Source organism: Poecilia reticulata, chromosome 3 (assembly GCF_904066995.2).
Source record: "Poecilia reticulata chromosome 3, P_reticulata-male-v2, whole genome shotgun sequence".
Taxonomy (NCBI): domain Eukaryota; kingdom Metazoa; phylum Chordata; class Actinopteri; order Cyprinodontiformes; family Poeciliidae; genus Poecilia; species Poecilia reticulata.
In genome coordinates, this window is record NC_088832.1 from 33,725,019 (window position 1) to 33,869,197 (window position 144,179).

General features: G+C 40.5%; 4 protein-coding genes across 7 annotated transcripts in view; 3 read left to right on the forward strand and 1 right to left on the reverse strand.

Moving 5' to 3' along the window:
* Positions 1–7,733: 7,733 nt before the first annotated feature.
* On the reverse strand, positions 7,734–13,335 carry cartl (cocaine- and amphetamine-regulated transcript-like). Its single transcript, XM_017303907.2, has 4 exons — positions 13,225–13,335; positions 11,169–11,447; positions 9,403–9,480; positions 7,734–8,073 (listed from the first exon to the last, which is right to left on the reverse strand). Exons 2-4 carry the CDS (start codon positions 11,292–11,294, stop codon positions 7,966–7,968), a joined length of 312 nt encoding a protein of 103 aa, XP_017159396.1. The 5' UTR covers positions 11,295–11,447; positions 13,225–13,335; the 3' UTR covers positions 7,734–7,965.
* A 26-nt stretch (positions 13,336–13,361) lies between these two features.
* iqgap1 (IQ motif containing GTPase activating protein 1) lies at positions 13,362–82,103 on the forward strand. Its single transcript, XM_081605533.1, has 37 exons — positions 13,362–13,495; positions 16,826–16,928; positions 39,480–39,636; positions 41,310–41,387; positions 42,394–42,470; positions 43,201–43,268; positions 43,993–44,106; positions 46,654–46,832; positions 47,015–47,102; positions 47,380–47,537; positions 47,623–47,707; positions 48,492–48,655; positions 49,910–50,070; positions 50,158–50,282; positions 52,251–52,414; positions 64,528–64,618; positions 64,714–64,881; positions 65,999–66,141; positions 66,214–66,384; positions 66,463–66,546; positions 66,633–66,704; positions 67,067–67,136; positions 67,245–67,609; positions 67,705–67,868; positions 68,794–69,018; positions 69,640–69,780; positions 69,882–69,966; positions 72,406–72,638; positions 72,723–72,855; positions 72,941–73,043; positions 73,839–73,974; positions 74,050–74,137; positions 76,780–76,989; positions 77,901–78,067; positions 78,844–78,966; positions 79,080–79,188; positions 80,879–82,103. The coding sequence occupies exons 1-37, from the start codon at positions 13,450–13,452 to the stop codon at positions 80,990–80,992; spliced, it is 4,962 nt and encodes a 1,653-aa protein (XP_081461659.1). The 5' UTR covers positions 13,362–13,449; the 3' UTR covers positions 80,993–82,103.
* Positions 82,104–83,534: 1,431 nt separating this feature from the next.
* On the forward strand, positions 83,535–129,529 carry crtc3 (CREB regulated transcription coactivator 3). 4 transcript variants are annotated; one of them, XM_081605534.1, is made up of 15 exons: positions 83,535–84,749; positions 91,985–92,095; positions 93,759–93,887; positions 95,864–95,925; positions 107,903–107,965; positions 110,056–110,159; positions 115,490–115,540; positions 115,622–115,707; positions 119,285–119,334; positions 121,094–121,314; positions 122,804–123,039; positions 123,999–124,358; positions 125,898–125,981; positions 126,322–126,532; positions 127,466–129,529. In XM_081605534.1, exons 1-15 carry the CDS (start codon positions 84,618–84,620, stop codon positions 127,669–127,671), a joined length of 2,106 nt encoding a protein of 701 aa, XP_081461660.1. In that variant the 5' UTR covers positions 83,535–84,617; the 3' UTR covers positions 127,672–129,529. The 4 variants fall into 4 exon arrangements, with proteins under 4 accessions (XP_081461660.1, XP_081461661.1, XP_081461662.1 ...); XM_081605535.1 differs by having other exon boundaries at positions 83,538–84,749; positions 115,502–115,540; XM_081605536.1 differs by lacking the exon at positions 107,903–107,965 and having other exon boundaries at positions 83,538–84,749.
* Positions 129,530–142,484: 12,955 nt separating this feature from the next.
* Positions 142,485–144,179, forward strand: part of adamtsl5 (ADAMTS like 5) — a 36,216-nt gene continuing 34,521 nt past the window's right edge. The window contains exon 1 of the mRNA XM_008406054.3: positions 142,485–143,143. Coding sequence (XP_008404276.2) covers positions 143,124–143,143 — 20 coding nt within the window. The 5' untranslated portion in view covers positions 142,485–143,123. The remainder of the gene's footprint in view (positions 143,144–144,179) is intronic.

Consider the following 144,179-nt stretch of genomic DNA (forward strand, 5'->3'; position numbering starts at 1 on the left):
TATTTGATACTCTTAAATTATTCAGATCATTATTGAGCACTGTAAAATGTACCAGTACAAAAGAGCTCATCCTTAAGCAACACAGATACATGCACCTAACATTCTAGTTGTCGCAACGTTTAGCTACTCAATTCATTTGAGGAAACCGATTACAAGGAGATTTCTGAAAACTTCAAAAATTGCTAGAAAACCCCCCGGAATTTTGAGATTGATCAAAAAAAAAAAAAAAAAAGTATAGAAAAAAACATGGAAATGTCTGAGCTTCAAAACTCTACATTATTTATATACGCTCCCCACCCCTGAAATTCTCAGATTTTTCTTTAGAACAATCATGGAAATGTCCGCGTTTGAAAGTCAAGTCTAGATAAGTTTGAAAAACTTAGAAATGAATCTCTAATTTTTGACTTTGCAAAATTTCTTCATTTTTTTCTAGTGAATTTTTGACTTTCCCAACTCATAAATTTCTAAGTATTTTTTCTAGAAAATTTCTGAGATTAGTCTCAAAATTTCTACGTTTTCCTAGGAAAATTTTTGACTTTTGAACCTCCAAATATTTAACATTTTGGAAATTTCAAATCTTAATTTTTGACTTTTTAAGTACATTTTTTATTTATTTATTTTTTTAGATTATTCTAAAAATTTCTGAGTTTTATTTATTTTTATTTTTTTTTTAGAATTTTTTTTACTTTTTTTTTCTCGGAAATTTCTGACATGAATTTAAAAATTTCTGGCTTTTTTTCTTGCAAAGGTTTGACTTTTTTCAGGGTCTTTATCTGGGATATTTTAGAGATTTATCTCAGAAAAATCTCAGAAACTTTCCGAGATTAATCTCAAACTTTGAGATTTCTGGCAGAAATATTCTCTTTTTTCTATCTACAGTGGCTCTGATGCTCATGGCCCTTCAGTTATGTGGCCGATATGCAGTCGCAGCAGAATGCTGAGTTTGTAAAAGTCGTTCCTTCATCGGGAGTCATTAAAACCATCATTCACACCAACACATAAAACCAAAATAAGACGCTGTTCAACAAGCATCCAAAACCAATTATAGGCCCTGAATAATTAATCCCAGATGGCGGCTGATGTAATGAGGACATTCGTCACCCCGCTGCCGGACCTGAGGAAAGTATTTCTGTCCGACACTCAAAGCAGAGTAATGTCCCAACAGAGAGCTGCTTCAGCTCCTGCAGCTTCTCTCTGACAGAAGCGTCACCTGCGTCCAGGTGAGGTCCAAACACAAACCGCAGTCCTGAAAGACGCCCGTCCTTATTCAGCCGCTGCGTTGACATTAAAAACATGTCGATAAAAAGCTTTTAAGAGGAAATACTTTGGTCACTTCCTTTGCCCTTTCCTGGAGCCCAGGTTGCCATGGTAACCTGCGCCTTTGTTTAGGGTCTGAAAAGGAAAAGGTCTCATTTTGCTGCTTACATTTCTGCATTTTCATGCGAGCGCATGAAGAACCATAAGATGAGGTCTGACTGACTCAGTCCGGAGCAGAGTCTGTTTTTAGATCGTGTGGGTTTTTTTATTTTATTTTAATCCTGCACAGAGATAAACCTGGAAGTTTGGCTTTTTATCATCATTATCATCATCATTATTATTATTATTATTATTATTATTATTATTATTATTATTATTATTATTATTATTACAGACAGACAGACAGACAGACAGACAGACAGACAGACAGACAGACAGACAGACAGACAGACAGACAGATAGATAGATAGATAGATAGATAGATAGATAGATAGATAGATAGATAGATAGATAGATAGATAGATAGATAGATAGATAGATAGATAGATAAGACAGACAGACAGACAGACAGACAGACAGACAGACAGACAGACAGACAGACAGACAGACAGACAGACAGACAGACAGACAGATAGATAGATAGATAGATAGATAGATAGATAGATAGATAGATAGATAGATAGATAGATAGATAGATAGATAGATAGATAGATAGATAGATAGATAGATAGATCAGACAGACAGACAGACAGACTGCCAAGACAAAATCAAAATTTTTTATTAACTTTCTAGTACAAATCTCTTAGTATATTTACAAAAACTCACAAGTAACCTTTTTTTTTAGCAAGATCTGGAGGAATGTTTTTACTTTAAGTAAATAATTCCTTAATATTGATTATAAAAAGTATTTCTACTGGCAGATTATTTCACTTCCCCATGTTATAAGTGAAATAATCTGCCAATAAAACTATCAGTTTTTGTCAACATGAAGAAGTTATTGACCTAAACAAGCCCCTATTTCTTGCTGAAAAGTTACTTGTTAGTTTAGTTTTATTTATGATGCAGATTTTATTATAAAACTGTTTCTAAATATATAGAAATAGACAGAGAAAAAGAAATGTATGTGAAAAAATATTTTTAAAAATGTTGACCAAATTCCAACTGATTTAATTTTCAGGTAATTTTTTATTTTTATTTTTTTTGTGAAATATATCATTTCTGTTCTGTCAAAATGAGAAAATAAAGTGTAACAGTTTTTTCCTAAACATATAATTAAGAAAGAGGTTCAAAGTTTCACATTTTTAGGCCAAAGAGTCGTTAAGGTTTGTGTCTAATGTGATTTCTTTTTCAGCATAAAAGCTCAAATCAACCCGCTGCTGGGATTCTGGGTCCAATCTGAACCTCTGACGTCAGAGTTAATGGGTGAACTGGTGTTTTAAACTGGGCCTTCACTGGTTGAGTCAGCTGCTGCTTGTTTTCCTCCACATTCCTGCTGATGATCGGCCATCTTTACCAAACGTTTCTTAAAGAAACAGCGCCATCTTCTGGTCGGAATGAGTAGTTGATGCTTTAAATAAAAAGGAAAACATTTTCTTTCTTCTTTTTTTTGCGCATCCATCTGGTTTGATCTGAAGATGAAAGTTTAAAAGCCTTGAGTTATATTTAAATTAATGGACTCACATCATTCATAATGAAAACACAGAAGCTCATTTTGCTTTTCGCCCGGAGACGAGCGTGATGGATCCGTTTCATAAGCTCCGAGTGACACGAACATATTTTACATATTTAAAGCTAAGTGCCAAACCGACGCAACACGAGTTGTTCTGGGAGATTCAAACCCATTTAAAAAGCGAACAAATCTGCGCAAAAACACTTCAAACTTCGTTTATAAAACATCCTCCCAGAGGATGCAGAACTTCTCTTTTAATTCGTCTTTGAAACAAAAGTTTTCAGAGTGAGATGAGTTTTACTGTAAAGTGAGGAAATATTCAATTAGTCATAACAAACTGAATGTTTCTGATGAGCTTCGCGGTTTTGATTAACTTCCAATGAAGACAGAAGAGTTTCTGTTTTAATCTCAGACCGGAATACGAAAATAATCTAACCTTTAATTTAAGAAAAGAGAATATTCAGAAATAACAGTTTTTAACAAAATCACTCATCCAGACCTTCTAATGTAACTGAAGTTATATTTTAATTTAAGCTTCGCTATCTGCAGTTTTCGGAAAGATAAACGAATAAAATTGGAAAGAGGAGAGAACATTCAAGTTGATAAAATTATCTCCAAACACTCATAAGCTGCATTTCCATTAAAAATGTTAAACCTTTGTGATAATCAGCAAATTGTGGGGAAAAAAAGCACAATTTTGCATTTGCTGTGTTTCCATGAACTAAGAAACACAGTTAAAATCACACTTGAGTAAGTTTGTTCACGCAATAAGTCATTAAAAACATGTTGCAACATCATCCTCCAACTACTTCCTGTCATCTTTGCCGCTTCCGCCAGTAGCAACATCTGGTTGTTGATCATGTGGCTCTTATGATGTGAAAAAAGTGTTTCCAATGCTGGTTTGCGAAATACACAAATTTTGATTTGGCCAAATAACTGCCTCGTCCTAAAAAAACAATGGCCCAATGGAAACGCAGCCAGTGTTGGAGAACAGCAACAGAAAGAGGCATCTTGGGGCCACCAGGTCTCCATGGCAACCAGCTGCTGGCTACATGGAAACTGGTGGTCTGAGAGGCATGCTGGGAAAAAACCCCAAAAAAACAAACATTTCCAGTCCAACCACAACAAATGTATTTATGTGGACTTTCTCAGCTCTGTTGGGACTTAAGCTGGAACCTTGTGGAAAGAAAGTTCACCTGACAGAATCAGCTACTTTTAACCCTTGTGCGTGCAAGGACTGAGGCAAACGTACGAGGACTGAGGCAAACATACGAGGACTGAGGCAAACATACGAGGACTGAGGCAAACGTACGAAGACTGAGGCAAACGTACGAGGACTGAGGCAAACGTACGAAGACTGAGGCAAACGTATGAGGACTGAGGCAAACGTACGAGGACTGAGGCAAACGTACGAAGACTGAGGCAAACGTACGGGGACTGAGGCAAACGTACGGGGACTGAGGCAAACGTACGAAGACTGAGGCAAACGTACAAAGACTGAGGCAAACGTACGAGGACTGAGGCAAACGTACGAGGACTGAGGCAAACGTACGAGGACTGAGGCAAACGTACGAAGACTGAGGCAAACGTACGAGGACTGAGGCAAACGTACGAGGACTGAGGCAAACGTACGAAGACTGAGGCAAACGTACGAAGACTGAGGCAAACGTACGAAGACTGAGGCAAACGTACGAGGACTGAGGCAAACGTACGAGGACTGAGGCAAACGTACGAGGACTGAGGCAAACGTACGAGGACTGAGGCAAACGTACGAGGACTGAGGCAAACGTACGAGAACTGAGGCAAACGTACGAGGACTGAGGCAAACGTACGAAGACTGAGGCAAACGTACGAGGACTGAGGCAAACGTACGAAGACTGAGGCAAACGTACGAGGACTGAGGCAAACGTACGAGGACTGAGGCAAACGTACGAAGACTGAGGCAAACGTACGAAGACTGAGGCAAACGTACGGGGACTGAGGCAAACGTACGAGGACTGAGGCAAACGTACGAAGACTGAGGCAAACGTACGAGGACTGAGGCAAACGTACGAGGACTGAGGCAAACGTACGAAGACTGAGGCAAACGTACGAGGACTGAGGCAAACGTACGAAGACTGAGGCAAACGTACGAGACTGAGGCAAACGTACGAGGACTGAGGCAAACGTACGAAGACTGAGGCAAACGTACGAGGACTGAGGCAAACGTACGAGGACTGAGGCAAACGTACGAGGACTGAGGCAAACGTACGAAGACTGAGGCAAACGTACGAGGACTGAGGCAAACGTACGAGGACTGAGGCAAACGTACGAGGACTGAGGCAAACGTACGAAGACTGAGGCAAACGTACGGGGACTGAGGCAAATGTACGGGGACTGAGGCAAATGTACGGGGACTGAGGCAAACATACGAGGACTGAGGCAAACGTACAAGGACTGAGGGAAACGTACGAAGACTGAGGCAAACGTACGAGGACTGAGGCAAACGTACGAAGACTGAGGCAAACATACGAAGACTGAGGCAAACGTACGGGGACTGAGGCAAATGTACGGGGACTGAGGCAAATGTACGGGGACTGAGGCAAACGTGACTGAGGCAAACGTACGAGGACTGAGGCAAACGTACGAGGACTGAGGCAAACGTACGAGGACTGAGGCAAACGTACGAGGACTGAGGCAAACGTACGAAGACTGAGGCAAATGTACGAAGACTGAGGCAAACGTACGAAGACTGAGGCAAACGTACGGGGACTGAGGCAAATGTACGGGGACTGAGGCAAATGTACGGGGACTGAGGCAAACGTACGAGGACTGAGGCAAACGTACGAAGACTGAGGCAAACGTACGAGGACTGAGGCAAACGTACAAGGACTGAGGGAAACGTACGAAGACTGAGGCAAACGTACGAGGACTGAGGCAAACGTACGAAGACTGAGGCAAACATACGAAGACTGAGGCAAACGTACGGGGACTGAGGCAAATGTACGGGGACTGAGGCAAATGTACGGGGACTGAGGCAAAGGTGACTGAGGCAAACGTACGAGGACTGAGGCAAACGTACGAGGACTGAGGCAAACGTACGAGGACTGAGGCAAACGTACGAGGACTGAGGCAAACGTACGAAGACTGAGGCAAACGTACGAAGACTGAGGCAAACGTACGAGGACTGAGGCAAAAGTACGAAGGCTGAGGCAAACGTACGGGGACTGAGGCAAACGTACGGGGACTGAGGCAAACGTACGAAGACTGAGGCAAACGTACGAGGACTGAGGCAAACGTACGGGGACTGAGGCAAACGTACGGGGACTGAGGCAAACGTACGAGGACTGAGGCAAACGTACGAAGACTGAGGCAAACGTACGAGGACTGAGGCAAACGTACGAGGACTGAGGCAAACGTACAAAGACTGAGGCAAACGTACGAAGACTGAGGCAAACGTACGAGGACTGAGGCAATTGTACGAAGACTGAGGCAAACGTACGAGGACTGAGGCAAACGTACGGGGACTGAGGCAAATGTACGGGGACTGAGGCAAATGTACGGGGACTGAGGCAAACGTGACTGAGGCAAACGTACGAGGACTGAGGCAAACGTACGAGGACTGAGGCAAACGTACGAGGACTGAGGCAAACGTACGAGGACTGAGGCAAACGTACGAAGACTGAGGCAAATGTACGAAGACTGAGGCAAACGTACGAAGACTGAGGCAAACGTACGAGGACTGAGGCAAAAGTACGAGGACTGAGGCAAACGTACGAAGGCTGAGGCAAACGTACGGGGACTGAGGCAAACGTACGGGGACTGAGGCAAACGTACGAAGACTGAGGCAAACGTACGAGGACTGAGGCAAACGTACGGGGACTGAGGCAAACGTACGGGGACTGAGGCAAACGTACGAAGACTGAGGCAAACGTACGAGGACTGAGGCAAACGTACGAGGACTGAGGCAAACGTACAAAGACTGAGGCAAACGTACGAAGACTGAGGCAAACGTACGAGGACTGAGGCAAATGATACAAGTGATACGGATGTGGGGTCGGTTGGACCTCATTTGTGAAGACAAAGGATAAACTACAACTAAATATTTTAGGCTGAAGTAGCTTTAAAGGGGCAGTAATATGTGTTTTCCATTCATATAATGCCATTTTATAGTCTTATCAGGTCACCTTAAGTCATTATAAAAATACTATTAATATCAAAAATGATGAAAAAATAAATTTTACTTCCTAACTTAATGTCTTGAAATTGAGCCTCTGTCTCTTTCTGAAACTCTGCCTTCATTAAGTCATCACATTTCTCTATTAACAAGGTTTTTACCAGCGTTTCACTGGGAAGTAGCTCCCATAATGACCTCAGCAGTTCCACCAGATGTTTGCTGATTGCTGCTGGCTAGTCTGAAGGACCTGAGAAGTGGAGTAGCTGGACCTTGAAGGTGAAGCTGCGTCCAACCAGGCCTGGAATCAATCATGCATGAAAAAAATCTGGTCCGTTTTGTAAATTCAGATATCTTCGATTATTCAGGAGTGTCAAATTGTAGTTGTGTCTATAGTCAAAACTCAGTAGAATATAATTACGCAAACTGACTAAACTGATTTTATGTCAAAATGGCTTGCCATAGATTTGTTATGGGCTGATGAGACAAAACAATATTCCAGATGTCCTTTCCAGCTTGATTTTATGACAAAAACACACTTAATTGTTGGTTAAATGATCTTTAAATTTTCTCTATGGACACAAGTTTCTGAAGCTTAATCCGAACCAAAACCTGAAAAAGAAGTTTGCTGAAAGAAATGACAGAAAGGGAGGCTGCTGGTGTGCATGTTGACATATGTTTATTGGACAGGAAGCATCAGCATGCTCCAGGCCGCTGTCAGGAGCGGAAAACACATGCTAGTCCTCAGGCAGCAGCGGCCTAAACAACAACAGCAGCAGCAGCGCGGAGGAAGACAAATGACGGAGGACGTGGACGGTAATTGGGCGACTGGGCTGGAAGCTGAAGGATGTTCGGCCTTCAGGAAGTCAGGAGAAGCAAACGCTCCTCAGATGCATTTCAGCAGGTAGGAGTTGCAGTTGGCGCCTCTTCCGCAGTCGCAGAGCTTCCCGATGCGAGGGCCAAACTTCACGGCACAGCGGCCCCCCATCCCGCACTGAGGGGACAGACAGGCGGTGACACTTCCCAAATTCAGTCAGAACTAAATGTTTAAAGAATCTATTTGTTACAAAAATAAATTCTCTTTTCCCCCATATTTATTGGTGTATTAGGGCTATTGTAGGTGGGAAAAAGGAGTACATTTACACCAATAAATTCTGAAATTTTTAGATTAATTTCAGAACTTTTCAAGAAGAAACATGAACATTTATGAGTTTGAAAAGTAAAAAAAAAAAAATGCTATAAAAAAACTCAGATATTTGAGATTAATCTCAGAAATTTTCGAAAAAACCCCAAGTCAAATATTTTGACTTTTTAAACTCAAAATATTTCAAATTTTGAGAATATTTCAGAGATTAGTCTAAAAAATTCTGAGTTTTTTTTATAGCAGTTATTCGACTTTTATTTCCAGATTTTGTTCTAAAAAATTTCTGAGCCTTTTTTTAAAAGGGGATTTTAAACTTTTATCAAACTCAGATATTTACTTGTTCCTTCTAGAAAATGTCAGATTTTTGTGAGGCAGATAATCTGTCAGAGAAAAGATGATTTCCTGCATCTCCCTCCTGAACTACTATCGCAGTCTGTAAAAATGCATTCCTCCTGGTCAAAATCAACCAATCAACACTAGGAGGCGGGTCTTAGCGCTGTCAATCAACCTACTGCACGCTGCTCAATGTGCTAATTTATCATTGCAGGAAAACGCCATCATCAGTGGCTATGCTAACTAGCCTTAGCAAACGTAACAGGCTATGTTATGGTGAACCAGCTGTAGCACAAGAGTGATTGACAGCACTAAGACCCGCCTCCTGGCCCTCATTACTAGCTGTTGAAATATAGCTAGTAATGAGAATTTTAACAGTTATGTAAAAACATTATTTTATAAAAGTTACATACTGTAGCGTTCATGAAACCTGACGTCTTTTGTCATTTCTGTCAATTATTTCAACCTTTGATTAAACTTTCAAATGTTTTTCCTCTGAATAAATTGAAAGCATAAATCAGAGTCAGAAGAGGGAAAATCAGCGGAACATTTTTCATCTGAATAATTAGATCCCGCTCATTAGCTCAAACTGAGTCTGTAGTTCCAGCGTTGATTGATTTTCTGAGAGGCTTTCATGGCCTGAAATCAGGCTTTAATCTTTATTTGAGCCGTAATTACAGAGGATTATCTTTTAATTAGAGGCAGCAGGTATGCTTTTCAACAGGCTTTTAATGAACAGCGAGCAGAAAGATGTTTGCAGCACAGAATAATGACTCAGCAGACGTTTTAAATGGAGCTTTAAAATCATCTGCATTGCATCAGTTTGATGCAGGAAGCGGTGCTCACCAGCGGGATGCTCCCCCGTTTCTCTGTGGAAGAAACCCGGCTGTGGATCCGACCCAGCAGAACCTCAAGAGCTTCCACCTGCAAAAACAGCAACACAAACAACAACAAAATATGGTTTAGAGAAATGTATTTACCTGTAGAAGAGAAGAAAATGTAAAGAAGATTTTATGGATTTGTTGTAAGTTGAAACATTTGGTATAAATCGGCAGCACAACAGGCTGACGTTCATTACTGTGCAAACGTTTTTATTGCAAAATACATATATATTTCTCAGCATTTTTTGTGTTATATTTCATGTTAGCACATTACATATTTTAGATAAATGTCCCTTTTGTTTCTGTTTTTCTTATTTTCTCTTCAATCTTATGTCAAATTATTCATTATTATTCATCTCTTTTATATATTTTTTGTTTTTGTTTGGAAGTTTTTTCATGTTTTTATTGATTTATTAAATAGATTCACAGATTTGATCCTCCTCCACAGTGTGATGACATGATGTCTGGTCACTTTACTGATTACTGAAGAGTTATTAGTTAATCCGTTTCTTAATGCACCACAGAATTATACTTTATTAAATCTTATTCAGATTGTGAAGTAAATATTCGTCATCTGTAATGCGCCTTTGGTCATTTTGCAGCCAGTTGCTGTTTTAAATTAAAGACAAGAATCTTGATGAAGAGAAACCAGAGTAAATAAAATGATAAAACTATCAAGTTCAGTTTGAAAGATAAAGTTTAATTGTAAATGTAACAAGAATTAAATATATATTTATCTACAATGTGGAATTTTGTCATAGAAAACAACTTTAAGGCAAGAGGCACGGAGAAATCAACAACTCTGAAACAATACTAATAATAATTTAACAAATTTCATGTCAAATCACTTACAGACTTATCAGCCTGCAAAACAGAACATTTTACTAAGTATTTATTTGTTTAGCTTCTAGTGCAAATATAACACAAAACTGACTAAAAATTATCTTTTCAGCAAGAAATAGGAGCTCATTTTACGTTAATAACTTGTTAATATTAATTATTAAGATACCAGTTCAACTGTCAGATTGTTTAACTTCTATCAAGACGTTTTCCCACATTATACAGAAAATAATCTGCCGGAGGATCTATTACTTTTTCATCAATATTAAATTAAATTAAGTTTAAGTATTGACTTAAAACGAGCTTCTGTTTCTTGCTGAAAACTTATTTATAAGTTAGTTTTGTGTTATTTCAAGTGAACTAAGATGTTTGCAATAGAAACTAGACAAAAATATTTGGTAAGATTTTGTGTTTTTGCAGTGTAAATAAATATTTATGGCATTTATTTTCTTATGCAGTTGTGTTGCTTTGAGATCACGCAGCTGAAATTCAACCTGAGAGAATTTCAGCTGCGTGACAATTAATGACAGTAAATAAAAATCCAGCATCGTTTGCACTTCACATTAATTACATTTTGGTTATTAGAATCAGCTTTGTTTGAAAAACAGCTGAAATATTACATCCACTGCAAAACCACAACATCTCACCAAGTATTTTTGGTCTAGTTTCTAGTGCAAATATCTCAGTAAATAATAAATAAAACAAAACTAACTCACAAGTTATTTTTCAGGAAGATATAGGAGTTTGTTTTAAGTAAACAACGCCTTTAAAAAATGGCAGATTATTTCACTTAAAGCATCCAAAAATATCTTGTTCCAAATGAGATAATCTGCCAGAGGAACTATTATTAGCTTTTATTATTTAATATTTGGTGTTTTTGGAGTCACTGACCAGGTCTGGGTCTGCAGCTGGGTCCAGTTTCTCATCCTGGAAGTCGTCCGGTGGCGCCTGGCCGTGACACGGGGCCGACAGCAGGCTGAGGAGCAGCAGAGCCTGGAGCAACCCGGAGCTCTCCATGGTGCTGGAGGAGGAAGAGGAGGAGGAGGAGGAAGGCTGCAGATCAGATGGAGGAACGGAGGAACCTTCAGCAGCAGAACCTCTCTCTCTTGTTTTATGCAGAACGGTGAAGCTCCGCCTGGGAGAGGCCAAAAGGAAAGACGGACTCCAACACTGCAAAAACACAAAATACTACCAAGTAACTTTGGTAAAGGTAAAGGGAATTTTATTTATATAGCACATTTTCAGCAACAAGGCAATACAAAGTGCTTTGGTTCAGCTTCTAGTGCAAAAATCTTTTTACACTTGAAATAAAACAAAAGTAAGTAACTTTTCAGCAAGACAGAAGCTCGTTTAAGTTAATATTCACGGAAAAGTTCCAGTTCCAGTAGCCGATAATTTCACTTTTAAGATGGGAAAAATGTTTTAAGATGAAATAATCTGCCAGTTGAACTAAAACCTTTTCATCAAAATTAAGGAATTATTCACTTAAAACAAACTCCTGTTTCCTGCTGAAACAGGAGCTTTCAGTTAGTTTCGTCTTATTTCAAGATATTTGCACTAGAAACTAGTTTGTGTTTTTGAGGTGAAAGTGGGGTGGATTCAAATCAGGGATGTCCAACGTGTGGTGTGGGGGCCATTTGAGGCCCTCTGGATGATTTTTGTTTGACCCCTCAGTCCTTGTATTTGTTTTGTTTTTTTTATTAAAGGAGCCGTGTCATGTGTTTTCCAGGCACATAGTGCCATTTAACAATCAAGTAACTATATTACCTTCAGTTGATATAAAAATATGATATTTATATGTCAAATATAGTTTAGGAGAAATTGACTACATAATTTAACATCTTGAAATTGGGCCTCTGTCTCTTTAAGAAGCTCTTGCTCTTTTTGAAGCTCCGCCTTCAGAAGTTGTCCCAACATGGCTCCTCTATTAACCCTTTAACAACATTTTTACCAGCGTTGCTCTGAGCTCAGCAGCTCCACCAGGTGTTTGCTAATTGCTGCTGGCTAGTCTGAAGGAGCTGAGTGGGGGAGGAGCTTAGACTCAAAGGCGGGGCTAAGTCCAACTTGACATTTGCACAACTGAAGTATTTAAGTTTTTAAAATGTGGCAACTGTGCAAGACGTGTTTATATTTTGCATCATCTCTGATTTACAGATTTCTTCTCTACAAATGTTAGACACTACACTGCAAAATATTACCAATATAGCTGCTGCTAAGGGCTCACAACACATAGCCGTAGCAAATATAATCTCAAAAATGATATTTTATTCCTGGAAATTCTTACTGAGCTAAAATAAAATAAATTTGGTTGGATTTATCTTCAGTTACTGAGAAAAAGAAAATATGTTTTTTATTTGGCATATGTAAATTTCTGATTTTAACGCTATATATTTTTTTGTTGCATTGCAATCTTTATATAATGAGGTGTGACACATTGATATTACAAAAATCTCTAAGATATTTTACCCTGAATGAGAGAAAATCCCACTAGATTTAAACCTATTAACCTAATATTTTATATTTATTTAGTACATAAAAATAAATTAATGTTTAATTAAATATGCAAAGAATATTAGAATATTTATTTAATATTTCCTGTATATTTAAATAAACATATAATTTGTATATTTACATATGCAAACACACATAACGTGTAAATATAAATAATAGCATTAGGTAAACGGTAAACTACAGATCCAGTAACTTCTTATTATATTTAATTTATTAACGGGACGGACTTATTTTTACTAAAAGCAGAGTTACTTCACATTTATGTCCTGTTGTTGGTCTTTCACTAAAAATAAAATAAATGTTTTATGTTGGTAAAATGTAACTTTAGGAAGTTTTGTGGTGCAGTTCGCGCGGTGAGCAGCAGGGGGCGCTGCTTCTTCAGCCGCCGCGCGCCGCCGTGTTTCCTGAAACGCATACTTCAGGATTAAGAACACACCCTGCTGCAGTGACATCAGTGAGGTTAGAAGAAGCAGAAAAAAAGAGAGTCTCCGTTCAAACTGTGCAGAAGAGGAAACAAGTGGGCCGAAGGGTCCTGAGCGGCTTTCTGTCGGAATTTTGACGCAGTGCAGAGTCTGGAAAGAGCGGATCAATCCGTGCGCAAAGTTTGAAATCTTCTTGTGAGGCGAGCCGTGGAGCGCGGAGAGTTTCTCTGAACGGGAGGATGTCAACTTCAGACGACGTAGACGGGCAGCGGCCGAGATATGGCTGTAAGTTTCTGACTCTTTACGCTTCGTTTCTAATGAATCTGCGCAGTTTTCAGACTCTTCTGGCGCAGAGCGGAGCCGCTTGACGCTCCAGCTCGTTTCCTCCTCATGCAAACTCTTCACAGATTCCCTAAAAGTGGCTCCAGCCCTCCAGGTTTGGCTTTTACCTCTGACAGCGTGTTCACAGCTTTATTACGACTTCCGCGTTTTCTCCGCAGCAGTGCGGAGGGAGGAGGCCCGTTTTCATACTCTCCACAACTTTTCCTTTACAAGTTTTTAATTTTTATGGATTAATTTAATTCTGACATGAATCAGGATCGAAGTGTCCCAGATTCTCAGGAAGCCAGTCGCCGCCCACAGGTCGGCGGCCGGGTCACCAGGTGGCAAAGTTTGGAGAAAATGAATGAACTGATCCTCATTTCTTTTGGTTTCACCAGTAAAACATCGATATTCCCAGATTTATTGATTACAACTTCATAACACACGTTGAAAGCCAACCTTTATTTCGCTTTTTTAGAAATTTTGAAGTAATTTTAGTTCTTTTTTTTTGTCGCTCTCACGTGATTAAGTGTTACTCCTCTCTCTTTCTTCCCAGTATATTTGTGGTGAAATATTTTTGGGCTTTGAGCCCTAAAATTATTTCCCTTCACTTTAATTTGGGATTTAAAAGCTGCAGTCTCACTGGCACACTGTAAAAACACAAAACCTTAACAAGAATGTTTATCTAGTTTTTAGTGTAAATATGTTCAAAACTAACTCAAAGTAACTTAAAGGAGTTTGTTTTAAGTAAAAAATTCCTTAATGTTGCTGAAAAATTTAATCTGCCAATAGAACAAGTACATTTTGTATCAATATTAAGGAATTACTGACTTAAAACAAACTTCTATAAGTTACTTGTAAGTTAGTTTGGTTTTATTTAAAGTGTATGTTAGCATTAGAAACATCTTGGTACACTTTAAATAAGTGTAAAAATACTTAGTACAATTTAGTTTTTACAGTGTGATAACTGAAAATGTAGCTAAATTTAAACATTTCGTTAGGAATATGGCGTGGTCGTCTGATGCTGTTTTATTGGTTGAATGGGAAGTTTTCTTGCAATTTAACTCTGTTGAATTGAGACAAATTGAATTTAACTTTTTAACTGAGTTTGATTAAATCTGCTAAAAGTACAAATTAACTGTTTATTGCTTCTGGAATCAGTGTTGCACTGCAAAAACAAAATATTACCAAGTAGTTTTAGTCAAATATCTTAGCTCACTTTAAATAAGACAAAACAAACGAGTAACTTTCCAGTATGAAATAAAAGCTTGTTTTAAGTAAATGATTTTTTTAACATTGATGTAAAAAGTTACAGTTCCTGTCAGATTATTTTTTAATTGTAATGTGGGTTAAAATGTAGTTTTATAATGAAATAATCCTCCAGCGGAACTTAAACTTTTTCACCAATTTAAAGCAATTTATGACTTAAAACAATCTTATTTCTATCTGAAAAGTTCCCTGTAAGTTAGTTTTGTCTCATTTAAATGATCTGAAATGTCAGCAGTAAAACTCCTGGTGAGGTTTTGTGTTTTTGCAGTGCATGCTGACATGCGCAGCCCTGACGTGTGTTGACTGGTTCATGACTAACGGATGAGGTCGGTTTCTTGTGCAAGATGTTTGGAGGAACCTCCTTCCTGGACGGAGACGTTTTATTCCCACTCTGGCGTTTTATCGTCGTCTAAATTAAATAATCATGATCTAATTGGAGATTCACTCCACAGACTGGAACTGGGCCGATTTCTCTGATCTCTCCTGATATTGTGAGAAATTGACTTTTATTCTTGGTCACTGAATGCAACAAAATTAAAAACTGTAAATATTTTGGGTTAAAATTTAACTTTGATGCATTGTTTTTCTGGAATTAAAGAAGGCTCGGATGATGATCTTGAATGAAAACACCGTTTTCCCACAATAGCATCAAAAAAAGAGAAAAAACCCAAAATAAATAACATGAGCAAAAAGTCTTTTGTCTTATAAAAGGACAACCTGCTTTCAGCCAGCTGACTGGCAGAGCTCAGCTGTTTCTGTTGCATTTCTTGTTGCAAACTTTTGCGCTTTTCAAGCAGCAACTTTTTAAAACTTTTGTTTGAGCTGTAATATTTAAAAGCAGGACAGTTGAGGCATAAATGTAAATTAATTCTTTATCTGGATTCAAAACAGCTTCCATCAAAGAACCTGAAAAAATATTTGCTTAATCAGATCAATTGATTATTGAAATAATTGTCAACTAATTTAGTAATCGGTAAATTGTTAACTGGAGCAAACCGACTCAAAAATGGAAAACTGAGCAGAAATTAAGACAAAACTGAACAATAAATATCTACATTTTGCATTTAGGATAAAAATTAATGATTTTTCTGCAAATATGTTTCACCCAAAACTCCTGACAGGCAGTTTTAGCTTCACTTGGTTTAAATTCAGTAAAAACATAATTTCCTGTTAAGCACCTTTTGCCATCCAATTATTAATTGGTTAATTATTTTTAGATTAACCGTAAATTAATATTATTATATAATAATATAATAATCAAGATTGTTTGATTGTTGGAAGTATTTTTAAACTGCAGATTCTTCCTTTACTACAAATGAATTAATTTGTTTTTCTTGGTTTAAAAAAGATTTAATGTTTAAATGGAAAATGTGGCATTTTTTTAAAAGTCTGATCAATCATTAGAATAATTGATTACTAATAATTAGTATCAGCTGAACTTTTTAGCAAAGCAGCAAATCAGTCATAACCAAAGTTCAAGTTAAACCTCCAGAGGTTATTTCTGTTGCGTTCACATGTCCAGGCCTGTCATCATTAATGTTCCTGGACGATAAATTGTCCCAGAAGTTATCGCGATAAATGATAATAATAATAAAATAACATAATCATAACTGAATATTAATAATGGAGGAAAACATCCTCAAAAATGTTAAATCCTAATAAACATTCACCACCGGAGCTCGAAGACATTTTAAATATTCAAAAATAAATAAAACGACAAATAAAATGAATCTGCAGTAAATTCGACTTTTCATTAAAGTCTCTGGATGAACCTGATTTTGCATTTTGTTAAAACTTGGTTGTGTTGTTCTTTATAGTTTTCTCTGTAGGAAAATGATGTAATCAGGGTAAAAATCCAGATTTTTATCCTGATAAGTTTTCATCTGCGGGGCAAATTTATATAATTTTTGAATTGCAGTTGGGGGGCCGCACAAAATGAGTCCGGGGTCCACAAAAGGCCCCCGGGCCTCAGTTTGGACCTCCACCCCCCGCCTGCACGTTTCTCACACTGTGTTCTGTGTGCAGCCGTCCTGGATGGCGTGGAGCGGCTCACGGCGGAGGAGATGGACGAGCGGCGGCAGCAGAACATGGCCTACGAATATCTGTGTCACCTGGAGGAAGCCAAAAGGTGAGAGGCTGCTGGTCCAGAACCAGAACCAGAACCAGAACCGCTGGGATTCATTTTCCACCAGCCTTTCTGTGACTTCTGCTGCCATGAAGGCGTAAAGCCACATGATGATACTCCGGTTTGCACCACAACACCAACACTCAGTGAATTTAGTTTCTATGATAAAAAGACTTTATGATCCACGGATCCTTGGATTCTTGGATCCTTTCTTTCTTGGATCCTTTGTTTCTTGGATCCTTTGTTTCTTGGATCCTTGGATTCTTGGATTCGTGGATCCTTGGATTCGTGGATCCTTGGATCCTTGGATTCGTGGATCCTTGGATTCGTGGATCCTTGGATTCTTGGATTCGTGGATCCTTGGATTCTTGGATTTGTGGATCCTTGGATTCTTGGATCCTTGGATTCGTGGATCCTTGGATTCTTTGTTTCTTGGATCTGTGGATCCTTGGATTCTTGGATCATTGGATTCGTGGATCCTTGGATTCTTTGTTTCTTGGATCCTTGGATTCTCGGATCCTTTGTTTCTTGGATCCTTGGATCTTTGGATTCTTGGATCCGTGGATTCGTGGATCCTTGGATTCGTGGATCCTTGGATTCTTTGTTTCTTGGATCCTTTGTTTCTTGGATCCTTTGTTTCTTGGATCCTTGGATTCTTGGATTCGTGGATCCTTGGATTCGTGGATCCTTGGATCCTTGGATTCTTGGATCATTGGATTCGTGGATCCTTGGATTCTTTGTTTCTTGGATCCTTGGATTCTCGGATCCTTTGTTTCTTGGATCCTTGGATCTTTGGATTCTTGGATCCTTGGATTCTTGGATCCTTGGATTCGTGGATCCTTGGATTCTTTGTTTCTTGGATCTGTGGATCCTTGGATTCTTGGATCATTGGATTCGTGGATCCTTGGATTCTTTGTTTCTTGGATCCTTGGATTCTCGGATCCTTTGTTTCTTGGATCCTTGGATCCTTGGATTCTTGGATCCGTGGATCTTAAAATAATTTCTGAGGACTTTATGGTTGGTGGAGTTTGTTGGTTTTGGGTTTTCAAGTCTCCCTCGGTTGGTTGGAGTTGATTGAGATTTCAGACATGGATCGTTTGTCATTTGTTGAGAGTTTTGATTTATTGTCACAGAATTAGAAAATATGGTTAAAAGCTGTTACGAAATGCAGTTTAGTGGTAAAATCACATTTATTTGTGTCCTAATGAAACGCATTGCAAACGGGAATGTTGCTGGTGTTGATTATCGTTGGGCTTTTATTGTATCGTTTATCATTTATCGTGATAAATTTCTTAAGTTAAGAATTTAGATTTATTGTTGTCACAAAAACATCAAATTGTTTAATTAAAAAAAAAAAAAAATTCCACCATTTGTTCAACTAATAACCAATAGATTTGAAAATGTGATTAAGATTTGCAGTTTAATGATCTTTGGTGAAATGTTCCAAACGGTTTTGCTGCTGATTGAGTTCGTTGGGTTTCGCTCAGTGAGTTGGTGTTGATTGAGAGTTCAGACTTGGCATTTACCGTATCGTTTATCATTTATTGTGATGTATAAAAGATTTTTGACTTATTGTTGTCATGATTAATTCCGTTTGATGATGTTTAAACACCCTCCAAATTATCCAAATTGATAATTTTGCTATTTTTTCCACTGTTTAAATGTGAAAATATGACTAAATGCATTGAGTTTCCATTTTAGTGATATAAATCAAACGTCTTTATGCGATTGGTGTCTTAAAGCAGCAGATGGGAATGTTTTTCAGGAGAAGTATTTGTGTTTGTGGGGCTGTAATTGCTGTGACACACAGTCAAAACCTAAGCAGAAGTAATAAATAGTTCTTATTGTTTTATCACAACGTTACCACAAAATGTTGAGATAAAACTTTAAGTCAGATTATATTTTAGTTTCAAGCTGGACTTGATGTGAACTGGAATCCGTGCAGCTTCTGTGGATTTCAGCTTCAGATAAACGCCTCTGATCAGGTGTTTGGTGTGAAATGCGTGATCTATATTTGGAAAAATCAAGTGTTGGTTTCAGATTTGAAATCTGCAGGAAGCTGCAGCGATGGAGATCGTCACGACTAAAACCTGCGTCTCACGGTTTCTTCTGTGCAGCTCAGTGAAGTGGAAACTTGTGCAAAAATGAAAACTTTTGACCTGATCTGGAGAATATTTAATCTATCCAGATTTTTTTTTCTTAAACGGGGGAATTTCAAAGTTCAAAGGGAGACGAAGCTGTGTAGAAAACTATAAAAACTCTGAATTAATGGTTGATTAAGCTGGAGTCATACTTTAGTTTTTGCCCAGACAGGAAGTTCTCAGATATTTACGTCACCAAGTTTTGTACTTGCACTGCAAAAACACAAAATCTTACCAAGTATTTCTGATCTAGTTTTTAGTGCAAATATTTTTAGTTAACTTGAAATAAGACAAAACTAACTTACAATTAACTTTTCAGAGAGATTGGCAGATTATTTCACATATAAATACTGCCTTTTCATCAAAATTAATAAATTATTGACCTAAAACAAGTTCTTATATGTTGCTGAAAAGTTACTTGCGCGTTATTTTTGTTTTCTTTCCAGTCTACTGAGATACTTGCATAACAAACTAGAACAAAAATACTTAAGATTTGTGTTTTGCAGTGTGATACCTGAAAATGTTGCTGTTTTTAAACAATGGGTTTAGCTTTTGATGAAAGGAATATATATAATGGTCGTCTGTTTCTGTTTTATTGGTTAAATTGAAAGTTTTCAGTTATCACACGCCACACTGTAAAAACACAAAATCTTACCAAATATTCCTGTTTAGTTTCCTGTGCAAAAAGTCTTGGTATAATTGAAATGAGGCAAAATTAGTTGAAAAGTAACTTTTCAGCAAGATACAGGAGCTTTTTTTTTAATTAAATAATTTCTTAATATTGATGAAAAAGTTCAGGTTCCAGGAGCAAATTATTTCACTTATAATGGGGGTGACCAAAGTGCGGCTCAGGGCCACTTGGGGCCCTCTTAAAGACTTTGTTTGGCCCCCAAACTGGAAAATAAACATCTGAAATGAATATGATACAAAAGCAGATTCTCATTTATTAACGATGACTCTGCATTAATTTGGAGCAACTAGATCAGTGTTCGATCGAACACCAGGGGTTCGGTGAGTCGGTCTCAGGGTTTCGGCGGAGCCTCTGCCGCGGAGGTAAAGACACACTTGTGTAAAGTCGTGATGACGCATCACTTGCTCCAGAGGATCACGTTACATTGCTTAGCCAATCAGAGGATCACGTTACATTGCTTAGCCAATCAGAGGATCACGTTACATTGCTTAGCCAATCAGAGGATCACGTTACATTGCTTAGCCAATCAGAGGATCACGTTACATTGCTTAGCCAATCAGAGGATCACGTTACATTGCTTAGCCAATCAGAGGATCACGTTACATTGCTTAGCCAATCAGAGGATCACGTTACATTGCTTAGCCAATCAGAGGATCACGTTACATTGCTTAGCCAATCAGTGCTGCGGAGGAGCCCTGATTGAAGGAGCTCCACTCTCAGCATGAATTTGAACTTTTGTCTTTATTTACTTCAGCAAAACTCACCGTTTTTACCAAAATCTATAGTCTAAATCTGCTCCTTAGTCGCATCTTTTCTGGGTTGGTACTGCCTCTAGTGGTGTGGGGGTGGTTACACAGCTAATATAATTATATTACTAAATCAGAATACCGCAAATTATTTTGTGTGTTGGGGTGAGGGGGGGAGATAAGAAGGGTTTGGTGAATGCGCATATGCAACTGGGGGGTTCGGTACCTCAAAAAAGGTCAAGAACCACTGAACTAGAACCACAAACATCAACCTAGTTTTACTCAAACGCAAAGCATTCATAAAATAATCAGCCCCAAAGGTTAGAAACTAAACGCAATTCTGCAAAACCTTTTTATGTTTTGGTCTAAAATCTTACTTTAATTTATTATTGAGCAGATAAACTTAAAAAAGGCAGAAAAAGTTGGATTTAAAATACATTTTGCAGCTCTTAAGTGTTTTAAACTAACCATTTCAGCCGTAGATATTTGCACCAGAAACCAGACCAAAATACTTGGTAGGATTTTGTGTTTTTGCAGTGCATTCGGTGACCAAGTTTTAACTGCTGGAGTCGCAGTGATGGACTCAAACCGGAGCCGACGGTTTTTAATCACAAAGCCTTTGAAGTTTTCCCTCTTTAACTGCGTTTGAATCGGGAGCTCAAACAAACTCTGTTCTGTTTTAATCATATTTCTGTTTAATATTTCAGAAAACCTTTTATTGTGTCGCATGAAAAGTCTCTTTCAGGGACGTTTGATCCTCCCTCTGTTGTTTTTCTGAGTTCAGAGTTTATTGACAGAGTAAATATCGTGACCTTTAACGTAGAGAAATGGAACCGATGCTTCTGTTTAAAGTCAATATTAAGGAATTAAATCTTGATGAAGAGTTGTTTTAATGTTAGTTCAAGTGTACTAAGATATTTGCTCTAGAAACGACACTGTTTTGGTCCCTTAGTGGTGAAAACAGAACTGATACAAAGCGACTCCATCTGCAGACGTTGGTGGCGCCGTTGTGCATCGGATTTAAGGAAATTAAAGTTAGTTTTTCTGTTTAACGTTTGGAAACGACTGCAGGAGCTTTTTTTTTATTCGATGGCTCAAAATTTAAACAAGCTTTTCAATTTTATCTCTTTTATTTTGTAGTTTTTTTCTTTAATTGGAGAGTAAAAATAATCGGATTACTTATCAATAAAAGTCCCACTCATCACTGCAGGAAAACAAAATACAAAATCGCCGAGTATTTTTAGTCTGATTTGTAGTGCAGATATCTTGATGCTTTTGAAATGAGACAAAATTAATGTACGGTAACTTTTCATCAAGATATAGAAGCTTGTTTTAAGTCAATAATTCCTTAATATCGCTGAAAAGGTTTTAGTTAAACTGGCACATTATTTCACTTATAACATCATATTTTTACATATTATAAATTAAATCTGCAAGTGGAACTTTTTCATCAATATTAAGAAATTAGTTACTTAAAACAAGCTTCTGTATCTTGCTAAAGATATTTGCACTAAAATTAGACCAAAAATAGTTGGTAAGATTTAGTTTTTGCAGTGTATTTGACCCATATTCAGCCTGAATTTGTGCCCGATTTCTTCTTAGTTTCCTGAATATTTTCTCGTATTTCTCTCTGAGAAGTTACTGTTGCGGTTCGGCAGATATCTTAAAATGTTGCGTTTAAATTTGGGGTTATTTTTCATGTATTCAGCACCAGCCTGAGGTCAAACGGGGCCAGCAGTGAGTGACGAAGTAGGCGCGGTCGGCTCTGTGTCTGCGTGCCGGCGGCTCAGTCAGCAGATGCAGTTGAAAAACTATCGGCAGGTTCAAAAGAGGAAGGATCGCGCGAGACAGGAAGTGACTCAGACCTCGCTGATTTTTTTTTTTTTTTTTTTTTTGTATACCCCCCCCCCTTCCGAACACACGCTGTTGCCACAGAAACCTGAGGTTGCCGTGGCGACAGGTTCCGGTGCAAGCTGAAAGCTGCTGTTGCAAGGTGTGTTGAAGAAAAAAAAAAATGGCGGATCCGTCGCCTGCTGATCTGTTATCGTCCATCTGCGGCGTTCAGGAAATCCCTGGATGATTCGGTTGATCTGGTTTTCCGGTTTCCCTCCGGCTGAAGCCATGTTGGGGTTTTTTTTTCTTCTCCTGGAAAACTCTGCAGGAACTCTGAGGGAAATTATCATAACTCCATCTTCATGCTTTGTGTAAATTGGGCCATTTCCTGACCGAAGTAGGAATAGAAAAAAAAAATCACATTTCACACAGCAGTGATTTATTTCTGTGCTCCATTTGCTGCTGCAGGTGGTAGAAATATCTCAACTTTAGGATTTAAAACGTAAACCTCCACAGCTGCTCGGGTCACGGTTCTTTTTTTTTTCTTTAAAAATTTGTGAGAAATCGTTGTGATGGCGTTTCCTGCAGATGAAAAAAATGTGGAAGTGCACAAAGGGAAGGAATTACGTCGGCACTTCAGTTTTTATTGAACAAACCCGTGTTGGAGTCTGAGGCTCCGTACTGCAAAAACACTAAATATTACCACACCAATTTTTAGTGTAGTTTCCAGTGCAAATATCTCAGTTTGGTCTTAATTCAAGTGTACTAAAATATTTGCAGTAGAAGTGAGTGAAGTGAGTTTTTTCAGTGTCACAGCAGGTCAACCCCAACAAACACAATTAATGCTCCTGAAAACATTTCTATTTCCAACGTGCTTCTTCTCCAGAATTGATTTGTATCAACAAGTTTATTTTCAAACTTATTGATGCTTCTACTGAACACATTGTGCAGAAAATGGTAAAATATGAATCCTGACATCCATCCATCCATTTTCTTTCACCCTTGTCCCTCAGTGGGGTCGGGAGGGTTGCTGGTTCCTCTCCAGCTGGCGTGCTGGGCGAGAGGCGGGGTCACCCTGGACAAGTCGCCAGTCTATCACAGGGCAACACAGAGACACACAGGACACACACACACACCTAGGGGCAATTTGGAGAGGCCAATCAACCTGACAGTCATGTTTCTGGACTGTGGGAGGAAACCGGAGTACCTGGAGAAAACCCACCATGCACAGGGAGAACATGGAGACTCCATGCAGAAAGACCGGGGCCGGGAATCGAACCTTCTTGCTGCAAGGCAACAGCTCTACCAACTGCGCCACTGTGCAGCCCATGAATCCTGACAGTTGGAATTTATTAAGACGATAAATCAGAATAATTCTGACACTAAATTTATCACCATAAATGATAAAAGGTGGTTAATTCCCACCCATAAAGGTATATTTGAATGATTGAAATGGGCCGTGTTAGGCGGGGTTTTTGTGTTTGTGGAGGATTTACAACTTTTCACATGCTGATTAAAACTTTCCTGTTTGCTGCTCTGCAGCTTGAAGGAAACAGGAAAGTTGGGAACTGGTTTCCACCGGCTGATTGTGTTTTTCCTTCGTCACCTCTGATGGTTTCCATGTGGAAGTTTTCGGCTCAGATTTTTCATGAGCCACATGCAGTTCATGCCAGAGGCAGCAACATTTTGTACCATAGCTTGAAGTAGTAAAATCGTCTTTGTTTGCATATTTTTGTTACCTGCACTGTAAAAACACAAAATCCTACCAAGTGTTTTTGCTTTAGTTTCTAATGCAGATATTTTAGTGCATCTGAAATAAGACAAAGTGTTCACTTGCAAGTAACTTTTAAGCAAGAGATAAAACAATAATTACTTAATATTGATGAAAAATGTCTCGTTATAATTGAAATCTGCCAGAGGAACTTGAACTTTAAGGAGTTATTGACTTGAAACAAGCGTTATTGCTGCTTAATTACTTGTAATTCATGTGTAAAAAGATACTTGCACTAGAAACTAAAAACAAAAAACTTGACAAGATTTTGTGGTTTTGCAAATAAAGTATTTTTGGTCTGGTTTTGATGCAAATATTTCATTAAAATAAAACTAACAAGTAACTTTTGGTGCTTGTTTTAAGTCAATAATTTCTTATTATTGGTGAAATTTACTTTTTGGTGAACTTTTTCATCAACATTTAGGAGTTATTGTCCTGCTTCTTGCTGTAAAGTTACTTTCAAGTTATTTTGTCTTATTTCAGGTGCACTAAGTTATTTACATTAGAAACTAGACCAGAAATATTTGGTAAGATTTAGTTTTTTTTGCAGTTTGATACCTGAAGCAGGTGGGAAATATCCCTTGTTTTAAGCAGGTTTTGCTGCGAGGAATCAAAATGTTCATGTTCCGCTGTGGCTCATCGGTCAAATTGCAGGTTTTGTGTGTTTTATTGAAGCCCATTCGGTTTGTTTTCGTCCCCCTGAGTGTCGTGGTTTTCCGTCAGGTGTTTCTCAGACCCATGTGGAGCGCAGGTGAGACGGCTGATGTGAGTGGAATGATGGGAATGCATGTGACGGGCGGGAGCCGCGCCTGCAGGAATGCCCTGCAGCTGGTTCAGACGGATCGTCGTGGATCGCGTCGCTCGCCGCAGCTCACAGATGCAAACCGTGTTATCGTTCTTATTTCCATATTACCTTCCTGCGAACAGAAACGGAGTGAGGCTCGAGTCACTTTGGGCGGCCGTTATCACACCTTTATTTAAATGATCGCTGATATTTTCATGTCTGTTGACTTTCCAAATGAGAAACAAAAGCTGAGCGCAGCTGGGGTCGATTAGGTGGTTAAAGGAAAGATTCTGCAGCCAATGGATCCAAATTTCACACATTTAAAATCTAATTATGACTAAACATGTCAGATGTTGTTTTTACAGTCATATGAATATTTGGATTTCTGGAGCTGTGTATTATTTTTGCTCTATTTTCTAGTGCAAATAAAACAACTAACTTAAAAGTAGCTTTTAAGTTGGTTATAAAACAATAATTCCTTAATAGAAATGAAAAAGTTCCAGGTCTATTGCCAGATTTTACTTAGAACTCGAACTTTTTTTCTCAATATTAATGAATTATTGTCTTATTTCTTGCTGAAAAGTTGCTTTCGAGTGTTTTTTTTTTTTTCTTATTTCAAGTGTAATAAAATATTTGCAATAGAAAAATATCAAAAATACTTGGTTGGATTTTGTGTTTTTTGCAGTGTGGTACCTGCGGCAGCCATATTTTTGGGATTGTTTTTGGGAGACTTCAGATGACGTTTAAAAATATAAAAAATCAGTACAGATCCCTCATTAGTGATGTTCTGCGTCACTTCTGCTTAGATAAATGGATACAAAATCAGTTGTTTGTTAGTGTAAAACATCCATCCATCCATTTTCTTACACCCTTGTCCCTCAGTGGGGTCAAGAGGTGCTGGTTCCTCTCCAGCTAACGTACCGGGCGAGAGGCAGGGTCACCTGGACAGGTCGCCAGTCTGTCACAGGGCAACACAGAGACACACAACCATGCACACACACACTCACACCAAGGGACAATTTGAAGAGGCCAATTAACCTGACAGTCATGTTTTTGGACTGTGGGAGGAAACCGGAGTACCTGGAGAAAACCCACCATGCACAGGGAGAACATGGAGACTCCATGCAGAAAGACCGGGGCCGGGAATCGAACCCAGAACCTTCTTGCTGCAAGACAACAGCTCTACCCACTGCGCCACTGTGCAGCCTAGTGTAAAACACTTTTGACATAAAGCGTATTTCCCCAAACAGTCAGTGTTAAATCTGTACTTTTTTCTGTATTGTAACTTTCCTCAAATATTGATGCTGTGAGCAAGAAAACTAGTCAAACTTCCTTTTTCAATGCTTCTGATAACCTTGTGGTTTTTAACTGAGGCCATTAATGCCGACTATGAGATCCAAAAATCCTTCTTATTCTTCCAAGAAATTTCACAATTGTCATAACTGCAGTGAAACTCTTTCAACACGTCTTCAGGACTCTAACCGTTTCTGAACCCGTTCCCCTCGTACACTTTTCATTTCAGTAGATTTTAATCCAACAGGAAAGCAAAGATTTTCTCACTACTGGAACCGGTTGTCGTTTTGGATGCCTTTCCAGCTGAAGGTCTAAATATAAATGTTCTTTACTATTGCTTTCTTTTTTTTCCCTCACACGCCCAGTCTTCCTGGGAATGCAGTTGTACAGGTTTTCAGAAATCCCGTGTTTATCGATCCGTGGATGATGCCAACAGCCGTCCCGCTCCATCGTTTTCACCAAAGCAACTTTACATGATTTCCTCGAGTTTCCGGCTGTTTTTAAGGCCGTAATTGTAACAACTGATGACCAGAAGTCAAATTTGGGCTAAAAAACAAGAAAATGTGAACATATAAAAATAAAACATGTGTAACGGATGTTTCCAGGTTTTTTTGGTGCAGATTTATGTCTCCATGTGAGTTTATAGTCTGTTATTTCTGGACATCCTGTGCTGCTGCTTTTAGTTATTCTCTTCTGGTTGTAGTTGGTCCAGCTCTGCCTCTGCATTTACAGAAGATTAGATCATCAATGTTTGTTATTTTTTTGTTATCTCATCCACCACTAGCAAAATAACTCGGCATGCAGCAGCTTCAGAGCGGCTAAAGGAGTAAAATGTACTAGAAAATATGCAACTTCTTCTATTAAAAGATATGAAATAAGTTTAGAGAAGTTTTTCTCACGTAGCTGACCTGAAACTTTTCAAGCATTTTAAGCAAACTGTGCAGTTTAGTCCAGTTACATTTGATGGAAAGGAGAAATCTGCCGTTTGAAAGGAGAAACTAGGATTGAAACAAATTGGTTTTAAAGATGGTAATTCAACAACAAGTTTGGCAAAATATGTTTATCTTTCCAAGTCTGAGTCTGAAATTTGAGCTTCAGCAAACAGAATAAAAGGGAAACTGCAGAGGAAGCATTCAGAGCACTTAAGTAAAGGGAGAAAGTTTAACTTAAAGGGGAAAAGTTTGACAAAAATTCATAAAATGTTACTTATTTAGAATAATCAAGCAGCTTGATTCAAAGATTTCCCTTAAATTAAACCAAATCCTGAATCGGTTTCCAAAAACCTCTGAGTCTGAAATTGAGATTTTAACTTGATCTTGGTTGGAAACTCAAAAGTCCAGTTTTTCCCAGAGCAGTGAACGCATCGTGTGGATGGTAAACATGTTCTATATTTTATTCTTTTGAGATTTCAGCCTTTCTGTTCTTGAATATGTTGTATTTGAAAATGCAGCTTTTTTAAAATCTCAGTTGGGGAATGTCTCTATGTCCTCCAGAACAGGGGGCTCAAACTGTGGCCCGCAGGCCATTTGCGGCCCCTGGACTGATTTTGTGCGGCCCTGGAATGATGCAGATTTGTCTCCTCAGTGCAGATGGCTGATCTGCAAATCTGAGTTTTTTTTTTTTTAGTTGAGACAAAACTATAATCCAGGAATAAACATTTTCTTTTCAGGGGGAAAATTTCTCACTTTTTAATAGTTTTACTGCTGTTTTTAGTTTCAGTTTGAGCCGTTTTGCCTTGTTTTATTGGCCATTTTAAACCTTTTTAAAGAACAATCTGACATGAAAACAAAAGTTTTTAACTAAAATTAATAAATTAAAACAAACTCAATAATTCCCTTTTGCATAAGTCTGGTGTTTTTGTCTCAGCACTTTTTTTTTTTAAGTATAATTTTATTTACGGAGATTCATAATTCACTTTGTTTGCTTCTGAATATTTAAAATGTCTTCCAGCTCCAGTGTTTATTGATCTTTGTCAATGATCATTATTGCTATGCAATTATCATTATATTACTTGAAAATGGTGTCAAAACAACGATATTATTGTTTATCACAAAAACTGCCAGACAATTTATCGTCCTCCAAAATTGATCATGACATGCCGATAAATATAATGACAAAGATTAAAAGTTAAACTATTTAAAATTATGGGAAGATGAGCCTAAAATGCAACACAAAGCCTTTTGTTTGCTGCACTTATACGAAGAATTTTAAAGTCATAATTAATTCATAAATGAAATGTATTTGATTTTTCTATATTTAGTATCTGACTTGATTAAACTAAATTTTTTATGTGACCCTCATTTCTCTCCGGTTTTTGCTGTAAATTGATTTGAGCGTTTCTGATGTCATTTCCTGTCCCATCTGTGCTTATTGTTATAAAACTGAATTTAACTGAGTCTAAATTTACTCTCCTGACATGAACTTCCCACGCTGACCTTAAGCTTTTATTCTGGCGGGTCGTTACTTATTTTAGCTTTATTGTTCCAGAGCAGAGAGTTTATTAAAGTCACGACATTAAAATGCTAAAGTTTTACCTTCCTCACTGTAAATGAATCATCCAGAAGCAGCAACTTTTCATAGCTTTTTGATTTATTTATTAATAAATTTCACAATGTGGAATCTGTTTGGTATTGTATCGAAATCAGACAATATTTATAATTTAACTGTAAAAAATTATAAACAGGCTTACATATTGGTCCCATATTGGTTAAATCTTTGTTTTAAATGTTATTTAATCTTCTATTTTTACCATCTGGAGGAAGAAATGATTGTAATCATAACTGTAATTAGGCCCGTCGTGATAACAAAAGCTGCTGGACGATAAATTGTCCAGAAGTTATTGCGATAAAACGATAATATCGTAGTTTCGAAACAATTTTTGAGCAATATAATGCAAGAACATCTTTTTAATTATTTGAGATAAGAAGGAAGATTTCTTGTAATATTTTTCTGTTGTATAATAAACAGAATGATTGAAATAAAAACACTTTTATTTAAGTTTTTTCTAAATTTTTAAGATGTTTTCTTCTGGAAAAGAGAATAAAAGAGAATAAAATACTGTAATTTTTATGGTAATTTTCCGTTACACAGCTAGCAGAAGGGATGACTGAAATAGAAGCCACTTTTTGGAACTACTCTCTGTCATTTGAAATGTCTTTTTGTAGAAAAAAATGGACTTAAACTGGATCTGGTTTTAAAAATCTTGATTTTGTTTGTCACCCAGTCCTATAAAAATCAGTTTTCTCCACTTTGATCAAATCGGTCTGTCTGCATTGTTCTGGAAAGACTTCCTGCTTCTGGACAATTTATCGTCCAGCAGCTTTTGTTATCACGACGGGCCTAATTACAGTTATGATTACAATCATTTCTTCCTCCAGATGGTAAAAATAGAAGATTAAATAACATTTAAAAAAAAGATTTAACCAATATGGGACCAATATGTAAGCCTGTTTATAATTTTTTACAGTTAAACTATAAATATTGTCTGATTTCGATACAATACCAAACAGATTCCACATTGTGAAATTTATTAATAAATAAATCAAAAAGCTATGAAAAGTTGCTGCTTCTGGATGATTCATTTACAGTGAGGAAGGTAAAACTTTAGCATTTTAATGTCGTCATCATGACTTTAATAAACTCTCTGCTCTGGAACAATAAAGCTAAAATAAGTAACGACCCGCCAGAATAAAAGCTTAAGGTCAGCGTGGGAAGTTCATGTCAGGAGAGTAAATTTAGACTCAGTTAAATTCAGTTTTATAACAATAAGCACAGATGGGACAGGAAATGACATCAGAAACGCTCAAATCAATTTACAGATGACTCATCTCTAAATGTTTAATCTTTAATCCATCATGCATGTTGAAGTGTTTATTATGACACTCATCCTCTCTGAAAACACAGATAAGAGGGTTTGAAGTGAATCCGCCTGTAAATGGAGGCTTTTATTTTGGAAACCCTCAGTTTTTCTGTGCGCCGCCTGACCAGCCCAGTTCCTCCTGAAGCTCCGGCTGTTTGCCTGTAATTTCCTGTTTTTGAAAAAGTCTCAAACGTGTTGCAGCCGCTGCAGGGGAGATTATGTAAGCTGACGTTGTGTCGGTGCGATGGGGAACAATGGCTCAAGACTGACGTGTCGAAAACCTTCAGAGGGCGACGGCATCTGACCTCTGACCCCGTTCGCTCAGAAAAGTCCGTCTGATCTGAGCAAAAATCCTGAAACTTTTTAATAATCCTTGTTTTTCTCTCTCCTATAAGAAGTTATTGCAATAAATAACATTATGGTTGTTTTCAGAACTTTTTCAAGAACTGTAACGCATAAAGACGTCCTCTAAAATCAATAAACTTTAAATTCCAGTGAACATTTAACACTGGAAGTGGACGACGTTTTAAATATACAACATAAATAAACAAATAAAATCAATTATGAAGTCTCTGTAAACAAAATTATCATTCAAAAAAAGGCTAAAGAAGCACCAGACTGAAAACTTGTATCATCCAGTTTTTGGTAGAAAGAGAGAAAAAAGAAATTATGCAAATTAGCTTGTCATGTGATTAATTGATTTATTGATTACTGGTATAATTGTAACGACACATTTTAGTGTAAAAATATTTTCAGAGCCTCAAAGACTCGAGATGAGGAGAAAGATTTGCACATTTAAATTGAAACACACTGAAAAAAACAGGCCGTTTATTGAGCATATTGTTCATTTTTCTGATGTAACTTTAATTCTATGTTTGCTTTGCTAATCTCTTTTAATCCAGATTAGCTGTTTTCAAACAGAACTTGAACATTTAAGGTTTAAGGCATCGCTATCGGTGCAGATTTTTGCAGAGTCCATCTGTTTTTTTTGTCGTAAATTTTCCAATTATCAGATTGTGTGTTAGGGAGTCTTCTCTAGTGCAGCTCAGGTTTGATCAGGCCAAATCATTACACGGTTAATATTCCTCAAAAACGGTGAAATATCACTTTAATTTATCACTGAACTGGAATCTCGGATCCGATATTGGCTTTAGCAGATAAAAAAAAAAAAAAAAGCAGGTTTGATTCTTTTTGATGTGCTTATGCTGCCCCCAGACTCACAGGCGCCCTGGGCGAAGAGCCGTTTCTCTCCCTGGAACTGTTTAAATCTAAAACTAGATCCACATGAAATAAAATATTCTTAATCTGGCTTCCAATCCAGATCATAAGAACTTTTTTCAACTCAAAAAAGAGGAAAAATCAGTCGTGTTTTTCAGTTTATCGTTTTGCTTCAAGAGTTCAAACAACGTAAAAAAAAGAAAACGGATTTGCTGAAACGTTTAAAACTCTTTCGCGTTCGTCTCAGTCCATGTGACCTTGACCTTCGTCTGCCTGCTAATCTGCCTCGTAAACGAGCTCGTTTGCTCTTAAACGCTGCTCTTAGTGGTTTTTGTGTAATCCTTTGTAAAGGTTGTTTCCGTGGAAACGGGGACGCCTCTGGGGGGGGCAAACGTGTGTGAGTCAGCCGGGCCGGCGCTAAGCGGGACGGAGAGAGGGAAGGACAAAAGGAAGTGAAAGGAGAGGGATCAGGAGCCGAGCCTCCCGCCTCTCACCTGGATCTCACCTGGCTGCCGGTGAAACGTGAGACCATTTACCTTTCAGAGCAGCAGCAGCAGCAGCAGTCGGGCTTTGTTTGGACCTTTTACCTCTCCAGGTTTCCTGCTGCTTTTAATCTGAGAGGGTTCCTTCACTTTGGAGAAGGTTAAAAATTTCGTTTTTATGTGAATCCTTCATGAAACTTTTACAAAAATATTAATTTCCCATATTTATTAAAACTGCCTCCATGTTATGACAGCATGTTGGGAGACAAATGAGACAAAACTTCACCGATTCTGGTAAAAAAAAAATTAAAAAAAAAGCCAATCAGAGCCGAGAGGAGGATGTTGGCGCTGCCAATCAACCTCGTGTACGTGCTGCTAAATGTGCTGATGGTGGGAAAACAGATAAACGGATATTTTTGTTTTGGCCCCATAACTTAAAAATCTTGCATTAAGGGTGAGATTTTTACAGAGAAATAAAGTCTTAGACATTTTTTTTTATTAACAATGTTTCTGTTTTCTTTGATTACATTTCGCTAAAAACTGCAACGGCTGCATCAATATGCGCTAAAAGCTGCAGGCGTACAGCAGTTTTTCAGAATAAAAGCCTTTTTCACCCAATCTAAGCAGAAGCTGATTTTGATCTTTATTTTGAACGTCCAGGATGTTTGTTTGTGGAACAAACTGAACGCGGAAGCTAAAAATGACAGATTTTTTTCACGTTTTGAGCCATTCTCTGCTAAAACAGCTGGAAAGCGTCTCAGGTTTCAGTCTGGGAATGTGTGAGGCTGTGCAGAGACCTTGTCTTGGTTTTTCCAGTTCGCCCTCCATCGTTGGGACTTTAAACCGAGAGGCTGCAGCGAGTCCAGCTGCTGCTGAGGCTCAGCGGACAGAATAAGGTCAGATTCCAGTGTTCCAGTAAAGCATGTAATGGACAACTTGGCTCTCATTCTTTCACTTTTCTCCCACTGTTTCAGTCGGGCGAGTCGGTTTAATCTGGGTTGAAATTAAAGGTAGAAGGAAGTGAAAGAAGCAGGAGAAGGATGTCTGCGCCGCCTCATGTAATGAGCTTTTCCAGCTATTCAGTGATCGCACTTCCGCCTTTCTTTATTCAACATGCAGTAAAGATTTATCTGTTTGTCCAGGGTTATTGTGTGTTTGCCTTTGTGATGCGTGTGCTCGTATTTGCATGTAAATCGTGAGGGGGTTTCCCAGCTTGAAGCAACGCTGCTTTGCATTTGTTTAGAAGAAACGGTTTGAGGCAGTTGGTTGGCAAACTGTTGAAGAAGTCCCATAATGCACATGTATTGAGATAAAACCTTCTCTGCACCTAGAACTGTTGGTTTTTATTGTCGGTCTATGAAAAAATGGCGACCTTAACTCCATCCATCCATTTTCTTACAGCCTTGTCCCTCAGTGGGGTCAGGAGGGTTGCTGGTTCCCATCTCCAGCTGGCGTGCCGGGTGAGAGGCAGGGTCACCCTGGACAGGTCGCCAGTCTGTCGCAGGGTGTCACACAACCACACACACACACACTCACTCACACCTAGAGGCAATTTGGAGAGGCCAATTAACCTGACAGTCATGTTTCTGGACTGTGGGAGGAAACCGGAGTACCTGGAGAAAACCCACCATGCACAGGGAGAACATGGAGACTCCATGAAGAAAGACCGGAGCCGGGAATCGAACCCAGAACCTTCTTGCTGCAAGGCAACAGCTCTACCAACTGCGCCACTGTGCAGCCGTGGCGACCTTAACTCGTATCATCAAAACGTCTTCAGAGGCTGATGCATGGTGATGCAGTAGCAGTCAGTCCTGCAACGACTCTGAAGAGGCCTCTGACTGAAGATTGTTGTCATGAGACTCTGATGTTAGCAGCTCAATATTTCATATTTAACATATCCAGGATAACAAACGCTGCTAATCCACCTCATTTGCTTTTGCTTCTCCTCGTTAACGTGGCAGTAAAGTCAATTTTTACTTCACACTGATTTTTTTTTTTTTAAATCTCCCATAATTAAAGTATTTTAAATTCAAAGCTTCAATGTAAATGTAAACTGATCTGTTTTTGCTGTCAGGTTAGTTGGAGCTCGTTCTTCCTGTGATGATTTATCTGATCCATGACCGACCTTTAGACTTGGCTTCCTGTTATTTTGACATCTATTGTCAACAGTTTAGCAAAGTTCATGTAGTTCAGAGTTGAGAAAATGTGACGCAGATTTGATTTGTTTCTAATTCTTCTTCCATATCAACTTATTTTGTTAAACGGTAAATGTGCTGAAAGTAAATCTCCATCCTGTGAGAAACGCTGTGTGGAAATATCAGTGCTGAATATTATCTTGAATGCTTTTCTGGTTTTTACGTTGCCTTACTGGAAGCATGAGTTTCTGATAAGACGTTGAAATTAAGCAGATGTTTTCATGTGCAACAGTTTCAAAATGTTTCCTACAGTCTTTTTTTTTTTCCCAAAACCTTTTGCATCACATCTATAAATATCCCAGTTCATCTCTAAGAAAAAGATACAAGGTGTTGTCTGTCTTCCTGCTTATTGAAGCGTGGTGTGGACTCGACTGGCCCTTTTGTTTTGTTTTAATCGGTGAGTCAAACCTTTTGGGCCGCTCCCTTCAGCAGGACAACAATACTTTTGTTCTGTTAGCTTGGCCATAATTATCTGCACCGACTGAAGCGGAAAGCTGCTCTCACTGAAACTCAGGACGCGCAAAAAGTTCAACGTTTCTCATCTTTGTGGAGGAAATTTGTTTTATTTTTGTGTCGTTTGTTTTAATTTATTTTGTGCCTGAATGAGGAGTCCTGTAACGTCCTGCAGGGACGTTTTGGACTTGGCCACAGCGTTTCCTGAAGTCGGAGCCTCTTCCTGTAGAGATGATGGTCAGCAGAAGAACTCTTCCTATGAGATTGACCTCTGACCTCTGGGTTGACTTCAGCTTCCTAGCAGCAATTCTACATTTCCCTTATGCTACAATGTGCGCACGCTATTTTCTTATAGGATTCACAGAAATGTATCCGATTATTTCCAGAATATTTTACTTAATTTATTTTCATTTCAATCTAATCGTACGTTTTCATGACATTTTATTTTTTGAAGTAATTACGATCTTAAGCCATAATTCAGAAATGCCTTCAACTTTCTGACTGCGTCAGAGAAGAGGCACATCTTTCTCTGTAAATCTTCTCACAGCTTTAAAATGTGTGGAATGAGTTGGAGCTGTAACCTTTAGGCAGCTACACCTTCATGCTTCGAGTGATTATTAGGATTCCAGTCGTTGTTTTCGTATCTGTGGCTGTATTTTGAATTGCAGACATGCCTGCTGGAGTCCAGAACACAACTGTACATTTGTTTCCTGAGCCGTTTTCAGAAAGGCGTCCTGAAATCCCATTCAGAGCTGCAGGTCTTGCTGGTTAAGTGGAGGGTGTGACCGTGTTTGTGCTGGGCTGGAAGGAGTGTGTAGCTTTGATAAAGAGTCATTACTTAGGAGTCTTTATGGAGCCTTTCTCTGCGCCAGCAGAGAGTGAAAGTGGGGGCTTGTTCCTGAGAGAAGGGCCCCGGCGCCGCGCCACGGCCCGGTCGCCCCGGCCTCAATGGCAGGCCTGTCTGAAAGCCCCCATGTCACGACTTCCTGAGAGGGAAGTTGTTTCAGCTGGTGTTAGCCGCCCGCCCTTACATTTGTTTGCAGACCAAGAGGCTTCAGGAAAACCCAAGTGTTGGGAAACTCTCTGAAATTGAGGCTCCATGTTGAAAATAAGACACAGTTTGTTCAGCTGCTTTAAAGCTGCAGCGTGTGAATATTTTTATGTATTTGTTGTGGAAGTACAACACGAGACGGATAATCTGAAAAAATGATCCCCTCTCTCCTCGTGGTGCTAACAGGAAACAACCAATCAGAGCCAGGAGGCGGGTCTTAGCGCTGTCAATCAACACTCCTAACGGTGCAGCTGCCTCCTGACAGCACAGCCTGTAATGAATGCAAAGGCTAGTTAGCATGGCAGATAAATGTGTTTAGTAGGAGATTATTGTTATTTTTAAATGAAGCTAAAAGCGACTTCAGGAGTTCTGGGTTTTAATTTACCTTAAATGCTAAATGTTTTTGTTTTTGTATAGTTTATGCTCAATTACTGCTTTGAGTGTGGTGTTCTCTCACCGAATGGCCTACTCCAGTTAACAATGAATCAATTACTAAATTACTTAGACAATTACGTCAATAATTGATTAATCCGATTAATGGTTTAAGTCCTGGTTGGCAGTTAAACAGTCCAGTGGCTCTGGGACTTTCCTGTCCTGATGAAGGCAGATTAAAAGCAGCTCAGAGTTGTTGGTTAGTTTGGGGTGTGGTTTTTGTTTAACTGTTGTTTTGGGTTAAAACTGCACCTGAGATGAGGCTGATGAGTAAAACCTTCAGAAGCCCCTTTTTGTTCTTGCAGCTCTTGCAGCAGAGATGCGTGTGTGTGCATGCAGAGGAGGCTGGTCTGCAGGAGCAGAGGAATCCTTTAATCCGTCCCAGGACCTGGGTAAACCTGCTGCTGCTGGAGCTGCTAGCTGCTGCTAGCTGCTAGCTGCTGCTAGCTGCTGCTAGCTGCTAGCTGCTGCTGCTGCTGGAGCTGCTGGAGCTGCTGCTGCTGCTGCTGGAGCTGCTGGAGCTGCTGCTAGCTGCTGCTGCTGCTAGCTGCTGCTAGCTGCTGCTGCTAGCTGCTGCTGCTAGCTGCTGCTAGCTGCTGCTGCTAGCTGCTAGCATCTAGCAGCAGCAGCAGGGGAGTGGGAGTGTTTTCTCAGCACATTAAAGGAGAGGCTGTGTTCCTTTCTTTCTTTTTTTAATGGGACTTTACTGAATCTGCTCTGGCACTGGGAAAATCCTCATGGAAATCCAGATTCCCAGTCAGAGCTGAGGTTTTGGATCAAATTGTAAAAATCTTATCGTGTGTAAATGGAGATTGTGTTTTTTATGATAAAGTCTGTTTGTTATGTATAATTGTAATTTTATCATTTATGAAGATGACAAAATATATTTTATTGTAAATTTTTTTTATTTGAATTTTAATCATTTTGGCAAATAATTGTTGTTTTAATTTCAAATTTTCAAATATGATTTGAAATTCAAAAATACTTAATTTCCCTCAGGGATTAACTCGGTGTTTGTGGGCAGGAAGGATCTCCTGTAGCAGTCTGTATTACAGTGGTTCAGAATAAGCCTCTGACTGAAGACTGTTGTATAACACAATATATAAGTATGTAATTTTGCTACAGTCATGGACAATGTCGACATAAAGTCTGATTCTTCAACTAAACCTAAACGAACATCAATGAAAGCGAACGTGACGATAAACCCGAGCGTGACGCTCCGTACATCAAGGACGCGTTTCCACTGCTGCGTGTTTTAAATGCTACGCTCTTTTACAAGAAGAAAATATTTTTCCAACATGTTTATCTGTCGACAGTTGTCTTGTCCAAATCGCCTGGCATGAACACTTTTAGTAAAACTAGCTTACCGTAGTGATGTCACAGCGACACGCCGACATTCTATTGGCTGAAACTCCGATTTTCTTCTAGTTTTCCTCTGAGAGATGGAAAAATAAAGCTAAACTACAAAACCACCACATGTTGCCAAGTATTTCTGGTTCAGTTTCTAGTTAAATTTGTTGGTTTTCTTAAAACGAGACAAAATTATCTTACAAGTAACTTTACAGCAAGATGTGGGAACTTGTTTTAGGTCAGTAGTTCCTTAAAACTGTTGAAAAAGTTCTGGTTGCACTGGTGGATATTTCTCCTGTATTGCAAGTAAAATTAAGCAACGATTGACTTAAAATAAATTCTGAATCTTGGTAAAAAGTTACTCATAACTCAGTTTTGCCTTATTTCAAGTGTACTGAGGTGTTTGCACTGGAAACTAGACAAAAATACTTGGTAAGATTTTGCTTTTGCAGTGTGAAATGGAAAATCCAAAGAAATCTTTTCTCCTGCAGTAATTAAACTTTATATACCTCAGATATTGTGCAGGAAATAAATGAACCGACCTCTCATTTGGTTCTGGCTTTTACCTTCATAGGTAGAAATGATAGAAACAGGAGAGAAATGTTTCTGCATAGTTTTGAGAGTGGAGCATATTGGTGAGCAGCAAGGTTTCTGAGTGAGCGCAGAGTTTCACGACATCTTGTGTTCAAACTCTCAAACATCCCAACTGTCTGTAACTGCAGCAGGTTTGTCAAAGCGGTGTGTTTGAGCCAGGCGCTGCTGCTGGTGTTTGAATCCAGCAGTGAGGGAGCGCAGCGCGTCTCCTCCGTGGCCCGGCGCTGACTCGGCAGGAATGTGATTTCATAATATGACCTAGAAGAAATGAAATGTCACTCCTGAGGAATGCTGGGAGCTCTGACTGAGCGCTGAACTAATTAATCATCAGACAGAAAGTGCAGAACATCACTTTTAAGTTTCAGATTCGCTGTTTTACAGACTTAATGCTGCGTATTTTTAGTAATCGATTAATCGATTAAGCAGATCAAATGAATCCTGCAGATTTAAGCCTTTATGTAATAAAAAATAACATAAAAATGCTATTTTTTAAATAGGAAAACTATAATTTTATAGTAACTAAAGATACAAAAAATCCTTCAAACCTCAGTCTGTGAAACGTTCAGCCTTTTCTGCTCGACGGCGTAGAGATGGTGTTTTTATTTTAGCCAATTTCTAAATGGATGGCAAAAAAAGTGCTTAACGAGAGAAATTTTACAGAATTGCCACATGAGGAAACATTTAAGTTTTTTATTTCATCTTTAAAGCAAGTTTCTGTTTTTTGTACATTTTTATTTCAATTAACAACAAATGGCCTTTTTCTGGGCTGCACAGTGGCGCAGTTGGTAGAGCTGTTGCCTTGCAGCAAGAAGGTTCTGGGTTCGATTCCCGGCCCCGGTCTTTCTGCATGGAGTTTGCATGTTCTCCCTGTGCATGGTGGGTTTTCTCCGGGTACTCCGGTTTCCTCCCACAGACTGTCAGGTTAATTGGCCTCTCCAAATTGCCCCTAGGTGTGTGTGTGTGCATGGTTGTGTGTCCTGTGTGTCTCTGTGTTGCCCTGCGACAGACTGGCAACCTGTCCAGGTGACCCCGCCTCTCGCCCCAAACGTTAGCTGGAGAGGCACCAGCAACCCTCACGACCCCATTAAGGGACAAGGGTGCAAGAAAATGGATGGATGGACTGAGACGCAGAGCTGTTGCCTTGCAGCAAGAAGGTTCTGATTTCGATTCCCGGCCCCGGTCTTTCTGCATGGAGTCTCCATGTTCTCCCTGTGCATGGTGGGTTTTCTCCAGGTACTCCGGTTTCCTCCCACAGTCCAAAAACATGACTGTCAGGTTAATTGGCCTCTTCAAATTGCCCCTAGGTGTGAGTGTGTGTGTGCATGGTTGTTTGTCCTGTGTGTCTCTGTGTTGCCCTGCGACAGACTGGCGACCTGTCCAGGGTGACCCCGCCTCTCGCCCGAAATGTTAGCTGGAGATGGGCACCAGCAACCCTCACGACCCCACTGACGGACAAGGGTGTAAGAAAATGGATGGATGGAAGGGATGGCCCTTTTCTGACTCCGTATCCTCCGATTAACAATGAATAAATTAGTTTATGATTACTTTACTAATTGATTATTCGCGATTAATCTGATTAATTGTTGGAGCCCTACAGGTTTGTGCAGAATCGGCCTTCGTCCCGTCGTCGGCTTCATGCATGCCTCCGCTCTCCTCCGCAGATGGATGGAGGCCTGTCTGGACGAGGAGTTGCCCCCGACAACGGAGCTGGAGGAGGGGCTGAGAAATGGCGTCTATCTGGCCAAGCTGGGCAACTTCTTTGCCCCGCAGACGGTTTCCCTCAAGAAGATCTACGACCGTGAGCAGACGCGCTACAAGGTCAGGAGATTTTAGATGTTTTCCACTGAGGCTAGCTCAGATTTTGCTTTGTTTGTTTTACGTTCAATAAAATACAGTAAAAAGGTTGAGAGGGTGAATCAGGAAAGGTTAGTCTGGGGTGTTAAATGTGGAAGAGTGATCGTCTGTTGAAAGAAAAGTCGGATGAGAACAAATATGATGATATTTTAAAGTCAAACTCTTCACATCACCCACAGGTTGAGCTGGACTTTTCTGTTGTTTGTCATTTTGACTGAAACTCGCATCATAATCAGTTTTAAATGGCAGACAGGGCCGGATAAAACCTTTTTGGGGCCCTAGTTATGGTATCATTTGGGGGGCCCCCCACCCCAACATGTCAACACCAGAGGCTTAATCGCTCCTGAGCTGCTCTGAGTGTAACATACCTGCTACCATTAGCATAATTAGCTCACATCAAGTTTTACGACTGCTGGTTTTAGCCTGACAGGAGTAGAAAACGGAAATTAAATGTTTGGGTTCTGAGGTGCAGAATGGTATTTAAATGGGCCATATTTTAATTATTTGAAAGGAATGTCATTTGAAAAAGCACAAAATTTTCAGCAAACAAGTTTGACATCTATATTTGCCCAGCAGTGGCAGCAGCCAACAGCAGGAAGAGATTAATCTGTTACCATATGTTCAAGCTATATGAATAATCTAGAAATAATTCTTGCAGGTTCAGCAGCTTTTAGTTTATATACCTCAGACTCTGTCGGTCTGAAGGATGAATCTGCTGCCGCGCTGGAGACTGGAATTACAAGCACCACTTCAACCAAAGTTTTCAAATCGGGGAACATTTCTGCAATGGAAGTAATGGGAAGAAAAATGTCTGCACCAAGTGATCAAGAGTGTGAATTGTAATCTGTTAAAAATGGTGGCTGACCTTAAGATTTCTCCATCTTCGTTAAAAAAAAACATTTTTATTCTTGAAGGAGACCTATCATGCAAAATTCACATCTTGTACGTTTTTACATTTCCTTTTGGGTTTCTACTGCCTCTGAAAACGGCCTGAGCGCTTTAAGAACCTCCAAAGAACACCAAACTATCTTTGGTAATAAGTTCATGCCTTTTGGTGCGGTTACCTAGCAACCCCAGCGGAGCTCAACCTCCTACCTAGCAACCCAAGCTGCATGCACTGTACAATGGCTGCTGAAAAAGACAAATGTTGTGTTGTTGACTCACCATCCAGAAACCACTTGCTGCCTTCTTGTAGGTTGACCAGGAGGCTCCACTTTTGCTTTTCAAAGATGTGTGGTTGTATAATTGCCGTTTTCATGCGGGTTTGAGGTGGTGGGGGGCGGTGCGGGACCAGCAGCAGCTTATTTGGATTTAGAGTTTAAAAGAAGCAGAATAAATCACTTTTAATTGTTGGAATCCACATTTCTCGCCTAAATGTTCTTGATGTGGGGCTGCAGCATGAAATCCAGTGAAACGCACAGATTTCTGTAGACGTGCAACAAGACGAAATGTGTGAAGGATTCGCAGTGTAAATCCTTTTACCAGACGCTGTAGCACACAGACTCGTTTTCATGCGACACGCGTTTAGATGAATAAGGTTTCCTCTTACAGTTCGCAACGCCAAACTGTAACTGTAGCTTTTGAAAAGACAGAAATGGTGTTTTCTCCAGTTCTGATGCTGTGTTTGTCTCCTGCAGGCGACCGGCCTCCATTTCAGACACACGGACAACGTCATCCAGTGGCTCAACGCCATGGCAGAAAAGGGACTGCCAAAGGTGAGCACGACTCTTTCAAAGGACTTTTAAATGCTGATGATTGCTCCCAAAAAAAAGTGGAAATCAATCGCTCAGTGCCTCCAAATCCGAGGCCATGGTCTTGAGCCGGAAAAGGGTAGAGTGCCTTCTCCGGGTCAGGGGGGTCGTCCTGCCTCAAGTGGAGGAGTTTAAGTATCTGGGGATCTTGTTCACGAATGAGGGAAGAAGGGAGATCGACAGGCGGATTGGGGCAGCGTCTGCCGTGAAGCGGGCGCTGTACCGGTCCGTCGTGGTGAAGAGAGAGCTGAGCCAAAAAGCGAAGCTCTCGATTTACCGGTCGATCTACGTTCCCACCCTCATCTATGGTCATGAGCTTTGGGTCATGACCGAAAGAACGAGATCACGGGTACAAGCGGCTGAAATGGGTTTCCTCCTCCGCAGGGTGGCTGGGCTCTCCCTTAGAGAGAGAAGCTCGGTCATCCGGGAGGGACTCAGAGTAGAGCCGCTGCTCCTCCACGTCGAGAGGAGCCAGTTGAGGCTCGGGCATCTGGTCAGGATGCCTCCTGGACGCCTCCCTGGTGAGGAGTTCAGGTCCCACCGGGAGGAGGGGAGACCCAGGACACGCTGGAGGGACGATGTCTCTCTATGGCCTGGGAACGCCTTGGGATTCCTGGGGGAGCTGGAAGAGGCTGGAGAGGGAAGTCTGGGCCTCCTGAGGCTGCTGCCCCCGAGACCCGACCCCGGATAAGACGGATGGACGGATGGATGGATGGATGGATGGATAATTGCTCCCAAAAAAAGTGGAAATCAATCGCTAATATCACGAGAATTACTCTGATTGGGGTCGTAGAGGAAAATTGGGGCTATTGGTTCCCGTGTCCAGTGTAAAGGAGGTTTTTGACTCCAAAGCAGTGAGTTTTGCCGCTGGGCGTGTAAATGATCGTGAACATTGTGTGACTCCCACCATGAGCTCATCTTCATGCTCCAACATGACGCCGATTTTCTTACCTCACTGCTTTTGTTTCAGATCTTCTACCCAGAAACCACAGACATATACGACCGAAAGAACATGCCGCGCTGCGTCTACTGCATCCACGCTCTCAGGTCGGTTCGCTCTCCGCCTGTCGGTCATTTAAAAAACCCAAACGCTGAAGTCAAACCCAGAGCTCTGCTTGGATTCCTCCTCCTTGCGGTTGGTCTGACTGGCCACTATAAGCCTGCTTGTTTGTGGAAAGATGGAGTTATTTTCTGGTTGCATTTTAAGAAAAAAAAACCTGTCCATTCAGGCTTTGTTGGCCTGAAACCTGTTTTAAATACGTTGTCATGAGGTGAACAATGCAGGTATTCAAAGGTGGAAGCCAAAGCAAACATTTAAGCCAGAATGGAAAGGTTTTGTGTGGAAACATTAAGGATTTAACGGCTTTTAAACGCGTCCTGATCATCAATAACAGTCAGTAATTGTTTTCTGTTTGTACACGTTACTGTCTGTCAGTTGAGTTTTAAACATATATATATATATATATATATTTTAACATGTTTTACTCAAAATACCTCAAGTTGCATGTTCAAAATTCACTACAGGATTGCTGTTATCGCATTTGACGCAATAAAATGTTTATTTTCTTATTTAAAACAGAAACTGAATCATCTATTTCCATCTTTTATTGCATTTCTAATATTTTATATATAAAAAACTGCTTAAGTAGTTTAATAAAAAATTTGCAGAATGTGCCAATTATCAGATTAATTAACGATGTTGCACATATTTTTCTTCCTCATCTACAGTTTCTGTATAATCTCGACCTCATGCCGTGTTTTTCTATTATTTCAACAGTCTGTACTTGTTCAAGCTGGGTTTGGCTCCGCAGATCCAGGATCTTTATGGAAAAGTAGCCTTCACGGGTAAGTGGAGGAGTCTGCCTCCATTTCCGTCAGGCTTTCTATTTTTAACCCGATCTGTGTCGTCGTCAGCGTTACAGATGTTCCCTTGTTTGTGAAGTTCAAATGAAAGTTTAAATACTGCGGAGCTGTTCGCGCCGTAAAACCCTGAGAGAGGAGAAGGAGAGGAGGAGCAGCTGGAAATGTGAAAGTCATTAGTAACAGTGAGAGGTTTTCCTGTCTGTGGCGGCTTCAGGAATCCCGCTGTCAAACGATCCGTCCCGGCTTTTTCCTACTGCTTTTCCCACCGCAGCCCCTGAATGTTGTTGTGACTTTTTTTTTTACACTTATATGTTGTTCAGTATGATAAGTGACTGATTTACAATTAGATGTTAAGCATAGATTACATGATTATTATTAATTGAATTGAACATGATTGTATATAATTACAAGGATGAAGTGAAATATATTTAAGTGCAAGACATGATTTATTTGAATAGAAGAAGTCTTTTATTTTGAAGAATGCTTAAGTGTCTGGTTCTGTTTTATCACTATCTTGCTTTGTTGATATTTTGGTTGTCTTGGTTACGAACAGCTGTTGCCGTCATCAGCTGTCGCCATTTTTTTCTCTTCAATAAAGAACTGAACAGAAAGGTTCAGTAAAAGACGTACGAGCCTCCGTTTTGTTCGAAGAAACCTTCACTCCGTAACAAATGTTGTTGCTTCTGCTCTGTGTCGTCTCCTGCAGAGGAGGAAATCAACAACATGAAGAACGAGCTGGAGAAGTACGGGATCCAGATGCCCGCCTTCAGCAAGATCGGAGGGATTCTGGCCAGCGAGCTGTCGGTGGACGAAGCTGCATGTGAGCCGCGCTCTGATGTCAACGGAGGGAGGGAGGGAGGGGGGCGGGGAGGGCCTGACACTGCAAAAACACCAAACCGTACCAAGACTCAATTCTACTGCAATTATCTCAGCAGACGTAAAATAAGACACAGCTGATGCTTGGGTAACTTTTCAGCAAGATACAGGAGCTTGTTTTAATTAAATTATTCCTTAATAATGAGGAAACGGATGACGGCAGGGGGCGCTGGCGGACATTTTTACAAAAGGGGGGCGCTGGGATGCCTTTGGGGGGCGTTTGGTCGACGGTAAACTTTACACCTTAAATCCACAACAATACCAGTTTAGACTTTGAGCAACTTGGTAAAACTGTATTGTGTAACATTAAATCATGCTTGGCTGCAGCTGTATCGATGGCAGCTCTTCTATTATTCAGTGATTGTAGCTTCACCGCATCAGTTCAGCGTTACAGCGGCTGATGACGCTGCTGTGATTCACTTTGCCTGGTATTTATGTAGCTACATATGTTTTGGCAGTTCTGTGATCATGTCAAAGCAGCAACTTGTATTAAAAAGTGTTTTATTTTCGTTTGAAAGCTGGACGCTTCCATGGAAGGACAACAGAGAATCGCTCTTATAAACATGTAATTATTAAAATCACGATACCCTCACTTTGTATCCCTCTGAAAAATGAACACATTTAAATAAAGTAATCCCTCCATGAGTTATACCACGATAGAGGGCGTTCATTTTATAGCGTTAACACCGGAGCTGTAAGTGGTCCGGTATGAAACGGGGGTGATAGAACAACACAGCACTTTTACATTTCAATAATCAGAATGCAGAAATTGTTTCCGTTGTTTTAAAAGGTTTATGTCAGTCTGCCTTTTTCCCCATCGATATGTTTCCCGACCGCCCTGCACCTTAGGGGCTTAAAAAAAAAAAAAGAAGAAAAAAACTGCCGCGCCCCCCCCCTGCCCCCCCCAGCCCCCCTCCTCCAGACGCCGATACGTTTAGCGCTAAACTCGCTACATTGACCCCGTTATGTGCGCGAAGTGAAGGAGCGCAAGGCGCTGAAGTGTCCGGGAAAAACATAATCGGTGCGCCGATTCAAAACGTCTATAATAATGATAGTAACATTAATAATAAAATAATTGTCAGTGCAAAGTAACTTACAAATTCTTTGGTGGGGGGCGGTGAGGGACCTGGATAAAGGCTGGGGGGGGGGCGCTGGCCCGAAAAAGGTTGAGAAACACTGACATACAACAACTAATGTTTCCCATGTCACCGGTGAAATAATGCGCCAATCAATCAAGTATTTTCCATCAATATTAAGGCATTATTGACTTAAAACAAGCTTCTATATCGTGCTTGAAAGTTAGTTGTGAGTTAGTTTTCTCTCATTTCAAGTGGACTGAGATATTTGCACTAGAAACCAGACAGAAAAACTTGGTAAGATTTGTGTTTTTGCAGTGTGTAAGTGCTGCACAACAAAAACACAAAATCTTACCAAGTATTTTTGGTCCATTTTCTAGTGCAAATATCTCAGTCCACCCAAAATGAGACAAAACTGACTTGTCAGCAACAGACAGGAGCTTGTTTTAAATCAATAATGCCTTAATAATATATTTTACTTGAGAAAAATGTCTTTTTTTAAGTGAATTAATCTGCTTGTACTTTTATTCTGTATTAAGGATTATTTACTTAAAACAAGCTCAAATATTGGGCTTAAAAGTTACTTGTAATTTAGTGAAATGTGTTGATATATTTGCACTGGAAACCAGATCAAAAATACTTGGTAAGGTTTTGTGTTTTTGTTGTGCAGCTCTTTACAGTTATACACTGCAAAAAACTAAAATATGTTGTTTTATTACCCCTGCAGCTCACTAATAATCGACACGTATCGGATTTAAACAGCCAGTGGAGATTAATTAATCATCATTACAGTTTATGTGATAAGATAAAAATGGCAGACAGGGCCGGATAAAACCTTTTTGGGGCCCTAGTTATGTTATCATTTGGGGGGCCCCCCCACCCCAACATGTCAACACCAGAGGCTTAATCGCTCCTGAGCTGCTCTGTGTGTAACATACCTGCTACCATTAGCATAATTAGCTCACATCAAGTTTTACGACTGTTGGTTTTAGCCTGACAGGAGTAGAAAACGGAAAATAAATGTTTGGGTTCTGAGGTGCAGAATGGTATTTAAATGGGCCATATTTTAATTATTTGAAAGGAATGTCATTTGAAAAAGCACAAAATTTTCAGCAAACAAGTTTGACATCTATATTTGCCCAGCAGTGGCAGCAGCCAACAGCAGGAAGAGATTAATCTGTTACCATATGTTCAAACGATATGAACAATGTAGAAATAATTCTTCCAGGTTCAGCAGCTTTTAGTTTATATACCTCAGACTCTGTCGGTCTGATTTAAACAGCCAGTGGAGATTAATTAATTAATCATCATTACAGTTTATGTGGGATTAAATGAGTCGATTAGACTTTTTCCCTTCACCCAGTTGATCCAAGTTCAGTTAAAAATGGCCGACCTCTCTGCTCCTCCGTCCTCAGTGCACGCTGCGGTGATCGCCATCAACGAGGCCATCGACCAGGGAGTCCCAGAGGGAACCCTGGCCGCCATGCAGAACCCCAACGCCATGCTGCTCAACCTGGACCCGGTCTCGGCCCAGAAGTACCACGACACGCTCTACCAAGCCAAGGGGCAGAAGGTGGCCAGATCACGAAAACGAGTAAGAATGCCGAGGCTGAAATTATGGAACCAACGTCGTAGCTTATTATAAGTGATGACAAACATACCTGGATGTTTGAGAAATACTTTAATCTCCATGACAACCAGCTGGACCGAGCCCAGCCTTCCAAGTGACTGTTTTTATTGTCCGAAGCTGATAAAATGCTGTCGTTCGTGTTGCAGCAACTGGAGAACGCCGAAGCGGAGCGAGACATTTACGACGAGCTTCTGACTCAGGCAGAAATCCAGGGCAACATCAACATGGTCAACGGTAAGAGCCGCCAAATTTAAACCTAATCTTTGGCTGTTTCGCTTGAAACTTGGTATCGGTTAGGTATCGTCTGAATGAAGAGTCAGCATCATTTTAATAGCTTCTATTCTTTGCTTAAATCCCAAATAATCGATTCCATTCACCAGTTTTTTTCCTACATTTTCTTTTTCGGTATTATTGGGCTCAGCATTTTCAATGTGATACACTTTTGCAAGGCGCTGCATGCACAGGCTGTTTTTCTTGACACGTTGGCTGACCTTTGACCCTTCTCCTGCAGTGAGCAACGCCCTGAGTGCGGCAGAGGAGGCTCTGGTTGGAGGAGATGAGGATAAGTTGTACGAGGCTCTGAAGGCCGTCGGAGTCCAGAACCTGCAGCCTGAGAACAAAGGCTGGTACCTGAAGCAGCTGCAGGGCGAGAGGGAGAACAAAGAGCAGGTAGACACACACACACACACACACACACACACAGATTATCCCAGATTAGCTCTCCTGGCTCCTCCTCATCTCTTCTCCCTGCCAGGTGTCTCCTGGACAACCCCTAACGAAGGATGAGCTGCAGAGCGGCGTGGACGTGGCGAACGAGGTCGCCGCCGGATACCTGAAGAGTAAGAGCTTCACACACTGACTGCTGGTGTGAAGTGAACCAAAACACACCGAACTGCCGAGCATTACGGCTATCATGGTCAAGCTAGCATAACTGACCTACGTCCTGCTTCAAGCTAGCATAGCTGACCTACGTCCTGCTTCCTTAGCGATTTTTAAATAAAACCTTTTATTGATCTTTTTGTGCTGTTTGTAAATGTTCGAACTATGGTTGTTAATTTTGAAAGTCATATTTTCACCATGTTGTTCTCTTATTTATATATGTCAGTTCCAAACTGAATATTTAATCTACAAGCTAAATATTTATTTTAAAAATAATATTCAACTTTCAAATTAAATATTTAGCTCCATATTAAATACTTATTTTCCTAACTAAACATTTATTTTACAAACTGAACATTTAAGCAAGCTATATTTAGGTTTCCAACTAAATATTTAGCTTGTAAATTTTCTTTAGTTTTAGTTTTAATACTTTGGTCCTAGCTAAATATTTTGGTTGCTAGCTAAATGGTTAGCTAATATGCTAACTGGCATGCCAATCAGTGAAAATGGAATATTAAACTCAAATATTGCTGTTCATTTTTTACTGTGTAACTTTACAAACAGGATCCTGTTTTTAACTAGCTGTGATAATATTAACAGTTATTAGCATCTTTTTCTGATTCTTCGTGTGATTGTTTTATTTCATCGATACGTCACATGACGTCCAGTCCGCTAAAATCTATTAGCTCATCTCCCAGCTGTGTCCGTTCCCGTTGTTGACCCCTGACCTCCTGCCTGCTGCAGTGCTGAAGGCGGTGGAGCGCATCAACGCCGCCATCGGAGCGGGCGAGCCGGAGAAGACGGTGGAGGAGCTGATGAACCCGGACGCCCAGCTGCCCGAGGTTCACCCCGGCGCCGCCGACCTCTACCAGAAGGAGCTGGCCTGTCTGCAGCAGCAGAGCGCCGAGGTGACGGCACCAGCCGCCAAACGGGCCGACCCGAGGCAACACGATAACCGCCGCTGACTCGGCACAAACCGATGCTTTATAACGTGAGCTAGCATGACTCAGCGATTCTGACCTCAGAGGAACCTGCAGAGATCAGAGAGCAGTTTGTTAGACGAATCCCAAATTCCTGATTTACTAAAGCCTTCATCCGTTCATCTGTTCATCCGTTCATCTGTTCATCCGTTCATCTGTTCATCTGTTCATCCGTTCATCTGTTCATCCATCCATCCATCCATTTATTAATGTATCCATCCATCCGTTCATCCATCCATCTGTTCATCCATCCGTTCATCCATCCATCCATCCATCCATCCATCCATCCATCCATCCATCCATCCATCCATCCATCCATCCATCCATCCATCCATCCATCCATCCATCCATCCGTCCATCCATTTATTAATATATCCATCCATCTGTTCATCCATCCATCCATCCTTCTGTTCATCCATCCATCCATCCATCCGTCCATCCATCCATCCGTCCATCCATCCATCCATCCGTCCATTTATTAATATATCCATCCATCCATCCATCCATCCATCCATCCATCCATCCATCCATCCATCCATCCATTTATTAATATATCCATCCATCTGTTCATCCATCCATCCATCCATCCATTTATTAATATATCCATTCATCTGTTCATCCATCTGTTCATCCATCCGTCCATCCATCCATCCGTCCATCCATTTATTAATATATCCATCCATCCATCCGTCCATCCATTTATTAATATATCCATCCATCCATCCATCCATCCATCCATCCATTTATTAATATATCCATTCATCTGTTCATCCATCTGTTCATCCATCCGTCCATTCATTCATCCATCCATCCATCCATCCATCTGTTCGTCCATCCGTCCATCCATCCATCCATTTATTAATATATCTGTCCATCCATCCATCCGTCCATCCATTTATTAATATATCCATTCATTCATCCATCCATCCATCCATCCATCTGTTCGTCCATCCGTCCATCCATCCATCCATTTATTAATATATCTGTCCATCCATCCATCCGTCCATCCATTTATTAATATATCCATCCATCCATCCATCCATCCGTCCATCCATCCATCCATTTATTAATATATCCATCCATCTGTTCATCCATCCATCCAAAGTCGATGGATCTCTCACACTGTAACATATTTGCAGTGATGACATCATCAGTCATGTGACTTTTCGCCGCTTCCTGCAGGGCTCCCTGACCCACCCTGAGCTGCTGGTTGCCGTGGAGATGCTCTCCGCCGTGGTTCTGATGAACGAGGCGCTGGAGGTGGGAGACCGGGCCGCCCTGTGGCGGCAGCTGGCCAGCTCCGTCACCGGGCTCAGCAACGTGGAGGAGGAGTACGCGCAGAGGTCGGGGTCAAAGGTCACGCAGCCGGGTCGCTTCCAGTCGGACGTCTACAGACGGGTTGACGTGTTTCTGTCTCCTCTGCTGCTCAGGTACATGGACGACCTGATGCGCCTGAAAGCCGCAGCCAAAGAGGAGGGCAGCAAGTATCTGACCTGGAACGACATCCAGGCCTGCATCGACCAGGTCAACCTGGCCGTGCAGGAGGAGCACGAACGTAAGCCTCACACCTGCAAAACTTTGACTAGGCCTCCGACTGCTCAGCCAAGCTACCTCAAGGTGACCTGTTACGACTCCTTGAGCAGGTTAGGATGGGTCCAAACGTTCTGCAACGAGGGCCCAAATTATCGAGTCAACAGTCTTTGCAGGCCAGAAACATAAAACTTTAAAATGGAGAAAATAAAATGTTTATTTTCATATTTTAATGGAGCGATTTTGTCTAATTCAAATCAAAAACTTGGAAAGGATTTGGCTTTTTTTTTTGGGTCGATTGAACAAATTTATTCTCGGTGTAGGAACAGCGTTTGGGTCACTTTCTTTCCAAAGCTTTTCTATATTTAGTCAAATTTAATGAATCGGATAAAAGCAAAGCAAAGTCGACTTTTCAGAATAAACTTTCTGCTTTTCATAAAAGACAAATTAACATTTTTCACTGCAAGTTAAAGTCTGGACGGGTCACATTTGCATGATTCTAGATTAACAGTTGGAGGGCCGCACGAAATCAGCCCAAGTGCCTCAAATGGCCCCCGGGCCACACTTTGGGCACCACTGGTCTAAACGTTGTTTTTACACAAAATCCTTTTCGGTACTGATGTTAGTGAAATAATCCACCAGTGGAACAAGAGATTAATCCTTGTAATATGTTAACCCTCCTGTTATGTTGCGGGTCAAATTGACCCGTTTAAAAATATTTTAAAAATAGTTGCAAGTATTTTTATTGCATGAAACTTTTTCTATTTGTCTTAATAGGTGAACTCTACATATAAATTGAACATTTATTCATTTTACACATTTGCAGCCCCCCCTGCGTCTACTTGTTACATCGATGCTGTTCGGGTCAATTTGACCCGGCAGTCAAGTTAAAAGTGCAAAAAAAGATTAAAAATGTCCAATTCTGTTTGTTTCCTTACAGCTATGAACCTTATTTCACCACACACACACACACACACACACACACACACCAACACAACACAACACACACACACACACACACACCAACACAACACACACAAACACAACACAGCACACCACACATACACACACACGCAGACACACACAAACACACCACACACACACAAACGCAACACAACACACACACACACATACATACACACGCAGACACACACAAACACACCACACACACACAAACACAACACAACACAACACACACACACACAAACACACCACACACACACAAACACAACACAACACACACACGCAGACACACACAAACACACCACACACACACAAACACAACACAACACACACACACGCAGACACACACAAACACACCACACACACACAAACACAACACAACACAACACACACACACGCAGACACACGCAGACACACACAAACCCACTTTCTCTCTGCTCTCTTTACTTCACAATGAACTGCGAGAAAGCAGCAGGTGTTCATACAGCATTTGTATGCATGTGTGTCTCAAGTTCAATTATAAAGAGTGTCACCCTTTGAAAAAAAAATGTAAATGTAATATAAAAAAATTTACCAAAGATCACTTTCAAGGAAATTATTGTTTTTTTGTGTGGACATAAAAAATGTAAATCCCATTTTTTATGTCCAAATGAGTAACTGAGTAAGTTGTCGTCATTAATCCTTAATTTCTGAGAAATAAAAAACATAATTGCACAAATTTTGACTGAGACGTTTAGTATTGGAGTTAATAATGAGATAAAAAAATGTTTTGGAGGAATTTTTTGGTTCCTGACACCATATTGCATGATAAAACTCTCCCCGGGTCAAATTGACCCACGAACATTACTGCTGTACCTCAGAAACAAACATAACAGGAGGGTTAAAATGTAGAAACGGTTGAGACCCAAATGCAAATACAGAAACGTGACAAAAGTGAATTTTGTCCCCTTTAAATAACATCAACAAAGCTGACGAGGATAAATAACGAGGGTGAAGCGGCTCAGTCTCAGTGTTTTCTGTGTCCATGCAGGAATTGCTGCCATTGGACAGATCAACGAGGCGCTGGACGAAGGCGACCCCATGAGGACCCTGGACATGCTGCAGAACCCGTCCGCCAAGCTCACAGACGTGGACCCGTCCATCGCTCAGCACTACCACGACAAGCTGCTGGAGGCCCGCAGGGAGAAGGCTCATGTGAGTCAGACGCAGCTTCCTGCAGATGGCAGGAAGAGGCGCCGCCGTCAGCCAGCCTCAGTTCACAGCTCTTAACGGGCTTCCATCCATCCATCCATCCATCCATCCATCCATCCATCCATCCATCCATCCATCCATCCATCCATCCATCCATCCATCCATCCATCCATCCATCCATCCATCCATCCATCCATCTATCCACCCATCTGTTCATCCATCCATCCATCCATCTATCCACCCATCCGTTCATCCATCCATCCATCTGTTCATCCATCCATCCATCCATCCATCTATCCACTCATCCGTTCATCCATCCATCCATCCATCCATCCGTTCATCCATCCATCCATCTATCCATTCATCCATCCATCCATCTGTTCATCCATCCATCCATCCATCTATCCACTCATCCGTTCATCCATCCATCCATCCATCCATCCGTTCATCCATCCATCCATCTATCCATTCATCCATCCATCCATCTGTTCATCCATCCATCCATCCATCTATCCACTCATCCATCCATCCATCCATCCATCCATCCATCCATCCATCCATCCATCCATCCATCCATCCATCCATCCATCCATCCATCCATCCATCCATTCATTCATTCATTCTCTTGCACCCTTGTCCCTCAGTGGGGTCGTGAGGGTTGCTGGTTCCTCTCCAGCTAACGTTTCGGGTGAGAGGCGGGGTCACCCTGGACAGGTCGCCAGTCTGTCGCAGGGCAACACAGAGACACACAGGACACACAACCATGCACACACACACTCACACCTAGGGGCAATTTAGACAGACCAATTAACCTGACAGTCATGTTTTTGGACTGTGGGAGGAAACCGGAGTACCTGGAGAAAACCCACCATGCACAGGGAGAACATGGAGACTCCATGCAGAAAGACCGGGGCCGGGAATCGAACCTAGAACCTTCTTGCTGCAAGGCAACAGCTCTACCAACTGCACCACTGTGCAGTAACGGGCTTTCTTCTAAAATTTAAATCTTTTTTTTTTAGTTTTAGCCACCAGTAAGTCTGATTTATGAATCATTCGGACTTGAAAAGCCTCCTGCAGATGAGGAATGAGTCAGTTTGTTACAAAATATAAGAAGAGCCAAGAAGAGCCAGATTTTGTGCAAAAACACAAAATCTTACAAAGTATTTTTGGTCTACTGCAGTGTTTCTCAACCCTGGTCCTCAGCGCCCCCCTGCTGTGCATGTTTTAGATGTGCCTCTATTCCAGGACAGCTGATTCAAATGATTGCATGACCGTCAATTACTGCAGAAGCCTGTTAACCACCCAGAGATGCAATTCAGGTGTGTGGCAGAAGGGAAATAGCGAAAACATGCAGGACAGGGGGGCGCTGAGGACCAGGGTGGAGAAACACTGGGACTCTACTGCAAATATGTCAATACACTAGAAAAGAAATGCTAAACTACACGTTCAGCGGGTTATAGGAGCTTTTTTAAGGCAATAACTTGTTAAACGAAATGAAAACGTTCTAGTTCAGATTATTTCACTTATAGAAAAATGTTTTAAGTGAAATAATCTGCCACAGGAGTTGGTAATACTTCATCATTATTAAGAAACTGTGTTTAAAAAGCTCAGATTTCTGAAAAGTTACTTATTTTAGTCTTTTTCCAAGTGTACTAATGTATTTTCTCTAGAAATGTCATGTTGGTGCAGTTATTAGCTATTTCTAAAGCGTTTCTACAGCTGACATAAAATCATGCCAGTTATTTTTGTCTAGTTTTTGCAGTGTATATGAGGGCTTGGGTTAAATACCAGCTTTTTAATCTGACACGGTTGGAAAATAGAGTTTTGGTTTTCCTGCCTCGTAGATTTTTGCGGCTCAGTTTGCTTTTTATGCCACTTTTTAATTAAAATATGCAGAAATAAATGTCACATTGATTCAGCTGCTTGATGCCTGGATATCATTCTGAGACGGTAGAGATAAATATTGTGATGCAACAAATCCACGTTCCTCCCTGCTTCCTATAAACTGTGATTTTTTTTATCACTTTGGGAGCCATTATTTGTGTTCAGAGTTGGGTAGTAACTAGTTACATTTACTCGAGTACCGTTTTGGAAAAATGCACTTTTAGGAGTATTTTTACTTGAGTGAAAGTGGAGCATCGACATGCTGTAGAACGCATGTGTCAAACTCAAGGCCCGGGGGCCAAATCTGGCCCGCCGTAGCTTTTTATGTGGCCCTCCAGACTCCAGATTACATCAATAAGTCCCTCCAGTTTTTCACAAATACACAAAATTCATACAAAATCAACAGATCCCCACATTCTTTCTGATTTTACTGACATTTTTTCTCAAAACTGGACAAAAACATTAATTTAACCTCACTTGATGTCAAGTTATATATGTGACTGATACAGCAATTAATAAAAAGTCACATTTAACATCATATATTAGCGCAAATATTGTAAAAATTCCTGACAAATATTCCTATCTTGTCACTACAAAATCTATGATTTTGATAGCAAAAAAACCACAAAAACAATCACAAAGTCCTGGTTGGACTAATCAGTGTGAATTATCAATATAATTTCACTTTAAGAAACACTTATTAGATGCTGAAACATCTATTCATTAACATTTTAACAATTTAATGGTTTTTATCAATATATTCTGGAACAACCGGCCCTTTGAGAACATTCCGATTTTCGATACGGCCCAAAATGAAAATGAGTTCGACACCACTGCTGAAGAAGGGTCTGGCTTTGGCATCCCTGCTTTAAAGAAAAAACTCTTTCCATGTGAATTTGGAGCTGTATCCCAGGAGAAACATGTTTTCCTTCTGTGTCTTGGTTGCACGGTTAATCATATTAGCAGCTGGGTTTTGGACTTGGTAGCTGAACTGATGCAGGAAGCTTCAGTTTCCACCACCTGCACATGTTTGCATCTCTGTGCAGCCTGCATGGAGTCATGTTACAAACCTGCAAATCTTTTCTGCACCTTCTACCCAAACAGCAGCACATCATGAGGAGTTTGTTGCATTTATGCCTGGCTAATGTTGCAGCTTTGTTTTGTTTTTTTTTTTGAATCAGGATTAAGATGCTGATTCTTCTGTCTTTTGTTTTAGAAAATATCTCGCTAAACCGCCTCACAGGTGTAAATGGGTCAGAAAAAAAGGGTTTCTAATAGGGCTGAAACGATTCCTCGAGTGATTCGAGTACCTCGATTATTAAAATTCCTCGAGGAAAATTGACCTGCCTCGAAGCTTCGTTAGTTTATGTTTTATCATTTAGCGCACCGTGTTTCAGCCGGAACATTATTTGCGTTGCGCGGAGCTCTGACTTCCGCCTCTGAGTTGTTGACGGAAGCTACGTGTTAGCGGCATAACGTCCAATCTTCAAGTTCGGCCGGCGGGGATTTTACTGATTGGTGATAATTCCGGGTTTTCATCGTTTTTGTGGGACCAATAAACATCCTTAAAATGACCGGCGCGATGCCGGGAGTTCGGCAGCCTTTCTGCTCCGGAGCTGCTGGTTGAACGGCGGGAAGAAGCTGAGGAGGATTTCTACAGGTGAGCGGAGAGACTGAACACGGCGGGCGGCTGAGGGTTGATGCTTACAGGGTAAGAGCAGCTTTACGGACGAACCGCACTATAAACTTATATCATCCCGGTCTGAACAAACGGGAGGCGGAACATGGCTGGTAGATGAGTTTCTGAACGGAGGAGCCGTAAATATCCCGTGTTGCTCCCCCGGTCTACAAAAAAGTAACTGGTATGGAAGCTCAAATGTGGAAAAAATAGACTGATGTTGATATCCGATAGTAACACTGGTGTTATGGAAGATTTACCAATATTTTATTTCATAATTGTTTTTATCCAATTAATCGTAAGAAAAATCTATAGATTACTCGATTACTAAAATAATCGTTTACAAAAGCCCTAGTTTCTAATTGTAATTGTTGGTTTCATACAGAAAAGAAAACTAAAATACTTGGTAGCAGTCACTGAATGCAGCCAGTGGTGTGTTAAACATGCATCTTGTCAAAAAGGCAGAAAATGTTTCAATTTCTTTAGCTAAATCTGTACAAAAGACCCAAAATAAATTAGTTTGTTATAAAATGACAACAGTAGACGCTGATAATTCGAAAATTAGTTTCGCTAGCGCTAAAGCGCTACACAAACATAGCTGATGCTAAAGCGCTAACTTTGATTCAGATCAAATTTGAATTACTACACACCTCTAACATACTTACTTAGGTATTGTATCTACATTTATATCTCTTCTGTTTTATTTCGCTCTTTCTTGTTTTAAATAAAGTTATTGGGAGTTAAAAAATAAAAAGAGGACAGGAGAGGAAACGGAGCTGCTGCGTAAACAGCCTCTACCTGCTTCAAAATAAGAGCGTAGATACAAACGTGAAGAAATCCTCAACGGTCGATATCCAAAACTTCAACCAAGACGTTGAACTTTGTTCAACTGAAAGTTTTACAAAACATCCACATAAATTCATCTGCAAAAGCTAATTTAGGGCTAAATGAAAAAGTTAGCTTCACTGTTGCTGTTAGCGCCAATAATAGCATTCACAAAGAGCTCTTAGCTTACGGCTTGCAGTCGTATGAAATTCTGCTGAATATTAAGTAGCATTTTTCCTCTCTGTGGAGAAACCTGTGAATAAATGAACTTTCTGAATGCCTCTGTGACCGGTGGATTTCAGCGTTGTGTGGTGATCAGACAAACCACAAGACATCAAGTCTGGATTTGGAGGCGGTCTCCGTTTATTTAACCTGTCAATCGGGAGATATTAGCATTAGCACCTAGCATGTGCTCCAGTTCTCCAACCCGATCTATACAAAATAATAGTTAGCATGCATCAAATGATATAAAGGTGTAATGGCAACTCAAATGAAAATATCCAAACACTTATCATTAATACAGAAGGAAAAATAAACACAAATGAAAGGATTACAATAGATTATAAAACTTGCCTCTCCCCAGTGGAACGAATAACAAAAGAGGAAATTAATAACTTAATATTTATAATAGTCCTGGAGGGCCCTGAACGAAAGAAGAAGAAAATAAGGCGGAGTTGGAGGACCAAACCTCTTATAGTACACAGAGGAACACAGCAACAGTCAAGTAGAAGCAGACAAATACATAAAAGAACACATTTTGTGGAAATATAAAACTATTAATATAGACCCAGTTACACCTCCCTGCTCAGGTTTCCTCCAGCTTCACTGGTTCTTCTTCATCATTTGCTTCTTTCAGGTTTTCTTAGTGAGCTTTATGCAAACGGCTCATGCAAAGTAACTACAGTTACTTTATTTTACTGCTGCTCACATTTTAACGCTGACGGGACTTTATTTGAATTTCCCTGCTGAAGACCTGGGATGACCAGGTCAGTTGTGAAGATGATGTTGGGAGGAAAAACGTGCAGCTCTGTGAGATTCAGTGTTTATCTCACGTCTTCTGATGGAAATATGATGCATTGTTAATAGAGTTTGTGTTAGTTACACTGCAAAAACACAAAATCTTAAGTATTTTTGGTCTGGTTTGTAGTGCAAATTCCTTAATGTTGATAAAGTGCAAGTTCCACTGCCAGATTATTTCCATCCATCCATCCATTTTCTTTCACCCTTGTCCCTCAGTGGGGTCGGCAGGGTTGCTGGTTCCCATCTCCAGCTAACGTTTCGGGCGAGAGGCGGGGTCACCTGGACAGGTCGCCAGTCTGTCGCAGGGCAACACAGAGACACACAGGACACACAACCATGCACACACACACTCACACCTAGGGACAATTAGGAGAGGCCAATTAACCTGACAGTCATGTTTTTGGACCGGAGTACCCGGAGAAAACCCACCATGCACAGGGAGAACATGCAAGCTCCATGCAGAAAGACCCCAGGCCGGGAATCGAACCCAGAACCTTCTTGCTGCAAGGCAACAGCTCTACCAACTGCACCACTGTGCAGCCGCCAGATTATTTCAATTATAATAAATAAAAGAAAAAATCTGCCAATGAAACTAGAACTTTATCATCAACTTTAAATAATTATTTACTTAAAACAAGATCCTGTATCTTACTGAAAAGTTACGTCTAAGTTGGTTTTGTCTTATTTCAAGTGTAATAACATATCTGCATTAAAAACTAGACCAAAATGCTTGTTTTGCATTGCATTGTGGGTGTTTTTGACTAGTTTGCATTCATGATTTGGGTTGCAACTTATAATGTTAATTAATTATTCTGAATAGTAAATAATCAGATAAAATCAAAATGGAACATTCTGCAGATTTTTTTATTTAGCCACCCAAGCTTTTTTTTTTTACACATTATAAATACATTAAAACATGCAAATAAACATCATTCTCATATAACTTTCTTATATGAGAAAATAAAATGTATTTCTTAAACTGCCAGTGTAGCATTTCTTTAGTTAACACTTGATTATTTGCAACAAAGAACAGATTTGCAGTTAAAAATAATGCTGACTTCTAATCTGTTGTATTTTTTGTATTAATTTAATAGCAAAACGTGTTTATTTGAAACTAAAACTGCCACTTCAGGAAAGACAAAGAAGCTCTTTAATGAATTCAAAATGTTTAGATTTCTGCACACCTTTGTGTTAATTATTGATCGGCAAACAGCCATTTGAGTCTGTAGAGTCCAATTAATCACTTTGAGGTGGATTAATTGTTCCATCTCCGCTCGTGGCAGAACTTTGGATGTGCTGATTCACTGCGAATGCGTTCAGTGGGGCTGGTAGATGTGCAGATGACTCCATGTGACTCAGGCCTGCAGCAGACGCTGATGTCATGGTGTTGTCCCTCCCCAGCGCCCCTCCACTTCCTGTCCCATATCCATGCAGGATGTGTAACGTTGCCTCAGCAGCCGTTCCTCCTCGGCTGGTGGATCTTGACACACAGCAGACCGGAGCTCCGTCTCCGTCGGAGAGCCGCCTCTTCCTGCTGTCCCCACTCATTTGCCTGGGTTATCATACAAAGTGCGGTTCTTTCTGCTCGGCACATTTGTGTGTGACGTTGCGAGCAGAAGCTCCTTATTTGGGCCGTTTTGTTCGTCGTAGGGAGGGGAAGCGGAGGGCGAGCTGCAGATAAGCACGCAGGTGTTTGTTGCAGCTTCACTTTTGGTCCGTAGTTTGCGTTGAGGCTGCGCCGCCGCCCGTTTACTTATGTATGTAATCATAATGAGTCATGCAGCCTGGAGGGTTTTTACAGTTTGTCTCGCTGTGGCGTCAAACTTCAATGTTTGCTGGGGTTTTATGTGATTAACTGCCTCAAAGTAGTGCATAGTTAACATTTTACTCTTTGAGGGAATACCTTACGGCTGTCCCTGCAGTTACTGGGGATCTATAGGATCAGTAGCAATAAATCGATAACAATGTGTATTGCGGTCACCCTGTGATATTTCAGTTTTTCTCTTTTTAATAAATGTGCAAAACTTTCTACATTTCTGTTAAGATGGGATGCTGAGTGTACGTTCACGAGGAACAATATGAACTTTTTGATTTTTAGCAAATGGCTGCAATGAAACAAAAAGAGTGAGACATTGAAAGGGGTCTGAATACTTTCCATACCCACTGGATTATATATATTAAATATATAGAAATGTCCAATCCAGAACTGCACTGCATTCTGGGAGATGTAGGCAGAGGAAGGCCTCAACCTGTCACAGCCTGCTAAGCTAGGCTAGTGACATCAACTAACTCACTCTCTGGTTGCCTAGCAACGACCTGCTGAGTAACTTCCGGTTGCCTAGCAACGACCTGCTGAGTGCCTGTCGTTGTCATAGCAACTGCCAACACGGTTGGTTAACTACTAAGATGACTTTCAACTGCAAAGTTCCTGGAAGTGTGATGTCACTTCCAGGTACTGGCTAGCCAGAAGTCCATGACCTTGTTCTGCAGTTCTGCAGCAGGATACTGTTTGACCCAAATGTTCAAAAACTGTAATAAGGAAGACAGAAATGTAAACAAATTGAAAAATGTGACTCAAATAAAAATCTAAAGCCATCAACGAAGCACCAGGAGGGACTAAATTAGACTTTTCTGCCCTCCTACAGACTCAAAGTACACAGCAAAATGTGTTTAGGGGCTAAAAAAGTGGCGTTAGCTTGACATGTTTGCGTAGAGACTTTTGTGGGAAACACTATAAACGGTTCCACAGAGATGGTGAGGAGCAACACGAGTCTGTTTTTCCTGCTGATTTCACATGCATAGGAAATAACAAGCAGGACCTCTGCTGTTTTATTCCTTAAAAGGACAGAAAGCTGAATGCTACATGGGCACACACACCGATCCCTGGTCTGAAGACCGAGCTGGTGATTACAGCAGCTTCCTGTCGTTTTTCTGATGAGGTATTCCCCGGGCGAGTGAGTGAGAGAGCGCGGGATCATCGGGAGGACAAGCCTCGTGGCTGAGATGAAGTGAAACTGGAAGTTGGTGTTTGCAGCTGATCTGCAGGCAGGAGAAACAAAGGAGCGAGCGTGTTTACTTCACGGAGCTGCGTTTCGCTTTGGTCTCATTAGCTCTGCGGTCTTCGAGCTGTTAGTTAGCGAGGCGGGAAGCAGAAGTTAGCTCAGCACTGCGGGCTGCGTCTAGATAACCAGCAGGAAGTCCAGCCCAGAATCCACTGACTAACTCAATCGTGTTTCTCTTCAGATTATTATCACGTTATTTTGTTGCTGCAGCGGTCCAGCCAAGGCTCAGCGCATGCTCAGGTTTTAAATTTATCCTTTACTGGAAATAAATCCAACCTTTAATTCAATACGGAACGCATCAGAAGATGATTGTATTTGCAGAATTACAGATAAAGCAGTGACTGTTCTTGCAGTATATTTGTTTATTCATTGGTTTATTAAACGGCTTATTTGAAGGGGTGAGCATCAGACGGACATGATAAACATGCCGGTCATGAACATGAAGGAGACTTCATGAATGTTTAATTCAAATTCAAAAGTACTTTATTGATCCCAAAGGGAAATAACTCTTATTAATTAAGCGTTATTGTAGAAGGGCTGCACAGTGGCGCAGTTGGTAGAGCTGTTGCCTTGCAGCAAGAAGGTTATGGGTTCGATTCCCGGTCTTTCTGCATGGAGTCTCCATGTTCTCCCTGTGCATGGTGGGTTTTCTCCAGGTACTCCGGTTTCCTCCCACAGTCCAGAAACATGACTGTCAGGTTAATTGGTCTCTCCAAATTGCCCCTAGGTGTGAGTGTGTGTGTGGTTGTGTGTCTCTGTGTTGCCCTGCGACAGACTGGTGACCTGTCCAGGTGACCCCGCCTCTCGCCCGAAACGTTAGCTGGAGAGGAACCAGCAACCCTCCTGACCCACTAAGGGATCAGGGTGCTAGAAAATGGATGGATGGACTGAGACGCAGAGCTGTTGCCGTGCAGCAAGAAGGTTCTGGGTTCGATTCCCGGCCCCGGTCTTTCTGCATGGAGTCTCCATGTTCTCCCTGTGCATGGTGGGTTTTCTCCAGGTACTCCGGTTTCCTCCCACAGTCCAGAAACATGACTGTCAGGTTAATTGGCCTCTCCAAATTGCCCCTAGGTGTGAGTGTGTGTGTGCATGGTTGTGTGTCTCTGTGTTGCCCTGCGACAGACTGGCGACCTGTCCAGGTGACCCCGCCTCTCGCCCGGTACGCCAGCTGGAGATGGGCACCAGCAACCCTCCTGACCCCACTGAGGGACAAGGGTGTGAGAAAATGGATGGATGGATGTAGAAGTGGATGGCTACTGGCAGGGAAGACCTCCTGTAGCAGTCTGCATTACGGCGAACCTAAAGAGGCCTCTGACTGAAGACACGGTTTTCCCAAGACGTCTCATGAAGACGATGGTCAGGGTTGATCTTGGTTTACGACTGAAGTGTCATTTGGCAAATAATCAGACTTTTAACGCAAAGTTGACACTTTTAATGGACTTTTAACGCAACTTTGCATTAAAAGTGTCTTAAAAAGTGGAATAATTCATTTTAAGTAATACTTTAGTATTGATGAATCAATACTTGTTCCATTGGCAGATTTTTCCTCTTATAACATGGGAAAAATCTCTTGAGTTAAATAACTTGCCAGTGGAACCAGAACTTTTTCATCAGGAACTATTTACTTAAAACAACATCCTATATTTTGCTGAAAAGTTGCTTCTAAGTTAGTTTTCTCTCATTTCAAGTATACTAAGATAATTGCATTGCAAACCAGACCAAAATTACTGGCAAGATTTAGTTTTATAGTGTTGACGCTGAAAGATTTGCATTTCTATTCCTTTTAACTTGTCCAGAAAAAGACCTTCAGTCAGTGCCGACCTCAATAAACTCATTTAGCTCAACTTCTCCTATTGCTGTAACTGAGAAAATAATAACAAAATAAAAGATAAAAATACTGCACAATGCTCTAGAGGCGGCTTCTAAGGAAGTGAGATGAAGTGCAGAATGAAATGTTGGATAGTTGAACTGATGCACCTCTAGAAAACTCAACCGCCCCAAACTCTCACTTCCTCTATTCCATGATGCAGTCATAAAGTTTAAGCTGCACAGCCTTCCTCCTCCTCCTCCTCCTCCTCCAGCCAGGCCCCTGCCTGCTCCGGCGCCACACCCTGTCGACCGCCTCCCCCAAACTACAAATCAAACACACAAACACTAATCTACACTCAGGTTTGTTTACTACTTTCTGTTCACGCTTCTACAGATGTTATCCACCAAAACGCCCCGTTTTTTTTTTTTCTCCCCTTTGCTTGAGACATGAAGATCAGGTGTCAGTTTTACCCACACCATTTCTTCTTCTTCTACCCGCCTCCTTCCATGTTCCCTGAGGGGTGGGAGGTCTGAAAGGGGGAGGCTGCAACCTGAGAAGCGCTAAAAAAAGCTACTTTTTTGCAGGAAGAGCGCCATCTGGTGGCGGGTTGGCACCACTGCAGTGGAAAATCTGCACGGGGTCTGATGAATCAAATAAGAAACAAAATAAATAAATACACAGCATTTGCTTTTTGTCTGGATTCTTTTAGAAAAATAAATACCAAAATGTAAAAATACAATGTGAAAAAAAATTAAGTAAACACTGTGATTAGGCAGCTATCGAATTTTCAGTCACGTTTGCAAACATTTCCGCACAACTGCACTTGTATTTATGCTATTTAATTTTATTCTATAATATTGTTTTTTATACTTGTATAGTTTATCCAGATGTTTCCTTTTTGTGACATTCACTGCAAAAACACAACATCTTAACAAGTATGTTGGTCTAGTTTCCTGTGCAAATATCTGGGAGTGTTTGAAATAAGACAAATCAACTCAAAGTAACTTTACAACAAGAAACTGGATCTTTCTTAAGTCAAAAAGTATTTAATATTGATGGAAAAAGATTATTTCACTTAAAACATTTTCCGTGTTACAAGTGAAATAATCTGCCAGATTATTTCATCAGTATTGAGGAATCATTTGCCTAAAACAAGCTCCTACATCTCACGGAAAAGTTTCGTTTCAGATGTCCTAAAATATTTTCACTGGAGACGAGACCAAAAATACTTGGTAAGATTTTGTTTTTGCAGTGTAATATGAACAGTAACTCTGTTCTGCAGTGCATCTCTGACATGTCGAAGGACAGTGAAGTGAGTCTGACTCTCTTAAGGTCCCACCACAGTGTTTTAGTCTGGACTTTGACTAGGCCATTGCAACATCTTGATTCATTTCCTTGTTTTTTAGCCATTTTGTTGAATATTTGCTGAAGTGGTTTGATCATTGACTTGCTGCTGACCCAGTTGGGCCAGGCTGGCTTGTGGCTTCACATTTCACTCTAGAAAGTTTTGCTATACTCCGACATTATGCTAATTTTGCTGGGACACCCTGTTTCACTCTTGGGTGTTTTTTTGTCTCTGATAATTCTATTTATTTTTCACCTTTTATTTCTTTTATTGATTTTATTTTTTGACCTTTAGGTTGTGAAATTTCCCATTAGGGATTATTATATTTGTAGCTTTCCTGCATTAAGAACAAACTTTATTGCTTATGTCTTTTTCTAATTGACATTGTGCCAACATTCATTAAAAACATTTGTCTTGGTTTTATTGTTGCTCTGTGTTTTCATGTTTTTTTTTTAATATAATTTTGCTTGTGTATTCTTTAAAATCTTTTAGGAAACTCAGGATCCGTCCGCCGTGCTGTGGCTGGATGAGATCCAGGACGCCATCTTGAAGGCAAACCAAGACACAAAGGAGGCCTTGCTGTGTAAGAAAACACACATTTACACACCCTCTGCTTTCCAGTGTTTCTGTTTATGTCGGGGAAACTGTAATGCTTGACGCTTGGTTCCGTTCCAACAGTCTCCCAGTCCATCCAGGCCGTTAACGAGGCGGTGGATACTGGAGATTCGGCTCAGACTCTGGCTGCTCTGCGCAGCCCAGGAGCCGGTCTGTACGGCGTCACCGCGGAGTGCGCACCGACCTATCAGGACGACTTGGCTAAGATTAAAGAGGAGAAGAAGAACGAAGGTGAGGAGATGCAGAAATGATTCATTCTGCTCCTGGATTGAGTCACTGCTCATGTCTTTTCTCCGTATAATTATCAAGTGGAGATTGATTAGAGGAATAATTTGCAAGAACAGAATGATCTGAGAATGAGACAATGGGTTGAACTCGGAAACAAACAGTTCAGTTTGAGCCTTGACAAGCAGGTCTGCATGCACACCTGCACAGCTGCATGCAGCTGTTGGCTAACAGTGAACACCACCCAAAGAAGGGAGTGTCCTGGAAAGACGAGAACTTTAACGGGAGGTAATGAAGCAGCAGCATGTAGAAATATGTGATTATGACTAAATACAGGAGAATTTCTCATTTACAGCCTGCAGCGTTTCAGCAGGAGCTTTTTTAGAGATGCTCCGATCCGTGTTTTTCACTTCTGATACCGAAATCTGATACTGAAAAATCAGCGCAGAATTAACTTGGAACATTTCTTTTTTTTAAACCCAGACGTAAATGTACTGAATTACACATTTGTTAGATTACTGCACCAGTAAAGGACACTTACACTGCAAGAACACAAAAAAGTGATTTTGGTTTAGTTTTTAGTGCAAATACCTTAGTTCACTTGAAATAAGACAAAAATAACTTTAAAGTAACTTTTCAGAAAGCTGCAGCTGCTTGTTTAAGTCAAAGTTCTGGTTCCATTGTCAGACAATTTCACTTATAACAACAAATTTTTCTTATAAGTCAAATAATCTGCCAATAAAACTAGAACTTTTTCATCAATATTACGGAAATATTGACTTAAAACAAGTTCCTATATCTTACTGAAAAGTTACTTATAAGTTTGTCTTATTTTAAGTGAACTAAGATATTTGCATTAGAAACTAAATTAAAAATATTTGTTTCTTTTGTGTTTTTGCATCAACACCCTCACACATCAGCATAACATCCATTAAAAATCCATCCTTATCTTTTGCAAACATATTTATCTTCCTAAATGTCAAAAACAATCTTGCATGGATTTTGTTACATTTAGCAACCAGTGGGATTTTTGTAGCTTCATCTTTGTTTTCCTTCTTTGAGACCCGATGGTTCATTGGTTCTTACCTGCATAAATTAAAGTGAAAACAATCCGTCTGTCCAGGTGATAATGGCAGTGAGTGGGTCAAACACTGGGTGAAGGGTGGACACAACTACTACTACAACCTGCAGACCAAGGAGGGCACATGGGTGGAGCCCGAAGGCTTCGAGCCAAACAACACGCAGATCAACAAGGAGGAGATCCAGGTAGGGCTCTGCCAGGTGTGGGCCTCACCTGAGCTGGGAAGCCTTGTTTGACCGTTTATTTTCTCCCATCAGGGCGTCGTTTCTGGGGTAACTACCGCCTACAACCGGGAGCAGCTCTGGCTCGCTAACGAGACTCTAATCGCGAAGCTTCAAGCTCGATGTCGCGGCTTCCTGGTGAGAAACGGGCTGAAGGAGCGGATGAACTTCCTGAAGTCTCAGGACCCGGCTGTGATGTGCATCCAGGTGAGAAATGTGTTATAAAACATCTAGACTGAACCCAGGTGTTATCAGATGGTCTGATGCCCAAATTTTTCTTGTCAGGCTCACTGGAAAGGCTACAAACAGAGGAAGGCATTCCAGGAGCGCAAGCAGCACCTGGAAGATCACACCGACGAAGCCATTAAGGTAAAACTGAGAAGATGTTCCAGTGACCTGTCGCCCAATTGTAAAAAACAAAGCATTAAAAACTGATAGATTTGTCTTTGTTTCAGATTCAGTCCATGGTCCGAATGCATCAAGCTCGTAAGAAGTATAAAGATCGTCTGAAGTACTTTGAAGATCATGTGAGTCTTGTTCACCCGCGGTTCTGCGCCAACCTGAGACTATGAAAAGTAATCGCCCCCTGATTGTCCAAATTAATTCACTCTGGGAGAGTTTCAAACATGATCACACTGAAATGTTGTTCTTGACTCTGACCTCTTGGATGAGTTGTTGATGCACTCTTTGAGCTGGTGGTTCTCTAGGAATCCACTAGGAGTGACTTGGTAACCCTTCCCCGGTCAATCACTGTATCTGATTCTGAATATCTCTAGATTGTTCTTCTATGTTTTGAGATCTTTAATCTACTTGAACTCATCAGAAAGGTTACTTTCCTCTCTGAATCAATGTGGACTAAAATCTCACTGATTAATGTTTTGCGCTGCAGATTGATGATGTGGTGAAGATCCAGGCATTCATCAGAGCCAACAAAGCGAGGGATGACTACAAGACTCTGAGTAAGTAGGAGGTGAAAGGTGGGATAGCCTGGCCAAGTTGGTCACCCACTTTGTCACATGGCTTCTTGAGTTTAGTGGTCATGTGACATTTCTGCAAACTTTCCACAGTCAATGCTGAAAATCCCCCAATGGCGGTGGTGAGGAAGTTCGTCCACCTGCTGGATCACAGCGACCAGGACTTCCAGGAGGAGCTGGAGCTGATGCGGCTCCGTGAGGAGGTGGTCACAAACATCCGCTCCAACCAGCAGCTGGAGAACGACTTGAACCTGATGGACATCAAGATCGGCCTGCTGGTGAAGAACAAGATCACCCTTCAGGAGGTGGTGTCCCACAGCAAGAAGCTGACCAAGAAGAACAAGGGCCAGTTGTCCGACATGATGATGATGAACAAGCAGAGGGGGGGCCTGAAGGCTCTCAGCAAGGAGAAGAGAGTCAAGCTTGAAGCCTACCAGCATCTCTTTTACCTTTTACAGGTGACGGCCCTTCACAGTATTTGTCTGTAGCTGAATTACTGTCTCAAACCCACCTGTCTGCCTCACAACACCTCTAACCGTCTGATTCGTTGTAGACCAACCCGACATATTTGGCCAAGTTGATCTTCCAGATGCCACAGAATAAATCTACAAAGTTCATGGACTCTGTCATCTTCACCCTGTATAACTACGCCTCAAACCAGAGGGAGGAGTACCTGCTCCTGAAGCTCTTCAAAACTGCTCTGCAGGAGGAGATTAAGTAAGAAACAAAGTCCTGATATCATAACTCACGCTATTAGCTTTACAAGAGAAGAATGCTGCTGTCTAACTGAGTCAGCTCAGGCTCTTTTATGGCTCAGTTTAAGCTGAGGAGCTTTGAGTCGGTCGTTGCGTTCTGTTTATGATGCCGTCTGCATCTGTAGTGAAAGATTTGACGTCCAACTTGCTCTGCCCTCTGTAAATATGATGGTCTCCATTCCAGTTAGCTCGGTAGAGCTTGAGACTATCAATGGTTGCGGGTAAAGTCCCACGTTGGGCGCCAATTTTGTTGGGAATTGATCAATAGCGAACATACAAAAACGTTTTGTCCAGTCTAACTTTCTAACCTGTGTCGATTTGTCGACTTGCTTTACTCTGGATTTTCACCAGAGTTTCTCAGAATCATCACATCTGGAGTTTCTTTCAACAGATTATGTGACTGTTTATAACAATGTCTCAATCTTTCTACATTTTGCTAAGTTGAAAGTTTTTCCTGGCAGCAAGCTGTATGTCATTACATTTGTGATGGTAAGACAGAAAAGGCCTTGTCTTGGCATCCCTCCAAAACAACCCGTTAGCATGTAGCTTTCACCTAAGGGTTGTCGTGGAGACGCCCTCATAATGGACGGGGGCAAGATATACATGAGACTTTGTCCCAGTTTGTCACAGTTCCAGTTGTTTCTGAATTTTTTTCAAGTTCATGCCAGTAACAATCTTATTGTAACCATTTCCCAACTTACAAAACTGAAATCAGGTCTGCATTACCCAAACGCCGTGTTCTCTCGTCTTTGCCTTTTTAAGGAGTTCCTAAGAGACCTTGGTGTGTGTGTGTGTGTTTTTAGATGGATGGTTAAGCTAATGCAACACTGTGCATTCCAACGCGCATCAGTATCTGCTAACTCACTGTGTTGTTAAACTGCTTGTAGGTCAAAAGTGGACCAGATGAAGGAGATTGTAACAGGAAATCCAACAGTAATCAAGATGGTGGTGAGTTTCCACAGAGGCGCGCGAGGACAGAACGCACTGAGGCAGATCCTGGCGCCTGTGGTCAAAGAGATTATGGACGACAAAACGCTAAACATCAAGACGGACCCAGTGGACATCTACAAAGGCTGGGTGAACCAGATGGAGTCGCAGACTGGAGAAGCGAGGTGAGACGGAGGTCGGGTTGCGTCATAAGATGGGACTTGTTTTGAGTCCTTGATCATTCTAGAAATAGTTGCTTTAAATTGTGGAGCTGTACTTCTTTATCAGACCAGTTCCTCTTAAACGTCATGCAGTAAAACAAGATGAAAATACCAGATTGTTATCTCATGGAGTGCGTTGTTTCCCCTCTATGCTGATGACACTCATTTCTGTTTTTATTACCTTTCTTCACTCTGATTAAACACAGCAGAACCACTGAGCACTGAATGTCTGATTCCTCTATTTTATCTATGTTGTCTGTTCGTTCTTTTGACAAAATGAAGATGTTACTATTTAATGGGCCATGGCTATTTCCTGGTATTTGGATATCTGACATTTCTGCACAGATTACTGATCAAATAATGGTTCAAATAAACATTTTTATAGCTTTCTCAATTGAGAAGTCTTTATTGCTATTAAACACTTCAAAATGAAGATTCAATAGTTATGGGCAGCTTCTACCGTTTTGTTTCTAAGAGTTGCTCTGGAAAGTCTTTTTTAAGAACTATAAGTTCAGTTTGCCTTAGCTTTTCCCCAACTCCTCCTTTCCTGGTTGAACTTGTTGATTTTTTTTGTCTTGTTAACAGTAAGCTGCCTTATGACGTCACTCCAGAACAAGCCATGTCTCACGAGGAGGTTAGGACGAGACTGGAGGCCTCCATCAAGCACATGAAGAGCATCACTGATAAATTCCTGTCAGCGATAATCGTCTCTGTGGATAAAATTCCGTACGTTCTTCATTTATCATAATATGTGTTGAATATTTTTTCCCCCCACCATAGCCAGATTTTTAAATTTTACGTCACTTTATGCTACTTTTGTGTCTCAGATATGGAATGCGGTTCATCTCCAAGGTGCTAAAAGACACTCTACAAGAGAAGTTCCCAGATTCTACGGAGGATGAGCTGCTCAAGGTTTGCATCGTAATTTGTTAGGTTATTTCTGTCAGTTTCCACAAAATAAAAACTTATTTATGCTGCATGACACATTATTTCAGATTTACCTACCTAATGAGTTTGGAAATCAAAATAGTTAACTTTGGAAAACGGTAATGTCAGAATTAATTACGGTTAGCTGATGTCAGATGAATTTCAGCAACAGTGACAATAATTAACTGAGGATGTTAGCATAATAGGCTAATAACAACAACAAACATGGATATTAGCATGTTAATGTTAGGCATAATGACCAACTTTAGATGTTGACTGGCTACCAATTGCAATAATCAACTGTAGACTAGAGCAAAGTAATATTGGCATTAATCAAAATAACTAACTTTGGATATTAACCTTGCTAAAGTTGACATTAATCTAAATCAACTGTGGATATTACCATTAATAATCACTTAGAGCTGATGGCCTTCTAATGTCAACCAGAATAAAAATGATGGATCCTAGCATTCTGATGTTAGCATTTAGCAACCAACTATGGACGCTATTATGCTAATGTTTAAACATAGCTAACCATGGTAGTTAGCGTGCTAAAGTTGATCCTGATTAACTTTGGATTTTAGCGTGCTATTGTTAGCATTAAAAATAATTATATGTATATTACCCAAATATCTAATTAGAATTCTGGTCTACTGGTATGGTCATCAATCAATGTTTGTAAAATGGGCCAACACAATGTCTGATTCGTTTAAAGTTGGTAACGGAGTAAGGCAGGGAAGTTTACTGTCCCCTTACCTTTTTAACATCTACATGGATGAACTATCAACGCGCCTGAATTGTTGTAAAACAGGCTGTATAGTTGGTGACCGCATAATCAATCACATAATGTATGCAGATGATTTGGTAATCTTAAGTCCATATAGTGCTGGCCTTCAACAACTATTAAGGGTCTGTTCCCAATATGGTTGTGACTTTGACATCAAATATAATGCTAAGAAAAGCAATGTTATGATTGTTAGAAGTAGGGCAGATAAGCATCTGATAACCCCTGACTTCTCTTTATCTGGCATTGTCCTCAACAGATGCAATTAAATTAAGTATTTGGGACATTACATAACTGATGACCTGTCTGATGATTGTGACATTCGTATTGTATGATGTATGCACAAGCTAATACTTTGGTCAGAAAGTTTAGTATGTGTTCATCCTCTGTGAAGATAGCTCTTTTTAAAGCTTTTTGCACTTCACTTTACACGGCCCATCTGTGGCGAAGATACAACACACGTAGCCGGCAGAAACTTTATGTGGCCTACAATGACGGCATGAGGCTCCTACTCAGAGTGCCTAGATGGAGCAGTGCTAGCCATATGTTTGTACATAATGATGTTCCCACATGTGCAGCTGTGCTCAGGAATCTCATGTATAGATGTGTAGATTTTCTGTGTCATGCAATAATATAATTGCAATTTTAGTAAATCCTGTTTTTAGTACAGTGAGATTTTTCTCAAGATTGTGGAAACATTGGTGTCATCATTTATTTGTGACTCGGTGAATGTCATGTTTTTTTTTTTATTTTATTTTATTTTTATTTTATTATTTTTCTCTTATTTTTGTTTTTACCTTTTTTATGGACCTTTTTGGTCTGGAATAAAGATTGATTGATTGATTGATTAGTAGCTGTTGATCATAAAATCCCTGTGGAAGCTGGTATGCTAATGTCAGCACTGACGATGTTTAAGCTGTTAGCTCACATCAGCATGCTAATGTAGGCATTTATCACAATTTACCATGAATGATGTTAGATTCCTCTCGTCAGTTGCTGATATTCTAATGTTTGCATTAATCATAACAAACTATGGATGATCTTATGGTAATTGATCACTAATCAACTATTTATGCTAATGTTGGCATTAATCATAATGACGAACCGCGGCTCATCATATGGTAACAATAATAATTAAGGATGTTATCACAGTAATCAACAGTGAATGTTAGTTTTTAAATGATTTTTACGTAAAGTGTGTTTGTTTAATTGACCCATTGTCTCAACCCATTGACTTATCTTTACTGCTGCCACTCATTTAACAGTTTTCATGCCCATTTTCTTCCAGTTCTGCCTTTCTTTGTTACACATCTCTTTCCTTTATCTTCTTCTGGTGTTGCCCTCTTCCTTCCACGTTTCCAACCAGCTCCAGTTTCTCTCTGTCGATTTTCAGCTGCTCCCTTATCTCTGCTGACACTAAGGTGAGCCAAGCCACCTTTTCAGGCTTTCTTTCATGCTGCTCTCTTTATCATTTAGACATTCCTGCATCTCTCTGAAGCATTTACTGAACTGTTAAATCCCCACTTCCTTCATATCTATGCTAAAGGTCTTGTAAAATGGGGAAAAAAAGATTATTTGCACTAATACCACTTGTTCTGAGTATCATCATTGAAGTGATGGAGCCATTTTGAACTTTGCAGATCGTGGGGAACCTTTTGTATTACCGCTACATGAACCCTGCTATCGTAGCACCTGATGCCTTCGACATTATTGAGGTGTCTGCTGGTGGTCAGCTTACCACTGAGCAAAGAAGGAACCTGGGTTCTGTGGCCAAGATGCTTCAGCACGCTGCGTCCAACAAGATGTTCCTGGGAGACAACGCTCACCTCAACCCCATCAACGAATATCTCAGCTCCTCCCACCAGAAATTCAGGTTGGAAATATTAATACTTCTGAATATTACTGCCAAAAATGTTCCTTTTGTTTTCAAACTCATTATTTTCTCCTTCTTTCACAGGCGTTTCTTTTTGTCTGCGTGTGACGTTCCCTCACTTGAAGATAAATTCAACGTGGACCAGTACTCGGACTTGGTCACGGTCACCAAACCTGTCATCTACATCTCCATTGGAGAGATCATAAACACTCACACTGTGAGTTTATATCACCCCGTTCTAAAATGGATTGATTATTCCATGATTATTTGATTAAAACATGCAATCTTTTGTGTTCTGTTAGCTGCTGCTGGATCACCAGGACGCCATTGCACCTGAACACAATGACCCCATCCATGAGCTGCTCACGGACCTGGGGGACGTTCCCACTGTCGAGTCTCTTATTGGTGAGTGGATTAAAATGACCAGATTATTTTAAAATGTCTCTAATCTGTTCTGGCCCTAAACGGACTCGTCAAACCAGATTTTTAAAGCAGCCGTATTATGCAAAAATTCACATTTGCATGTTTTTGCACTTCTGTTTGGGTTTCTACTGCTTCTAAAAACAAACAAACAAACAAACAAGAAAACCAAACAGAACCCTCAGCCAGTTATTGGCAATAAGTTAATGTTTTTTTGTGCCTGGAAAACAAGTGAAGCCCATTTCATTACCTGACAACCCAAGCTGAGTGGAAGCCTGTTATGCGCTGTACAATGGCTGCTGGAAAAGACAAGTGTTTTATTGCTAATTTACTACCCAGAAACCGCTTGCTGCATTCTTGCTGGTTGTGCAGGAGGCTCCACTTCTGCTTTTTAAAGATGTACGGTTGTGTAATTGTGCATCTGTTTGCAGCCATTTTAAAGTGCGAGTGTAAACATTTAGTTGGGGGGCGTGGCCAGCAGCAGCTTATTTGGATTTAAAGTGACAGGACGTCCTAATACAGGTTATTCTGAAGGCAGACCTGAGCAGACTAAACCCTCATAATCCAAGACGGATGTTGTAAAAAAAAACAATGTAATGAACATGTTTTGTATAGCCTGTAGACATATGCTAACTAGTTCAAGGAAGCATACTGTGTTCACGTAATGTTGAATTTTTTATTTTTATTTTAATCCAACGAGCACCACTTTACTTTCATGATTTGGCTACATTGGTGATGAGAGCAGTTTCTGACCGTTTCTGGCCCCCATCCGTCTGTCAGGTGAAAATCCCCTTCCTCCGGACGATCCCAACAAAGAGCTGATGGGAAAGACGGAGGTCTCACTCACGCTCACCAACAAGTTTGACGTTCCTGGAGAGGCCAATACAGAGATGGACGCCAAGACTCTCCTGCTCAAGTGAGTTTGGCCCCTACGGGAAGATCTTCTGAAGCGTAATCAGAAACATTTTCATCTTCGTTTTGTCGTTTCCAGCACCAAGAGGCTGATTGTGGATGTCATCCGGTTCCAGCCCGGAGAGACGCTGACTGAGATCCTGGATTCAACAGCGTCTCCAGAGCAGGTTGGATGTGCTGAAAATGAATGACTTGAGTCATTGCTTCAAACAGACACCAGGGGGCGCCCAGCATTTAGCCATGTCCGCAGCGTTTTTCTTTGATTAGAGTGGAAAACTACAGCGTTACCTTGAGGCACAAAATGGGAACTTAACATGCTTGAAGACAAATTTCTGACTTCACTTTGTGACGGATCAAGTGCAAACAGAGTTGCACTTCCCACCTATTTGGCAACATCCTCTTTTTGAAAAAATGGAAAATTTCAGACCCAGAGAAATTCCTTCATTGGTCATTAGTTATCCTGATTGCTCTGCTGTTTATCTACTTTAAATTACCATCAAATTACTTTTATCCACACTGTGTTGAGCAGAAGTGTTGAACGACTCCTGATGTTTTGATAACTTCTGTTTTTAACCAGACAGTCCTAGTCATTTTTTTCAGACTGACGCATCTTCTTTCCTCATTTTGCTTTTAAGCACACAGGATGTTATCACAGTTTGGGGAAACAAACTGTGAAAGCAGCCAACAAACCGTGAAAGCAGCCAAAGTCCAAGAAAAGAGAGCTTCAGAAAATCCAATTATTCTTCAAGCAGCTGAACTAATATCTGGTTAAATAAATGCGTAAATATCCAGCCATCTACTTTAGCTAATGAGCCAATATGAGCAAATTTTTCTTTTAGCACAATCGGGTTTTTGCTAATTTTGATAACGTTTAGTGCTCTTAGCTTTAATAACTGAATTCTTTCAGATAAACTTGAAAACGGTAATTTACTTGGTTGTTGTTTAAAGTTTCAGTTGATAAAAGTCTGAAATCTGTGTTGAAGTTTTGATTATCAACCATTAAGAGTTCAATTAGACTTTTATATTCATGCTCTTATTTTGAAAGGGGTGAAGACTGTTTACGTAGATTTTCCGTTTCCTCAAGTTTTCTCTTTTTTCTTCAATAACTTCATTTCAAACAAACGTACAGAAACAAGCTTCCACTAAATGCCATGTTGGTTTAGTGCTTTCCGATTAGTGCTTTAGGGTTAGCACAACTAGCCTTCCAGCTAGCATTGCCCACCACTGGATATGATGTTAATGTCTTTCCAGTTCCAAAACGGATAAATCCAAAAAGTTTAGATGATTACGGTTGGAGCTCCGTCCAGATTTTTAACATCCGACTCAAACTGATCTCAGATAAAAGGAAAATTGTTAGGATGTTCATGAACAACCTAGGAACCACCAAGACTTGGGTCTACAATGGACTAGAAGATGCTGGAACAATCGGAAGTTAGAGATTTGGTAGCCATGTAAGACAGATTGATGAGTACATTTGGAGGAGTCCAATTTAAAACTACAAACAAAGTAGCAACTATGGCTGGACAACATGGCTGAAAAACGTATCACGATATAAGCGTTTCATGTCAGTCGATATCGATAATTATTGATTAGCTTTGTGTTCTAAATGTCTGAAAAACAGCCAAACTGGTGGCGTGACCTTTCCTGTTTTATCCACAGTTTTCATTCCACTGCGTTGTTTTTTTTATATTTTTAAGTAGTTTGAGGCAAAGTAGCAAAACCTGAAACTGCTGCTGCGTAAGTTACTCAACAGGTTGTTGCTAGGTGACCAGAAGTTACTCAACAGGTTGTTGGTAGGTGACCAGAAGTTACTCAACAGGTCGTTGCTAGGATACCAGAAATTACTCAACAGGTTGTTGCTAGGATACCAGAAATTACTCAACAGGTTGTTGCTAGGTAACCAGAAGTTACTCTACAGGTCGTTGATAGGTAACCAGAAGTTACTCAACAGGTTGTTGCTAGGTGACCAGAAATTACTCTAAGGTCGTTGATAGGTGACCAGAAGTTACTCAACAGGTTGTTGCTAGGTGACCAGAAGTTACTCTACAGGTCGTTGATAGGTGACCAGAAATTACTCAACAGGTTGTTGCTAGGTAACCAGAAGTTACTCAACAGGTTGTTGGTAGGTGACCAGAAGTTACTCAACAGGTTGTTGGTAGGTGACCAGAAGTTACTCAACAGGTCGTTGCTAGGATACCAGAAATTACTCAACAGGTTGTTGCTAGGATACCAGAAATTACTCAACAGGTTGTTGCTAGGTAACCAGAAGTTACTCTACAGGTCGTTGATAGGTAACCAGAAGTTACTCAACAGGTTGTTGCTAGGTGACCAGAAATTACTCTAAGGTCGTTGATAGGTGACCAGAAGTTACTCAACAGGTTGTTGCTAGGTGACCAGAAGTTACTCTACAGGTCGTTGATAGGTGACCAGAAATTACTCAACAGGTTGTTGCTAGGTAACCAGAAGTTACTCAACAGGTTGTTGCTAGGTGACTAAAGAGCGAATGAGTTAGTTGGTTCCTCCCACCTAGCTTGCCTGACTGAGAGGTTGAGCGTCTACAGCCTTTCCTCTGCCTACATCCCCCAGAATGCTGTGCGGTTCTGTCCCAACAGGAAAACGATCCAAAACACACATCTAACCTGGTTCCGAAATGGATAAATCAGCTTCTGGGAAGGCCTTCCTGTAGTACCTCTTCAACTTTCCCCTCATTAATGAACAAATCCCAAAGATTTCTAACAGTTATTTGCACGTCGTGTTTTCAGGCCTTAAAAGCCCAAAAGTTGCAACCAGGTTGTTTTTGTGCTCTCAGGAGGCAGAGTACCAGCGCGCCATGCAGAGGAGAGCCATCAGGGATGCAAAGACCCCAGAGAAGATGAAGCAGGTGAAGCCGGTGGTGGACGACAGCCTGACCCTGCAGGGCAAAAAGGACAAAATCAAGAGCAACCTGCAGCGGCTGGCCGAGCTCGGGAAGGTCCACCCGGAGAACCGCTACCAGGACCTCATCAACGACATCGCCAAGGTTGGACAAATAAACGCTTTTATCTGTGGGGTTTAAAAAACAGCCGCCTCAGTTTCAGTCAAGGTTAGTGTAGTTCACTAAAACTGACAAAATAATGGAAACTGAAATTAAACATTTTGTTTTCTGAAATAAATAAAAATGATAATGAATGGGTGGAGAAACTATATTGTGCTTTTTGTAAGACTAAAATCTACTGAAATTATAGCTATAAAATCATTTGTTTTAGTGTTTTAATCTACTTATTGATCTTTTGAACTGATGTTTGATTGATTTAAATTTTTCCCCCCCACACAAGCAGTTTAAGTTTAGTCTCCAAAATGGCGGCAGAAAACATTGGGAGAAAACACCAGAGTCAGTCGGTTCTTCAACAGTAATTTAATAAATACATTTGGTTGAGTATTCATTACCCAATCAATGTAAACATAATCACTGTACAATACGTAAAACTTTTTTAACTCTGCATCTAAATATTAACCATAATTTAAAAAAAACAACCTGCTACTATAACTAATGAAGAAACATTTAACCTACAAAAACTAGCAAAAGGGCCTGTCAATATTAATACATCAATCAATAAACTCTAATAAACATTTAACACTCTCAAATATACAAAATAAAAAAACAGAAACAACAAATACAGAGACTTCTTTATTCATTATAAGCAAAATTTTCCATGAGAGAAAGACGAGTTGAGACCAAAACACCAGAGTGAAGATTTTTAACTTTCAGTTTTTGGCAGAAAGAGAGAAAACACTCTAAAAACTAATTAAAACTAACTGGATTACAGAAGCAGAAAGTCACAATGAAATAAAACTAAACTACAATGAAATGCCTAAATACCAGAGTCACATTGTTACCCTCGTTTTAATGTGTGTGTGTGTTAATGTGATGTGTGTGTGTGTGTGCTGCAGGACATCAGGAACCAGAGACGGTATCGGCAGCGCAGGAAAGCCGAGCTGGTGAAGCTTCAGCAGACCAACTCGGGCCTGAATTCAAAAACCACCTTCTACAACATGCAGATCGATTCCTACAACCAGTACATCAAGACGTGCATGGACAACCTGGCCAGCAAGGGCAAGTAAGTAGGCGCCACACCGGGGTCCTCCAGCTGATCCTCCTTAATGCCAAACCTCCGGCCATGAGGGCCAAAAGCACTTTGGAGGCCGAAAAAGACTTTAAAACAACCACTCTGCTCCTTTTTAAAGTTTATCTGCTCAGTATAGTAAAACTTGAAATCATTGTAGATGCAAAACAGAAAAAGATTTGTTAAAACTGCGTAATAAGACAGACAGGCCCACAGTTTGTTTGTGGTTTTACTCCAAAGCTAGTAGAAACATTAATAAAAGGGAATCTAGTTTTTGGTACCTCAGATGTTTTTTTTTTAAAGATGTTATGTAAAATCTTGCTCTACAATATGAAAACTTTGAGGTTGGGAACCGCACAGAATCCTTCTGAGGGCCGAAAATGGCCCCCAGGCCACGCTTTGGACACCCCAGTTTTATGCCTTTTTTTGAGGTTATGTGGAAAAATATTTGCTAGTTCTTTTTAATGTTTCTCCAGCGTTAAGAGCCATTATGGAAGGTCAAAAGAGACACTTATTTTCAGACAAATAGGGTTTAAACTCCTAATTAAGTTCTGCATAAATGCGTGTTGTTTTTGCCTCCTAGTGGCCATCAGGTGTAATGCTGTTTTTTGATTAACTCTAAAACGTTTTTTCATGTGAGACTTTTACAACAAAGCCAGTAGCAGAATAAGGATGTGTGTCAAACACAAAATCTACAGGAATCTCACCAAATGCCCAAAAAACCTCTTATAAACTTTGTTCTGAAAGCTTTCTTCATGTTTTCCTCTCAGGTTGTCAAGGAAACCAGGCGACAACAAGGCCAAGAAGAGTAAGCAGGTTGCCCAGAAATACACAGCAGCTCGGCTGAAGGAGAAGGGAGTTCTGATCTCAATAGATGATCTGCAGCCCAACCAGTGAGTCCAGTGAATCAGCCTTTTGGTCAACTGACGCCGCTTTTAAGCGGCGGAGGACTTCGCTGCGTTTTCTATCAGATTCCTCATGAGTGAATCTGTTTCCCCCATTGCAGATATAAGAATGCGATCTTTGAGATCTCTCCCTCCGAGACGGTTGGCGTGTTCGACGTGAAGGCCAAGTTCATGGGCGTGCATTTGGAGACGGTGTCATTAGAATATCAGGTACTGCTCCGCATTTCAGCAAACTTGGCAGGAGGCTTGGCAGCGACTCCGCCGTGTTTTACGAACTCTCCTGATCCGGTTTGGGTGGTGAATGTTTGTTGAACAGAACAATCTGAAGCAGATTCCTAAAGCAGAAGCCTGAAAACTAATTTAGCTCATGGTGATATGATCCAAAACGACCATCCAGCTTCATGTCGGGGGCTACAGATGAATCTGTTTTATAGATTAATCAGATTTTTGCTTTTGGAGGATTACATTGATCAAAAATCTGGATTTTATTTTTTATCCAATGCACTTTTTGGATTTTCATAGTTGAGCATGTCAGCCTTCTTGCTTTACAGCTTCTATTTATTTGGACTTTAAATTCAGGTTAACAGTCAAATATTTAGGCCAAGCTACAGTTTTATTTAACCATTTTAACTAGTAGAATAAATTCATGTTATTGTAGAATAAAGTTGTAATGTTAGGATAATAAAAGTAATTTTATTTAAAAATCCAACATGAAAAATAACAATGGAGGAATGCTGAGCATCTTGTGGTTTAGGTTTTACCAATACTTCGTCTTTTAACAAGTTATTTTTAGCAGTAGCTTGACTCAGTCGTGTAAACATCTGTGTCTGTTTAGAAGAAAGAGCAACACAGACTGAGCTGCTCACATCAGGTCCAGATAACTTTACACAAGATTTCTGTTTAATGAAAACTTTTTTCTTATTTTTTTTCTGGTAAAGTTGCATCGTTTTCTGCTAACATTGACTATATTCTAGTATTTAAACAAAAATCCCCATATCTCAGTTGAGCAACTCAAAGAAGGGATGTAAATAAAAACCATCCATCCATCCATTTTCTTGCACCCTTGTCCCTCAGTGGGGTCAGGAGGTGCTGGTGCCCATCTCCAGCTATCGTTTCGGGCGAGAGGCAGGGTCACCTGGACAGGTCGCCAGTCTGTCACAGGGCAACACAGAGACACACAGGACACACAACCATGCACACACACACTCACACCTAGGGGCAATTTGGAGAGGCCAGTTAACCTAACAGTCATGTTTTTGGACTGTGGGAGGAAACCGGAGTACCTGGAGAAAACCCACCATGCACAGGGAGAACATGGAGACTCCATGCAGAAAGACCCCAGGCCGGGAATCGAACCCAGAACCTTCTTGCTGCAAGGCAACAGCTCTACCAACTGCGCCACTGTGCAGCCCTGTAAATAAAAACCACTTTCTGAAAATATTTTCCGCAATTTGTAATTTCTTTCTTAGAAAAGAAAGTGAGAAAAAAATCTATTAAAATTGGATATGGATTTTTTTTTAATGCCAAATCTCTCTGCAGATGTGAAGTCGGTGTCTTTTTGTGTTAGCAGCTGTTAGTGACGCATCACGATGAAAGTCAAACCTCCAAAGAAATCCTGAGACAAAGTCCAGGAGCAATCTGCTGATCGTTTTCTCTGCATGACGGGTCAAAGATCAGAGCTTTGCCAATTTGGAAATCAGGAAAATGGGGTCAGATCTCGTAAAGCATGTGGACAAACTGTGAACCATTCCGAGCAATAAAGACGAGAATCACTCAGAATCTGGTCTGGATGTCAGAATATTGCATATAGACGGGAATTATTGCATACATTTGATGTGTGCTGATGAAACCCTGTGAACGTTTTCCATTTTTTGAATGTTTTTTTGTCTCCGTCTCCCAGGATCTCCTCCAGCTGCAGTACGAAGGCGTGGCGGTGATGAAGCTCTTCGACAAAGCCACCGTCAACGTCAACCTGCTCATCTTCCTGCTCAACAAGAAATTCTACGGGAAATAGAAAGAAAAGAAAAGGAGCAAAGAGCTACAGACACTGAAATGAGACAGAACCTGGCGGCTGCCTTAACGCCTGCTCTCACTGCACCTCTCATTTCTGCCTATGCAAATTTCTGTGCATTAGTTTTTTGTTTTTTTTTATAAATATATCAGGTGCGTCTCCATGCGCTCTTTTGTCCAAGTTTCTCATGCATCTCATTGCATAGCTGCAGCAAAGTCAGATTTGTATTTTTTGCTTGAATTATTCTGAATATCTTGTACACGGGCTTTGATTTGTTATTGAGATTATTTTATGTAAAGATGTTTTTTTCCCAGCTGTCAGTTTACCTTCTCAGTCCAGATTCATTGAGCATCAGTAGAAAAATACATGGCAGCATTTTGAAGCCCAGGCTTTCATCTGCACCGAGCTCTTCCTGCTGCTCATAACACAAATATGTTTTGAAGGGAAATGATAAATTAGCTCCAGTTTTGGATATGACATTCACCTCAAACTGTACAAAAGTGGTGAATATTTGATGAGGAAAATCTAAATATTTCTTTTTTTTAGATGTATGGACAGTAAATATTGGCACTAATCTGACCTCTTAGTGTTTTTCCATGTTTCTTGAAGCAGGCGGAGTCCAAACCTTTGCTCAAATGGACTCGTCAATCAGCTTTTTGACACATTATTTTATATATTTGAATATATATCCACTTTAGTCCATTTATCTTCTGATTAAAGCAGGTCTGTGATTGCTGCAGTGAAGACATGTCTGCTGATTTGCAAAGACTCTGTTGTATTTTAAATGAAAAATGCATCAAAGTTGTCTTTATTTATATTTTATATGTCGTCGGTTTCCATTAAACGATAGCTTATGTTTGCTAAGCCTGAGACGGATCTCTTGCATGAGCTCAAGGATGTTCAGTATTACATTGATAAAATGTGGGGAGGAGGAGTCCAGCAGATGGCGCTGTACACCATCCAGTTTCCCTCGGCGATCATTTGATTTCGCCTGAAACTCGGACTCTGTGTGGACTCGGTTATCTGGATGTTAAATTTTCAGTCTGTGTAAAGTTGTCTGCGGCCCAGACTGTGATGTACTCTACCTGTTTTAGAATAAAGCTCTTTCAATGCATTGTGGTTGTTCCTGAGGTAGGTTTCTAGATCTGTGATTATTGGATAATATTAATAATGAGTTGCAGCTGGTACCACTGTTGCCTTGCAGGAAGGAGCCCCTGGGTTCAAACTGCAGCGGGGGTCTTTCTGCATGTTCTCCCTGTGCATGCCTGGGTTTTCTCAGAGTACTCTTGACTTTCTCCCACATTGCAAACGAAGATTCTCTTGGATTGCCTAGTCTGTTTTCTGCTCAGAGTCCTAATTTTAGGATAATTCATTCATCTTCTCACCCCATATAAACGGTCGCTGCAGTACTGCAGCAACCCCAACAATAAAGACGTCTTGTGTGTCTGTCCAGGAGACCGGAAAGCAAGTCTATGTCTAAAACGTTCAGTAAAACCAGTCTGAGGTCCAAAATGTCTCATCTCGGTTCCACACAGCAACAATCTTACAAATAGGTTGATGTAGTGATTCTCCATGTAGCTATAATCACAGTTTGGACCTGAAATAGATCTGCATTTAGTGAGTCTGTTTTGAAAAACTTAAATACTTTGGCTTGATTGGGATGGGAGAAACATCTGTGTTCAGGCTGATTTAATAACTTGATGTCTGGAAGGTGGATTTTGAAGATCTGATAATTACAAAAGACAGAAGCAAGAAAAGTGAATCAGGAAATACGGACAATAAGAGGAGCAATCAAAAGAGGAAATGTTGCAGGTATTCAGACTAAACCTGGTTATTAATGCATCATGGACAGCTCAAAAGGAGTTTAGGTGTGGATTTTAATGCCTCACTTCATTGTATTATGGCGTACACTACCATCTTCTAACAACTAATTACTTAACTTGAATTACTTTTATTTAATTTCCTGTCCTTTAAAGTGGACATAATTTTTTTGCTCTAAAATTTTTATCTATTTTAGGCTTTAGTTTTGTAACCAAAGGAAGATTTTTTGCAGATTGACCATCTATTTTATAAGGCTGACGTGCTTTGCAGATAGGGTAGTAGAGCTAATATTTATATTCAAATTAGAATAAAGCTGGTGATAGTGCCTATTAATAGTTTGCATCTTTCTGGCTGACAGGTTGAGGCACATACTGAACTGGGCTAAAAGGTAGCGGTTCCTTCGCACTATGTCCACATGCTTGCTCAGGATAATCTTATTTACTGTAATCTACAGGGCTTTATTTATATGCTTTTTAAAAGTACATTTATTTTGTTTTAATGTCAAATGTTTAATAAAACACATTGTCAGGGAGGGGGGTCTGAGGAGTTAATGGGACAGGAGCAAGTTGATAAATCGTTATTTTTAATTGCATGTAAACATTTATTTTAAAAGTACATGTTGGAAAAAAAAATGTTTTATGCCAAAGGACGAGACTGAAAAGAGGAAAAACAATTTTTGGATCCCAGAATGAAATGGTTAATCATCCAAGGCAGCATCGTGAAGGTGACTTTGTCTCCCTCTTGTGGCCACCGGCAGCGTCGACAGAGTTTAACAAGGTAATGTTTTTCTCGTAGGCAGCAGCAGTATGGGGGATAACAAGCCTGTGGATCTCACCGCCGTTTTCTAGCTCTGTCATTCCTGGACTCATGAACTAAATAACATCTGTGCCGTTTTTGGAAAATAACCACCTCAAAAAGTGTGATATTGGCGAGGAAAAGACCAGCGTTTCCGTCCGCGCTGCTTTGTTTATCTTCATGGAGTCGTCGGACCGGAGTTTGTCTGAGATCTCTGCGCTGTCCGTGGATTAACTCGGGACTCGCCTCTTCTGTGGAGAGCCGTGATATATCTATCCCAACTACCAGCGTGGATTGTGTCGCACACGGACAGTTTGGGAGCTAATTATTCTCACTTTAGGGGAAATAAAGTGGAAATTGTATCAAGTCAATGAATGCGGGACCAACGGACACTTGTTGAAACAGTTTCAGCGTCGCTGTTTTGTCGCAGCATTTTAGCCGAAGAGGTTAAAAACTTGAGGTTTTTTTTTTTTTTTTTTAGCAAAGGAAGACAACAAAAGGATACGTTGTTAAAAATTACAGACATGGTCCGGTCAGCAGCTTAGCTAAAGGGGTTAGCTGCCGCTGTTCGTTCAGTTGTGTTGTGTTAGCAACATGCTAACGTTATCCTAACATTCAAACAAGTAGTTTGTTCAAATGCGCTAATATGAAGTTAAATACGCAGATAAGTTGCCGTGTTTGTTATCAATTTATTCTCGAAACCAAGTGTGAATAATTTCCAAACATTAAAACAGCAGCAGAGTTTTAATTTATTCCGTTACAAGTAATCGGGAGATAACTTTTATGACAGCTTAACGTTAGCTTAGCCGCGTTAGCACGACCAGGCGAACGGAGTCAGTTTGCGGCAACTTGGTACTGCCGCTCATGTGCGGAGTGTTTCTAGGGACACTAATGGGTCTGCAGCTGCGGTCTCAGAGAGGTTTTGGAAGATAAAACAGCCGCCCCCCTCATCTCCACAACGGTCTTCCACTTTTCTATCCCCCGTTAAAGTTTTTAAACTGCGGCCCGCACAATGTCCGGCTCCGCGGGCACAGGTGGCTCCAACCCCAGGAAGTTCAGCGAGAAGATCGCGCTGCACAACCAGAAGCAAGCAGAGGAGACGCGGGCCTTTGAGCAGCTGATGACCGACCTCACCGTATCCAGGGTCAGTACAGCTCGTTTTCTCCTGCATGGGGTCCTCTGAACCCGCTTCTGCTAGTCGGACAGATTGGGCTGAGATTTGTGGTATCAGTTTGGTTTTCCTTCATGCGGCTGGGTCCAGTCTGGAGGTTGACTTGCAAAATATAAAATGACTTAAAATATTTCAATTTAAGAGAAACAAATAAATTAATCACTCATTTTCATGTTCATCGTAAGTAGTTGTTCAATGTCCTGCAGATGTCTCTTCCTCTGCCATCTGCAGGAAGATGATCCAAATGGTTCTGTCTCCTCCTCCAGTTCTGCAGAATCCCGTTAATGAGCCATTTATTTAAACCAGGTGTGCAGAAGCACCAAACCTGCAGGAACAGCCTTGCTCAAGGGCTTTTAAAAAATCTAATCAAACAGGCAGATATTCAGATTGGCTGGTAGAATAATTATCCCCTTTGTATTGTTCCGTGTCTATTTTAATTGTTAAATAACTAATATATGAGGAAATATTTTATTTGTGGTTTTGTCAATTTCAGCAAAAACCTGCTCAATAATTTATTTCACTTTTTAAAAATATTTTTATCACCTTGTATATCAATGTTTAGGAATGTCTGTTGTATTGTTAGTTATTTAGAATAAAATGTATAATTTCTATATATCACACATATAAAATGTGTGTTTGTTTACTAGTTTAATCATTTGCGATATGTTTGGCCGTGATGCCTGTAAAACACACTGTGCTGCAGCTGTATAATAACTGATTGGCTGGAACTACAGCAGCTGCCATTAAAATTAATTGCCCCCACTTAATTTCAAAAGTAACACGTTTTTTTAATTTGTTGACTTTTTTTCACAGCCAAATTTCACATTTTGTGAAACTTGATATTTTTTTTCTCTATTAAAGCCTTTATTTGAGAAGTAAGTCAGTTGGATGTGCATGTAACATAAATGTTATTGAATAACATATTTATGGGCTCATCTGGTTTGAACGTGATTCATTCAGATATCAACATGATCCACATGGAAACTGAAACTAAGTTATTTTCTGGCTGATATCCCAATGCACTGACTTGACTTGGAAATTCAAACTTTGTCTTTCTATTGTCACTCTAAATTGTTCCATCCATCCATTTTCTTGCACCCTTGTCCCTCAGTGGGGTCGGGAGGGTTGCTGGTGCCCATCTCCAGCTAACGTTTCGGGCGAGAGGCGGGGTCACCTGGACAGGTCGCCAGTCTGTCGCAGGGCAACACAGAGACACACAGAGACACACAACCATGCACACACACACTCACACTCACACCTAGGGGCAATTTAGAGAGGCCAATTAACCTGACAGTCATGTTTTTTTTGGACTGTGGGAGGAAACTGGAGTACCCGGAGAAAACCCACGCATGCACAGGGAGAACATGCAAACTCCATGCAGAAAGATTCCCGTTTTATGCCGGGAATTGAACCCAGAACCTTCTTGCTGCAAGGCAACAGCTCTACCAACTGCGCCACTGTGCAGCCCTCACTCTAAATTGTTCTGTTAGCACTTTAAATGACAGGTTTACCACTTTTTAAATGACACCAATATCATGCCTGGGCTCTGTGTTGTTTAGATCAGCGTCTCTCAACTCTGGTCCTGCACGTTTTTTAGGTGCTGCTGCACAACTGACTTACATCAGTAGCTGATTACCAGGTTTCTGCAGCTGGATGCCATGCAGTCATTAGGATCAGGTGGATTGGAGCAGAAACACCCCTGAAACATGGAGCAGGGTTAAGGAAAACCACTCCAACACACCCGACCCAAATGCCATCTGGAGTAGCCTGTTGAAGAGTCACTCATTTAAATCAGGTGTGCTGAGGCAGGGTACATGCAGTTTGGAGTTGTGATCTAAGTTTGGGAACAAAAAAAAGTCAGCTTTAGTTAAGCTGTAGTTAGTTTTCCTAAAAAGTCCGTTTCGTTTCTGGAGGTGTGAATGTGTATCAGACTCTGATGTGACCTCTGTTCTGCCTACAAACCTCGGTCTCGGTTTGGCTGAAGTGAACACTGTTCCGGTTTGAATGCATATGTGCTAAGAGGACTAGAGACCGCTTCAAGAGAAGGAAGTGTATTACAACGCAGGGCATTCTGGGTAAATACAACCAAAATTAACATGCTAGTATAGCGTTAGCGGTAGAAATGGCTCGTGGTCTTTTGCCAAAGGCAAAAGAGAAATTTCACAACTGCTAAAATCTGACGCCACTCCATTTCTGTTTACATTTGGTCAAGGAGGAAATTGCACTCAGTGTCTTTGTCTGAGGTTTTCATGTTGTGTCCTTCAGTGGTTCTTGGTGCAGCGCCCTCACAGGCGAGGAGGGGAACAACTTGCTCTGAGGATTTGGTTCGTTTGACTCGGTGCAATGAGAAAGAGAACCACAGCAGCTGAAAACGTAACATATATTTATGTTATATATATTCCAGGCATTGTTTTTAACATGCCAAAACCACAGGGGGCAGTGAAGAGCAAAGCTACAGCCTATGTTAGCCAATCAGATTGCATCAAAACAACCATGACTTCCTGTTAGGATTTAAATATGACACCCGGAGGTTTGTTTGTGTGAACAGATGAGAACATAAAGTTAATACAACAGAAGACAATGTCGATCATGTCAAATCAAAGACATACTGGTGGATAATTTGTCGCAGGCTGTAATGCGTGGGACCCTAAATCTCCAACATGGAGTTTTCTGAACTCTCCACATTGGTCAGAATTTTTAGAAATAATTGTTTTTAGTGATATTAAACTGATCGTTCTGGTGAATGAAAATCCAAAGCCCATGTATTCAGATATCTGGCTGTGTATGGACTAGGCCTCAAACATTCATTGTTGTATATTACTAAATTATACTATATAGTACTACAGTATATGTCGATACTGGTCCTTGAGGATTGGTTTAGGACATTGCGATGATGGAAAAGACAGAGAAGACTGATGACAATTGGGTTCCTAACAACCTATATCACTATGGTAGTTTCAGCAATGATTTAATACAGTGGTTTTCCTCTGGACCTCCAGTTCTGCCTGTTTTATGTGTCTCCTTATTGCTTAAATAACTGGGCTATTAACTGGCTTCAGCAGCAGTAGTTGGCCTGCAGAGGAGGTCCTGCTGTCACTTTAATCAGCCCTGCTGGAGCTGAGCATCTAAAACATGAAGACTGGTTGGGAGCCATTGATAGCATGTCATGTATGTTGCCTGTTTAAATGGTAATGTTCAACTCTAGTTGATTTAACTTTAACAACCTTTATCTTTGAGTTGCCATACTTCGCCGTAATTACTCGTCCAACTCATTAAGTTGTTGTTTTCTGGGTTGGGCTTTTTAACTCCCTGCAGAGAACTTGCTTAGAAATTATTTACTATGTGTGTAAGTGTTTACACTTTGTTTATTTCTTGGGTAGATGAGGACGTATCAGAGATCACGAACTGTTCTTTTCAGGTATTCATATTGGGCGGCTGATAACAGGAAGTCCTCATATATTATATCATGTGACACCAGAGCCGATCAAAGCCATGTTGCCAGTTAACATATTAATATCTTCTGACTATTTGGTTTCTGGCTATAAATTAAAGGTGCTCAAAAATATTGGATTGCAGTTGTCATCACCATGTTCAGATGCGCATCTATGGCTCCATGGAGGCAACATTAGGCTTGGAGAGCCATGGATCGTAACGGCGGACTGGAGACATGACCATCTAAAATCTGCTGATTACATGTCTCGGTCAAGGTAGAACCTTATATGATCCTTTAATAGGTCTCAAGACGACCAGTTTTTGTTTTTTTGAAGCGATTTTTTTGGTTTCATCTTGCTTGTAGGAGCTTTTCTAATGAAGGGGAAGTTCTGTGACATTCCCGTTATTATCCTTGGTCCAAAGAAGTGTTTGAACATAGAAACTCAATGCGGTAGCCTGTCCACACAAAGCAAACCCTGGGGGTTATCGAGTCTATTCGAAGCGGAGGAATCTTGAGGTCGTTTCGGACTCGTCTTCCACTTCCTGTCTTGTTGTTATGTCACTTTGCTGTTGCAGCGGAAGGACAAAATGCCCTAATGAGGGAATCGTCCTTTAATTACATCCAGAGAAATCCAGAGAAATTCTGACATTATTTTCCTCATCTGAGCTGTGAGGTTCGCAAATGATGTGGTTTTGAGTTGCGCCTGAATGTAAAGTGTGAACTACTGCTGACCCGGTTCAGTACACGGGACAGCTGGGTTTAGAACCAGATGGTTAAATATTCACACCAGCAAACAAATGACTTAGGAAACCATCCTCTGTAGCTGAATGCACAGACAGTTCCAGGACTTCCCTCAGTTGCTTTTTGCGGCAGGTAGTTTGCATTTTGATGATCAATAGATATGTTATGAAAAGTTTACTCTTAGTTGATAAAAGCTGAATTTAATTAACTGCACCCCAACGTAGAAACATGTTAATCTGAATACCTTTATGTCTCTTAATCATGATGATTTTCTAACACAACATTTAAGATTAGAACATTAAATCAGACCAATTAAACTATTTTTAAACAGAAATGAGGACCTAATGGAAAATGCTTTACCTGTTTAAATGTTGTTATTTTCAAAAGGCGTTTTTAGTCAAATAAGACTCACCAGGATGTGAATGAATATGACTTTATTTGGTTAAGTTACCTGCCTGATCTTAACATAATGTCTGTTTCATATACACTCAGTTTTTCCCCTCAAGATATTCATAATTTATTTACTTTGTTGGTTCCATTCCAACAAAATGTCGTAATGAGGAATTCTGTCATCCTGTCCCAGACAAAAGGAAATATCAGGTATTACTTTGGGTTTCCTTCCATAAGCGTCTCACTGCGGTTTGCTGGAGTTTTTGCCCATTCCTCCTGACAGAACCGGTAGAACTGGGTCAGGTTTGTAGACCGGCCGCGTCGCTCGCCCACGCCTTTTCAGCTCTGCCCACAGATTCTCTGTAGGACTGAGATCAGGGTTTTGTGTCGGCCACGCCAAAACAATGACTTTGTAGCACTTTATAACCACTCTGGTGGTAAACTTGTGTGTTTGTACGACGTCTTGGGAAGTCTTGCGACGTTTTGGAGTCGTGGCTTCTTCATCACTGAGCGGCATTTCAGCTCATGTTGGTACGAGACTCTTTCTACACCACCTAACTGAACATATGGATGTGGAACCTTCTCTACCTGACATCTTGACTGTTTTTCTTGAAAGAGATATATAAGGCAAACTTTTTGCATATTTTTGCATTTCCATTTGGGTTTGCTTCTAAAAACACCCAGATGTTTTTTGGCAATGATTTATTGTTTTTTGGTGTCTGGAAAATGAACCGTTTCAAAAATCTCCCAATTGTTAAGTCACAATTGGTGGCCTCTGTGCCATTACCTAGCAACCCTAGCCCAGCCAGTTACCTAGCAACCCAAGCTGAGCTCCAGCACATTTGGTCAGCTGGTTTTACCACTGTAAGCCCTGTACAATGGCTGCTGGAAAAGACAAGTGTTTTGTTGATTTACCATCCAGAAATCACTTAATACATTCTTGTTGGTTGTGCAGGAGGCTCCACTTCTGCTTTTCAAAAATATATTGCACATCTGTTGGCAGAAATTTTCAAATGTGAGTGTAAATGTTTGGGGGCGTGGCCAGCAGCAGATTATTTGGATTTAAAGTGACAAAACGTCCTAAAACGGCTCTAAATAAACAGAACTGAGCCGACTGAAATCTCCTTATCTAAGAATGATTTTGAGCAAAAAATGTAATGAACATGTAGGCCTGTCACGATAACAAATTTTGCTGGATGATTAATTGTCTAGGAAATTATTGCTATAAACGATAATATTGTTTCAAGACCATTTGACACTGATTTAATGGAAATGGCTAATAATGCATTCGATTTCCTGCCATGCATAGATTCACTTTATTTTCAAAAGAACACATAACACTGGAACTGATCAACTGAATCAGTTCCAGTGTTAATGGATTCTCAGTCTCCATGAACAAAAAACGTGCTTGAATAAAAACTAAACAACATAAAGCCAAAGTGGAAATAAATACTGCATTCAACCAAAAGAGTGCAGATAATAAAGTCTGTATAATGTATTGGCCTTCAGTAATCACTAGATTTAAATAGAGAAGATGATCACATCCCACTACCTAATGCAGTCGTTCATACTACACGATTCTTTTGCCCCTATTTTCCCCTTAGGACAATCTTTGATCGTTGGCCAGTCTAAGATTGTCGCTGGTGATTTCGTAACCGATCATCCTGCAGTGTGATTTAGATCGTTGTGGCCACTCCGAGCTAAATCAGGGGTTTTCCCCCGACTGGGAGCTTAATGCTGAAAGTGACGGGTAGCCAATCAGAGAGCGCAGATTCTCCTCAGCGCTTTCTGAGGGGAAATTACGGAGGGGAATCCCAAACAGCTGACAGGTGCAACCCGAAGTCGGAGATGATATCTGGAAACAACATTAATATTTATTCAACGTTTAGTGCAAAGAATATAGAAATGACAGAGAGGAGTTGGAGCCAAATTGCTACTGCAGTTGATGAACCCGGTAACTTTTCAGCTGTTCTTCGTTAACGTGACATAAATAGGTTACAATGATTTTCATTCAGTCCGGACTTTACGCTGAGCCACATGCATCACAGGTAGATTCTAGTAAAGCATTGATTAATGCCTGATTTTAAAATTACAAGTCCAGTTAACTGAACTTGTAGCCATTATTTTGTGCCCATGTGGCTGGACACCACACGGCACGATCAAACCCAATCGAACCGCTATACGTAGGATTTCTGTCGGCTAATGTGTCGCTCAGGTTTAGGAAATGGACCAACAGCTCCTGTAATGTGCGCTGGACATTAGAATAAGGAAATGAGGAAGGGAGGGTCAGTGGAGAGCACCGGAGCTGAGCCTTTTTTCACTTAGTGTCATCAACAGAAAGAAAATGGGCAGGAAGAGACGATAAAGACGATAATTAAAATGGATATGTTTAATTTATCGCGTGATTAATTGATTTATCGTTTATCACGACAGGCCTATGAGCATGTTTTGTATTGGCCATAGATTTAACCTCTTCAAAGAAGCAAAATGTAAAAATGCCTCAACAGGTGTACCTCATTTTAACTCAAATGTTGTGAATTGACCTCTCAGAAGCATCATCATCATCATCTGGATTTTCTTTGTTGTCAAAGGGACGTCAGCGGTTCTTCCCTCTCTGACGTCTGTTTGTCTCGGCGTCCTACAGGTGCAGTTCCAGAAGGTCCAGCAGCTCCGTCTGTCCCAGTCCCGGGCGCAGTACTACGGTGGCTCTCTGCCCAACGTCAATCAGATCGGCAACACCAACGCAGATTTTCAGGTGGGAACTCGTAATCCGCCTCCAGCTCTGATGGGCGGAGAGCAAAATGAAATGCTATGAATCGTTTCAAGGACGAGTTTCATTGAGCAATTCCTTCGGTTTGTCAAGGATTCGGCTTATTGTGCAGGAGATCTGCAGGCTCAAAACTTTTTAGCTGTTTTACATCAACACCATTCTGCCTTTCTGAAACTTCTAGGAGCTTCAGCGCAGTCTTTTGTGAAAACATAAAAACAGCCATGTTTTGTATTGTTTTATTGAAGCCTTTTGCATCCCTTCAAACAAACAAAGCAAAGCCATTGTGCTGAAAATTGTCCGTGTGGGTAGAACAGATGAATAAAAGACACAGACATGGATGTTTTCTGTAGAATCTGCTTATCTTTAGATCACAATCTGCCAGATGAAGGTCTGCCTCATCTTCTCAAGGCCAGTTCTGCCTGGCAGCTTCTCCTAATGTGTAATTCTCCAGCGAAAACAGCTCAACTGGGAGCTAAACTCACAGAAATGCAAATAAACCTTTTCTAGAAGCTCTGAATAATTTAGAATTATGGACGAAGAGGGGAGAATGAAACATCAGTGCATTAATCCTTGACAGTTTGCAGAAGCTGAGCTTTTCTCTTTCTGTGTCAGCTCCCTCAGGAGTGCTGGGAGACTGCAGGTCCAGGTAAAGGTGCCCTTGTTATTTGGAAGAATGGCTCTTTTTAAGTAGAGCTGCCATCCAGAAATCAATCCCAGCACAGAGGGAGAAAGCTCCTCTTACTCAAAGAGTCCATTTATCCTTCTGAGAACAAAACAGAAAAAAACCCCAAATGGCTCCTTGACTCCCTTTTATAATTATTTATCAAACATTGTTCAAATGAACAAATCTTCTCTGGCTAATGCAGCACTCCTAAAACAGAAAGACGCATGTTTTATCTGTAATTTATATTGTTAAGATGTGTCTGTGATGTCGTTTGATTTCTGCAGATCTTTGTTTTATGAAGGAAGCACACTGCACCATGTGGGAGTGCTAAAAGAGCTTCATGCTGGTTATTTTTGCCATGGAGATAACAAAAACATCCTAGAAAACTTCTCCACAGTGCATTATAAAGTTTCTGACGTGTCAGATTCTTGATTGTTGATGATCCAGATCCGTATCCGAGGGAGACGGACCCTCATCGATCTGAAAAGGAGCTTCACGCTCCGGCTTGTGTTACTGTCACGCCTCAAGTCGCTGCGTCCTTCACACCGATTGGTAGCGAGGATAAACGTCGAAAGCGCATTAAATTAAATTCCGCTTTTATTGCAGTAACAGAATTGCACATTGGAGTGTTTAATTTGATTGTATTCATTTAATAAAGAAATATGATGTAAAGCTAAAAGAAAAAGAAAATTTTGCAGAATACTGCCTCTTTAATTATTGCTTAGGTTGCAGCTTTTGGTTTGCAGCTACTTTCTGCCTTCCTGGAATGACATTCTGTCTTGTCTTTCCCCTTTTGAATAGTGCTCAAATTAAGGGCTGGATGATTAAAATGGTTTTAATGTGAGATAATGCTGTTGCTTTTCCAGAAAAATAAAGTCAGATCATAGCATCTGGATGCTAGATGTGAATAACTGACATTTTTTTTGGGAACGCTGCTGCTGTTGTAAGTCTGATGTAAGCATCCTGCTCCTGTCTCCTCCACAGGGAGGCTTCCCCTCAGGGCTGGACTCGGTCCGGGGGACCCGCCACCACGGGCTGGTGGAGCGGGTCCACAGGGACCGCAACCGCATCAACTCGCCGCACCGCCGACCCATCGACAAGCACGGCCGGCAGATATCCTTCCATACACGTTGCCACGGTGAACCTGGGACCAGGCAGTCGGTCCTGTTTGTTTGTTTGTTTGTTTGTGTTTACGTTTCTCTCCGGTTTGTGACGACGGAGGTGAATTGTTGCCTCGGGAGCGGAGTTAGTCATTAAGATGAATGTGACGCAGAAACGCCACGCTCAGCTTATGACTAATATAAAGTGAGAGTGGTAGGTTTACGAGCAGGTTGTAATCTGGCGCGGATGGAGTGAAAAGCAGAGAGGTTAATGTTTTCTTCCTGTTGGCTTTAATTGTTTGCAGCCAGCTAATGTGTGTTTGTGTGGGTTGTATAAATATCCCACCATCAGAGCATCAGAGATAATCACTCAGCTGTTTAGTTTTTGACCCGAAACGGTACTAACCATTTTAATTGAATTTATCCAACATGTTATCTTGACAGCTGAACCTAATGAGGATTCTGCTTCCAAACACGATGATGATGATGATGATGATGATGATGATGATCACTTACTAATGTTACGAGTGTAGTGAGTGTTTCGAATCAAATCATCTTGAGCCGCCTTGAGCAGTTTTCTTTAGGGAAAACTGCACAAAAGCAATTAATCCTCAGCGGCAGTTTAATGAACTGACCTGTTTTATTATTTGATCCTTCTTATGTCTTTGTTTACTTTGATTTAATTTCAAACACGGGGCTGCAAAAACACAAAGTCTTAAGTATTTTTGTTTAGTTTCTACTGCAAATATCTTAGCACGCTTGAATTAGGACAAACCTCCTGGTTTCATTTTTATATTCGCTGAGTTTTGCTAACTTTGTCTAATTGACCACGATAAGGTTTCAGTCAGAAAGCACTCAGGACTGATGTAGATTTTAAAGTGTTTACGATGCATTCTGGGTACAGAATAAACATAATTTTGCTGCGTAAACAATCTGCACCCACTTCAAAATAAGAACGTGAATATAAACTTCTAACTAGCTGAACAGTCGGTCACCAAAACTTCAACAAGTTTATAAACAGCCCAGCAGAGGGAGTTAACTGCGCTAAACGTTTTTAGCATTAGCTAAAGCGCTAAATGAAGAATTAGCTCTGCGATTAGCGAAGTGCGCCCCCCACTGGGATTTTGGTCGCATTTTCCTGCTGCGTGAAAGTATCTTTAGTGAAAAATAACGCTTCTGAAGTTGCCTGTTTATTTATATTTTAACACTAATGTGATATTTTACGTTGAAATCGTCAACCCCTACCAGCCAGAGATGATCAAGCTGAGAATAGATTCAGTAAATATCAAATTGTTGATGGCCTGCTGAACTCTTTTAGTTCTTCCTTTGCATTTTAATGTTTTTTTGTGTTTCAGTTATCGCCACCTACTGTTGGGCAGTGATATTTCTTCTTATTTTATTGTAATTACGCCTGTCTCCTCTTGCTTAAGGAGTCCTGCTGCAGTTTCTCAGACTGCTCTCTCTGATAGATACGTATTAAAAAAGTGAAACCCAGGAACATTAGAGAGGTGCTTGAATTATCCTTGTCTGTGTTTGGAGAAAGCTCAGCAGTGGTGTTAGTCCTCTCCACTTTGTGTTTGTATGTGCTTGAGTGGCTTATCTCATGTTTTGTGTTGCATGTGATGAGTGGCAACAGACCTGCAGGCTTTGAAAATCTTCCTCCCTGCTGATTAAACTTTAAGTACAGGTTTTTGAAGAGTTGCTGGCTTGTTTTTTTTGTGGTTTCTGCTTCTGGTGAAAGTTTTTCCCGCGTAAATCAGCTTTTCCCGCGTATATCAGGCTCTGTGATGGCAAGATGAAACATGTTCTGCTCTACTACACACAGTGAGAAACTGCTCAGGGATTTAGACGTTTTTTCAGATAATCATCTTGTTTTTTTAATAGCTGTTGAACTGGGAAACTCCATTGCTCAGTTTGCACCACATTAAGGCTCTTTTTCCTGCCATCACTTCTGTTTTTATGTTGATCTTTTCCTTGACATAACCCTACATGGAGAGCTCACCATATGGAGCCGTGTACCTGTCGCCGCCGCCAGACAACAGCTGGAGAAGGTGAGACCAGCCTTATGGTTTCTGTTTATTCTGCTTCCTCTCACGGGGACGCCACAGTCTTTCCTCTCTGTTCTGATCCAAACGCCAGAATTTTCCCTATCAAACCCGGATCACAGATGTGAATGAGAGGGGAAGCTCTGAGTTGAATGGTGGAGCTGCTGGGATTTCAGCTCAACTGTTTAAAGTGTTAGAATTCTGCGTGAGCCGCATGGAGGCTGAAAGTGTTTGACAGGTAGCCTTTTCCTGTAAAGGTCATGCCCAACAGCAGATTTTCCACTGTTAGGGTTTGTTGTGCTGTCACTGAAAATCTCCGAACTCATGCAGCACAATGTGAGACGCAAGGTTTTCTTTTCTCCAACCACTTCTGGTCGTGCCCACACAGAACAGCAGCGTATTGGTCGGCAGCTTTCTCTCAGTGTTTACAAGGGAGTGAATTATGGGGCTGAGATAAAAAGCCATGCCAGGCTCCTCCCCGCTCGCTCGCTCGCTTGCTTTGTCTCCGCTCTTGCGTTTAGTATGCTGCCTTGGCCGGCTGCCAATCACCCTGCCTCGTCTTCTTCCACGACCCGGACGCTGGCCAAACTCGGCGCTGAGCGCGCTGTGGCAGCCTGTGCTGTGGAAGCGAACGAGGCCTACACCCTCTCATTGTTGACGACACAGAACAGGTTGGCTGACAAATGTCTTTACGGAGCAACCCGACGTCGTCAGCGCTCTCAGGCTGGGTGGGATTCTCCGACAGACATGTGGCACCAAGCACTGGGAGCGGACTCTTCACTTAAAACAACTTTACTCATGAATACAAAGGAAAACGAAGTATGCTTAGACGATTAATCACAATTAATCGATTTGTGAAATAATCGTCAACTAATTTAGTAATCGATTAATCGACTTAAAAAAAAGACCATTTGGTGAAAGAAACAACATAGTTGGAGCAAGATTTAACCCAAAACTGTAAAGAAATATTAAGAATTTGCATTTAGGATAAAAATACCTTTATCTGTAAATAGATTTTAGCTTCTCCTGGTTCAGATTTACTAAAGGAATCCTTCGTTATCGCATTTTAGTCAATAATATGTTTATTTTCATATTTAAAAAAGGAATTTAATTATTTGTTGTTTTTAATGTATTTCTAATATTGTATAAAAAAAGGCTTACGTGGTTAAATGAAAAATCTGCGCAATGTGCCATTTCTTTTACTGAATAGTCGATTAATTGATTAGTAAAATAATTGTTTGTTGCTTCCCGACTCTACAGTAATTAATCATTTTATGAAGCGGTCCAGAAGACCGTTTGCTCATGATCTCTAAACAAAACTTAACAGTTAGTTATTCTCAAAACAGTTTTAGATTTTAAATAATGAAATATATTTACAAAATGGGACCTCCAGAATGAGCAGAACAATTAAAATAATTTTATTAATGTACAATAAATGGTTGATAACATTCACATTGATAATCAATCAAATTTGCATCTAATTGCTTCTGTAAACATCCGATGGAAAACGGAGAAAAATATCTGTTTTCATAGAACACATTCAGCGTTCTTGGCTGTCGATTCTTCATGATTTATTTATTTGCATGCCTCTTCTGTTAGCTGTGGTTTGCAGGAAAACTACACTTAGTGTAAAAACATGCCAGTTATTATCACCTAACATGAATAATTTCAAACTTTAGATCACTCTGAGCTCTGAGATCAACTTTTTCACAACAATTTAGAGGAAATTTCTGCAACTCTTGTAAGAATGTTGAAGAAAATACTAAAAGATGAAATCATTACAATGATTTTAGGGTTAAGAATATGGTTTAATAGTGATAAAGAAACTGTTATTATGACAAAACAGAGTATATATTTTGGCATAAGGATGCACTGATGCACAATTTGGGCCAATATCCAACACTAGTAGGGTGCACCAATTGATAATCAATAAGAATGCTGATAATGTTGTGAAATGAGATTCCTATGAATGACCATTCAGCTCCAAGAATACTGATACTAAACCTTAAAAAAGCCACTTTGCCCTTAGTTGTGATCCAGATGTGTAATTTTGCATTGAAAGTGATTCAGCCTTTTTTAATGGAGTTAAAAAAATCAGCAATTTTAACTATAAAAATTGCAGACATCAAAATTCTGTAATTTGTAATTGACAAAAAATAACAAACAATGGAAGGCATGCAGGAACTTCTGGTTCTCTAAAAGCCAGTCTTGGCCAGACAAAATACTCGGCAAACTTACACGACCTCCAAGGAATGTTCAGTTTGAAGTCGGAGAGACACGATGAGGCTTAAAGCCGCTGGACTGAGCAAAGCTTTACATTCAAAACTGAACATAAAGCACTGAGGAAAAAAGAGCACGAAACCATTCTGTTCTCACATGTAGGGCCAAATTACAACAAATTACCAACAGTAGTGCTGTTTTACAGACTCTCATGTCATATAAATTAAGTTTAATTAATTTACTTCCAATAAAATCCAGTCATTTAAGTTGAATCAACAACAAAAAACACATACAGTCTGATTCAATAGTTTTGTATACGACTCATCGTCATAGTACTATGATAATGAAATCATAATGTTGTATAATATCATCGATCTCAGCAAGCTCTGCTATTTCCACCTTGTGTGCAAACAAGCATGTGGCGACAGTAGAAAGGAACTGGAATTGACCTCTACCAACAAACAGAGGGAAAAAATCCAACTTTACGTTGGGAAGCTGAATTCCCAGCTCGAGTTTTAAAAATGACTGACATCAGCAATTAATTAAGCGATTAATCAGTTTCTTAATCTAGAAATACATTCATCTCATTTAAAGATGAGACGGTTCCTTTTGTTTGTTTTAATCACAACACTGGATCACAGAATCAAACCTATGTTATGTTTTTAATGGAAATTTATGATTCAGACTGTTGCTACCAATTTTTACATTCGTTTGAGCTTTAACCCACCAATCCCAGTTTTAATTCAACAATTAAATCTCATAAAGATTCACTGTTTAGGAAAAGACTGTCTGCAGTTTCTTTGACAGATGAGGCCATTTGGAATCGAGCAGGAAATGAAGTTGTGATGTGTTTTTGATGCATCTGGCTGATGTAATCACCCCTAACTAAAAAGTTATTTTCGCTAACTTTAGGGCGCTAATCATAAACCTTAGTTCCGATAACGCATTAAACCGACATGGTATTTAGTGGAATCTAATGCCAATGTATTAAAATAAATTGGCGCATTAGAATTTATCTGGAAAAATTAATTTCGGGGACATTAAGTGCACTAAAAGTTTTTATCATTAATCAAAAAAAAAATTAGCTCTGCTACTAGCACATTAGGAGATTAGAGGAAGTGTTCTCTGTGCTGCAGGTGATGAATGAAAACAGCTGATTGTTTAGAACATCAGCCAAAAACAGAACAGGCCTGATAGGATACTTGCTTTATCGCCTATTATCTGCTGTTTTACTCTTTATAAATGCATATTCCTAAAAAGGTTTTAGATTCTTGCTTCAACACACACAAAACGCCCAACAAATAAAAACAAAATATGTATATTGCCTGTAAATTTGCAAACTTAATGTTCAGAATCTGACCTCACTGCATGAGACCCATTCATTCAGCAGTACTAAAGATTGTTTAAGTTGTAACTGCCATATTTCTTTTCAAGTATGATTATTGCATCTTTTCCATCTCTTCCAAACATGCATCGCTGTCATGTTGCTGCAGGCCATATTGAGCCTCCTGCTCCAACCTGCAGCAGATTGCTGTCACAGCATGCATCAGGGAGAAACTTCCTCCGTAGCTGTGGAGTTTGGCCCACATCGCCTGTGAAAACACAGGGACACACAGGAGGGCCTCAGGGGCACTTCAACTGGCCCAGTCCAAACATGCAAGATACTTTTACGAGCCTGAAGAGCAACCAGATTTTAGGAAATCTACCGTCAAAAGTCGCCTGCAAAAACCTTTAACTGCACCACTTCTCGGCCTGAAAACCAGGGACACACCAATCCACGTTTTTCACTTCTGATACAGATACCTGAGGCTTAGTATCGTCCAGTGCAGAAAAACAGTGCTGAGATGACTTTACAAAAACAGACATATGCTATGTACTGAATTACAAATGAGGCTGCACAGTGGCGCAGTTGGTAGAGCTGTTGCCTTGCAGCAAGAAGGTTCTGGGTTCGATTCCCGGCCTGGGGTCTTTCTGCATGGAGTTTGCATGTTCTCCCTGTGCATGGTGGGTTTTCTCCGGGTACTCCGGTTTCCTCCCACAGTCCAAAAACATGACTGTCAGGTTAATTGGCCTCTCCAAATTGCCCCTAGGTGTGAGTGTGTGTGTGTGCATGGTTGTGTGTCCTGTGTGTCTCTGTGTTGCCCTGCGACAGACTGGCGACCTGTCCAGGGTGACCCCGCCTCTCGCCCGAAACGTTAGCTGGAGATGGGCAGCAGCACCCCTCCCGACCCCACTGAGGGACAAGGGTGCAAGAAAATGGATGGATGGATGGATGAATTACAAATGTATTTGAGAACTCTGCACCAGTACGGGACATTTAAATACACCAACAGCTTCACAAGCTTGGTCAAATCTTTAAAAACAACTCAACTTCAATTTGTTCAGACAGCTGATGTAAAATAAACAATAAAGAAACCGAAACTGACAAAAATAATAGATTGACTACTTTGGTGAAACATGTGAAAGATAAACTGCAACCAGCCTTACAAATGGTTCAGAAAGAGCAATTAGGAATCATAAAAAATTATGTAAAATAAATGATAAAGTATGATGTTACTCACAGCACAAACCATAGAGCTAGACTGAACAGATCCGCCCTCATGGATTCACCGATCTGCAATTTTTTTCAATACATAGTTCTCATGTGACGTTACACTTCGTGAACTTCCGTGAATGGCAGTTGCTATGACAACAACAAGCAAACCTCAAGCTTAGAACCAGCCCTCGCTTCATTCCTAACTTATAAACAATAAGTTTAAGTACGTTTCAAATGACACTCAGTTACAATTTGAGTTCTCTGTCCACCTATGTGTAATACTAAGATAAATATCAGATATTTACTGTAGCACTTACTGCTGAACTAGCAAAAGTAGCTTAGCAAATGTAGCTTTTATTTGCTAGCTAAGATTTGCGAGCTATTGTCACACTGACAGCACCATGTCATTTACCCAGAGTGCATTGCCTACATGACCCTGCCAATCACCAGAACCTTGTTGTTCATCTTGTTTGTACGTCTTGTACAAAGTCGTTGAAACGTTGAATTTGTGCTTTTATGGATTTCAGGACTGAAGCTCCTCCATGGTGTACGCCCTCTTCGTGTTCACCAAGTGGTGAACTGAGTCGTAGTATGAGATCAGAGGCAGCTTGTCCACATTGTCTGACATGTTTTTATTCTACGTCTCATACGGGTCGATCCTGACAGCAGCCATTTTGTTTCTGTATCATTTTCTCACACATTAGTTAAGAGTGTCAACATGTTTTTTGTTGGTCTGGAAGCAATGGGGGCACTATGCATTCCATTTGCCTACCAAGATGGCGCGAATCACTTCTGGTTCAGACTTATGGGAACCAATTAGTATCAGATCTTTGCATCTCAGCCTGAAATCCGATGTTTTCATTGCTCCATGTTCCTGTTTCGTATCAGAATGAAGACGCAGCTCAGCGTTGTAGAGGAAACAAAGAATCTGTTTGTGTTTACTAATTATCATCAGAGCAAATTCTCCTCCATCACTGGGAGGAATACAGGAGTATGTCGAGAGTACAAAAAGCCCCTCGTATCCAAACATCGTCCATGTGAAGTGTTTTGGCTGTGAGGGCAGATTCCCCGCTTGTCCATCTCCTGGGAGAGAGAGGGGCGGTAAGTGTTTACAACTCCAGCTACATCTGCGCTTCATTACCGTTAGTCAGCTGTGGACGAGAGCCTCAGAGCAGCTTTAACTCTTTCACTGCTGCAAACATCTGCACTGCCAGTCGCAACAGGAGCAACAGGAAGCAGGAGACATGTGGCGTGTGTGTTTTAGGAAGGCTGACAGATATTTAGAGACTTGTTGATCAGTGTTTCTTCAGGAAAACGTCTGATGAGTTGGAAACGTAAAGGTGATGCAATCAGGAGCCAATTGTGAGAGAAAAGGAGTCAGGTGATTAAATGCCCCCCGCTGACCTCTGATTAACAAGCCTGGGTTACAAAACAAACCAACAAAGAGCCTTGAAAATCTACAAACTGTGGCAGGATAGTACATTATACAACCGCCCCTCCCCCACTTATTGATGCTTCTGTTACAGATTTCCAATTTATGTTTCCAGTTCAGTGCTTTTGAAGCCGGGTTGTAATGAGAATGGTTAAAAAGTCATTATTTTACCTGTACAGGAAAACCCACTGATGAAATGTTTTTATTTTTTTTACTTAAATTAGAACTGGTGATCAATCGGTTTTATTGATTCATTGAATTTTTGGTTTATGAAGATAAAATTTTTGGAAAATCTGGATTTTTTTTTTTTTTTTTTTTACCAGTTCACTCCTTAGTTTTCTGTAGTTCATCAGCGCGCAGAAGGCGGCCATCTTGTTTGACAAGCGTGTTTTACAGCTTCATTTATTTGGACTTTGAATTCAGATCAACTCTCAGACTGAATATTAGCACCAGGCTAAGATTTTTTTTTTTTCATGACAAGAATACAGTCGTAATATTAAGAGAATCAAAACACTTACACAAAAAAATAAAACATTAAAATGAGGAATGTTGAGCATCTTGTGAAGTGTCGCTTTTAGAGATAAGGAAATACTTTTAACACATTAGTATCGAATCATTATCATTAGCAGGACTTTGAAACAACTGAATCTATTTTGAGGAAAACGACAAAGTCATGTTTGATTTGATAGCTATAGAAACTTTTTTCGCATTAAAACAACTTTTTCTGGCAAACTGCATCTTTCCTCTGCTAATATTACAATTACTGTCTGGTAATTAAAGCTTTCTTGTGGCTCTGATGCTGTGTTATGCAGCTTTCAGACAAGATGGTTGAAATAAAAGCCACTTTTTGAAAATATTTTCTGGCATTTGTAAATTCTTTTGTCAGAAAAAAAATGATTAGAATTGGAACTGGTTTGAAAACATCTTTCAGCTTCAGTTACTTTGTTACATCTATATGTGTAGCTGCTGTTTGTTTCACTGAAAGCTGATGACTTGAACCGGGAGGTTTTTTTTTAGAAGAGTCTTTACCATCAGCGTCACTATGACAACAGACACATTTTGCTAACAGTGTGCTACTTGAGGAAACGCTGAACTGTCCCTTTAAGAGCAGAGTCCTGAAGCTTTCTAGGGTCCGTTCCACAAAGGCCGAAAAGCAGCAGGTCGGTTCGTAGAGATGGTGGAAAGCAGGGGAACAGAGTGGTTCACACAGCCTTTATCCGCGCGGCGACCGGCGCTCTGCTCGGCAGACTTGATCTCCTCTCCGGAGTTCCTGAGCATGTCTTTATTTTTAGCCGGAACATGGAGGATCGGGCCCGTTTGGGGGTTTAAAGCTCTAACGGGAGTCTTGAGACTTCAGACCTGAACGCAGTTCTGCATCTGCTTGAGGGTCAGCGGCTGGGCCCGGTCCCACGCCCTCCCCTGGTCCGCTCACCCATCTTTGGCCTGCTGCTGGTGCACCAGCCTCTCTGGGGATGAAATCACTGTTTCCCTGGAGAACCCAGAAACGGAGCGGCCTTCCAGCAGAGCCATCTGAAACTTTTCCATCGCGGCCTCTTGGGGAGACGCTGTGCTGCAGTTTTTAGCTGCTGCTTTATCTCATTTGTGAACAGATTATTCTTAAGCAAAAGCCAAAAAAGAAGTCTTAACCTTTCAAATCAGGAACTCCATGTGTCTTCATTCATTAAAAAAAACAAAACAAAGTGTGTCAAACTCGAGGCCCGGGGGCCAAATACGGACCCCAATACTTCTTATGTGGTCTCCAAACTCCAGAGCAGTAATGTCCAAACTTTTTGTCTCACAATTTTAGTTTTAAAAACTAAAACTACCAAAATGTTTTCATTGTTTTACCTACTCAACAATTAACATGAGCTCTTTTAATTAAACAAATAATCAGATTTCTTTGTATGAATTGGATCATAGATCCAAAACTTGAAATGTTTTTTCCTTGTTTGCTTATTATTTTGGGCTTAATGGAAGAAAAAACTAAACAACAAAAAAATAGTCCAGGGGCCTCACATATTTAGCTTTCAACAGATGTGCGTCTAAATATTATTTTGTCTATCAAATCAAATCAGTTTTTATCTGTATTCTGCCAAATTACATTAATGTGAAAAAAGTTAAATGTTATCTAACTCTAAGAATTACTAATTGAATGCAGAGACGCCCATTTATTTGGTTTTATTGATACATTGAGCCACTGCAGGCCCTTTGAGTGGATTCCGGGTCTTGATGTGGCCCCCGGTGAACCGTATAGAAAGTGGTTGATGTAAATCAAGACGGCTCCTTTGTGTGATTTGCTGTCAAGCTGGGAGTGTCGCATCTACTCTGCATTCCTTAACCTGCGTCATATATCTAAATATAAGCATGGAGCGTGCTGCCTACAGTGGCGACCATCCCTTAGCCAGGTAATTTGACACACACAGAGGGTTTTGTATTTTGCCTGCTTTGTTTTTCAACTGCTCAGCAAATGTCAGCGAGCAAAAACCCCAGCAGACGCTGGGAGAGGCGTCCTCTTCACAGCGAGGTATCCCCGACCTCCAGACCTCTGCAGGTTTACTCGCAGCATCCCCGCGGTAAATCCAAAGCTAATGGTTGTCATAGTGACGATTGTAAAGACTCTTCTTTAAAAAAAAAAAACGAAATTCCCGCTTCAAGTGCATCAGTCAACGCTTGGCTTAACGGCCACAGATGAGCTTTAGTGGGAAACGAGTAGCAGCTACAGATTTAGATGCAACAAAGTGGCTGCAACTAAATGTAAAATAGGGTTTAAATCAGTGTTTTTCAACCACTGTTCCGCGGCACACTAGTGTGCCGTGAGTGATCGTCAGGTGTGCCGTGGAAATTATTCAATTTCACTACGGTACCGTATTTTCCGGACTATAAGCTGCTACTTTTTTCCTAAACTTTGAACCATGCGGATTGTAGCCCGCTGTGGCTTTGCTGTATATTTTTCTTCAACCACCAGGGGGCTCTCTAGCAGGAAGTGAATCATTAGAAGTCAAAATTGTAAATCAAAGAAGAACGGCTAATTTTCATTTAGAACAAGCACATGCTAGCAGCAGGCACGACGGAGAAATGTTTTCAAACTCGTATCATACAGCTTTTAAGTTGAGGGCTGTCGATCTGGCACTACAGGAGGGAAATAGAGCCGCTGCGTTTAAGCTCGGTGTGAACGAAACCATGGTTCGGCTTTGGAGACGGAGTGCTGCGTCCTTAATATTTGCAGCAGATTTATTAGGACGCAGCCCTCTGCTGGGTCCTTATGGAAAACCGGAAGCAGCTTCCAGTTTTTTTTGTTTTTTTTGTTTTGTGTTTTTTTTAATTAAGGTGCTAGTATGGTGCGCTCTATAGTCCGAAAAATACGGTAATTGGTTTTAAAAGATTTTTTGAAAATGAATTATCTGCAAATAATGCCATCTTCGAGTGTCTGCTGTAGCAGTGACTAGCGGCGTAATCATGTAATTTTCTTACCACTAGATGGCAGTAGGTACAGAGCATTTTACATTACAACAAGAGAATTAGTGATGCATGAATGTTACAGGTAGCGGTGAGAGCATCGTATCTAGCAAGACTGTGATGACAGTGATGGAAAAGACAGTGAAGCTCAGCAGTAGTTGGAAAGAACATGAGTCCATTTCCCACAACATATCTGTGTGAAGTGAGCTTCTCAAGCCTGGTTACTATAAAAACTAAAACCAGAGAGACTGAGAGATGTTGAGGAAGAGCTTTGTCTTTCTTCAATTTCTGCCAGGAAATCAGCTGTTTTCATCCAAACATGCACAGGTTTCACACCAGGTGGGTAAAATACACAGATATTGACATTTTGTACATGTAACTCTTCATATTGTAGCTGAATATGAAGTGAAATGTTTCCCAAATATTATTGCTTCTTTCAGAATAAGAATTATTTTCTGTATTCTGGCTATAAGAATGCTTGTGGATTAGTTTGTAAAACACTTTGACGTTTTCTACAACTTCTTTAAATTTAACACCACAGTGTTGTGGCTGTTCAGGTGTATTTTTGAAGTGGATATGTTAAGTGCAATTTGAAATAAGAAATGTAAAATGTGATAAATAAATTTTTGTGTTTATTTGATTCCTATTCAAGAGACTTTGATAAGAATGACTATATATAGGCGGCTACAGAGTATCTTTGTTTCCATTTTTAGTTGGTGGCGTGCCTCGCGATTTTTTCAATTAAAACAGTGTACCTTGACTCAAAAATGGTTGAAAAACACTGGTTTAAATGACATTAACATTGGTGTCATGCAGGGATGCACCGATCCACATTTTTCACCTCCAATACAGATATCTGAGGTTCAGCATCGGCTGATGCAGAAAAACACTGGAAAATTGACTTAAAACTAGGAGGGCACTGATTGTTTTAGTTTTCTTTTAAAGATCTGTAGTCATAGATTGGACAGGAAACTACAATTGTTGCACCCTGTTTTTATTAAACATAAATGAACTGAATTACAAATTAATTTGATAATTCTGCACCGTTACATCACACTTAAATACACCAACAGCTTTAAACATGTAAAAACAACTTTCATTTGTTCAGTCAGTGCAATTAGCCGAACAACAACGTAAAATAAGCAATAAATAAAATGAAACTGACAAAAACAAACTTCAAATGGCTCCGAAAGTGAAATGAGAAATTCTAAATATAATGTAAAATAAATGATGAAGCATGGCGTTACTTGGAGCATAAAGCGCAGAATTAAAATGATTAGATCCACCCACATTGTCACCGCTACCCAATCTAGATATTATTAATAATATCGCCCCAGTTTTACCTGTCAGATCAACACTGATATGTTTCAGATCATGAAACTAATGTTTGCCTGAAACGGAGAGAACATGAAGCATGAATCAGTTTTCAAAAAGTAATCAGACTTCATAAAGTAACTATGATTAAACTGGTCTGACTTATGGAACCTGATCTTTTGAAGTAGTCCAAAAGATCTCATCGACTCTTTCCTTATTTAAGTCTACCATGAAAATCTAGATTTTCTAATTGTTGTTTCAGTTCCTTATCAGGAATGTTTGAGTTCTGATCCAAACTGGGACCAGTGCCTGTTTAGCGCCAGTTTTGTTTCCACTTTCACTGCACCAAAAATGGGTTTTCTCCCACCAGAAATAAACAACATTTATTGATGCAGCAGTAAAGAAATCCCTTCATCAGGATCTGCAGGTTGTTGGAGAATGACGGCCGATCAAAACGTTTGCTCTGGGTTACTGGCTAAACTACAAAAACAGACAAAATAAACGGAAATGTTTTCTGATACAGGAAGTTTTAAATTATTCACGAGGTTGTAGCATTTTGTATAAATTATGTAATAAACTAACAAGCAATAGTCAAGGTTACAAAACGGTTTATTTATGGGTAAAAACATGAATTTATTGGTTGAAACAACAACAACAAAAAATCAGCTTTTAGCCTACATAAAGGTTCCTTCTGAAGTATTTTCTTGAGCTCCTGCTCTGCCTCCAGCGTTCACCACACTGACCCCATCAGGTCGGGGCGATTTGATACTTAGGAGCTTTGTGTGTTTAGTCGTCCAGCTAGAAAATGGAGCCCAGGCGGCCGTTGCTCTCATTTGGCCTCCATGACGGTTTTTCTTCACTCCTGTGAATTGTCTCGTTTTCCCCCTGAAATGAAACGGATGTGCTGAGTGTTTTCCAGGGTTTTTCTTCTGTCAGCTTTCTGTCCAACATGTCCTAATTCCTAGCAGGGCTCTCCTCTTTCAGCCAGTAATCATGTCTGTCCTGGTTTTCCTCTGTCTTCGAAGGGAACAGCAGCCATGGACTGAGGAAAAACGGCCGGGGTTTAGATTAATATCACAGCTCAACAGGTGACCCTTGACCCCCTCCGTCCCTCCTCCAATCTCTCTCTTTTCCTCAGTTTATCTTTATCGCTTTGTCCCTCGCTCGCAGAGACCAACAGTTCTCCTGTTTCTGTAATGTTCTTGGTTTGTCTCTCTTGTAAATCTCCATCTGATTTTTATCATCTCAGTAATCCTCTCTTCTTCTTTGGTGAACTAATGTAAACATCCACAGTCTGAGTGTAGTGGATGGATTTATTTTCCCTCTTTTTACAGCATTTCATTCAGCCTTTTAATCTGTTCTTTCTGAAACAATAATCATTTTTCTCTTACTAACCAAGCGTTAGGACTCTTGGCCCATGCAGCTTAACAAAATGGCTCCTACTTAATATTTTCTTCCCTTCAGCAATTTGACTTCTTAATTCAATTGCATTCATTGTTTTTGGCTTTGTTTAAGAATAAAAGCTAATAATTATTCAGTTTGTGTAGAGAATACATATAAATTACGTTTTAAGTCTTATTTTTGTGAATATTATGTGATGTTTTTGTTGTAGTGCTACTATAAAATTTAACTACTTTTTGTGCACAAGTGTGAACATTTCCACAAAACCGCAGATAAAAAAAGATACGTTCAGATATAGATTGGAATATATCTGTGAATTATTCAAAACTTTAGAATTTCTTTTGATTTATTATGTAATGTAATGCTAAATAAAACCCACCTGTTTGTAGTCGATGGTGTAAATGGAAGACCTTTATTTAGATTAGTGATTAAAACGACATTAAAGAAAGATGTTGCATGTTTGAGAGGAGCGACACGTGCAGCTTTCTGATTATTAACTAATACTAGAATGTATAAAATACGACTCAGGAATAATTTCCTTCATCTCAACAAAGTGAGATGAGATTTTCCAAAATCCATCAAAAATTAAAATCCATTAATGTGTTCACATGTTTGAACCTTTAACAGACACAAGTACAGAGGTAAAGATTTCAGGTTCATCTTGTCTGACTTACTTCACCGTATCTGGACAATAATGCCTATTGGCCCGGTTCACACAAACATGGAGACGCTTTGAGAAGCTGCAAATGGATTGTTGGTGAGGAAAAAGGAGGGATACGCTTACGCATGTCTCTATGTTTCAGTTAAATTTTAAAAATAATCTGAAGAAAAAGTAAATTCTGTCAAAGAAATGAGTTACATCTGTTTTTAAAACAAATTTAGCCTGGGACTCCTTTAGCCGTGCAGCAAATCTTCTTCTTTTGACTCCTGACCTTAAACAGCAGTGAGGATGGTAATCCCAGAGATCGTCCATCCGTCCGTTCATCCGTCCGTCCGTCCGTCCGTCCATAGACATCGTAATCCATTTTATTTATAGTTTCAGTTTTGTGTGGTTTTATTTCTGTTTTATTTATTGTTCTTGGTTTTATTTAGGATATTTAAAATGTCTTCCAGTTCCAGTGTTAAGAGTTCTTTACAAAGTTAAAGTTTATTGGTCTTTGAGAGGATGAACTGACGTCATTATCAAATGGAAGTGGTCACAAAACAACATTATTATTTATCCAACAATCATCCAGCCGTATTTATTATCATGACAACAGGTTTAGTTGTTACCAGTTAATCTGCTGGTTGTAAAGTCTGAACCATCTCTCCCTGCTTTCTAAACACCTGGCAACGAGCTAAATGTCAACAATTTCTTTACTTTATACAAAAAAGTTCTCAACTGTTGGTTATTTTATCACTTATCTGTGTCTGGATTAAGGTTCAAACAAAAAGATATTGTGAAAAAAAAAATCTTTTTCATTAACTTTCCAAGCTGCAGTAAACGACAGTAGTTACGATGCATTGGTGACTATATATTTATCAGACATGTCTCGCTTTAGGGTGAGTGTTTGGTCGGAGAGGCAGTTTGTGTTTTGCTCTCAGCGTGCTGCTCGGTTAGTGCGATCCTGTGAGGGTGTAAGTGTAAGGTCAGCGTGAGCCTGCAGAGAAAAGCCGCCTGCGTGGAGGCAGAGAGGAAGCGGAGTGAATCACTGACCCTTACGGTCTTCTCAAACCCTCCTGCCTCTGTCCAAGGTGCTGGAACACTTGGCATAACTCTCCTCTTCCTCCTACTCAGAACCAACTCGGACTCTGCTCTGCATACGAGCGCTATGAACCCAAACCCTCAGGACCCCTTCGGCATGAACCAGCAGATGGGCCGAGGTCCTCCGCAGCGCAATGGTGAGAGTAACACACACTTACTCACTTCAGTTTTTACTTTCTGTTGTTTTTATTCATTTTATTTGACTGTATTTTCATGTGAGAAACTCCTTCGACCTCACTTTTTTGTACTTTATTTTCGGTGTATAGTTTAAAATTTCAGAGCCTGCAGATATTTTCTGCTCCACCGCTTCGAAATAAGAAATTACCCCAACAGCTAAAAAAAAAAAAACCCTAAAATAAACACATTTATTTTTTCTTCTCAGTTTCAGATACTAAACAGATATTATGAATTATCAGAAACATCCAGAGTGAAACTGCATTCCATTAGAAACATCCTCCTTAAACGTTTTTGTTCACAAAATCTAAAATTATTTGAATGAATCAGTAATGCTTTTAAAATCTTCAAACAAACATTTTAATTTGAGTCAAAGTTGTGTTCAGGCAGTAATACATTAAGTAGCATTGCACCAGAGTATTTCAACTTCCCAAGCTGCATTTTCATGTGAATATTTTATATATATTTTCTGGCAATAAATAATAAGTGAAAAAGTATTGCTGATTATTTTCTCATTTATTTCATCCTGAAGTCCAACAAACTGAAATCAGCCAGTTAGCTAGTGAGGCTGTCTGCTCTGTTGCTAGCCTGAAGCCCGCTGCTTTACAGGCTCACTGAATATTACATTTTTATGAACAGTCGAGTTTATCCTTCTTCAAAGAAAGTCAAATTTACAGAATTTGACCTGAGTTTGGTTGGACTTCAATGGCAAAGTTATGAACCCTTAAACGTGAAAACCTGGAATACATTTCTGATCATGATGTCGAACAGAAAGGCTAGAAATCAGGTGAGGGACCGAGTCCTTTAAACTGGATCCAAAATCTCCTCTTTTTTTTTTTTTACCACAAGATGTATGTTGGAAGATTTAAGTAACTTTTTAAAGTTCAAGTATACTTCTGTGTCAAATTATTTCACAATTACAGCTCCTCTTAGATCAGGGTTTTAACCTTGACCGAAGTTGATGACTGATGCTAATCGAGTTTAACAATTATGGCATAAAAATAATAATAAGATTTCTGTATCCAGATTTTAGCACTAATCCATGTTTGTCCCATAAAAAGAAATGAAACGGTTATTTTCCAAACCGAACTCCATCATTATGTTGTTTTGTGATTTGTGGAACACAAAATAATAAATATTTTCAACCCACATGTGCAGAATGCCTCAGAGCTGTCAGAGGAATCTATAAATCTGGGGAAAGGCTGGAAAGTGAACCACAGCACGCTCGGCCTTGCATGTGTTTCCTGCTGTCAGACAAACTTTCTGTGTGTTTTGTCTTTTGTGTGAGAGAGTGTAAACGACCATGAGGAGCAGGGCAGACATCACATGTTATACCATGAAAGAGTAGGTGGAATGTTATCGGCGGGTCACGCAAACCGCCGACCAGGACAGGAAACAGCCATCTGGAAGGAATTTCTAATTTTACGGAGAAATTTTTGCCGCATATTCAACATCTTATCTCTAAAATCAACTGCAGTGGCGTTCGGCTTGCAGGCAGCTCCGATGGTTGTTATCATCCAGGTTTATGGTGTTTGTGTTTCTGTTCTTCTGGTCACTGATTAACAGAGAACACAGTCCATCCAGGCAGCTTCTCTCTCTGCTGGTCCACACATCTCCAAACCTAGAAATCTAAGAATCCCAGTTTCTGTTTTAGTTCCCGGGACAAACCTCAGAGATTTTCAACCTTTTACTTTTTCTGACATTTCCTCTGTCGCTTCCCAGATAACCCTCCTTTATTTCAGCACGTTCAAACAGGATGTTACCTTAAGAATGAGCTTCTGCCAGTCCGTCTGAATCGAACCTGTTCAGGGAAATGAATCACAGGATGGTGTGTGAATGGGTGACCTTAGACCCAGGTGGAAGTGCCGGTCTGTCAGTGTTCAAACAGTCGATGGAATCAAAAACGAAACACGCTCTTTTTGTTTTACTAACAAAAGAAAACTAATTAATGGTCTTACTTAGAAGTTTTCATCTCTTTAAACATTAATGGTGACTTTACTGCCACCTACTGGCCTAATGTGATTATTTAATTGCTTTTTTGTTAAAAGCAGAATAATACCAGATATCTTTTTGTAGTAAAAGTGTGGATATTTTTTCCCATCTGTATTTTTACTGTAGATTCAGATTAGTACAAACATTGTTGGACTCTTCTTCACATCCTCGCCTTTCTGAACAGCTACAGCAAAAACTGACTGACTGCCACGAAGTGAAACAGAACGACACAGGAAGTCATTCCTGCACTGACACTTTATAACCGCAGCCTCTGACTGAACTCTTTCAACCTCAATGGAAATATCCTCACATTCTTTCTTTTTAAATCTTCAAATTTATTTTTTATTTACTTCTAGTAAGGTTCCTGGTTTGTAATGTTGAGAATTTTTCCTGAGGGGAACAATAAAGTATTTCTGATTCTGTTTTTAGTCCAAAGGATGTTCCTAAAAAAAAAAAACAACCTTCCTGATTAGAAAACCAGGAATGCTAAAAATGTATTGGTACATTTTGACGGCCATGTTTCTCTTGTGAGTTGCAGGGAAATGAGATCAGGACGGCATCTCTGAAGATTACATCCAGCATCAAATCACTACATTTGTAATTTGCTTGGTTTCTCGGTGCAGATATGCTTATTAAGCACAATCCATACCGTTTCAAACAGGTTGAGTTCAGAGGCTCAGGATTTCAGACGCTAAATATGTTTGGGATCAAACAAAATGACAAGATTCTTAGAAAGGTTGTGGAGTCAAAATCTGAAGTTTCTCAAAAAATAAACTTACAATTTAAAGTAGAGATACTCAGAAAACATACTTAAGTAGAGTACTCGAGTAAATGTACTCTGCTGCTTTTCACTGCTGGCTACATGCAAATTTCAACACGTGAAAAATCTCAACAGTTTCTTCAGAATGTGTCGATATAAGTCAGCAGAAAAAATCCAGTCCTTTAAAAGTAAAGAATAGTAATGATTTAAACAGATCTCAGTGCGTTTTCACACCTGATGGCTCCGTAGACTCGATTTAGGACAAAATTGCAACATTTGTTGCATTTTCAGCTGCTGCGGTTCGTTTTCACTTCACTACGTCAAACAAACCAAAATAATTGGAAAACATGTTCCCCCCGTCGCCTGTGGGGGCGCTGCACCAAGAACCAGTGAAGGGAACCACACAAAAATCCTCTGAAGACACTGAGCGCAACTTCCTTCTTCAGGAATGTAAACAAAAATGTAGTGGCGTCAGATTTTAGCGGTTGGAGGATTTCTCTTTAGCTTTTGGTAAAAGACCATGAGCCACTCTTCTGCTAGTGCGTTTATTTTGGTTGGATTTACCCAGAATGCCCTGCTCTGTAGTTTTGAAGTGGTCTCTAGTCTGCACCAAAGTTCACTTCAACCAAACCGAGACCGAGGTTTGTAGGTGGAGTGGAGTTCGCATTAGAGTTCGCGTTCACACCTTCCCAAACGAACCGGACTTTCCAGCCCAACGGACTGGAGTTGGGTTAAAGCGGACTGAACAGGGATGGTGTGAATGGACCCTTAATATCACTCTGTGAGAAACAAAGGCAGCTCTTGTTGGAGAGCGAGCGGCACTTCCTCACGAGCTGAAGCGTGAGCGCGCCGAGCTGCAACGCCCCGGGGCCTCGTTGACACCTCTCAGGGTTCTAGCCGGTTTGGAATGGTGTTAAGCCCCGGCTGATTAAAGAAGCAGCTAACTAGAAATTACGGCACTGACTCACTCTGCCCTCTGGGAGGAAACACCTCCAGTTCTGCTACACTCTCTGATCTCCCTGCCTCTGGGAAATGAGCGGAGATCTAACGTTCGACCCCGCAGCTGCCAGGCTTTTGGTTGGTGCAGACCATGTTTTAGCATTTATTACCTCCATATTGAGCTCTTTTCTGCCAAGGACACAAGCCAGCCATTTTCCATCCCAGTTGTCTTGCTTCCTCCTAGTTGCAAGTGTGAACAACAGTGAATAAACACGGTGGAAGGGGGCCTGAGGGCTTTAGTGGTGCCAGTTTTGTATCGCCTCATTGTCCCATCTGCAGCAGAGGCAGAAAGGGAAGTGTCTGAAATGAAAGACTGATTTTATGCACTGCAAAAACACCAAATCTTACCAAGTATTTCTGTTTAGTTCTTGTGCAAATACCTTGGTACATTTGAAATAAGACTAAACTAACGTTCAAGTAACTTTTCAACGAGATAAAGGAGTTTAAGTCGACAACTCCTTTGATACTGATGAAAAAGTGCCAGATCTGACATATTATTTCACTTATGATAACATAAGTGAAATAATATGGGGAAAATGTCTTGTTACAGTCCACCAGTTGAACTAGTGTTTTCATCAATATTAAAGCTGTAGTTTTGTTTACATATTTGTTAAAATGATCATTATGTCGTGACGGTTTAACATAAGACAAACAATCTGTGAAAAACTCAACCTCCTCTGCCTTCTCCCAGTGCTCCCAGTACAAACTGCAAAAAACACACCTCTCATTCAGAAACAACCAATCAAGGCCAGGAGGTGGGTCTTAGCGCTGTCAATCATCCTCATGCTCACAACCTCCCATCTTTGCTACACTACAGCTGATTAACCACAACATGGTCTGCTACCAATGCTAAGGCTAGTTAGCATAGCCACTGATAACCGAGCATAAACGGTTTTCCTGTAATAAGTTGTTTTTCCACCATTTGTACTTTGAGCAGCGCGTACAGGGGGTTGATTGACATGGTGACAGTTTTAATAGATATGGAAAAAACATTCTTATAACATGCTGAAGCTTTAAGGAATTATTGACTTAAAACAAGCTCCTATATCTTGCTGAAAAGCTGCTTCTAAGTTAGCTTGGTCTTTTTTCAAACTAGAACAAACATGTCGGGTAAGATTTTGTGTTTTTGCAGCGATGGAGGAAGAAGGAAAGAGCAGTTAGGGGATCAAAGGAGGAAAATCTGATTTATTTCCTAACAGAAGTTTTGAGCAGGAAATATTCATCAGAATCAACCAAATGAAAAGCTAAACCAAAATTAACCTGCAATAAAGAGGAAGAATGTTTTCTTTGAAGCAGAAAAACAGAGTTTCTCTCCGTTTTCGTCTTTCTTTGATGTCCGGACCAACATTCCTCATCTTTGATTAATGACGGCGTGCCAGCTGCTCGGTACCAGTTAGCATGTTAGCATGCTGCTCCTGTCAGGGCGCTGACTGCTGACCCAGACATGGTGGCATTCTTTTCAGCAGGTGGTTCTAATTAAGCATCCTCTAATCTTCCTCTGCTCTGGTTTGCTTTATGTCTTCCATGCTGTTGTTCATGGAGGCTGGCATGCAGCTAGTGTCAACGAGGCCGACGTAGACGGCAGCGGAGACGGTGGGTTCACATTTCTTACCCCCTTTCCAATATAATTGAGATGTTTTTTGTTTTTGTTAATTTGCGTGTTTCTCCCTGCAGTTTTTTCCTTTCCTGCTCTGCCGAACGAGGAGAATCTGATGGGCGTTGGGAAACCTTTCCCCAAGCAGCTGTGGGAGGCCAAGAAGGTAACGAGGTTTTACTGCTTCACATCGAATCGTTTTACTGCTGCCTGCAGGAAACAAACAAAAAAATGTTTTAAAATGATTCTGTCTTCCCTCAAGAAGAATTTAAGTCATTTGCTGAGCAGATTTTTGGTGAAATGTTAGTAATTACCAAACATAAACCACAAAATGTCATGTTTATTTATACATCACTTTGATCAAAGTGCTGCGCATCAAATAAAACGCAGGGTAAAAACTATTTAAATTCCTGCAAACAATCAAATCTCCTGCTTAGTTAAAAGCAGAGGAATGAAAGTGGTGAGTTTTTAACTGGTTATTCCAAACAAATTGATTGTTTATTTAAATAGGACACATACAAGAAACGGATCAAGACAATCTAATTCCTGCATCACAATATTTATAGCACAGCTACTTCAATAGAAAGGCCTTTGAATGAAATGTTAAAACCGATACAGTAGAAAGGTCGAAAATAGATGTAAAACAATGTTTTTAAAGCCACTGAATCAAGTGAAACATCTTGATTGTCCATGTTGTCACAAAAAGTGTTTTTATCCTCTTCATAAAATCAAGTTTTTTATGATTTTTGTGTTTTTAAATGTATCTCAGTAATTCTAAAGATTTTCTTGGTGATACTGAGATTTATTATTACGTCTGAGATGAGTTAGTGTAATGTAAAAATAATAATAAAAAAATAAACATTTTGGCACTCTTCAATATTTTCTGTTCTAAAAAACCTGGTTTTCATCATTTACTTTTATAAAAATGATATTAAACTTACAGATATGAGCATTAAGCTTTAAAATATTCCAACATTTTCAGGCTTTTCATCCACCCCTCCTCTGACTGCACCATAGTTGAGCTTTTTTAAAATTTTGAATCTGAAAAATGTAAACTCAGTATTAGGGTAATCATAGACTGGATCTGCAGTAGCAGTCAGTCTGGCAACTAATCTAAAGAGGCCTCTGACTGAAGAGGACATGCTAACAGCTCCGTTTCCAGACAGAAGAGATGATAATCCAGAGTAGTTTGGATGACATCAACAGTTGTTAGCTCTGCTAATCCAGCTCGTTTGCTTTTGCCGCTCCTCTTTGAATCTTCCTGGTCGCGTGTTTAGAAAGCCGGACGGAGAGACGTTTGAACTTCCTCCTCTCTCTGCTCTGCATCCAGGAAGTCTCTGTTTCAAATCCTCTGGAATTTGGGGTCATAGTTCATATATTAGTTGAGCCTTTGAGATGCTAATCAGCTTCTCCCAGTTGTATAAACGACACCTTGTTGCTATGGTTTCCCACCATAAAACGTGTACCAAAGTAATAGGAAGGTAATAAGAATTTATTAATTATTTTGTGTAACGGGGCATGTCTGTTTCATTGCTGACCAGACGTCAGCAGGTTTAAGTTCATGATTAGAAACATGTTTGTAAGCCTCGCTGTGGTTTGTTTTGACTGGACCAGTGTGGAGCTGTTTGGGTTTTACACCTACTGCTAACCTCTTACCACCTGTGAAGCACAGCAGTGGGGGCATCATGATATGGGCTTGTTTAAAAACAGCTGAACTTTGACCCAAATCGAGTCATTCTGTAGTGGAGCGAAATTTATCCAAACATTGTGAGACGGAGACTGCTGAGAGTTATTGCTGTTGCTGACTCATGGGGTGTACTTAGTTTTTCAGGCTGTGATTTAAAGCTTCAGCTTTATGCATTTATGACAGCGTGGAATCTGTGTGTTTTATACACTTTAGATTGGATTTAACTCATTTTACAGCCTGGTAAACACCAAGTCCATTTTAATTCTGATACCTAAAACCTCAGAACTGGCAGAGGGTGTACTTTCTTTTTATAGACTGTTTTTTTTTTCTTCTCTTTTTACATTTTCCTCTTTGCTTTTCTTTTTCCCTCTTTTCCTTTTAACAATTTTTTTCTGCTTCCCTTTTTTTTCCTTTGTTCTTTTTTCACTCGTTTGTTTTTCTTATTTTCTTTTTTTAATGAGAAATATCACCAGAGCTATAAACGTCGTGACATCAAGGCTCTGCTTTAGAGATGAGTATTTATCGCATCTTTTATCTCATTACAAGAGTTTTGATTTATCGTTGTCACAATAAATTCCAATTACTTATTTAAACTCCCCCAAAATCTGTCCAAATTGCTAATTTTACTAACGTTTTTCCACGTTAGTAAGTTTGAAAATATGAAGATATAAATCGGACTCCTACAGAAGCAAATAGGAATGTTTTTCAAGAGCAGTATTTGTGTTTGGGCTGTCACAACCTTAGAGCTACCTAAAAAACAATCAATAAATAGTTGTTATTGTTTTTATTGTTATCACAATAGTGCCACAAAATATTGTGATAAAACTTTAATCCATATCACCCACATCTGCTCTGGTTATCTCTACATCCTGATATACAGATTCAGAGTCGGTCTTCGGTGCGTGTTTCCTCTTGTCTGAGGAGAGAGCATTTAATCTGGGTGGGAGCTTTGAGTCCAGATTCCTGACTTCTGCCATCACCCGCGTAGAAACCAGAAGCGAATTCGATGCGCCGCCACTTTAAGAGCGGTCTGTGAAGCGACGGCGAAGCGCCCGGGTCAGTTCGGGTGATCACAACACCTTAAATTCCTGCCGTGACTTGGCAGAAACATGTTCCCCCACCGGTCCAACCGGTCCTTCCTGTTCCTCTCTAAACAGACAAAACCGAGCCAGACGCACGTTTCTACAATCCCGATTGTTGACGACAGCGCGAGGTATTTCTCTGACTTCAAAGAAAGGAAGCTCACTGCGAAAACAGTATTTTGGTCCCGATTCTAAAGCAAATATCTTAATACATTTGAAATGAGACGAAATTAAGTTTTAAATAACTTTTCATTAAGAAATATGAGCTTGTTTTACATCAATAATCCCTTAATATTGATTGAAAACTACTAGTTCCATTGGGAGATTATTATTTCACTTGTAAGATATTTTCGCCATGTTCAGTGAAATAATCTGCCAGTAGAAGTTTAACTTTGTCGTCAATATTAAGAAATTCATCATTTGTGTTTAAATGATGAACTGAAATTAAATATAATGACTTAGATTTCAAATTCCAAAAATATTTATCAGAATTATCGTTTTGTTTATTTGTCTTTCCTGCTGGTCCTTATCTTTAGATGACAACTCCTTCTATTTTAATTGTTTTCTTTATTTTAGTCTAATAAATGCTTAACTTGTGATGCATTTTGGGAAACTTTTGTTTTAAACAACATGTTTCAAGATCAATTAAGTATTTTTGAATTTTCTGTTATTTAGTTTTTCCCTCCTATGAGAACTGAAATTAAATACAACTTAAAAATATATTTTATGCTTATGATGTAGTTATGTATTTCTGATGAATCATGGACATGAGAAAAAAACAAAAAGGTGGGAATAAAAGACGAATAAAAAATAAAAAAGAGAAAAAAATTATGGAGATGATTAATAAAAAGCTCAAATATCTGCATCTCAATCCCTAAAATAGTCTGGTGCAACATGACTAAACATACAAAGCGGCGGAGGGTGGAAAATGATCAGTGATTGATAATAATCAATTAATTCTGATTGTGTTTCAGGTCCAGTCTCTGGCATCAAGACCGAAATCATGTGAAGTGCCTGGAATCAAGTAAGTCCTCAAAAATTTACTCTAAAAATAATTAATCTCCAAAAACATCTCAAAACAATTGAACTAGTTCAAAATTTACATGTCTTTACTGGAGGAGAGCTGAACATAAAGTCCGGAAAATTATTTTATTTTCCACCGCATAGATTTTGTTGTTTTAGTTCTTGACCAGTTTAAGTTCAGCTCTACTTTTCACATATTTACACGTGACTTCAGAAGCCCAACTCTCGCAAAACTTTAGATTTTTTTTTTACTTTACAACCTCAAATTGTGATGCATTAATGTAGATTTTATTGGAAAATATCAACACATTTTATCTATAAGTAATTAATAAACGTTTCAGGTTTCAGCCGTCTTTCCTGCCGCCCTGCGACTGTAACATCATAACTGCTGTCTGTGATTCATGAGTCACGTTCTGGTTTCACAGAATACAACATCCTCCTCCAATGAGCCGCCAGAGGTTCAGGATGTCTGCGAGGATGTTTGTTTTAATGCAAATTTAAATAAATGAAACAAAAGGATCAGAATAGCAGTCGGTCTGCAGCCTGATTTGCTGGTTTCTGACAAACACATGCTTTTATGAAAGCAACCATTTGTTCGCTGTGTTGTTCTGTGGCAATTCATGATGAGTCATGGTTGATTTCCATAATCACATGTTGGAGAAATAGGAACATTAGCAATAAATAAAAAAAAGGGGACAGTTAATGAATTTAAAAAAAACAACCAGATGAAGAAAGCAGTGGCGTGTTTGGGCTGTGGAAGATGGAAAAGAGGGCATTTCAGAAATTTTCTAGAAATTTCTGAACTGGTTAGAAAAAAGCTCAGAAATTTAGAGCTTAATGTAAAAAAAATCGTTAAAAATACTTGGAAATTTCTGAGTTTGAAAAGTTGAAAGTTTGCTAGAAGAAATTTAGATTAACCTCAGAAATTTTCCAGAAAAAAAGTCAGTAATTTCACTTTTGAAACTTCGGAATTTCCAAGTTTTTTTCTAGAAGTTTTTTTGGGATTAATCTCAAATTTTCCGGGTATTTTTCTAGCAAATATACCGTATTTTCCGCACTATAAGGCACCTAAAAAACTTCAATTTCCTCAAAGGCCGACAGTGCGCCTTATAATCCGGTGCGCCTTAAATATGGACCAATATTGAGCCACAACAGGTCTAGCAGCTACGGTAAGCAGCCGGTGATTTCATTTTCCCCCGTAGAAGAAGAAGCATGCGGTGCATGCTGGGATAGTTGTCAGAACGCTGGTTTGTTAATAAAGTTTGATAATACATTTAAAGCCAGGGGGGGAGGAGCGGGGAAAGAGAGACAGGATGCGGTGGCAGCGTGTCGGTTGGTCTGCGTTACCCAGAATGCAGTTGGGCACAATATCACAACACCAACACCGTGAGTGAAACAACGACTGGAGCAGCTACTCAATAAAGTACTCTGGGACCAGTTCTTTACAAATGTAGATGTGTAATAATAGAGTACGGAACAAATTGGCAACCCAAACTGAAGCATCTATTCTATGCGCCTTATAATGCGGAAAATACGGTACCAGAAAAGGCAGGAGCGTTTTCTCACAAAGTTTATTTCTTAAAGTTGAAAATGTTCAAGTTCATAAATTTCCAAGATCTTTTCTAGAAAGTTTCTGAGAGTAATCTAAAGATTTCTTAGCTTTTTGACGTATTTTTACTTCTTGTTTTCTATCTACAGTGGCCCTAGTATTGCTTTGAAATGGCAGCGACGGCAGCTTTTAATAATCATTTTTTCCACAGTATTTTCCCGTCTCCGGAGCAGAACCCGGGACTGTCCCACTACCAGGGCTCGCTGAGTACCGGTGGCTCTCTGCCGGACCTCAGCAACCTGCAGTTCCCCTCGCCGCTGTCCACCCCGCTGGACCCTGACGACGGCAGTGGCTACCCCAACCTGAGCGGAGGCAGCAGCACCGGAAACCTGCCGGCCGCCATGATGCACCTCGGCATCGGGAACTCACAGGGTGGGTGGAGACGTGCAGTACGGATCCAGACATCTGTTAGAATCAAATATCAGATGCAAACAGTTAATTGTTGATTAATGGTTTATTTGACCAAAATTAGTGATAGTTGATTATCTAACTGAGTCCACTTAGTACTACTTTTAGTGTTGTAGTTTGGCCGCCATCCAGCAGAGGGCACCGATTGTCATTGTTAAAGCGAAAGACGTTGTAAGAGATACAAAGATGGCGGCCATACCGGGACGAAAAGAGTCACCAGTTCCTGATCGGGTCCGATATGGCATGAAGAATATGCTTAATGCGGTTATTGGAAATATAAACACTCGACAAACTCCTTTTAAGTTTCACCTTAATGGCGCTGATTCAGTCGAGCTGCATGACGGAGCAACGTCAGCTTCTCAACCGAAAATACTTATCAGCTATGGAGGTGAGGATGAGGAGACGGAAAAGCAGAGGCATGGTAATAAAAACAAACAAAGTTGACGCTAAGCAGCACTGTTGACTTTGAGGACTGTCGTGAGTTAATGCACTTAATTTAGTGAAGTTTAACTTTCCTTCTAGAGCCACCGCTGACGGGGAGGGTCATATTTTATTATTTCCTTTTATTTTTCCATTCAGCAACCTAACAAGATCCTGCTACGTTATATTTATAGACAGGTCTAGAAAATAGACAGGTGGTCTAAGTTTAATAATGTTTATGCAAGCAGCATTTAATACAGGTGATACAAAATGATGCTGAAATTTAATGATTAAAAATTTTGCATGCGATGAAAAATGTAGCTCTTCGTGATATGAAAATCTGGTCAACCCTCTTGAAACTCAAGTTTTTAAGAAAACAGCCGCTTATCAAATAATCATTAGCCCATAAATAAGATCAGTCAACGTTGGATAACTTGTCTCCCTGTCAGAGGTGGTGATGAAGAACTTTTTCTGGTTTTCTGGCTCGTCTTCCTCGTGTTTCTGCCTCTAACCCAAACATGAAGCTTGAAACTTCTCAGACGTTTCCTCTGTGCTGAGGCTGAATATAAAGAGGAGGCTGATCTGCTGTCGATTTTCGGTGCTGTTGGCTTTAATATTCAGCTTTCAGATGTGAGAACTACTGCTGCAGCATCTCAAAACGTGCTCCGCGTTTCTGCGCCAGCCGATCATACATTATTAATGCCTCTCTGAGGGATCTCTCTGTCTCTGACTTGTTCACTCGCAGATCCGATCACACCCGCTGCTGCTCCCTTTCACTCCTTCCTCTTTGTCTGCACTGTCGGCCTCTGATGTCGGACACAGTTCAGCTTGGCCGCGCACCAAAGCCACGCAGGAATTTTGACCCTCTTTCTGGCTCTGGACAATCGGCTCTTTTCTTCCACGCTCGTTTCCCGTTCACCCCTTCCCTCCCCGCTCGCACAATGCAGTCCAGTGTTTCACTTTTGAAAATCAGCAACATCCATGCGCGTGAGTTCTGCTGGTGAATCTGAGTCTTGTCTTTCTGTCCCGGCAGGTCTGTCCTCCTCGTTGAGTAACCCGTCCATCCAGGCGTCCCTCAACAACTGCCAGCTGCAGTCGTCGCTCAGCAACCCGTCCATCAACTCGTCCGTGCGTCTGCCCAGCAGCTCGCCCCGCCGGCGGCCGGCTCCCATCAGCCCCCTCACCTTGTCTCCTGGAGCCGAGCAGCGCAGGGGTCTGTCCAAGCAGCTGTCTCCCACCATGTCCCCCTCGCTGTCCCCCATCACACAGGTACATCAGCTTCACACAGAAACACAAGCTGCTTTCACACCATTTAATCCGACTCCAGTCCGGTTCGTTTGGGGAGTTGTGAATGCGAATTCAGACTCCAGTCTCCATTCAGTTGAACTGAACTCTGGTGCGGTTTGGATGTAAATGTGAACACAAGGCGGACCAGAAACGGGTCCAAAAGCAGGAAACGAACTATAGCACAGGGCATTCTGGGTAAATACAACTAAAGTGTGAGAGTGTAGCGCTGGTGGGAGAAACGTACGACAGCAACGCATATACAAAGAAAACAGAAACAAAAAGGAGGAGTACATTTACACCAACTCTAGAAAAAACATGTAAACATTTTTTGGAAATATTTCACTTTTTAGGGAGATTTTAGAGATTTCCAAATTTTTTTCTCACAAACTTTTGCCTTTTCCAGCTTTTACATTTTCTTGTTTTTTCCGGAAAGTTTCTAAGATCATTCTCAAAATGTCAACGGTTTTTGGTGGGAAATTTACTTCTTTTTTAAATTTCTTTCTACAGCGGCTGCATTCCTCTGTCGTAGAAATAGTTTGTGATGTTTTATCAAAGACGAAAGAGAAATAGTACAAATGCTAAAATTTGACACCACTCCTTTTTGTTTACATTTCATTGAGAAAGAACTTGCACTCAGTGCCTTCATTTGAGGTTTTCGTGTCGTTTCCTTCAGTGGTTCTTGGTGCAGCGCCCCCGCAGGCCAGGAGGGCAACAGGTTTTTCAAGTGTTTGGTCCTTTTCAGTGCAGTGTGAAATAAAACCACAGCAGGTGAAAATGTAACAAATGTTGCAGATTCCGTCTGAAGGTTTATTCCCACCTGCGACTCTGATACTCATTCTTCTGTTGAATTATTCTGCATTTATTCTATTAGAAACTAAAAATTTGAGAACCAATCAACCTTTAGGTTCTGTCTTTTTGGGTCCTCGCCGTCTTCTCTGCAGGGCGTCGCCTTGGATACCAGCAACATGCCGAGGGAACCGCCTCCGCCGTACCCGCTGTACCAGCAGCCACAGCATGCAGTGGATCATGGCCGGCCGCACCAGCAGCACCAACAGCAGCAGCCGCACCAGCAGCCAGCGCAGCATCAGCAGCACCAACACCAGCAGCAGCACCAACACCAGCAGCAGCACCAACACCAGCAGCAGCACCAACACCAGCAGCAGCACCAACACCAGCAGCAGCACCAACACCAACAGCAGCACCAACAGCATCAGCAGCACCAACAGCATCAGCAGCACCAACAGCAGCAGCAGCCTGTCTCCCCTCTTCAGAACATCCCTCTGGACTTCAATACAAGCCAGGTGGGTCCTGCACACAGCAACCTCATTCTGTCACGTTTCTGTTTTTATTAAATTGTTTACATTTATGGTGGTTGAACAAAAATAACATGTTTGGCATGTAGATGGTGTCTAATGGTTACTATGGAGACTTGGTGACCCCAAGAGGTCACACTTTGCTGCAGTGACCTATGGAGGATTGTTTCATGTCTTTCTAAGGGACCCTACAGCACCTTTATTCACTCATTTTTACACAAATGGCTCTAATATTATAACTCTTAGAATGTTACTTGAAATTCTGCAGTTCAGAAATGAAACCTGAAATCTGAATCGGGCAGTGAAGGTCTGAGTGGCGAATCTCTAAAAACATGCAAAATAATGTAAAAATGCATCAGATTTAACAGCTGAAGCAGTTGCAGCCGTTTTCTGCTGCTGCAGTTGCAGCCGCCGTTTTCTGCTGCTGCAGTCGCAGCCGCTGTTTTCTGCTGCTGCAGTCGCAGCCGCCGTTTTCTGCTGCTGCAGTCGCAGCCGCCGTTTTCTGCTGCTGCAGTCGCAGCCGCCGTTTTCTGCTGCTGCAGTCGCAGCCGCCGTTTTCTGCTGCTGCAGTCGCAGCCGCCGTTTGTTTTCTGCTGCTGCAGTCGCAGCCGCCGTTTGTTTTCTGCTGCTGCAGTCGCAGCCGCCGTTTGTTTTCTGCTGCTGCAGTCGCAGCCGCCGTTTTCTGCTGCTGCAGTCGCAGCCGCTGTTTTCTGCTGCTGCGTGTCCTTGGGAGCTTTTGCTCCAAACGCGTCATCCTGATGAATCGTCCATTATCAGGTTTCTCTCTCAGCTTGTTGTTCTAAATCATGTAAAATCTGACAAAACATGCAGGTCAGAGGCAGAGTTGGGTAATAACTAGTTACATTTACTTCAGTAGCTTTTTTTTGGAGAAAAAAAAAACTTTTCGGAGTATTTTTACATTAAACACATTCTCAACGATCAATAATAAATAATAATCATTTAACACTTGAACTGGAAGACATTTTAAATATCCAAAATAAATAAACAAAATAACAGAAACAGCAAATAAAATGAATTATGAAGTCTCTGTGAATATAATTATTCAAAAAAAAAGTTGAAACCGAAGCACCAGACTGAAAACTTTTTTCATCCTGTTTTTGGTAGAAAGAAAAAAAAAGAGAGAAAAATCATGCAAATGAAAATTATTGAGTTTGTTTTAATTTATCTTGCAATCAATTGACGTACTGCTCATCGTCACAGGCCATAAAACCATAAAAAAACTGCACTGACTTTACATTTTGGTCCATCTGATGATGTGATTTTTAAATGTTGAATGATTGATAATTTCATCAGTTGCTCAGGACTTGATTGTATATTTTGTTTTTCATTTTACTTGAATAATGTTTGTTGTAGTGGTGCCTCTCTTACTTGAGTCAAATCTTTGGGAACTCTGCCCACCTCAGGTCAAAGGTCAACCTCTGGCCTCTGCTGTGAATAAATCTGGTTGTGATGAATGAAATAAAACGATAATAAGTTTGAATGTTTGTGTTTTTGCCTCCCTACCAGGCAAACAGCTTGGCGTCGCTCTTCAGCGACCCGTTTGTGGAGCAGCAGTTCTCGACCCGGCAGAACAAGACGCTGCCCTATCAGGTGAGGGCAGCAGAGCACATTCGCACATCTGCAGCCCAGATGTTGAACCCATTGCCATCCAGAGAGGAGCTTCATAAAGATTCTTAATCTGCATCGTTTGTTTGCAAAAGGTTTAGCAAAACGAGCTGCAGACGTTTCTGGCATCAGTTTTAGAACAACAGGAAGCTTTGATTTGTTGTCATGTCGTAAATAAAACATGACAACAAAACTCCTGACACAGAGAGCGCCGCTGCGCTAACCGCCGCTGCGCTAACCGCCGCTGCGCTAACCGCCGCTGCGCTAACCGCCGCTGCGCTAACCGCCGCTCTCTGATGGCCATTTTCTTCCCATCTGCTCCCAGTTGGACCAGTTCAGCCTGCTGGAAAATGCTCTGAGCTCCTCAGCAGGGGGCTCCTGCTACGACCCGTCGTCGTCCTCTTCGCTCTACTACTCTCAGGCGGCGCTGTCCGGCCTGGGGGGTAGCCATGGCAACCTGCAGGACCCCTCCCACATGAGGGCCAACATGCTGTACGGTAACTGCAGCGGAGGGCTGCCCAACATCATTCTCACAGGTGAGTCTGACACTGGAAAAGGATAAAAAGAGGAAAACGCATCTCAAACTGAAACGATTAATCAGTAAATCACAATTAATCACGATTAATTACAAACTCTGTAGTGAAATGTGCGTTCCCTCTGGAGGAAGCCCAAATTTGGGCCCAGGAACTTCCTGGTGCTTCTAGAAATTCAGGTTCGCTCCTTTTCATTGGTGCTCTAAACTGAGCTGCAACTAGAGCTGAAACGATTAATCATGATTAATCAATTACTAGTGTGATGGAAGTAAAATACATTAAAAAAGAAGCTTGATAAATGTTGCTGTAGTGAAATAAACACCACTTGAAATGGTTTAGATTACCTGGAGGTTTAAATTCACTTTGACATTTTACATCATTCAAATTGTGTTTGGATGATTTGTAACCAGTTAGAGAGTAAAATATTTATGAAACTGGAAAATGTTGTTTTAATTGCTGAATTATAACAACATTTAATTTCCCTTTTGGATCAGTTTTTGAGTTAAATTGAATCTGAAAATGTCCTCCATCAGCTCAGTAACAGAAACGACACAAGTTGTCCTGCAGAGTTTAAATTCAGGCAGCATCAGGTGGAGGGTCACATGAAAAATGCTTAAAATGTTACAGAAACAACAAGATTAACATTAAAAACAGTATTAAATTTCAAATTCACTTCCTCCAAGTGGCTTCCAGGGTTTTTTTTTTCCACCAGTAATTTTTACAGCAACAACCTGGAAACCAAAGATTTGTTTTGTTTGGTTGGACGGATTATGAAGCATTCTAGTGTTCTGTAACATTTAGTGTAAAATCATCCAGTTGATGAGTTTCCGCCTCCTGCTGCTGCTGCTGCTGCTGCTGCTGATGATGATGTCAGCGTCGCAGTGAGAGGAAGTGTTGTGACTCTCCCACCTCCATCATCTGTTGTCTCCGTCTCAGATGACTCCAACCCGAGTCTGTCCAAGGACATCAGCAACGCCCTCTCCACCGTTCCCGAGTGCTTCGACTCGGAGGGAGGCTTCCCGCTGGAGGACGAGCTGCGCATCGAGCCGCTCAGCCTGGACGGACTGAGCATGCTCAGCGACCCCGACATGGTGCTGCCCGACCCGTCTGTGGAGGACACGTTCCGCAGCGACAGACTCTGAGCGCAGAGCGTGTGAGCCAACGGTTCCCTCTGCTGCAGGTCTGTCCTCTTGTTCCAAACCATCCAGTTTAAAATCTGATCTGGGTTCTGGTTCAGCCCCTCCAACCAAAAAAAACAAAGAAAAAAAACAAAACGAGATCCAGGAGCGCCGGAGTCCCTCCTGCGTTTCCCCCCCCCCCTCAGCGCCAGATACCCTGAAGCCATGGAAACACCATAACCATGGTTACACACCATAGCAACCCCATCGCCGTGCAGAAGAGCAGCAGAAATCCAACACATAATTTACGTTTTCTGTTGTGGCTCTAATAAAAAAAAGGAGCTGGATTCCAGGCGGCGCCGGCAGCTGGAGCGGAAAACCCGGTTCTGGTGGAAATGAAGAAGAAAAAAAACAACAAAAAAAAAAAGGAGAGATTAAACTTTTTCAAATGTTTCTTTACATACGGTGTCAGAATGTTTTGAAATGTATGCTTAGATATATATGTATATATATATATTCTTAAAAAAAAAAAGAAAAAAGAGCCAATTAGAGCGTATTTTCAAATGAGACAAAAAGGGCAAACTGTTTACAAATATGAGACTGTATAAAAATGGCGGATATTTTGAATTGATCATGTCGAGTAAAAGCTCTATTTTTCTCGCATTTTGGACGAACATCCGGGTTCCTTCCTGCGTCATTTTTTTACCTTTCTGTTGCAGATTTTCTTGCCCTGCGTATGATTTTTTTTTTTTTTTGTTTTACATTTTGTACCGACTTGTAAATTTGCTTGTACTGTACCTGATTGTGAATAAGGGCATGTGCTACTGTGGATCCACTTTCTGTTTTTGTTACTGAAGTTAAAGGAACCCCCACCGCCGGAGCAGACTGACCGTGTGAACATCGGACACCATGTAGAAATGCACTTAAACTCTTTTTTTTTTTTTTTTTTTTTGCACTAATTGGTTCACGTTGTGTAGATTTTTTTACACCATTTTTAGCTGATTAACCCAAAGAAGAACGAAGCCATCAGTCAGACTTTACTCGACGACGCGCCATGTTTGGTTCATATTCGATGTAAAAAACCGGATTTTCTGTTTGTGCTGCTGTGATTTCTCCCTGTAGCTCATTTCTGCAGTGGGTTATGTAACAGCTCAGTCCTGGCGGGCATTGAGCGCCCCCTTGTGTCACTTTTGAAGAAGAGCCTTCGATTGTTTGCTCTCCTGTTGTTTCCTATGCAACCTTTTTCCACGTGAAACCTGTTGAACAGGTGCAGCTTTATGCAGAGCAACATGGCTCTCTGGCTCTTTGTCTTTTGTTAAACCTACACAATGTGAGGGATCAAATTATTTAAAGAAAAAAAAAAAAAAAAAAATACTGCATGTGTCCCCTGGCTATGCTGGTGTTTGCTCTGAGAAGAGGTTTGGGTTTGTTTCCAGTCAAACTGCGGCTCCTTCCTGTGCATGTCGATACTCTAGGCTTTTATTTTGAAGGGTTTCTCTGTTTTCAGAAGTACTTTGTGGTGTGAAGTTGCTGTTTTCTAAGGGTTTCCTGCTGTCTGCTCGCCTGCCTTCTGTTGCCTTACTGACTCTTTCCTTATTCCAGCAGCTGATAATCACATCTCTTCAGCTTTAGCTCACTTCTAGCTGCCTGTGGTTGTTTTCTGTCTCAACATCCAGTTTGTTTTTCTTTTCTTTTCTTTTTTTCCAGGTGCATGTAAAATGTACAGTTCTGTTATTTAAAGAATGTTTATGCCCTTTAGTGTTATTTTTTTTTTTAAGTCATTTGAGTTTTCCCTCAAAATATAAAAGTTTATTGGTTTATAACATGTTATAGTGCTTATCTTTCCAAATTAATATAATCAATAAAAAGAATTTACCGTGTATGAAGTCTATAAGTTTTGTTGTCGTTATTGGATCTCCCAGTAGGGGGCAGTAGCGTGTAGTTGAAACGCAGCACATCTGTTTGCGACGTTTGTTTCTTCAGAACTTTAAAGTTTTAATTGGATAAGTAGAAACTAAATACTAACTATTGTTTTTCACTTAAAACTTAGGAAAAAATGTTAGAGGGGAAATAATCTGTCAGTGGAACTGGAACACATTCATCAATATTAAGGAATTATTTACCTAAAACTAGCTCCTATGTCTTGCTGTAAAGTTATTTGTAAGTTAGTTTTTTGTCTTATTTCAAGGGAACTGAGATATTTGCACAAGAAACCAAAACTACTTGGTAAGATTTAGTTTCTTTATTCTTTTTTTTTTGTTGTTTTGTTGGCATGTTGGAGGAGGTTTGCTCCTTTTCTACTCTTCTGTCTTTTGGCGGAGATGTTTAATGTTTGGACAATTATTCCCTGTGATGTCAAAAGCTGTGCAGCTGGAAGGATTCTTGGGATTACTTTTTATTACTTTCTGACAGTTGTTATGCTGCGTAACCATGGCAACGATGTTTTTTGTTTTGTTTTTAAACTGGGAGCAGTTTTATTGGCTAGCATTCAGAAGTTAATTTCTTACTTTGTTAATGAAGGGAAAGCATCATATCCTGCTAGTTTTTTTCTGCAAAAAAATGTTTTACATAAAACATAACTGAGAAATTTACTTATTTTCTTTCTCTAATTTGAGATTAATCTCTAAATTTTGTATTTTTTTTGGGGGGGGGGGTGATGTTTTCACGACTTTTCAATCATCATTTTTTAATTCCTGTAGATCTTAAACTGAGATGTGTTTTGGTGGAAATGTATTTCTAATTTTTTTTCCTTTCTATCTACTGGCTCTAATATGCCATTATAGATTGCTACCAATGCCCTTTGAAGTAATGAACCGCACCTGGTCAAAAACAACCAATCGGAGCCAGGAGGAGGGTCTTAGCGCTGTCAATCAGCTCGTGGAGATGCGCTGAAGGCAGAAAAACTTAGCATTACATGAAGAGTGTTTATCTGCTGTTAGCGGTGGCTATGTTAACTGGCCTTAACATTCACAATGGACTCTGCTGATTCCTCCTGGCTCTGATTGGCTAGGAGGCTCTGGCCAATCAGAGCCTCCTGGCTAAGATTGGTTGATATTTACTTTTGATATTTATTTTTTCTTGTGTTAAAGTGGCAGTTTTAACAAATATGTAAAGGCTTTTTTTTTTGAAAGGTTACATACTGTAGCTGTAGAGAGGAGAGGCAAAAGCAAATGAGGTGGATTAGCAGTGGTTGCTAACAATGGCTGGTGTCATATTTCTGTGAAATATCTTCTCTGCTGCCCATAGTGAGCTGCTAGCATGTCCTACAGACTTCAGTCAGAGGCCTTTTCAGATTCGTTGTGAGACTGACTGCTACTGCCAGCTGAATAAACGGAACAATGGACCCAAAACGCAGCGGAAAACTTACAAAGAAACAAATCTGAAATGTGACGATGCAGGTTAATGCTGTGACAAAAAGTTTCAGTAATCTCAGGTTGGTTTGTGCGATGGAAGCGTATCCATGGATACCGGTTCTTTGTGAAACCTGGACTTTATCTAGCAGGAACTTCTCTGACCCAGTCCGGAGTCTGGAAGTGGTGAATGCAGCGGCGCTATCAGCTCTAATTGATGGCAGCGCTAAAATCAGAGTCAGATGGCATCGATTTGGTAATGGATTCCTTCTTTCTGCCACCTGGAGGGCAAAACCCGACTCTTACTGTTAAGAAATTACTTCATCACTATTTACAACGCAGGAATGCTCACCTATCGTAACCATTTCAAAATGTGCTAATTATTTATAAATCGCAGGTTTTCCAGGAATCTGCTGTGAAACATTAGTTTCGTCATGAAGACATTTGGTTCCCAGTCGCCGTACATTCTCAGCGTGACCGGAGTAAAGCCAGGCAGATGGCCAGTGTGGGCTCCTGGAAATCAGCCAGAACTCGTTTATCAAATGGAGTCTGGGAGCCAGTTCCCAAAACAACAACAACAGAAAACACCCAACGCTCGGAGAGAAACCAGAGCGAGGGAGGGAGGGTGGGAGGCCACGATGGCGCAGAGCTGGAGGCAGATCGGGATGCCAGGCTGGATCATTGCTGTGAAGGTTGTGTTGGTGTGAGCCATCTCCTCCAGGTTCCCACCGGCTGGGGGGCGGCGCCAGAAACTAATGAGGCTCAGGAAGCCGGTCCCGGTCTCACAGAGCGCCGCTCTCAGTCCGTTTCACTGGTTTTAAAGACATTTAGGAAGCAAATGTAAAGGAATGATGGGCTGGAGGCGGGAAATTTTTTACCATGAAATAATCACATGAACAGCTTATTGAAAAAAATTAAATAAAATGGACGCTACACTTTTATTTTTTTTTTAACAATACACAATAGAAACATCAAAAATAATTTCATAAGGGCACTTCTATTAGTGCAGAGGAAAAAGGTGGGTGCTCTAGCACCACCTAGTGGATAATTGGGTCACTGTGGTGTGAAAACATGATGTAATGTTCATAAAAGTCGATTTTACATGATGCTGCCCCTTTAAGCATATTTTTAATCTAATAGATTTATTAGAAAGGTATTTTTATTGGGAGGATTTTAATCTTAAATGTTGTGTTTTCATCGATTGTAGGGAGAAAATAATCATTATTAGCCGAAATAAAGGCTTGAAAACTTCAGTTTGGTGGTAATTACAACATTTATTGAGTTAGCGATAAATGTTAACACAATAAAAGGGAATTAAGTTCCCTTTTAAAAGGAAACTAAATTCCCTTTTTAAAAATATTCATATTTTCTTTCAGTGTGAATTGACTCAGTCGTCCTTTAATCCTTTAAATGTTCTACGGGTGATAGAAGGCCGACTTTGTACCGGTTTTTATGTTGCTCTGAAGGTTCAGGTCAGAGTTCATCACGACGCCCAGCCTGACCTCTGGTTTCTAGCTGTAATAACTGAAGATTGTTCCTCTTTAGGTTCAAACATAGTAACTTCAGTTTTGTTTCTGTTCAGCTGGAGAAACCTAAGACGCCTGAAATGATTTGTTCTAAGCATCTGTTCAGTGATTGGATGGATTCTGAGTCACCTGGTGACATCATAACGTAGAGCTGTGTATCATCTGCATAGTTATGGAAACTATTTGGATTTCCTGTTATAAGCTGAGCTTGTATGAGCATACATCGTTCTCATGAGACTTCTGGGAACTTTGTAGCTGGCAGCCATCTTGGTAGGCAGTTTCTATGGAGTTGCTGTGACAACAATAAACAAGCCATAAGCTTAGAAGTAGCTCTCATAACAACTGTTACTCAGTTACAGTTTTTGAGTACTCTACCCACCTCAATGTAATACGAATATAAATATTTGTGATATTTACTGTAGTACTTACTGCCGAGCTAGCAAAGTTAGCTTAGCTAATGTGGCTTTTATCTGCTGGACAAGACGGACGTAGGTCCTTTATAAATCCATTTAAACATCGATTGTATGCAGCCACAGATTTCACTTTTCATGTTCAGTAAATTATGTTATAGCAGAAGGTCAGAGGCAGCTTGTCTGACATGTTTCCATTCGGGTCGATCCCCACAGCGGCCATTTTATTGATATGTCTTTCTCTTGCTTGTCTGGAGTGTCCATGTATTTTCTTTTTGTTGGTTTCGAAGCCATTGCTCCACTATGCATTGCACATGCCTACCAAGACGGTGCCAGGTGCGGATCACTTCTGTTTCAGACTTGTGGGAACAATGTATTGAATAAGAGAGGTCCCAGGACTGAGGTCTTCACATCCATCCATCCATTTTCTTTCACCCTTGTCCCTCAGTGGGGTCGGGAGGGTTGCTGGTGCCTCTCCAGCTAATGTTCCGGGCGAGAGGCGGGTTCACCTGGACAGGTCACCAGTCTGTCGCAGGGCAACACAGGACACACAACCATGCACACACACACTCACACGTAGGGGCAATTTGGAGAGGCCAGTTAACCTGACAGTCATGTTTTTGGACTGTGGGAGGAAACCGGAGTACCTGGAGAAAACCCACCATGCACAGGGAGAACATGGAGACTCCATGCAGAAAGACCGGGAATCGAACCCAGAACCTTCTTGCTGCAAGGCAACAGCTCTACCAACTGCGCCACTGTGCAGCTGGTAGAGCTCACGTCTTAGCTACATTCTAAGACGTGAGTTTCCTCGGCCACCATGCTCTATCTTTGTCTTTCTCGGATGCCCACACAGCTTCACCTCTGCTCTTCTGGTGCTTTATGACTTAAATAGATTAATTCTTCAGAGCAGCAGCAGGACCAGAGCAGAAATGACTAAAAACAAACATTGTTCCCAGAACAGCAGGAGCAGAAGCCTCCGATCTGCGGTCTGCTTTGTGAAGGGGCTTCGGATGTGGTTCACGGCTTTGGCTTTTGTTTACATGCTTTTGTGCCGTCCTCATCCGACCGCCGTGAGGCCCGATTCTGCTCAGTGGGAACATCTGACAGTAATAAGCGGCTCAGAGAGAGGACCTTGTTTGCAGAGAGATTTCCATCCAGTAAACGTGAAGCTTTGGTTCTGTAAACTTTGTGCTGCAGCTGTTGGTGTTTTGCACCGTGACGCGTTTCTGTCTCTCCTGCATCTGTGCAGGTCGAGTGTTTATCTGTGTTTATCTGTGTTTCCGGTCGCACTAAAGCAGGGACGTCCAAACTGTTCCTCATGTGTGACAAAACTGTTGACTCAAAAGTTGCAGTGGGCCAAAAAATAAAAAATAAAAATGAAGAAGCCCAATTTTTTTATTTTTTATTTTTTTGAAGATGGATATTTATTGTAGATTCAAAACTTGAAAGGAATTTTTATGAGTGTATTAGAGCCACTGCAAATAAAAAGAACATGAAATAATTTTATTTACAATAAACTACTTGTAAATAAAAACAATCGTTTTATTTTTTTTAATGAAACACAAAAATATAATAATTTTATTTGTAAATATTTTTTTATATTTACAATAAAAAAATCAAAAGTTAGTGGAGTAAATTTCCACCAAAAACTAAAGAAAATAAATTCAGTGTTTGATCTCAGACATTTCTGAAAAACAAAAAAACTTTGAAATTTTCTGAGTTTCAAAAGTCAAAAATATTCAACATTTGAAACTCAGAAATGTTTAAGTTTTTTGTGACCATGATGTTAATTATAATGTTAATAAATAATGTAGATTTTGAACGTTTGCTGTATTTAAAAGAAAGGCAACGTTTTAATCTCCTAGCTGAATTCTTCTTTGCTCAGTCCGATGGGATGGAAAGTTTGTCAACATCAACTTTCAAATTTTGCCAAAAATTCTCCAAAACATGTAGGTCTGGACTTTGACTAGCCCATTGAAACGAATGGAAACGCTCTGATCCAATAACTACAAAATAGTCTTGCAAAAAAACAAGCAAAAACAAATCAATTCAAAATAAAACTTATGAACTTATAAGACCAGCTTGTCCTTCGTGTTGACATGAAATGAAAACTCAAGGGGTCCCAATACTCATCCACGGCTACAACAAATCTATTTCTCTTAGGAGCATTTTTAAAAAACTTTGTTACAGTTTGCATCAAATTTTAAAGTCAACTTTTCATTCAAGCAAACATTTCCTGACAGCGTGATGTATTTGTTGGAGGAACAGACACGATTCCTGCTATTTAAACACAATTTAAGCAACTTTTAGAAAAAAGCAAACAATGTTTTGCCACGGAAAACATTTACTCCCGATCTAAAGCCCAGTTTTCTGCTGATAGATTCCCTCAGACTGTTTGGTTTCTGTACATAAACTCCTGCTGCAGATGTTTGTCCTGCTGAACGGCTCAGTTAAAGTAATGGATGGTATTTACTGGAGGTTTTAAGTGGCTTTTATTTCTCTTGTGGGAAAGCGGTTGGTAGGTTTCATTGCCGGTTGTGTGTAATGAAGTGTGTGTGTTATGATGAACTGGGGAAAGCGTGTAAGCTCATGTCTGATTTGATGGACAGATTTGACTGCTGCACACATCCCCTGGAAAGAAACCAGGTGTTTGTGGAGGATTTCCCTGCAGACGTCGCCCTCCTCCCTCTGCCAGCCGTAAGTTTAATGTCGGTGATTTCTTTGTTCAACCTTCATTTATTAACTTTAAAAACTCCAATGCAGATTTATATGTAGCCTAAATAGTGCCCTCGTGGAAATCGTGGAAATTCACGCAAAACCAAATAAATAGCTTTTTACGTAAGGTGATTATTTGTGAGTTTATTTTACATTTTCTGCTAAAGTAGTAAAAAAACATTGATGATTGCTTACTCCCATCTGCAGGGGGCAGTATTTCTTACTTCTGCTACACTGCTGCCTCAGCCTCACTGGATGTCTAGTTAAAGTCCGTGATCAATATGGCGAATAACAGAAAAAGTCACATTTACTGTCATACGGAAGAGGAAAGCAGAAAATTATCATGAAAATATTACAAAATTCCTTCCTAATATTTATAAATTAGCAACACAAAATCACTAACCGTGTTTCCGTTAACCATAAAAATGCGCAAATTGAAATTATGAAAATAAATTTGCTGAATGGAAACCTGGCAATTTTGAAAAAAGTCACGTTTCGTGATGAAAAGTTGTTCAGTTAGATGACGTGGTTTTTCAGCCATATTGGAATTAGTTTATTCACAATGGAAACTATTTTTTCGAGTCACATGATCAACAACCGGACGTTTCTACTGGCGGAAATGACAAAGAAGATGACAGGAAGTGGCAGAAGGATGATGGTTTGTTTGTTTTTTTCAGATCATCACACGTTCATAAATGGTTGTGCGTCATTCCAACGTGTTGAATCCATAACTCTTCTGCAAAATGGCCGACCCGCATACATAGCTGCTCCCAAGTAGGCGGGACTTGTCGCTCCGATGCCGCAATAAGATGCCAATGTCTCCTCTGATTGGCTGACAGATTATCAGCGCCAGCGAATGGTTGCCATGGAGATTAAAGGATTTCTCAAACATGCAGGAAGGAATCAATGCAACACTCCAGTTATGAGTTAATAACATATAAATGGCTGATCTGGTAGATTTCATTGCCTGTTTGTGTTTAATGAACTGTGTTTTATGATGAATTGGAAAAAACACATAAATTCATGTCTGAATCGAGATCTCACGGACAAATGTGACTTCTGCACACACACCTCCTGGAAAGCAACGTGTTTGTTTGACTGCCGCTCTGCCAGCCGTAAATTTAAAGCCGCTGATCTTTTTTTTTTTCAACCTCCTTCATTTATGAACCTCATGAACCTCATAAATCCCGGCCTGCGGAGTGTGTGTTCCCTTCCTAATCCTGCTGGAGCCATTAAAGCCACGCCACGTCCAGATCATGTCAGAACATCACATGGGGATCTGCTTCCCAGGTGACGGCAGGTTGGGATAAAAGAGTTTTAATTGGATCATTTTTCACGTTAAAACAGACAAAATTGTGCAGGCATTCAGGTAATTCTAAATTATCTATAAAGGAAAATGCAAACTGTTGAATAGGGAATCATTGTTGACACACCAGCTGATCGAAACTTTAATCCAGGTTTTATTTTAATCAATATCTTCAAAAATCCAAGGCAGAAGAACATCAGTGGGTAACAGACGTTCCTGTCCAAAAGCAGCATAAAAACAGATCCACAGGTTTAAACGGTGATCAAAGATTAAAATCATTCAAACTTAAAGATAAAAAGTAGATCTACAAGCAACAGGTGATCTACAACCACTACCAAAAGCTACTCCTATCCACCACAAGGAACTGCAAATATGTGCTTTTATCTTGATTTTTGACAGAACTGGTGGATTTCTTTTAAGCCGATTGGTTTTCTGCCACAAACCTGAGTTGCAAACATCGTCTTTCATCTTTAAGTTAAGTTTAAATGTTTGGTACATTTCAGCAAAAGGCAGTTTAAGGTATTTCACACCGAAGAACCAAAACGTAACAAAGTAGCTACACATAAAACAAGCAATAAACATTACATTTTCTCAAATGCCATCGTCAAAATCATCAAATAGATACAAATCAAATATATTGATCAATGTTCCAGTTGTTACTGATCACAGGCAAATCTTAACAGGTGAGTTTTAACCCTGGTTTAAAGGGACATTATTATGTAAAATCTACTTTTACATCATGTTATAAAGTTGTTCCCTCATGCATGTTTGAGAAATCCTTTAATCTCCATGGCAACCATTCAGCTACAAAATGCATGGGTGGACTTAGCTCCGCCTTCAAGGCGCAGCTCCTCCCCTGAGCTTCAGTCTCCACGCTCTACTAGCGCTCATCATCTGCTAGCCAATCAGAGGAGACGTTGACGGTCCATTCAGGCGTCGGAGGAACAAGCCCCGCCTACGACTACTGTGACGGTGCGGCGAGAGGTTGGAGAAGGAGTTAGCAGCGGCGGTTAGCCACTCTAACCCAAAACAGCAGGACGCACTTTTGAAGTATTCCACGCTTTCAATTTATTAAACTTCGTCCACATACAGCCAGATCTCCACGGTACTAAGCATTATATTTCCATACATGAGAAAAGTAACGTTAGTTTACCGCTCTGCACCTCATCATCACCTATGTTCTCTTCTACAACAAAATGGAAGACTAGTTCTTCTTCTGTACAATAGTGCAACAACAAAGGAAATAGGCGCCCCCTTGAGGCGATACCTACTCATCTCTAGGAACCAAACAGCATAATGACTGTTACACTACGTATTCTGCGCTTTTGGGAAATTGGGTTAGCAATCACTTAAACAAAATGTTTTTACAAAAGAAAAGGTGCAATAAGTTCACAAATAACTGCATTAATGTGAAAAAACAAAACGGGAATCTTTTGATTTTGCGTGAATTTCCACGATTAGAGTCAGTAAAAAGCTGGAGGGACTGTTTTTGTGTTGCTTTGCAATAAGACGGTTGAGAGTTTGAATCTCGGAATAGAGTCTTTCTGCATGGAGTTTGTATATTCTCCCTGTGCATTGTGGGTACTCTGGCGTCCTCCCAAAGTCCAAAAACATGGCCGCTGGGTTATTTGGTTACTGTAAATTGCCCTTAGGTGTGTGCATGGGCGTGGACAACAGCAGCATGGAAAGTTTCTGCATATATTTTGCTGCGTTGCGCCACAGTTGAGCCCACAGTTAATCGGTTTTCTTTGTGGTGGGATCCTCACCGCTCCCCAACGTCACCCTAAAGACGCCCTTTAGCACAGAGGCAGACATGGAAAACCTGCAGGCTGTCGCACACAAAGGCGGCCCTGATGGCCTCGCATGCTAGGCGCACAAACATGAGGATTACTGTAAACACTCGGCTATCAGTGAAGAGGCTCAGCGGAGACGAAGTGTGTGTTGGGGGAACCGTAGGGAGGGCAGAGAGGCTGGCCGACGGGCCGGGACATGTCCACCCAGCCCACAGCTACAAACTAATCGTTATAGATGGCAAGAAAGAACCTGGGAGGGAAGCAATTTGTAAGTTAAGCTGAGGCTTCGTTTGAGTTAACAACGCAAAACTCAGTGCAGACTTTAAAGGGACAGTATGTAAAATCTGCTTTTTCAGCTTTACATCACGTTGTAATGTTTTTCCCAGAACATACCCGGAGTGTTGCTTTCATTCTTTCGTGCACGTTTGAGAAATCCTCTAATCTCCATGGCAACCATTCAGCTCCAAACTCCTGGGTGGACCGAGCTCCGCCTTTGATTTGCAGCTCCTCCCCCTCTCAGCTCCTTCAAACTAGCCAGCAGCAATTAGCAAACACCTGATGGAGCTGCTTAGCTCATAATGGCAGCTACTTCTCCCTGGTGCAACCCTGGTGAAAACGTTGTTAAAGGGTTAATAGAGGAGCCATGTTGGAAGGCAGAGTGTCTCTTAAAGAGACAGAGGCCCAATTTCAAGGCATTGAGTTAGGAAGTAGATTTAGTTATATATACAGCATTTTTATGAAGGTAGCATAGTATGTTGAAACTATGAAATGGCACTTTGTGCCTGGAAAACACATAATATTACCACTTCAGTGTTTTTTGGTGTCCGGAAAGTTAGCCGTTTTAAAAACCTCCAGAATGTAACTTCACCAATCAGCAAGCCAAGCCCGTTACCAAGCAACCAAACCTGAGCCCAGCCTGTTTGGTCAGCTGGTTTTACTGCTGTGTGTCTGTACAATGGCTGCTGGAAGAGACAAGTGTCTAGTTGATGATTTACTATCCAGAAACCACTTGCTGCATTCTTATTGGTTGCGCAGCAGGCTCCACTTCTGCTTTTCAAAGACGTATACGATGGGATTGCAGCCATTTTTATGCGCGAGTGTAAACGTTGAGTTGAGGGTTCGTGGCCAGCAGTGACAGAGAGGAGGGGATGCTCTGCTCTCTGGATCAGGTTCCTGTCGTCCAACTGGAGGCGAAGAATAAAACAGGAAAACATGAAGCTGAGTCATCAGAAACGGCACAAAATGAGAACCTGGCCATGAACCGTGACACATTAGGTCCAATAAGCAGCTGCTAATGCAGGACTCATGTTCAGCTAAACCTGTTAATGAGCTGCTGATCCTCCAACCCGTCTGACGAAGCCAGTGGAGAGAATCCGGAGCTTTCTGGAGCCAAACTTCTCCGTTAATCTCAGTCAGATTCAGACTGGATGGCAGCTGATGATTCACAGCCGCTCCGACTCCCGCAGCGGGAATGTCGGCCTTCGCTGCTTTGTCATGTTTCTGGTATTTTGGATCTTCAGATCTGTGCAGCTCAACAGCCTGCTTTCATTACCCAGCATGCTAAAGCTCTCCCCCTCCCTGGATGGTAGGAAATGTCGCTTGAATCAAACACTTGGCCACTGAGTTCAGCATCCCTGTGGTTCTGTTTGGAGATACAAACCCGATCCGGTTTCCTCTGTTGTGTCTGCAAGACTCAAGGCTGCATGTTGAAACCTCCCGACTCGGCTGAGGTGTGTCTCAGCTGCAGCTCCTCATGAAGGGACCGGGGAGGAGCCGCAGGTCGCAGAGAGGCCAGGTGGTTTCAGCCAATACCTGCGGTGGTCGGCTGCCGGAGCTCGGTGGAACTTATCCGGCTCCAACTGCACTTCCTGAAGTAAACCTTTCGGCTTTTCAAACTCTGAAAATTTCCCCTCAAAAAATCTAGGAAACTTCTGGGATTAATGTCGAATTTTTTACTTTTCAAACTCAGAAATGTCCAAATTCTTTTCTAGAAAATGTATGAGATAAAGCGAAAATATTGCTGATATTTTTTCTAGCAAATTTTCAACTTTTCAATCACAGAAATTTCCATAGGTTTTCTAGAAAATTTGGGTCTGGTGTCATGATGTGTCGTTTCACATCATGATGCTCCATCAGAACCGAACCCGTCCGTTGTAACCCAAATGGATCCAGCATGACCCCAGCGCAGACCAGGTGAGACAAACTGGCAGAGCTGGTAGAAACCAGTTACTTTTACTCTCACCCAGAGTTTCTGGGTTCCCTCAGACGCCCGCTGAGAGGCTGGCTTCGTTCACCGCCGCAGTAGAAACGTCAGAAACGAAACACAGACGGAGAAAAAAGCAGATTCAGTTTCACACAGGCAAGAAAAGAATGACGCAGAAGAAGAGGTGATTAACCCGGAGCGATGTCTGGACACGCAGATGATGTTTGTTTTCCTGAAAATCAGCCGTCACAGAGGCGACGCTCATGGTTTTCTCCACCCAATTTAAAAAAAAAAAAGAATCTTCTGAGTTAAAATTCAAACTTTTTGAGGTGCTGAGGTGGTTTAGGGGTTAAGCACAACCCCCATATGGAGGCCTTAGTCCTCGACACGGCTGTCGAAGGTTCGATTCTTGGCCTGGTAACCTTTGCTGCATGTCTTCCCTTCTCTCATTTCCCTCTTTCCTGTCAAATAAAGGCCAATTAAGCCTGAAAATGTGTCACTTTTATGCGAACCCCTGAGAGTTTGGCACCACTAAGCAACGAATTAGTTTGCTTGTGCTTTGGGCCGGCTCTGTACGTCAGATAGTCTTCGGTCAGAGGTCTCTTCAGATTCGTTGCAAGACTGACTGCTGCTGGAGATCCTTTGTTTAAAATGTTAAGTTGCATCAACATAATTCAGTTGTTACCAGCAATTTATCTAATCAACTATTTACCTTTTTTTCAGTGCAAATCAGACTCTGATGGACTTTCTTGACTTTTTAGTTACTAAATGTAAAATATATTCTAATAGCGTCCATTTTATGTCTCCTGTTTTGAGAAATGTTCTACAAAAAACCTTTAGAAACTTTTTCTAAACTTTTTGACTTTAGAAATTTTTTCAGAGTTTCAAGAAGACAAAAAAAAAAGAAATTTCCAAGTTGCATCTAGAAAATTTCTGATGTCAAAATTTCAGCTTTTTTCTTGCAGATTTTCAACTTTTCAAATTCAGAAAATTTCTACATTTTACTAGAAAATTTGTAAGCTTGATCTCAAAAGCTAAAATTTTTTCTGGACAAATACCCAAATTTTGAAACTGAGAAATTTCTGAATTTTCTAGAAAATTTCAGTTTCTTCTGGCAAATGTTTGACTTTAGAAATTTTCAAGTCTTTTCTAGAAAATTTTTGAAGTTTAAAAATTTCTATTTCTTTTCTTCCACATTTTCGAATTGTGTAACTCAAAATTAATCTCAAAATTTGCTTAAAAACATCTTTTAAAGCACATTTTCGACCTTAAGAGTTCAGAAAACACCAACGTATATTTTAGTTTATTTATTTTAGAACATTTCTGATATTATTCTCAATATTTTTTTTTATTTTATGGCAGAAATTTACACAGTTTTTGTTTGCCATTTACAATTGCCCAAATACTCCGTCGTAAAAACATGTCCATCACATTCTGATGAGATGAAAATTTGTGAAAATCTGCCTTTTAGCAGCAGGTCCAGCGCCGCGCAGCTGCGCAGTGGAGACGCTCCTCTGAGTTGTGCGCAGCTGCTGCGCTCTGATTGGCGCAGAGAGGCGTGTTCCCCGCAGGAATGCGGCGCTCAGGTGGAGGGAGAGTCACCGACTCAGAGCTCTGCGCTCCACAGCTCGCAGGACGCTCCGCGCTGCGCACCGCTGCTCTCCTTTGCGCACTTTGAGCGGACAGATCAGCCGCAACCTGCTGCTGATTTGACTTGGAATCTGTTTCGTGTAAAAGTTTATTTCTCAATCGGACTGATTTTCTCATGACTCACAGCTGGTGAACTTATCACGTCACTTCTTGCAGCAGGACTGTCCTCAGGAAGATGCGTTCATGTTTTCCACGCTCAGCTTTCCCCAGAAGGACCGAAGGGATGTGAGGCGCTTTGGGAGCCGAGAGCGCAGCTGCTTGGATGGATCTTCCCTCCAGCTGAAGGAGAATCAGCAGAAATAATAGAAATTATTCCCTACCGCGTGTTTCTAGAGACGGACCGGACCGGACCGGACCGGACCGCAGCAGGACGCGCACAGCCAGCAGACCGGACATGGGCTCTGTGTTTGGGTCTGGACACCCTGCAGCGGGGCCGCGCCGCGCGTCACAGCCGCGTTGTTTCACATCATGATGCTCCATCAGAACCGAACCCGTCCATTTTAACCCAAACGGATCCAGCATGGCCCCAGCGCAGACCAGGTGAGACAAACTGGCAGAGCTGGTAGAAACCAGTTACTTTAACTTTAGTAAAAATACTTTTAGGAATATTTTTACTGCGCTGATTACGTCATAATGTTATGACGTATTTTTACACATGCAGTTTTTATTAAAGTTTCAAAACTTTTATTTTGAAGGAAACTAATTTGGAAAAAAAATACATTTTGCCTGATTTTGTTATTTTATGTTACTTGTTGTCATTTTAGTCCTTAAAATACAAAAATGTCCACTTAATTTTATATTTTGGTTGGTTTGATTAATGAACTTTTAAATCTTAAATGGTTGATACTTTAGTAAACTTTTTACCAAACACTTTTTTACCCTTGGTTGAAGTTTTACTGTCTCTGTTGGGGTCCAGCTTTGTGAAGTGACACATTCCTCCGACTGCAGCAACTTTAAATATTTACCTTGAGTTACTTTTTTTCTTGCAAAGGCTTGAAGATTTGCTGAAGAGGGAGGCGACAGATTCCAGACAGTTTGTTTCTCAGTTTGCTTCGTTTTCTGCAGATTTTACTGATTCATATTTACTGAAGTTCTTATTTGTTTTTTTTCTGTTCCCTCACATAATGCTCATAGCAGCACCACAGCATGATGCTGCTATTACCATGTTTCATACACAGCATTTTGGGAAAGGAAACAATGAATTGTGACTTTAATCTCAAAATAAAGTTAGTTTTATGTCAGAATTATGATTTTAGTGTTTAATTTCATAAAGACGTGGATTTAACAGGAACATTTTGAAAAAGTAAAAAATGTTTCATTTTGAAAGTCAGAAATGTTCAAATTCTTTTAATGAAATATCTTGGAATAATGGAAAATTTTCTGAATTTTTTTATTTATTTTTTTACTTTTGATAATCAAAAATTTCCTAATTTTTTCTAAAAAAAAATTCTATGATTAATTTCAACATTTCTGAATTTTTTTTGCTCTTCAAACTGAGTTTTTTTTTCTAGACAACTTATAAGATTCATCTATTTTTTGTTGTTTTTTTCTATTTTTTTTCAACTTCTTAAGAAAT

Coding starts and splice junctions, on each gene's coding strand:
- iqgap1 (XM_081605533.1), top strand. CDS start 13,450: ATGTCAACTTCAGACGACGTAGACGGGCAGCGGCCGAGATATGGCT. Junction 43,269..43,992: donor TGGAAAAGTAGCCTTCACGG/GTAAGTGGAGGA, acceptor CGTCTCCTGCAG/AGGAGGAAATCAACAACATG. Junction 66,142..66,213: donor TCAACAAGGAGGAGATCCAG/GTAGGGCTCTGC, acceptor TTCTCCCATCAG/GGCGTCGTTTCTGGGGTAAC.
- cartl (XM_017303907.2), bottom strand. CDS start 11,294: ATGGAGAGCTCCGGGTTGCTCCAGGCTCTGCTGCTCCTCAGCCTGCTG. Junction 9,481..11,168: donor CAGCTGCAGACCCAGACCTG/GTCAGTGACTCC, acceptor CTGTTTTTGCAG/GTGGAAGCTCTTGAGGTTCT. Junction 8,074..9,402: donor AACGGGGGAGCATCCCGCTG/GTGAGCACCGCT, acceptor CTGTCCCCTCAG/TGCGGGATGGGGGGCCGCTG.
- crtc3 (XM_081605534.1), top strand. CDS start 84,618: ATGTCCGGCTCCGCGGGCACAGGTGGCTCCAACCCCAGGAAGTTCAGC. Junction 92,096..93,758: donor ACACCAACGCAGATTTTCAG/GTGGGAACTCGT, acceptor TCTCCTCCACAG/GGAGGCTTCCCCTCAGGGCT. Junction 121,315..122,803: donor CGGCATCGGGAACTCACAGG/GTGGGTGGAGAC, acceptor CTGTCCCGGCAG/GTCTGTCCTCCTCGTTGAGT.